Source organism: Rhopalosiphum padi, chromosome 4, assembly GCF_020882245.1.
Source record: "Rhopalosiphum padi isolate XX-2018 chromosome 4, ASM2088224v1, whole genome shotgun sequence".
NCBI lineage: Eukaryota > Metazoa > Arthropoda > Insecta > Hemiptera > Aphididae > Rhopalosiphum > Rhopalosiphum padi.
The window spans coordinates 44,115,256-44,245,917 of record NC_083600.1 but is presented as its reverse complement, the minus strand read 5'-3'; the positions used below and the strand labels follow the sequence as shown (position 1 = coordinate 44,245,917).

The 130,662-nt window shown below is 27.5% G+C and overlaps 6 protein-coding genes and 1 long non-coding RNA gene across 10 annotated transcripts; 4 read left to right on the top strand and 3 right to left on the bottom strand.

The window, feature by feature from the left end:
• The first annotated feature begins 519 nt into the window (after positions 1–519).
• LOC132929249 (thyrostimulin alpha-2 subunit) lies at positions 520–46,977 on the top strand. The gene is made up of 4 exons (XM_060994451.1): positions 520–798; positions 31,012–31,160; positions 33,449–33,624; positions 46,473–46,977. The coding sequence occupies exons 1-4, from the start codon at positions 623–625 to the stop codon at positions 46,563–46,565; spliced, it is 594 nt and encodes a 197-aa protein (XP_060850434.1). The 5' UTR covers positions 520–622; the 3' UTR covers positions 46,566–46,977.
• A 10,915-nt stretch (positions 46,978–57,892) lies between these two features.
• On the top strand, positions 57,893–66,452 carry LOC132929756 (uncharacterized). Of its 2 annotated transcripts, XR_009662151.1 has the most exons (3): positions 58,108–58,309; positions 63,350–63,585; positions 66,316–66,452. It is a non-coding gene; the product is annotated as an uncharacterized LOC132929756 (long non-coding RNA). The 2 variants fall into 2 exon arrangements; XR_009662150.1 differs by lacking the exon at positions 66,316–66,452 and having other exon boundaries at positions 57,893–58,309; positions 63,350–64,018.
• A 13,862-nt stretch (positions 66,453–80,314) lies between these two features.
• On the bottom strand, positions 80,315–107,581 carry LOC132930741 (thyrostimulin beta-5 subunit). The gene is made up of 3 exons (XM_060996773.1): positions 107,312–107,581; positions 85,219–85,414; positions 80,315–81,079 (listed from the first exon to the last, which is right to left on the bottom strand). Exons 2-3 carry the CDS (start codon positions 85,405–85,407, stop codon positions 80,876–80,878), a joined length of 393 nt encoding a protein of 130 aa, XP_060852756.1. The 5' UTR covers positions 85,408–85,414; positions 107,312–107,581; the 3' UTR covers positions 80,315–80,875.
• Positions 107,582–113,970: 6,389 nt separating this feature from the next.
• LOC132928294 (UDP-glucose 4-epimerase-like) lies at positions 113,971–117,985 on the top strand. The gene is made up of 6 exons (XM_060992861.1): positions 113,971–114,488; positions 116,437–116,727; positions 116,879–117,059; positions 117,142–117,230; positions 117,538–117,730; positions 117,808–117,985. The coding sequence occupies exons 1-6, from the start codon at positions 114,249–114,251 to the stop codon at positions 117,897–117,899; spliced, it is 1,086 nt and encodes a 361-aa protein (XP_060848844.1). The 5' UTR covers positions 113,971–114,248; the 3' UTR covers positions 117,900–117,985.
• On the bottom strand, positions 117,480–124,022 carry LOC132928291 (uncharacterized). Of its 3 annotated transcripts, XM_060992858.1 has the most exons (21): positions 123,730–124,022; positions 123,590–123,655; positions 122,893–123,233; positions 122,636–122,798; positions 122,274–122,553; positions 122,066–122,203; positions 121,917–122,007; positions 121,539–121,812; positions 120,528–120,739; positions 120,268–120,462; positions 120,061–120,186; positions 119,879–120,009; positions 119,670–119,795; positions 119,299–119,609; positions 119,090–119,231; positions 118,852–118,985; positions 118,605–118,798; positions 118,403–118,538; positions 118,132–118,278; positions 117,905–118,078; positions 117,480–117,716 (listed from the first exon to the last, which is right to left on the bottom strand). In XM_060992858.1, the coding sequence occupies exons 1-20, from the start codon at positions 123,790–123,792 to the stop codon at positions 117,926–117,928; spliced, it is 3,423 nt and encodes a 1,140-aa protein (XP_060848841.1). In that variant the 5' UTR covers positions 123,793–124,022; the 3' UTR covers positions 117,480–117,716; positions 117,905–117,925. The 3 variants fall into 3 exon arrangements, with proteins under 3 accessions (XP_060848841.1, XP_060848840.1, XP_060848842.1); XM_060992857.1 differs by having other exon boundaries at positions 117,480–118,078; XM_060992859.1 differs by lacking the exons at positions 123,590–123,655; positions 123,730–124,022 and having other exon boundaries at positions 117,480–118,078; positions 122,893–123,037; positions 123,106–123,233.
• Positions 124,023–124,157: 135 nt separating this feature from the next.
• LOC132928292 (uncharacterized) lies at positions 124,158–126,974 on the top strand. The gene is made up of 2 exons (XM_060992860.1): positions 124,158–125,322; positions 126,673–126,974. Exons 1-2 carry the CDS (start codon positions 124,404–124,406, stop codon positions 126,843–126,845), a joined length of 1,092 nt encoding a protein of 363 aa, XP_060848843.1. The 5' UTR covers positions 124,158–124,403; the 3' UTR covers positions 126,846–126,974.
• LOC132928295 (pleckstrin homology domain-containing family F member 2) lies at positions 126,484–129,117 on the bottom strand. The gene is made up of 8 exons (XM_060992862.1): positions 128,865–129,117; positions 128,719–128,783; positions 128,480–128,617; positions 128,358–128,421; positions 128,033–128,265; positions 127,789–127,957; positions 127,634–127,719; positions 126,484–127,569 (listed from the first exon to the last, which is right to left on the bottom strand). The coding sequence occupies exons 1-8, from the start codon at positions 128,878–128,880 to the stop codon at positions 127,555–127,557; spliced, it is 786 nt and encodes a 261-aa protein (XP_060848845.1). The 5' UTR covers positions 128,881–129,117; the 3' UTR covers positions 126,484–127,554.
• Between the last annotated feature and the right edge of the window lie 1,545 nt (positions 129,118–130,662).

The window sequence follows — 130,662 nt, the reverse complement described above, 5'->3', positions numbered from 1 at the left end:
GTTACGTGTTACGTGCCATTGAATGCAATTATAGTTATTTTTCAATTTCTCCAGCAGTTTTGGAAAGCTGTGTTCATTACCCCGGAGTAGCGTGTCTAATAACCCAACATCAGTGCCTACAGGGTTTCAGTTGTTTTTATGGGAAACTAGCACAGATGGTAGATCACAATATTTGCGTAACCCCTGCAGCACGTAACCATTGGGCGGTATAAACAGGTAGTTTCATTGATACTACTAATAATAATAAAATTCAATCGATTCCATTTTTTCCCTCTTGGAGTAAGTATACTCCAGTGGCGTATTATTGATAATAAAATTATTTTTGTATTTTTACCACTTATGTTTTTATTCTTAAACATGCGTCCAGAGAAATCGCCACATGGTATATACCTGGATCCAACGCCGATTTATTACGGGCGCAGTATTACAGCAATATATGGTAATCTATTATGTACAAATAAAAGTAAAGAATAAATAAATATATAGGTAATATGATTGCAGGCGACGGATTAACTGTTATCTACAGCATCGCGTCAATGGGTGCAGTGTGATCGTCTCGCCAGGCGGCGCGGAGAAAAAACCACCGACCGATGACCGTAGGGGCGGCGCGGGTGGCGCGAGGATGGTCCGCACGCCGCGTTCGCCACGGGGCTGTTCAGTGCCGTGTTCAGCGCGGGGGGAACGAACGCTAGTCAGTGTGTCGCTGGTACAGTCTTCGTCGTCGTCGTCTACAAGCACGTGCCACTCGTTCATTAATCGAAATTGTCGGTCGGCAAGTGGTCGCAGGACACGCGAAAGGTGAGTGACGATGTGTAACATCGCCCACAACATGATGTAATATTATAATGATAATGTTATAATATAACGTCGGGTAATAAATTATGCGCGTATTATTATTATATTATTTTAATTAATATGGTATATTATATTGTAATAATTATGCGCAAAGGGATCGGCTTGAAAGTCCGCATCGAAAATACACGATTCCTCGCCACCTGTTGCCATCGTATTTCGTTACGATAACATTTCGACACAAAAGTGTGGTTTTCATACATATTATATAACTACGTATAGCTTGTAATATATTATATTTGTCATAGGGACAGTATTTTTCATTGCTTTTGTCTTTGTCGTTGTTGTTCTCGTTATTATGATAATATATACAGTTGTACCGTCTTATGTATTTTGTATATTAACTATATATAATATATATATATATATATATTGTATACATTTCGTCTATACATATCGTTCTAATAATGACATGCTGATATCGAGTATGGTGTTGGTCGTTGACTGCGTTCCATAGAATATTAAGTTTTAATATCACCGGACAACGTCGTTTTTCATTTTTAGACATTAATTGTTACAATATTATTTAAATATAATATAAAATAAATTTAACGACCGGTCGATTCGTACACGACGCCAATGATATTACTAAACGATCATAATAATATTATTATAATATATATATATATATATATATATATATAATTTTGTACGACCGTATTTTCAGTGTGCTTATACTACCTACGCGTCACTCCGTAAGTTTTAGTCCATTGGTTGGTGGGCGGAGCGGAGCGTTGTGGGAGACCTATACCGGAGCGGGGCCGCCGCCACCCCGTGCTTATGCGCTCTGATATATATCACATGAGATCTCGAACATTATAATAATTAGGTTTACGAGTTCCGCCTCGATTATAGTTAACCGTGCGTTGGTTGTCTGACGCGTTGAACAACTATATACTGTGTTTCTATTTATAATACCATCGGACTAGCAAGGAATCTTGTATAGACGCTATGTTATATAATATAGGGTAGGTCCCTTTATTTTGACTGATTGAAAAAACTACGATCGATTAGAATCAATTTTGGAGGTTCATATTATACCATATATCATATCCATATATAAATATATAATTCATATTGTGTATCATGAATCATGACTCACCGTGATAGGAGTTTTCCTAAACCTGACTTTTTATATTGTCCATGGGGACTAAGATGCTTTTGTTGCTCAGATACAGAAGAACGGAAATGTGCATTGCAGAACTAGAAAAGCGACCGGGAAAATTAACGGAGTATAGAGGCTAATATTCATATAAAGTATTTTTGGTTGATTTTCAACACAAGAATCACATATTCAAAACAGGATGTTTTTTTACTTTTTAGTAAAATCAATTGAGATGTGTGCATATTGACCTAAATAATTTAAACGATTCAAAATATAATTTTATATAAACAAAAATAATTTTCAAATTACTATATAATTATATTGATTGATACATTTCCTAAATAATTGGTTTAGGCAGGTTTAAATTTTGAAATAATATGATTTTTTTCCGACCGGTCAAAACCATTTTTCTTATACAGTGGTGTCCTCCTAAAAGAGATTCTAAATTCTAGTTATTCATAGAAAATAGGCTCATTTATGAATTTAAAACGACGATGTGATGAATATTATAAGTGCTAGAGACTTATCATATTTGACCTTTAAAAACAATAATCTAATAAAATAAAACGGTATGAAGTGCACGCTAGGTTAGTAAATATAAGAACTAACTATATAAATATTAAATATAATAAAATGTGTATAATGAAAATGTATATGTTATAGTTATTTAATTCAACTGACATTTTTAAACTCAATTGAAAATGTTCTTATTACAATTTTTTTTTTTTATTATTGATATTTATATACTGTTAAAAGTATCTTTAATAAATTATTGCAATTATATATTTTCCAATGAAAAAAGACGAAATTGAAGCTTGTATAGACTTAAGATTTAAGTATTTAGTATTTACTATTCGGTATAGACAATAGCATGGCTTTATAATAACAATAATTTTGTACCAGTAACTATAAAATGAATAATATAAATTTAACATACAATTGAGTTGTATCAAGGACTGATTATACAGTATAATAACGTTTTGTGAGTTATGAGTCTCGTAACGCGCAGTGGTGTAGCTTGAGGGGGGGGGTTATGGGTTTTAATACTAAGAATTATTATCATGTAAATTAATGGCTTTTTGGCGAGCAAGTGGCTTTATATCGTGTAGTACTATTGTCTCGTAGTTATCGATATCAGTTTTTGACTGTAGAATGCAGCGATAACACATTAATACACATTACGCACTACGAAAATGAAGGCGATGAGCAAAAACAAAAAGGTTACTCCTTCGGGTAAGTTTTGGCTACAGCACTGTTAACGTGCATAGCAAATCCTTATTTATATGCCACCATTAACGTAACGTATCAAATACCTACTGTTCGTGTAACAATTGAAAGTAATGATAGGCATCTAACATTATTGAGAGAGGATTATGATATGTGTAAGAACGTACTTCCAATATTATCTAATCATAATACTAAGATAAATAATTTATTATAAAACGAATAGTAGTTGTTCGTCTTATGGTTAGGTCTGATTGTCATTTCTGCTATTTCGTTACTAGTAAAATTGAATTTTCATCAAGATTTAAGATCTATATCGATTGGATTGAATTAATTTCTTTAGTGTTAACGTTATAGTTTGATTTTGGTGTTGATGTTTTTACTACGATATTATATTTTTATTTACCATCTTTGGTAATTATTATGTCATTGTCGTTTGCGTTAATTTTAAATTAACGTTGCTGTCGGAATTAAATGAATCAATTTTTTTATGCTAAGTTTCGATGTAAGACATTTTGTAGAATTAATTTCCATTTTCAATTTTTTATTTAAATATAAATTGTATTATGATGTTTTGCGGTTTTGTCTCTACACCATCAACTATGGTGTATTGACAGTACGTATTAGTATTTTTATTGTATACTGCGGTCTTAAAATGTATGACGGCGCATTGGTTATGCGATATTATTACACGAGTGTCTAGCGTTGGCAGTTGTAGCGGTCCATACAAATATTATCGATATCTTTGTTTAATTATATTTTAACATGACAATTTGTTAAATCAACATTTAATTTAATACAGTAATCGATATTCAATTATTATTTATTTATTATTAATAAAATCGTTAGTTTTTAGGATTTTTAAGTCTATAGTGTGATTAAATTTAAAATCACATAATCTAACATAATAATAGGTATATGTAATAAAATATGTATCTATATTTTTATTTTTATTAATTTATCATAGGTATTTTTAACAAATATAATCAATCTAGAAATTTCGTGTAAATTATGAAAAATATTTAAGATTTCTATTACAAAAAAGATTTAGCCATAGAGGAGGTACATAAATTTAAATGATTTTTAATCATAAGTTAGTAGAATAGTAGATGGGTTTTTATTTTTTGTATTAAATATCTGTATTTTATTATTATTCTATAATTAATAACTATATAGGAAATAGGAATAGTTTAATCTTTTAAATTTGAAACTTTTATTGTGAGTGCCTTAAACCAATAGTGAACGGTGAGGGGGAAATTGGGGGAAACTCATTTTCTATATAGTATATATTAAGAATTAAACAATTGCTTAACAGTTTACACAGTATAAATACAATTTTATAGTATTAAATATAATTTATATTATTTTGTTTTTAATATTATATTATTTTATATCATTATCTTGTACAGGAAATTTTTTTTTTTAAAAGAAAATAACATTTATAAATTATTATCATTCCGAAAATCGTATTTGGTAATATGTATAAAAAAATAGATTCAAACGGTATAACAATCATACAAACAACATATTTTTATTACTATTGTTCGAGTGTATTTTTACATATTATATATGTCAGGTTCATAACGTCTTGCCGTGCTCAAATCTGATGATCAAGCAGGTTAACCCTGTTTATGTGTAATTACTTCAGTCAATGACCAACGGAAAATGTATCGGTTGTCTTCTAATTTTCACTTTTAATAATTCATCCGTGTTCGTCTATCGTCTTTAATTTAAATTTTCTCTTGTCGTTTTATACCTGAAATGGCGGATGGTGCCTAAATAATCTGTATTTCTCACTTGCAATGGTTGTGCCACCCAACGGACACATCCAAAAATCGTGGCTTTGTGTCGTGACCGACATGTGATTTGCAGCAGAAGTGGCACTACACGATACTTTATACATTCTCAATAGCTGTGCCATCTCGGTTCTAGCTCTACGTGATTCGTATCAATTTATTTACTTAAAGATCTATGATCCTGAAATATTGCAGTTTACTAAGCGTATTTTATTTATCACTAATATAATATTCTATCAATATTTAATTATTATAACGTATAACTACTATGAACTAATAGGTCCATTTATAGTTTAAAAAATAAAAATCAATCATTTTTATCTATAATAATAATAATATTAATTATCCATTTTATTTAATTGTTATTTTTTTTTAAAAATCATTAAATATTAAAAAATGTTTTTAGGTACATACTAAACATACTTATTTATTTTAATAATACAGAGATCCATGATAGTTAGAGTTACATATTTTCCAGCTGTCCGACAGGTGTATATTGTACTTATTGCGGTTTTGCACTTAATTTAACTGTGACATTTTTGGTAATCTATTGCGTGCCCATTAGACTGTAACAGTCTTATAATTATTCTTTTGGCTGGTGCAAGTACGTTTTGCACATTAACCAAATTTTCTTTACATAGCATAAGTTAAGACCTAATGTATATTTATTTCTAAGAAAAACATTTTTCGTACCTAAAAAAAATATATAATCCAGAAATTTAGAATGTTATATTAATACAATATTTAAAATAAATTGTACTGTTACGTCATAATTCATAAAAGTCATTATTGATATTAGTGATAACCACCAGTAAATTTTATGGTAATCCATTGGCTAGTTCAATATCGGATATGGAAACGAAACATACAGATACAGTTGTACATTGACTTCGAACTGTTGAGATTTTTTGTTGGACAGTCATCATGTAGCTATGGGGTTCATAAAGAAAAACATGACATTACATTTGTTTGAGTTTTTATTTTTAAAATGTACAATGTACACAGTTAACATGGTTCATTGAAACAGATATATAAGATTGTAAGCCTTAGGGTTGTAAAATTATTTTGTATACCACCATTCTTCAATATGTATAGAAACAGTAATAATGATTTTTCGTAAATTATAAATGAATAACCAACAAGAATAATAGTATTTATTATAGTTTAAATAAGTATCTTTATTAATTTTAGGATATAAAAATATTTTTAATGACGTTTTAAATAAGTATAATTTAAAAAATTAAGATATTAAAGAAAAATAAATTTAGAATAAAAAATAATAACAGAAAATTGTAGAATTTTCAAAAAATTTATAATTTTTTTTAAATTCGAGTGAAAATTGATTTTAAGCTAGTTGTTGACCTAATAATAAATATTTATTAATCATAATATATAAGTTTGGATTTTTACAAGGTTAAGTTGTAAAATTTAGTTATTGAATTGTTTTATAAATAATATACTTAGTTTTTAAACTTTATTCAATGTTGTAGGAGTTAAGACACTTTTAAGTTTTTAACTTCATTAATCAATATTAACAGTATCATAATATGAATAGAGGTATTTATACGTCATGTCGGTTTCAGGTAATATTAATTCATAATTTTATATGATCTAATTTGTTAAAGATTTTTTTAAATAAAATGTATACTTTTTGAATAAGCTGATATTTTATATCATTTGCCATAAATACCCAGTGGTAGTATAAATCTACAATAAATTGTATATGAATACATATTACAGGATCGTATTATTATTATTATACTTAATATTTATACAATATGTTAATCTAATGTAAGCTAATAATTCTAGTTCTTAAAAAAAAGAATATATTATATTTAATGAAATTATCTAAAAACAACAAATATGTAGTAAACTACTGCGTCGTGTATAATGGATTATTGAATCCGTAACTTTTATACTCTCAAATAACTTCTTAGTAATATACTTTATCAATTCGAATTTTATTGCTTTATCTATGAATAACCATATAAAATTATTTTATTTTACTGCTGCTTGGATTAAAGCCAATTTAAAGTATAGGAATATCTTTTGGATTTATTTTTTTGTGTATAATGTATTTATCGTTTACAATATGAGATAAATTTTATTCAGAGAAACATTAGAAAATTTATAATTTATTGTCACCATTATACGAATGGCATAACACAAATCAAGTTACATGCATATTGCAATTCGTTTGAAAAACGTATGAAGTCATAGTTTATTTGTGGTATGTTTCCGGGTTAAATCCTTCTTAATTTTCGGAGTACTATCGCGTTCGTAACTATTCGTCGAATAGTATTCTATGACCACGTCAATTCTTATTGGTTTTTCAACGATGTCAGTACTATGATGATTTTTTTCGAAAAACTCCAGATAAAGTACGAGTGAAAATAGTGTTTTAAAAGTTTTGCAAAGGACATTGAATTTACTATGATAATTGAACATACGTCGTTCTTTAAGCACAGCATTTATTTATCACTTATTTATTATTTATCATATACGAAATACGATAATATATCACTGAATTAAAATTTAACATATCAATCCAGTGACCCACTTGACACCTACTGTATAGCCGAGTGGGTACTCACTTGTCCAATTGTATTTTTCATATTAAATATCCTATTTGTTTACGCAATAAATACAATAAATACATTTAAATTAATCATTTTTTATTATATATATTATATTAAATAATTTTCATAATTTAATGGCACGTTGAAAAAAAATTATCAGACAATTTTTAACACGTGGAGTAAAAAAAAAAAATTACCGTCCTTGATCAAGGGCTTAAGGTTAATAAATTAAATATTTATTAACAATTGTTATTGAATTTTTCTACAGCAATAACTGTCTATATTCTTATTATTACTTATAGTTGTAGATGTCGGGGTTTGAATAATTACACATCGCGTATTTGATGACAGAATTTTATTATAAAAACGTTATATTATATGTAAAATGTATATATTACAGTACTAAAAGACGCACGTCTGTCGACCGTTGTTAAGCTTTGACTGGTTTCAACGGCAGTTGGCCGATCGCGAGCCGTGCTCTCGCGGGTGTGGATAAGCAGCATAGTTAGACCTAATAGATAGTATTAGGAGTCGGTAAGACACTTATACTCGTAAAGGACATGTTTTGAGAAGTCGAATATGTAGTTTTAACGTTAATTTATTACCTACCCTGCATACGATTCAGTACTTATTAATATTGATACTCATACGCAACTAAACGTGATGAGCACCAGAGCGTCAATGTTAATGGTTTAAATTAATAATTGTCACTAAGAAATTACAATTCCAGTTTCAAATTTCGAAATAATTTTGTTCACAGCGAATATATTTCACCGAGCAATACATTTTTTAGTTATAACTAAGATTTATTTCCGCCCGACCGTTAGAAATACGACCTGTTTGTAATAAGAAACCAGTAATTAGACTCAGTCGTCATTAGTGTAATGAAATTTAACTTTTATATCTAATTAAAGAATAAAATATGTTTCTTTATGTTTTAATTTTTCAAGCTAAATAATAATTGCGAAGACCATGTAAATTATCCACAATTGGCAAATAGTTATGTTTTTTTTTTAGATTAAAATAATTATTTGTAGAAATATTTAAAAAGAAAAACTAGGTAAATACCCGTTAATTAAAACTACATAGTATTTTATTGTTGAAGAAAACCTTTAACTTAACAAGATAAATTTTTTATAGCTGTGTATTTTGTTATAATAACAGGAAAACCAATTTAAAAATAATATTAAAAAGTAGGACAGGTTAAAAAGATGAGAGGTTTGGGTACTTCACTTGTCTCGCTTACTTAGATGCAGAATAATGATTTATTATTTATATAAATAATAAATGATTATATTAGAAAGACAATAGATTCGTTAAAATGTTTTATAGTTTTCGTTTTTTGATAGTTTTTTTTACGTTTAAGTAACTACTCAACAAATTCATATAAGTATATTATCAACTAAAAGTACCAACTAGACTGGATTTCCATTTGAATATCTGATTACTAGAAGCTTTAAATTATTTTCTTAGTTCATCACAATCAAATTCCAAAATTAAATTTGTGGATTACATGTTTCCGTCGTTGTGAGTAGTGTTTAAAAAATATTACTGGAAATATAAATAAAAAAAAAAATAAAAATAAAATGCTTAAAAGTATCATTTGTGTTTAATGTGTCTGTATTAAGTACTAACGTTTTAATGTAATAATAATATTTAAACTGAACAATTAATTAAAATTTAAAATAGATGCTATTAAAACTAAAAACCCAGTAATTATAGTATTATTTGGTCCAGAAATTCGAACCTGCATCAGATCTAAGAAGGTTTATCATTTGTTAATTTGCGTATGTATTATGAATATATAATTATAAAAATCGTCAACAAATTAGATTTTTAAGAAATTGAGTACAATATTTTTTTTAATTTCAATATATATATATTATATACAGTCACCTCTTATACTTAAAAATATGCAAAACCTTTAATATTAATAGGATTATATTATTACGCCCAACCACTCATATCACTTCCAGAAAACAGAAGAAAGAATATTTTTAACTCAGTTAAAAATTAAAAAATTTGATCAAAAACAAGGAACGCCTCTGCTAATTATTTATGATGGCACAATATTTACTATAAACTGGAAAATATATTTAAGGTAGGTAGTTTAGGACTAAGTAAAACGCATTTGTATATTTTACTTTTTAATATTTAACAATATTGGCAATATTGTAATAATTTACAAGAATTTTCAAAAACCAATCAACGCATAATTCTTGTTGTTTGCATAACATGAATATTAATAGCGAAGAAAGAAAAAATATATTGAAGTGGATGAAATTAAAAAGTGAAAAATCGAATTCACCGATGAATTTTCTCAGTAATTATTGTAACGACGTGATTAAAAGAAAAACATCAAGTATATGACGAGAAAAGTTTATTGTTTAAAAACAAACATGAATGACGTTATTAATTTTTTAGAATTTAATCTCGAAGGAAAATATTGTGGTATATTATTTTGTTGATTAGTTATTATCGCAATAAGTGTGGTAGTATTATATAATGTGGAATAAAAAAAAAGAAAAAGAAAGATAGATGGCTTTCAATCGTATAATATAGATACATTGTTATTTGAAATATTAAATTGTATCGTGACACGCAGGTGGTTTAACGTTTTATAACTTAGTTGTGTATAAACAATAAAACGGGATAGAACAAAATCAAAAAGTGGGGGTGAACCTTAGACAGAACGGCACTCTATAGCTATGACGCATCTAACATCATTGGCCATTCATTCGGTCGTGTGCGTGCTCAGGTACTCTAGAATCTCTCTTCACGCAGAAGTTATCAACAATTTAATAATAATCGGGCTTACGAAAAATGTACTCACAGTCTTTCACACACCGGTGTACCGTAGGTTATTATATTATGCTTTTGAGTTTTTGACACAATATTCTAATTTTTTTCACACTGGTAATTGTGATTCTCGAAAAAAAAAATACTCTCATAACACGAATGGTTTATAATGCTAGTCGAAATTACTAACACTAAATCCGCTGAGTACAAAATTTATTATTGTGTGTAGTTAATATGAACTACGTATGTATTGGTCTCGACGTAACTTATATATCTGTCATGTTCTACGTGTATCTACGCCTAACTCTGACGAATTTATGTTAAATAATTTGATTGTAATTAAAAATTGGAAATTAAGAACTATATTAATTTAAGTTCATAGACATTTTGTTGTGTATTTATATTCAGACGCATTGGTATGGATAATATTTTGGTGTTTTGATCAAGATGAAAACCCGAAGTTGTTAATTAAATTGTATGTAAAAATAAGTATAAATTATAGAAATAAATAATGATTCATATAACTATAAACAAATGCATATTTCAACATTATGATGACTGATGAGTGATGAGTAATACCTTGGGTTTGGGTACCTATATGTTATTTTTAAAATGTAATTATTTTACGTTAAATACTCGTTATTTAGAGATAAAAGTAATAAAGTTACGTTAATCGTTAATAAAATAAAATTGTAATTAAGTTTCATTACTCGTTACTAAAATTAAGATGTAAAAAAGAGAAAAATGCATGTTTAAATGAGTTAATTAAATAAAGTACAGTGAAATTAATTATTTTATTCAAAAGTTTAATGACTTAATTGCGATAAGTTAAAATTTAAAATTATATTTAACTATTATAGATTTTTTTAATATTATTATTTTTTTCTGATTAATTGAATTGCTTTTTTTTAAACTTCTGATAGATGATACTCGAAACTAAATTATTATGCTTTTTACTTGAAATATAAAATAGTAATTAGTATATGTGAATATTTGATTTCGTTGTAAAAAGAAATATTATACACTATTTATTATAAATTTAAATAAAATTTTAAAATATGGATTAGAAAATTATGATTAAAATCAGTTTGTACTTATTGAAATTTCACTATAACCTATGTCTACTGTATTTTGACTTGTATTATGTATTATTTTTCGTCTTAATGTACCTTTATTTTTAGGTATTTTCTTTTTTTAATTTTTCCTGATTATATTGACTTATATAAAATCGAATAATGAATATTGATTTTTCGAATTAAGACTATATAGTTTAAAAAATATACGAATTGTAGTAGTGGATCAACAGTACTATGCTCATATGATATTAGATTAAGTTAATTAAGTCAAAGGTTAGGTTCCTATAAATGCATATTTAATTTACAGTTAATGTACTTACATTGATTATTTAATACGATTGATGAAAATATTGAAATAAAATTAACTCTAATACCCGTCAATTAATTTAAATAAATATAACTAGTAGATGTAATAAATATTTACTTTTTCAGAACTAAAAAATATCGGGTAGCCATTTGGGTTTTGCATGATTTAATAATCATAGTGTTAAAGTAAATTGTACTTAACTAAAGTATTATGTAACACGTAAGTAACTGATTAGTTAAGGAATGTATTGTTAACCTTTTGATGCTGTTTTTATTTTTCGTATATTGGTGTCGTCTGCAGCCAAAAATTAATGAATACACGTTTTATCAATTAAAATGTTATTATACCTACAAAAATAGTGAAGAATATATTATGTATAGGTAGGTATGACGTGTTTATTTTAAATTTAAAGGTTTCTTGTGTTTCATTGTACTTTGCGTTGCATTTTTTTCCTGACCAGTGGTAATTTTATCATTACCACGGTAATAAAATATTATACATTTTTAAATTCTCCGATCTCTTTTAATAATTTAAAGTCTGGGTGTAGTAAAGTTGTTAAATTATTTTGATGGAAAAAAAACATTCGATGTAATGCTGAATGAGTTTTAAAGACAAACACATAACTAAATAAATAAAATTGACACTATACGCATCCATTGTATATTGGTAAATAATATAAAATGTGATAAAAGGTATTATACACGTTACGAGTCGCCTATGCACAAAACTCTCATATAATGTTATAATAGAAGCGATCAACTTGCAAAAATAAGTCAAATTTTACAATTTGACAGGTTAAAAAAAGTTTGCAAAGAAGCGCAAAGTGGTATTATGTGAAATGAAACAAATTGAAACAACTGAAGACAAAATATGTCACGTTAATATTGGAAATAGACGAATGCCAAAATATTGAAAATATCAATATTAATACTTAATGCCAAGGTGCGTGCAAACGAGAGAATAGTGGGAGTAAGTAATATATACAAATATATTTTAATATGTTTTATAAGTATGAAAATATAATTTATATTATATTATTAATGAGGTCATAACGGAACTAATAATTTTTAGGCGGTTATTCAATTGCTGAAATACATTTTATTAAACATCAACCTGTGTTGTATATCAAGCTTATGTGTGAATGAATCGTAAGGTATATGATTATAAGCTTTAGGTTTAAAATATAAGTACCTACATACCTAATTAATTATAATTTATGGCTAATTTTTATAATTTTAAAATTATGATATAATAATATTATGTTACAACTTTACAAGCCAATATCAAAACAATTTCATTAGTTGTGTACTTTTTTATTTATCTAGTAAAATCGTTTAATCATATTAATAACAATAATAATGTGTTATTAGTTTAATACCTATAAATATATTTTAATTATAAGAAAACAATTGTTTACTCAACCTACAATTTAATGTACATAATATGTGGTCATACCACTTATTACAATTTATTATGATATTTAAATGATTTTTGATATTTTAACTAATGTCTTTGATGTAAAATTCAAACTTTAATTTACTAAGATTCTCATTACAGGTTTATTTATTGTGTAGTAAAATAAAATCATTGGAAGTATTTTCTACCAGTTACCTTATTTAAAGTCAGTTTCCAATATTTGAAATCTATATCTCGAATACAATTTGGTTAAAGAATTTATGTTGTCGATTATACCGAGTGCTGGGAAGTGAGTGAAGCGAGATGTAACTTCAAACTCGGCAGTATCAGCTTTCCGTGACTATTTAATATTTATGCGTTTCTGTATTCAGTTAATCCGCAAAATGTAGATATAATGTAATTTAAGTACGACAATTGTATAAAAACATTTCTATTACCTTTCTTATTCTTTGCACTCGTGTTACATCAAATTATTTTATTTTGAATTTGTTTTATGTAACAAAACTAATTTAACGTACAGAGAATTCGGGATGTGTTAGGTCTTCATTTTTGTTTCGCAATTTACTCGTTGGGTAAGGCTTTCGTTTTATAAAATATTCAATATGCCAACTCATTATTTTTGTACTTCCATTGAGTTTACAGTAAGTGTTAACATAAACATTTTTGAATTCTTCTCTTTAAACTCTCTGAATTTAATTGGATATTTTAATGTATCTAAATATGTTATAGTATTATTTAGTTGAGAATATTTTAGTTATAAACTTTAATTAACAATGCAATAAATCGTCAGACCGTTTATAATCATATTGCAACAAATGGAAGAAAATTCAAACATGAATAATATACAATAGAAAGTTGGTGTGTAAAATGAAAATATGACGAGACTTGCAGCAATGGTAGGACGCACGCCTTAAAAATGTTTTTGAATAAATGTAAAATAAGTATAGTTAGCTGTTACAAAAAAGATTTTTCATAATTTTAAAAATTCCATAACATTGTAATAAAATAAAATTATCACAAAAACAGATAAATATTTATTTTCAGTTAAAATCATTTCGGCCATTCTGAATTTTTGAATTTTCTGTACGTCATAAATCACAATGTAAATAGTTATACGGTATATTTGTTATAACGTCGAACGAGCGGGCCACGCCTTTCTTCAAAAGTCATCATCTTTATTTATAGTCGTTATGTATACATAATACATATTGTATGCGTATGCATTGAATGTAAAGTAAATAAAACTATCCCAACGGCTCAAGTGTGTACACCAACTTTTCGTAGGTGACCCTTTAATTGCAACCCATTTGAAATTTGTCGGAGAGAAAATTAATGAATTATTATTTTCATAATAGAATTTCGTCAAATATCACAGGATAGGCTTAGATGAAGACGAAATAGAAACGATCGTTCAAACACAGTGTTTAGGATTGAAGTCATGAGGTATTTATATAATTATATTATACATTTTTACACGAAAATTCACCAAGTATAATAACTTGTACTTTTCAATAATGTAGTTATTCAAAATTTGATTTTAAGAATTTTTAAAATATTTGCTTGATGATCTTATATTTTAATCTTAAAATTCTTCAGATTTTTTGCATTACTTAAAAAGTGTTCTATGAAGATACAAATTTCTATTTTTTATCGAAGATCCCACTTTTCTAATGTAAATTATTTTGTGGATAATTTTGACGTATCAAAATCTAAATTCAGTCAAGTATTTCTTAAGTTAATTAATAATTTAATTTTGTTTACTAAGGATGATAATAGGTCTGTGGAAATGAGTTTAGAATATACGGGGGCTTTGGCGATTTGAAAATTTAGTAATTGATATGAATCAGTTAACATTTATAATTTTTAATAATGATCCGAGTATAATAAATACTAGATTCAATATTAAATAAATTTTATATTCTTGTAAAACCATTTTTAAGAACTATTATCCTTAGTATAAACATTATGATATCTGAAATACTGCTAGTAAGAATTTTGAATTGAATATCTACATAAAAATTTTCAGAAAAATTATCCATTAAATAGTTTACGGAGGGAGGAAAAGATTTTCATTTGAAAATCATAAGTGTATATTGCCACAGGACCTTTTTATATAAGTAATGAAACAAATCTCAAAAATTTAAAAATGTGGTATTTAAGTATATTTAAAAATGTCAAAAGTTGTGATTTGAATAAATAAATTTAATTATAATTGATAATAAGTCATTAACCCTGTATATTATAATACTTGCACATGTGGCATGTTTGGGAAAACGATGTCCCAAGTCCTTGCTTTTTGTTAAGCAGTTCGTACTATATTTTAATAGCGACATTTAATTTCGTTCCCGTTTTACGCAATGTCCTGTATTACAATATTATAATATAAATCCAATTCGAATAATCGTCCAGCGCATATTTTACTGGTGTCGATGAACTCGAATGTCGATCGACCAACTCGTGGATTGCCAACCTTCTAATATAATAGAACTATGTTCGTATGCAATTACAGAAAACGATTGCAGTCGCTACCGCGTCGCTTCCGTTATCAGATAAAAACATACTCTACGGATGTGTTTGCATTTTATTATTTTTGCTCTGTAAAAACGCCGAAATATGTCAATACAACAGAGAGCATTAGAATCATTTGTTTTACATCGTATAACCAGTAAACGGTAATCATTCCATGACCACTGAATCTTGGTTATCTCATCGGGGAAAATAAAATTTCACGACGAAAATCCTAAAATCGATCCACGTAGTCATCGGGATAATATTACGATTAACGTTTGCTGTCGCCCGTATTATGTTAAAACCGCTGTGGGTGTAAGACTTTCAGGGACTCTAAACGTAGCGAACATCGAGTTACACCCATAACCTCTGTAAACAAAATAAAATAATTTTAACGCTGACTTTGATTGCATTGCATACGAAGTGTTATTGTTGTTATAATGATCGCAACGACATTATAATGTCGTTGAAAAATTAAATTCGCTTGTGCACAATAGCAACTTACGACCTACGATTATTTGCTACGACTGACCAATTATAAATGAAAACGATACGACGACTAAAATACATTTTAACTGATTAAATAAAAGTATAGTTAGTCTTCGATAACAAACCATATAGCATGATTTATTATACTTTGATAGTTTGATGTCTCTATACATTTTATAAAGAATTTAAAATTGTTTTATTTATGCTTCCTAGTAACATTGTGAAAAAAGTCACTTAGTAACTTTTGATAGAACACCCACGATATTTATACAACTGTACCTATGTATATAAATAATAAAATATAATATGTAAATATATAAAAATTCAGTAAATAACAAATAAATACTTAAGATAACATTAATAATGAAATTATTAATGGACTACAATCATTAATTTTAACTTTGTTTGTATTTTGGATTACTTTCTATTTTGTTACATTACATTTTTGTTTATTAATAATACGAGAGTTTAAAATAATAAAAGGTCTTAAACTTTTGTTTTCATTTCTTTTGAAAATAATGATTGAAAATATTCGATACAAATGAAGTATTTAGACAAAATAATAATGACTATGTCATTTTGCATCAAAGCATTTGTAAAATATTAAAACATAATATAAATTCTACCTGTTATTGTGTTTTAATAATTTAGTTAATTAAATTGTAAGACAACCTAACCACAGTCGTAACCACTGAATGGATCTGTGTCATGGCTGCATCCGAATGGTTCCTTACTTAAAAATGAACAACCGAATTGGTTTCCGATATTTTCAAACAGTTGTGAATTACAAAATGTGACGTTATAATGGAAAATTTAAAATTTGAAAACAATTTTTCACTTTTGTTGATATTTTAAAAGTGGTACATTTAATACATTCAAGTATTAAATTCACAAAAAATTAAAATTAAAATATTTACATTAACAATGAATGGATACACTTTAACAAAATAAAATTTTAAAATTAGTATTCATAAAAAATATTTGTTTTAAATTTTTACATTGTTGGATTTTTTTTAAAACATATATATAATATATATAAATAAATTAAATTATTTATTGTACTATGATTATTAATTAACAAATGATTTATAATGACGTTATTTACTATAGTATTATTTATAATATATTATATCTTGTATTTCAAATAGTTAAAGACTTATTTCGATATTTTTTCTTTAAATTTTGTTGTTGTTGTGACTAACAACCATTTACCACGATTTAATAACGATCGAGCTATCGATCAGTTAAATACTTTCGACTACTTTATTCTGAGATAAAAAATGGAACATATTTTTTAACCGAAAAAATATGTTTGATTATTATATGAATACTGTTAAAACGACAAATAAAATAAGTAACGGTATTATATATATATATATTTATATACTATTTATGTTTGCACATAGTACAATCATCATCAAGCATAAAATGGGAAAAATTGCTTTATTTCCCGGTATACTCAGAAACCAGACTGCTAAGAAAAAAAGCCCGTGTCAAGCACATTATTAATATTATAAATTAATAAATTGATGTGCACTTCAAAATTATTAAGCATTACAGATGATAATAAAGTATTATGAACTTATCAGTTAGGGTACTAAGTTATATTGTGTTATTTCGCGCTGTCAACACAATATTAAAACAATAATGTCAAAACGAACGCCTTTGACATTTTCGTATTGTAAAATCTTCGTACTTAAATAGTAGAGTTAATTGAATTCGAAAGTTAGGTAATTTCATTTAAAAACTCGGTATCGGTAACTGCTTCCAATGTAATGTTTTTGTCGACACTTTTTTTTTCAGTCACGAAAGGAAAATAAAAAAATCATGTCCGGAATTTTTGAACATAATTTTATCATCTCGCAAAATGGCTTTAAACGAGTTTATAACGCAATGGAAATTATACAGACGTGATTACGTGAAAGTAGTCTAGACATGATTATTGATAAATATTTCTTTACGTTACACCGAACACGAAAGTAATTTGGATTTCATTCTACTCGAAATATTCATTAAACTTGTAACTACTATTCGTCTAAATTGAATAGTTTTAACAATGCATTTTATTCGTATCATTCCGTTTATTAAGAAAAGTTTTGAAACAATATGTTTAAAAATAACATGTGTAGTATAATGAATACAAATTCATAGTTTTTTCATTCGGTAATCGTATCAAATGATTTGTCAGTAGAACGTTTTGGAAAAAGTCTTGTATTGAATTACACGTTAATATTAGTTATGTATACATTTTTCTGTTTCGTCCGAATCCCCGTGCTCATGGTTTTTCCTGTAAATTCGTATACAATCACAATTTATTATATCTCAACTTTCCAAAACTTAAATGCCATGAAATATTAATTTCTTTTAACCAGAACAATTTATTTTTGGTTCAGTATTATTAACTTGCAATGTTTTAGTATGTTCAAAAGTAAAATTTATCTGGATTTTAATTATTTTTTGTTAATCCAAACATTTTTTTCTTTCAGTTTTATAACCTTGAAAATTCTGAAAAGGTAAAAGTTTTAATTATCTTGGACGTACAATATTTTACTAACATACAAGCATACTTTTGTTTTGTTAATATTTGTATTAAAGAAATATTTTTCATTGCATTACTTTAGACGAATATTTTTTTGAAATGGGCGTGTAGACAAACGTAATATTATTAAGTTAAAACAATATACATTTTGTTTTATTATAATATATTATAAATTGTTTTACTTTAATTAGTGTTATTATGACTCATTTACAATTGTATTTTATTATTCTTGGATGACTAGAATTCCTTTATACTAAATAAGATATTTTATAGGAAAATTAAATTCTAAGTTTGTGTATAATTTGGATAACGAACTGAATAAACTTAATAAAAACATTTCTTTGCTGAAAAATTTGTTAAATTAGCTTTTAATGGTTAAAATGTATTCGGCATACAACACATACAACAAACGATATAATATAATATATTACATTATCTAACTTCTATAGGAATTAAGAATATATTTATTATTTACTGTAATTTGAAAATGTATGCAGGTCATGTTTGACGAATAATATTACAAGATAAAATACATTTTCTTGGACTGTTGAGTTTGAAAATACTTAAATCTAATTTAGTAACCCGAGATTTGTATTTAAATGTAATATTCGTGTAACTTCCAGAGAACTGTGAACTGTGTGAACTGTTTTTTATTATTAAAATTGTACATTAATTAAACATTCGTTTATATATTAATATTATTAGAAATCTGCACGACTGTATAGTTACGCCATCACGTTTCGGGGAAAAAATTGTCATGGCTTATATTTTCACAACTAATTCATTATGTAATAATTAAAATAACGTCTTCATTAACCTGTTGCGTGTCTATTTGGATAATCGCACGTTTTGCAGATCTTTGTGACTGTATAATTTTCAGAAACATATTTTTATATAGTTTTCAAGGCCATAACTGGGCATGGAATTATGAAGGTAAGGGAGGGGTAAGAGTAAAACAACTATCGCATTTTTCAAATTTTGCACATCCTTTTGTATATCGTTTATATTATACATCGTTAGAGGATTGTTGACGATCGGTTATTTTAGCAAAAACATATCAGTCTTTTGTCTATCATACTGATCGATCTAGTAATGCGCTAATACTTTTGAAAACTGACTTGACTTTGTGATTATGTAGTCTGCTGGAGATCCGTCTGTCCATTTTTCCTAATTTTAGCCCCCCAATTCATATGGATTTTGTTTGAATATATTAAATTTTAGTAATTTCCAAACGTTAATTATTCAAAATTAAAATCAAAAATCTTAAAATGTGGACTACTAACTGATCTCAAGTAGACATTATAACGAATTCAGATTAGTTTTCTGAAATATTATTGCATTATTAGATCAATTTGAAGGATTGACGGAAGGTACATAATTTAAATCAAATAAACCACGAGTCCAGGATCGTTAACGCGCGCTACGCCGGTGCTGGTGACTTGTGCGGGTGCATAGACGTTTCATTTTTTCTGTGAACACGTACATATACTGATAATAATTTACTACACACACACACACACACACACACACACACAGCCACAAATCAAGCACGCACGAACTTTAAACATTGCCTATGCTAAGCTCTTTAAATATACACCATCACTGATCCCCTTAATGTTACATTTTTTTTACCATTACATCGGCTCTACAAGGCAGTAGCGAATCCAGTAGGCTGTCGAGATTAATTTTTCAAAAACATGTGTATATGATATACCGCAGTAATATATTATTATATGATATTTGTGAAGGATTAATTGTATTATGTAAAATTATATTGCTAGCAAGTAGGTATATGTCTATATTTATGATAAATATTGCAATCGTATAAACAATAAATTATTATAGAATATTAGAATTACATAAAAAAAAACACAGCCCACGGGAGAGATGTCCCTATGGCCCCACTCGTATCAGCCACTTGCTGTAAGACCAACAATAACTATTTTATAATTAATTTTGTAGCGAACGCTTTTCATCATATGTTGTAGTAATCAATAACGTATCACTTTGTACGAGAATCAAATTTGTATTGGGTTGATCCAAGATGACACAAAAATAAAATTTAAATTGAACAAGTACTGTGTTATGGATTTTTCGTATTATACCTAAAAAATAGTTGTATTTTATTCGTTCAGAACGAAGTTTTTGCTTTATGGTTATGTACATGTATAAATTTAAATTTATCTGTTATTGTTCTTATATTTTTTCTGCATCTATGGTAGTTAAATATGAATATAATGGCCGTCCGCCTCCACAATTTGTAGCCGTTTATGGGACTTTTGTTATTGGAATAATAACATCAGGAATTAAGAATGAAAAATACAGTTTCCCAACAAAATCCTCGGATCCTATCCATTCCATAGAATGTAGAGTCCAGTAGCTATAAATAGTAGAGATAATAATATAATGTCATATTGAAAGAAAATATTTATCTTCAATGCTAAAATTATTTTGTTATGAATGTATTTGTAAATAATTGGTAATCGTTTAAGTAGATATCTACTTATATATATTTAAATAGCATATCGACTGGTAAATTTTTGGACAAATATTCAATGTTATACCAGATCAATAATAGGGATTTAAATAAATCTTTTCTGACAAAAGTAAAACTGTATTTCACGTTTTTAAATTTTTTTAAATATTATTATTAAATATTATTTTTTTTAAATTCCGGTTTCAGACATAACAAGTCACGTAATAATAATAATATTCAAATATTAATGCTTATCTTAGTAAAACAATTATAATAAAAATAGTGTATTGTGTTTTACTATACTCATCGCCGTTGTTTCTATTGTGAATCTTTAATTAATAACAATTATGAAACTATTTGAATATTATATATTATTAACGAACTGTTATGAAGTCAATGTCTATGATGGTGACACCGGGACGATTTTAGGGTATAAAGGATCTGCAGGTAAAACGGTTTCAAATGCCGGTAACCGTCCATGGGTTTCTAATAATTTCAAAATTCACGGATGGCTGCGCATTAATAATAAGTGACGTCCCGAGCTCACTTGAAGATTCTTCAGCGGCAGTTAATTATTGCCCAGCCAATAGAGAGAAAACTCAACGACGCTTTCGTTCCGTTTTGTTTTGTCATTTTTACTTTTAATCCCAAACTCTTCTGCGACGGTATGAAACGAACGGCATGAGAACTTCCCGACGCGATCTAACGTTTGAGTGTATTTGTGTATGCTGGCCCACTACTCACTCCGCTCCGACGTTGTTAACATCAACTTCTGTCGTCTACAAATCGCCACGCATTAGTCACGTCTTTGTTTATTACCACCGTACGAGTTCAAATGTTTTCATTTCGACGACCGTTTTTAGTAAACGGAGTAGTTGTGTGATATAATAATAATAATAATAATAATAATAATAATAATAATAATAATAATTTGCTACACATTTAAATATCATGTATCACACGCACTCGTGTTCCGCTGGCATCTAATTTTGAAAATCACAAACAACATACGGTGGTAGGTAGGTAATAATAATAATAATAATAATAATAATAATAATACAATAATTTTAATACGACAGTCGCGAGTCGTAGATAATTCGTACAGCGTTGACACAACGTAGCTCTTTAGTCCCCTTATACTGCGGGGAAAACGTCATTTTAAATATGTTTTCAAATAGCAGAAATTTAGCAGTGGAAATAAATGGAATAATTTTATTCTTCGTGGAAACTATATATTATAATTATTTTTGAAACGTTTAAGTAAACTCTGTAAAAAGAGGTTATTTAAATAAAATATGAAATTTGAATAGATTTTATTTAAATTAGGTAATTATTGTCTATATTCAAATAGTCAGGCAGAATTACTTATATTATTTTTTAACACTGTTTAAAAGTAAAAAATTGCTTTAATGTGTATTTTAGTTGCTGATACAACGGCAAAACTATTAGACTAGTAATTTTGTTTTTTTCTTTTTAAATTTATAACATTATAATATACATATTTGAGTCTTACTAATAACTCCGACCTATTTACATCTTAAAGTATATTAGGAGGCTATACGCTCGAAAGCCCTCTAGATTAAATCAACCAACTAGAATGTTTCATGTAAAAGGCTTTTTATATTTTTGTAGTAGTTATAAGTCATGTCAGAGATTTTTAATTTATTATTATTATTATTTATTTGTTTTGCTGGTTTCCATATGTACTATTAAAACTCAATAATATTTAAATTGTTTTGTATGTTTATAATAGATAGATTAATTGCATTTAACGTTTACTTTTTCTTAAACTTTTTAAAAATAATTCGTCAGTGCATAAAATATTATGAAAATGTTGAATTACATTTTTTACAACTAGATCATTAAAATATTGATCTTTAAATCCAAAACAAATTTTTGTTTCGAAAAGTACCAAGCTTAACATATTAAACATATAGAGTAATATTACTCTATGATTAAACATTAAACAGTATTTAAAATTAAAGTCAATGATATTAAATTCATGTTTGCAGGTACAATGAGCTTCAGATTTTAGAAAAATATTACCATATTTACATTTATGATGTATCCGATTAAAATAAATGCAATTAATCTCTGAAAATATTATTATCTATTCAAATTATTTTTAAACTTCAATCATAATAAACGATGGCTAAAATATTTGTAATGAATAACTAATAGATATTCAGCTGTAATAAAAAATTGTCTTCATCTTTCGAAGAACTAGATTAATTAATTACAATTCAAAATTCTTTGGTGTCGTTATAGGTTTTTGGAAATTATAACTGTTAATTTAATTAAAGTCAAAATACTACCCAAAACGACTTAATATCTTATCTTAATTATTTAATTTTAAACAATACTTAATTCATATATCATCTATAAAAAAAAAATTAATTTTGTGGTATTTTTATTTTTATTTTTTTTCTTATTGGTACTTTAATAATATTTTTACTATGAGGTTTTAGGAATAAAAGGAATATTTAGTTTTTTTTTATGTAGAGTAACATTTTTAATGTATATTTATGGGGGTTTTTTTTTTTATTAATAATAATTCTTATTAGATGTTCTTATCGCATTTATAACATAACAATAAAACTTATCCATTTCACAATAACATTTTTTATATTAAAATATTAAGGTTGCTATTTTAATTTTATATACAAAATAATTTCATTAAGACTAAGACTATATGATATCCACATTGTTTTGTTTGTCTTATAATAGTTTTAAAAAGCAGAACTAATTTTATATAGCATATTAAATATGAGTAAATTGATTTATTATTGAACCTAAAAAACATTATATGTGTTTTCGTACGCTAATTTTTTTTTAATAATATTTCAATTTTAAACAAGTGCGAGATCAGTGTATGCAAAAAATTTAAATTTAAAAGTGCTCATAGTTGCTTAAAAATTAATATATTGTAAAAACCAACTTGCAAACAAAGATAATATTTTTAGATGTAAGTTTATTAGTATGCTCTCTATCTAATAATGTTTTCTATATAAAGTGGTTTAAAATCGATCTATGCTGTACTCTGTATTCTGTAAGATGGAAACTACACATCATTCGGATATTGCATTCTCTTAATGTAATTAGAAAATATGTAAATTTAAAATTTAAATTTTAGATTTTTGGTTTCAATATCAAAATCTTCAAGCATAGACTAAATATTTTTGCTGTTTGATGTATGTTTTAATTATAGTTATGTTTTTCTTAATTTATTATATTTTTAATGGATGTATTTATACATAATATGCTTATTACATGAATATTTCATTTTTATTTACTAAATTAGAAAGTCTAATAAACACCATTATATTTTTAAAGTCTTTCACATTTTGTGAACATAACAAAGTTTTAAAATGAAAATGGATACATTTTGCAACTTTAAAATGTGGTTTGTTTATTTGGAACGTTTTAAACAATATTTTACACTTAAATATTTCCTGTATGATGTAAAATATAATAATAATATTAATTTATTAACTGCCTGGATAATATGTTATGTCTGTTAAACGAATATACTTAATTAATCCTGAAGACAATAATTTTTAGTTAAGATTATTACGTAATATCTAGGTTAAGAATAATAATATTCAGTTTGTTCTGGAACAATATGAATAATAATTAATCATCGTTGTTATATAGTTTTCAGCTAACATTTAATGGGTAGTTTCATTCTAAAGACATGTTATATCATTTTCTATTGTTTATGACGTTTTCAAAATCTTTTTTGAGGCCAAAACGAACGGAACTAATTTATAAGAATTCGAATTATAAGTGTTTCACGTTATTCAGAAATACATAGTACTCACGTGGTCATTAATCATCGTGTTGTGAATTGTGGATTTCGCCTACTATAAAATGTTTGTTCCGTATGATTTTTAATACAGCTCTTTGGTGGATAAATGAACTCAAATAAAGAGAATAAAGAGACATAATATTTTTCTTCATCATAAAGTTTTTTCATGATACTGTAGCAGCTAGCTTAACACGTTGAAACGTAATAAATTAATTTCGCAAAGTATATATTTTTCGTTTTAAAATAATATAGAAAAACCGATTGTTGAAATACTCTCCCGGCACATTACTAACGTATAATAAGTGATATTTAAATGTGACGAAAAGACTTAAAACACGGTAGAATTTCTAGACAACTTTTGTTCTCTTCCTCTGTCAAACGTAGAAACGGACGTGCATTATTTAATAAAATCGTCACAGTAATAATTATTGTTGATAAGTTTTCAAAAAAAAAAAAATGGAGCAAGAATACTATTGAAATACTATGATATCATAGATACTTACAGGAAGGAAATATTATTATATTTTTATATTTTGCTTTTGTTTTTATCACAGACAAAGCTCTACACCGGTCATATTTATAATAATATTTGAAAAAGCTCATTTTCCCTTTTCGTCGCCGTTAAAAAATACGTTTCGTCCACGAAGGAGATGGGGGGAGGTGCATTTATGTATGGATATTCGATCACCCATTAATATGTTTATACCATATTTTCAGGAAAGTATTGCTAAAAATGTTTCGGGTATAATAAGTTACATTTATAAGCAAATAATTAAAGAATATACCTACTATATTATTATCACAAAATATGTGCTACAGTAAGACTTCAAATTCCTTCCATTTTCTTTTATTTGTATGCAACATACTTATTAACTTTTTATTTTTTAATGTATGAGATTTTAGGAAGTGTGTAGTGTTAGTATTAACTTTATTGAGTATTTTTAATTCTAAGCGTGCAAAAAAATCATATTTAATTTGAATACAACTGTCAAACTTAAAATAAATTAACTTAAGTCTAAAAACTCTTTAAATTAATTAATACTATTTTATGTATAAATAATGATTTACAATGTCTGCATTTATTTACATTTTTTTTTAACATTAAATCATAGGGGGCGGGGAAATGGAGGGGCAAAAATCAAATTTCGGGGGATGTGGCACTTTCCCACCCTTGACCCCGTATAGCGCTGCCTCTGTACTGCAGTATTATGTAGAGTACCACAAGTGTAATAGTCAAACCGTGCGTGCATTGCACCGCATTGCAGTTTCGTTCTGTGAGTTAACTGCACCGTCAAAGTCATCGGCATCAACGGCGGCTATATATTGTTCTTTGCCCGTACAACAATATTTATATAATATAATATCCAAACCTACGTGTGCGGCGGCGTACACGGCATCTGCTACCGATGCCGATTCGTATTACAAGTAGATACACCGTCTCACGTTTTCTACGGGAATTAAATACGCGGAAATATGATCGCACGACTGTGGCATCGATTTTTCTTTTTCGCGATGAAATGCCCGCGGATGTCTCGCCACCCCCCCCCCCCCATGTCCCCCGACACCGGTTCGCGCTCGGGGTCCTGTCGATCGTCGTCATTAAACGACCGCAATACAATATCGAACTGTTTTCACTATACCACTCGCCCCACGGCGTATTAGATGTCGGTTTGATTTTTGAATAAAACTGCGGTACGAAAACGCAAGAGTCGTTCCGTTAAAGCGCGTCTGGTGTCGATACAGTGCGCGATTGGATTATGCGTTATTGTTAGCGGCAAAGCAAAAAAATAAACGCAACTGTTTTCGAGCGCTCATCATATACGCCTACACTTGATTTTCATATACCCAAAGCAGTGAAAAGCCGTGACCGTTTTAAAGGACAATACTATTTTTTCGACGTCATCGCGGCGGACAGATGATGAAAAATACCGTTTAAAGATTAATCTCGTAAGTCGATGTCTTTGATCGATCGTTCACGATAATCAGATAGCGATTCCGTTCGGTACCTAATCGTTTGTTGTTGTCGAGGCATGCAAATACAATAATATATCATATTAATATATTATTTATGTACACGCAGATATATGCGATAGGTCGGAAGATGAACGCGATTTATAAACACTTTTTACAAAAGTATTTCCAATACGCCGATAATAATATCATATAATTTATTGGGATAAAGACCTACGCACGAGAAAAAGACTGATCACATTACTACATTATCATATATTTTAAAACATATTATTCATATGAATGGCATATATTCGATATATTTTGGAAAATCTAGAGGTCTATATGAACTTTTATTTTGATTGCTTTACTTAAATGCAATTATATGAGAATGCGTTTCAGAGATCATCAATAAAGTTCTGATTGATTTTGAATCCAATTTTTTAATTCGTTTTATTTGCACCATAATTTCATAGTTTTCATACAACTGCTTAAGGTACTAGGTTATTAAGTGAAGAAAGCAGAGGGTATTCCTAAAGATATATTATAACTTTTAAATTATTAACTCCCGATAGTATTATTATTCCAATAATGAAAGTGCATTAACCGACTACAAACTGCAGAGGAAAACGACCATTATTTTCATATTTTAGTATTTTACTACTACATGGACGTAAAAAAACAAAACATAAATAATGAGAAATAAATTCAAATTTAGATATGTAAATAAGAAATAACCGTAAAGAAAAAAATTTCATTATAAATGATAAAATACGTCTATAAATTATATTGAAAATCACATATTATATTTACACGTCTATATAGATAATATGATATCATAATTCCATGATTCAGGATTTTTTAAACTTGCATTTTTATGTTGGGTTTTATTTTATCGTAATTTTAATTATTTTAAACAGTTTTGATTACTTAAAACTATAAAAGACGTCCAAATTATTAAATTATTTTGTCTATAGTGATTTTAATATGCATAAGGTCGTTTAAAAATTATAAAAATATTCGCTTGGTTTATTAGTTAATAGTTAATTTGTGATTTCAATGATAGATATATTCTGTGTTGTTAGTCAGTGATCATAATATTAATCGGAACATACTCTAGTAAATAGATAATAATTTTATGACTTACATAGTTATTCGTATTATTATTTTACTAATGATCAGTGTATTAGTCATTTCTTTAACAAAACTAGTTATCGTACGTCGGCAAACTATATTGAATATAATATTATTTATATAATAATACTGTTGTGGCATGTATTTTATACGCGTGTGTTTAGTATATTTATACAATAGTATCGGGTGTTGTGGAATTCGAAAATCATTGAACCTTTTTTTAACCTTTTCGTGGGTTGAATATTTTTATTAGTGGTAAATTTTGTGTAGTAAAAAAAATCTTTGGTCGATCTTAAATTATCTCATTAACGTCAGGAACAGGAAAAGTGGTAAATATCCCCGGAGTATAATATACATATTTTGGGTATATAAATTGCCCGTTACGCATTTTTATTTTTTTATATTAAAAATAATTTTTTGACGATATATTTTTTCATCTTTAATATTTTTTGTGATAGTGTTGTGTTCCTTTATTGCAGTGGTTACCAACTCAATTGAAAACATGGAACACTTTTGAAGTACTTCTTTTACAGCAGACCACTAATTATTTTAACCCGTTGCCTCCTATAATATATTGAACAATAACTGTAGGTAATAAAAATAACCAATAATATATTAAATATTGAGTACAAATATTAAAAACGAACTTAATGATACCAGCCTGACTAATTATGTAAAAGAATATTATAATTAATGTGATTTATTACTACTCTTTTTTTCTTTTACCAGTTGTGGAATCTTTGGAATGATATTACTTAAAGTAATTTGGTGTGTGTCACGGACAAATCACCTATACCGAAGTATATAATTGGTTCCTTGCAAATAACATACTAACACAGATCGTAGTTGAATATTACATTATATATATATATATATATTTATACTACAAAATGTATACGTGAAAATTTAGAATATAAATTAATTTTATGGTTTACTATTAATGGACATATTTTTAAAAAGGTTTATATTATTTGATACCGCTTAAAATTTAATTTAATTATGATATATTAATATGAATGTTGCCGATCACGAGAAACGATAAAATGGATAAAGTGATAGTATTCCGTCGAACGCGCTTTGCACAGAGTTTGATTTTATAATATAAATATTAAATAGTATACATAAGGCGTTCCCAACCCCGCAGAAATATTCCAACCGGCCATTTTATAAAAATTGGAAATTTTTAAAGGGGTAAAAAAAATAACAATTATGATTTATGAAAATGTTATTTTATTAGGCTTTTAAAAATTACAAAATATCTTACATTTTTAATTTAATATAAAAAAAAAAATATATTGGATTTCAGAATATTAATAGAAGTAAATTAGTGTGGAATTTGGGCTTGTTTTTTTTTAACCAATCTTTCAATATTCGGAGTGAAATGTGTAAATAAGAAGTGTAAGTGTTCATCAGTCAAACGAGATATTTCTGAACATTTTGCGTAATTCACGCGTGAACACGCTTGTTTGCAAATATAAGTAGAACCAAATAATGTAAATATACGCATTGATAATTCTTTTATTTTTGGAAAATCATCAGGAAGGGTCTTATAAAAATGCATAAAATTTGTGTTTTTATTTGTGATTTTTTTGTACAAATCTCTCAAATTATTATTTGTTCTTAAATCGGTAAGTTCAAGTTGAATAGTTTCTTGAACATAATTTTCATCAGACAGAAATGGATTTTCAAGCATCTGAAATAAAATCATATTACGAGTATGTGATTTGAAATCTTGAAAACGGTTTTCAAATTTTATTGATAATTGTTCCAACATATTTACAAAATACTATATAATATTATAGAACGGTGCACTTATATTACTGCATGTGTCACATATTATATGAAATGTTGTTACAAAAAATTATTTAATTTTTTCTCCTCGTAGTGACTGCGACAAATTATATTTGGATTCGATAGTAAAATATGAATATTATAAATATTCGTAAAATGAATTGTGGAGTAGTTAAAATTTTTACGAAATTCATCAAAATCTCGAAAATAACTTAATTACTTTGAGTTTAAAAGTAATAATTTTATTTTAATTTTTATATAATATCAGGTTAATCATTAGTTGTCTATTAGCTATTGTAAATTCTAAAAAAAGAAAATTAAATTTAAGTTTTTTGACCATATACATACACACATACACATGTACGTGCACGCGTGGTTCCTTTTAACAGTTTATATATAAGTAGTTTACTGGTTTAGTATTTTGTGGTGTATTATCGTTTATATTAGTTTTCATAGGATCCATTAAGAGAATTGGAGTTTGAGTACACAATTAAAACTTTTAACGGTAAAAGTATTAAAGTGCGATTTTATCGTAAAAAGAAATGTAATTTTGAGAACTAACATTTTAATTTTCACCACGCAATTAATTTTTTATTTTTGAATAATTTATTGCCCATGTACGGTACGTCGAAATAAAATTGAAATTTCGAGTATAGAAGGCAATTAATAATTATTAATGAGTGCGCAGAATAATGATTATACGTATTATGTTCGTATTATTGCCGTCGACGTGCGGTCTGAGATGAATGAATATAAATTTATCTGTTTTCCGATGGCCCAAACGCCGAGCGTTCTACACATATTTTCAGTGAAATAATAAAAAAGTCACGTTTTAATTTGGAGAGATTTTATTTAATAATGAATGATCAAAAAATTAAAAAAAATAATAACGCAAAATATTTTCTGCGCGTTTTGTCGAGCCACTTCTTACGAGAAGAGAGATCTTACGGTTACCATCATGTTCGCAGAAAATATAGTATATATAGTATTAAATTAGTGATACAATTTGGTTAGATAATTTATCTACAATCGTTTTATCGTGGTTTTTGTCATTATTATTTACAGTTTACACTAATTTTATTTCTGATAAAAAAAACTGATTTCAATATAATATATTATAATAACAATTATAATAATATATAAAACAAATATTGGTTTTCAGATCGAGTCTGAAGGCTAACTTTAGTGATATGGACAAGTTTCGGTGGTGGAAAAACGCTGCGATGATCTTTATATTCTTCTTGGCGATCCTGCCGTCTCCGTTGGCGACTGGTTCAAATACTTGGCAGAAACCAGGTTGCCACAAAGTAGGTGAGTACACGGCACAATGATAAAAAAATTAATAATAATAATATTATACTGTATAGTATAAAGACCACTGATATCATGAATACAAATTTTCGAAAAATATTTGGGAACTTTACCAATTTAGGATACAGGTTGACCACCATCTTAGCTTTAAATAGTAAAAGTAATTAAAGATTCGATTTTCGATATATTTTTTTTTGTAATAATATTTTTAGAACAATGTCATGCTTCGTGGAAACTAATAAATTAAAAATATAGGTCATTGCAGTTTAATAATCGAGAGAGTTGATAGTTGTTTTTTTTATTGACTGAAAATAGATATCTAAAGGAATAATAAATAAAACTTCAATTACTTACATGAATAACATACGCTTGATGTACTTAAATGTCCTGATTTATGCTCTTTAAGCGTGGGATTGAACGAATGCGGTGAAACTGTGAACATTTTTCTCTCAGTCCTTAACGGTCCTTCTCCTTCCGTTCATTTTGTTTATTCTAATTGTAACAATTAATCCTGTGACCCACTTGCCGATTGACGCCATAAATACTAGTCGTTTGTATAACATTGGTTCTTATTTCTTTTTCCTCTTTTGTATCTATAAATTATATTTATATTTTTATAAAGCTATGTACAGAGTTATACCATTATATTTATTTTTTTCTTTATTATAACAATATTAGTTTTCGAATTTGTCATTTCCATTTATTTTATCAATTCCATCAGAATGAGATAGCTCACCACATGGAGTATAAGTGAATCAGGGTAACACGTTTTTCTTCTTAAAATCATCGCCCAGCATCTGGGACAAGTATAATTCGCAAGCCATCCACGTAACTACGGCGAGTGTCGATGACACTCCACGCTGTGTTTCTCTAGTGATGTAAATTTACTTGACAATTTATGACGTCAATGATACATGTGCCTTTTTCTATTAAATTAATTTATTAATATAATAAATAATATAGAATTGTTCGAGTATACTCGTATATTATAAAAACTGTGAATATATTGTGTTACGATTACATCATATAAAACAATTTATTATAATTTATATTAAAATTTAACGGATGGATAAAATCATATTAATAATCATATTTTTCATAATGTATTATCAATGTATAGACACACCGAGAATTATTAGAACGTGTGTGTCAAATTTCGTTTCATCTGTCAAATGGTAGCTATAAATTATGATGGTTTTTTTTTAAAATTTTTTTTTTTCGTAACCGCATTCGTTTAGATCATATAAAGATAATAGTATGTAATACTATCAAATATCATGTAAATAGTATACGGACCATAAATGTAATATGATAATATTACTATCGCCGTGTCGTTTGATAAATGACGACGTCTATCACGTACAATAACATTACCATATTTATACAAATATAAACATATATAATATATACACACGTAATATGTGCGCTTTTGAAATACATCGTAAGTCTATATGGACGCGCCACTAGTCACTATATACCACCGCCGCTACCACAGCCATCACAACCATATCGTCCGAAGTGTCGTGTAGTGGGTTTAATACGTAATAATATAGTCAGAAAATCGGGTAGACTCTGCTGGTGGTGTCTGATTAATCAACGCCCTAACATTATACACTTCATTAAAATTCACCAGTATTAAATTGTTGTTAGGTGGCCAGAACAACCTTTAATCGGGGTTCCCCGCTGGCGTATATACACCGGCCAAACCGTTGTTAAATTAAATCCTTCATTGATAACTTACAGTTAACCGTTCGAATTTTTACAACCCCCCACATTGAGATAAGCACGGAAAATCAAGTTTCGATTTTATGTATCTATTATACGTAGACACAACGTAAGGGATAATTTTATCGCACGTGCGCATTGTTTGGTTAAAAAGTTAATAGGTACACAGTATAACTATACAGAGGTCAGAGGTAAACGATTAAACACCTTATTTTATTATATTGCACCGTTCGTTGTTTAAAAAATACACATTTTAAGGAAATAAACCCGTCTGTGGTGATAAGGTGACACCGTTACGGTGTCTAGTCGGACGACAGATAGAACGGTTTCATTAATATTAAATGAAAATAGATAGGTAATATATTCTATTACAGAAACACAAAATTCTATTTTTTTTTCAATACTTAGTTCTGGACAGTCGATGTTATGCCGAAGTTATCATAACAATATCCTCGTATCACGTTGCACGATCTCGACCAACGGTCGTCGTCATTTATATTAGTATATTACAAATATATTAGTAATACGTCTTTGCGTCGCTTCATTATTGCCATTGTTGATAGGTCACACGAGGAAGATCAGCATACCCAATTGCGTGGAATTTCCTATCACGACCAACGCGTGTAGAGGCTATTGCGAATCATGGGCGGTGCCGTCGCCGGCTGACACCGTGATGATCAACCCGCACCAGCGTATCACGTCCGTAGGCCAGTGCTGCAACATAATGGATACTGAGAATGTAAGTATTTGACATTTTTAAATCAAAAGAGTAATGATTTGTGGGCTGTGTACACATTTTGTAAATTACGCGTGTAACGTTAGAGGTTCTGATCGTGGACATAATATGTATATTTATATTATGTCTATGGTTCTGACACACTCGACTTTGTTGTGTACAGGATGATTCACCAAATACGCTTATACTAATTTTTTTTTTTTTGTATTTAGTAATTAATTAAATTTATATTCTGATTTTTGGAAGTTTTGAACATTTTCATATACCTTATTTATATGATAATAATCATTAAAACTGGTTTAAAAAAATGTGAAACGATTGTATTATCGGATCTAGTATTTATTATACTTGGCTTATTTTTATAAATTATAACATCGATTAGTATTAATTAATTATATACTTATATATATATATCTTATATATCTATTATCATAGTCCTATAATTCTTAGTACACAAAGTTATACAATTCAAAAACCAATCGTTTTCATTTTAATTTAGATATTATATTAAAAATTCACGATTAAACGAAAATCGAAGGCAAGATATATGATCTAAAAAATTGTATACGTTGTTAACGATCAGTTCAACGAACAATATTAACTTAAAAAAAATAAAAAATAATAATAAATCGTTCGGGTTGTTTTATGTCGCTAAAAATTATTTATTTAAAAGCGAATATAATACGAACGTTTCTAAATCTTTTACTTATTCTGTGTCGTCAGGAGTTCATAATGTGAGCCTAGCGGTTACACTTATATAAATCTATTACATATTTAAAGCAAAGAAAAGAAAATAAGTATTCAGAAAGTATGCATACATAATACAAAACTATGACTGGTTAGTAGCTAGTATGGCATAATGCTGATTCATTTTAAATAAAAGCTCTAAGGTTAAGTAACTGAAATAGATCAAGTGAACATAATATAATATTTATTTGATCTTATTAATTTATTTGTATACCATATAGTTAAAAATGACACACTACAGAAAAAAACACGGTTATATGAAATATTATATTATATTTAAAAAAAATATATCTTATAATAATATAATGTACGATACTTGTATATCGGTTCTCAAAAATTAAATATTCTATACATTTTGTTTAGTTTCAACAAATAACTCATTTCTATTAATAATCTAAACAAAAAAATATGTTATATACTTTTGCATACGAATAAGACGTTAGTTTGTGTACTTGTATTTTATTTTAAATTATATTTATATTTAATACTATTTATATACGTATTATGTAATACATGTTTTTTTCTGTTTTTTTTTTTGCATATTGAATAATTTACAAGTAAATTTATTACAAAGTTTTTTGTTTTTCTTAAAAATCGACTCACTCACATAATAACAGACAGAATGTACAATTACCATGAAATTTAATGTTCACGTTGAAGTACCCAAACAAAAAATACAAACATTTTATAATATTTCTGAAATGCAAACGTAGTATGTCATCTTGATGGAAATCGAGTTAAATGATGTTTGATGTTTCATGAATATAAATTGGAGAAATATCTTTCATTGCTGGTATTATTGGCTTAAACGCACATCTATATATAAACATGAACTTCAGTCGAAGTATTATTTAAAAAACTATTGTTAGTATATGAAGACATGTAAATAGCTTAATCGTATTGAATTGGAAACATTTTTTTGTGTACTTACACAAGAAATCATAGCCGTTAAGTATTTTAAGCTAATTTGCATTGGAACTTGGTAAATGGTAAAAATGGTAATATACATAAAATATTATTTCTGTTTAACAAATACCTTTTTTATCTTAAATTCTGAAAATTTATGTTACCTATTTTGTATTATTTATACTGTATAGCATATGCATATGAAATAATCATAGATACGTAATATTTTAGATAATATGTGTTATTTTGTTACAAATTATTATAGTCAATACAATTTTTTTTAGTTTTTATACAAAAATATCATTTTATGCAGTTTAATTGTAATCTATCTAATATTTAAAATGTAAACTATTATAAAAGACCAGTCTATATAATATTATACTAATTACATTTTAATTCAAAAAGTATCGTATAAATACATATGATTATTTTTTTTTATACTCAACTTGGGAGTAAAAATATATTACTGAATATTTAATAGAATACGTGTGCCAAAAGACATTAAAAATGTTGATAAGAGATTTAGTCATTTCCTCAAAACCAGTGATAAAATATTATCCGTATACATAATATTATACCAAATGATTTCCATTACATTATGAATGAAGCGAATAAATTAATTTAAATCAAATGAAAAACTTCTATTCGTTCACTTTGGATGAGCCATAAAAATATGTTCATTTCTACTTTTTATGTACGAGGAAATACATCTTTTCCAAAATAAAAGTTATTATTTAAAAACTTTCTCTTTGTAGTTAGTGTTTAATATTCTTTCAACGAATGGGCATTTTCACCACACTATTTTACTATTTGGTTGTTTTAAAATATTTATAACCCAATACATTTGAAATTTCACCATTTATATATTTTGATTAGTTATTATGATAAAGAAGATTGGAAATATGGTGATTTTTTTCTTAATTATTATGATTAATTGCAAATATTAATGAATAATATTGTTTTATAAAATGTTGGGTATAGAAACACTATTATAATAATATTATAGTAAACATACGTTTACTGGGTTCGTTCAGGAACATTCGAGTACGAGTTGTCTTTTTGATGATTTTAAATTGGCATAATGCTTAAACACGGTACAATGTATAGCCAATATAGACACGTGCCGTTTGACTATACATTATTATATTGTTTCAATGTATTTATAGTCCACCTTGGTTTCTAGTCTTATATTATAAACATACCACGATTAATACTCATAATATACCTAGTCATAATATAAATTACTCACGCGTAACATGACAATATTTTTGTCGTCACTTCGATCGAAGCTAATATTTGCATACGAAAACTTCTGCACCACAACCAGAGTATTGGTATTTTCGGTATGCCGTATGTAGCGAGAGAAAAATGTACGTTCGTTCAAAGAATAACTTAAAGAAGTTTTTTTGTTTTTTATATAAAACAAAAAAAGACGGAGAAGACGAGCGAGCGGAAACAATCGCCGCGAAAAGAGAACGCCGACGGCAAAAAATACGAGGGTTGTGCGTCGCGACTTAAGAGTGTTATTGTTCGCCGGCGGACCTAACTCGTTTACACCGTTGACGCCCGAAAGACTTCGAACTCGCGCGTAGATAACAATATACCTACCTTTCATTACATTCAATACGCCTATCGACCTTTCATATTTTTTATGTATACAGAGCGATCGAAAATTCGCTATAATTTTTACGACGTACTATAAACGTATCGGTAACGCGAATTTTCCAATCGCTCTGTACTATATGTGTGCCGCGACGGTATACAGTCTATCGGCGGCGTGTCTGTAGTCCGTTGTTTCAGGTCCAGTCGCAAGCGCGGATGTCAAATAATACATAATAACAGGCCCTTCCGCGGTCACCGAAGCGTCGTCGTCTAGGGTACGCCGGGGGTGTATGCGAATAGAATAGAGTGAGAGTGAGAGAATAAGCCCGAAATGACTCGCGTGGGTGATTTCCCGAGAGCTGATTATTCAAACAATATTTTTACCAGCCGATATACGCACACCTATACGTATATATTACTATAATACTCTTTGACTACTACACGACCGCCGTTAGCTGGTAGCAATAACAATCGTTTATGAATTCAGTTTGGAGTTTTTTTTTTTTTAGAAATCCCAAAACACTGTCGTGTATATACGTTATTTTGTTGGTATAATTTTTTTTACGCTCATCACCGTATAGCCGTACTGCAGGTAGACTGTAGCGATTTAATATTTACGATGGTTGCGCGATTCAGTTACAACGTGCTGGCGATGAACACCTCACCATGAGATTAATAATGATCGGTCGCTTAAAAAACGTGATTCATAAAAAAAAATAATAATAAAAAAACCATTGAGAAGCCGAGAAGAGTGGATAAAAAAAAACAATAGCAAACGACGTTGGAGTCATCTTACGTAATAAATTAAAAACCTGCACATTGGCTGCGGGTGTGCGTAACACAATAATACTATGCCAGTCCTACGACCGTTTTCCGATTCGTTACCCCACCGCCGAATAATCAATAACTTAATATACCATATGAATGTTGAGATTGAATATGAGATTAGTGTACTTCCGATTAGGGTTTTCGTGTGTATGTTTTTGATTACATTGGATATAACCATACGATTGTAATAAGACTTGCAGAACTGTTACAATATTTTGATCCGATTTAAATATCCTGAACACGGGTGAAAATATAAGACAGAACATTCAAGTGTTTTTTTAAATTATCACAAACACATTAATAAAAAATTGATATAATTATAATAGTTTAAATTTCTCAGTAAAAAAAAATGAATTTCAATAAAATAAATCATTCAATCATGTCGCTATCAAGTCTAAAGACATAATGCGAAATATACTATAGTGTTTCTGATAAAATTCTGAATTATAAAAACAAAATGATCAAAGATTAGTGTTTGAAGTATTTTTAATTTATGTTTAGATTTGATTTTAACATAGATATATTTCATACTATCAAAATGCGAAAAATGCATTTAATTTTAACAATCGGACAATCGTTCAAGTTTTTTTAAAATACGATTTTCATTCATGTTTTCAATACTTTATTGGAAAAACTATAGTGACGTTTCTTAAAATAATATTTGAACAGGAAAGAAATGAAGGCGCTTTATTTACATTATTACTAAGTGAATTAAAATAAATAATATAGTACCTAGTTGATTTATTTTATTGAGCTAGGAAAGTAATATGAATTTGTGAGTATATATACAATATACATGATATTTCAAATATCCTAATTATTTATCTACGTCGTTATAAATGTAAAGTTTCATGTAAGATCGCGTCGTCGCATAAATCGATTAATTGTAAATATTATATTAAATAATATTTACATGTTGTGCATGCACTTAATAATACGTCAAGATCATAAAAATAATATTAAATACATAAATCAAACTTTTAATTTATTTTTTTTTGTAATATAATAATAATATGTACTATAAAAGCGGTTCTTATCGGTTATCCTACCGTCACTCACCGCCTCGCCGGTATTAGATTTCGATATAGGGCTGAACGCATAAACTTATATATATATATAACTCAAATCATTGAAATTAATTTTATATTAATATTAAAAAATATTGAAAATGCAACATTTAAATAATTTAAAATATTAGGTTTTTATTATAATATATATATATATATATTATACATATTACATATATACATTTAGAATTAAAATATATTTGCAGTGTTTGTCTTTATTTTTGCGTTTAAAACCATAAAATAAGTAAGTGGTTAAATTAATGTTTTTTTTTTTAAACGTTATTCAAATACAAAAACATTATTTACAAACATATAACAAATGTGACGTCTGTTATAACGATGTCGTGACTGCGCACAGCATGCATGTGAGATGTCAAACGTTTATTGAGTTATATCTCACGTGAAAATACTTTGACACGAAACGTAATATGCACATATATATACGTATATATGTTTACTGCATAGTTCACATTAATCATATAAAACGTTTTCGATCGACGTGATGGTATATAAATATTAATATTATATATGGTACATCAGTGTTATATTATTATTTTTATTATCATAATAATTTATAATGTATACATTTTTTCTTCTCGACGTAGATATTATTTCTATATCTTCGCCGCACGCGTCAAACGCACTTTTAACTCCGAGTAAATCAAGACACGTGCGCTGGCTATACATCGTTAACGACCGACTCCATCCCTCACCACCCCGCGATAACGGTACCCACCCGGTTGTCGTGGGAAGGACGACTTCCCGGTACCGTCCGTTCGTTACGAATACGTACAATACTATTATGATACCGTACAAACTACACTAAATATAACGCATTGAAATGCCGTATAATAGAATATTATAATAATTAACAATCATTTTGAATGCACATTATATCCTATACCGCCGCAGTCTGTAGCGCTTGTTTACTATGATTACCCATTATTATCCCGGTGAATCGGTTTATAATACCTATATGAAATAGTTCATAGCATGATACTAGAGGATAGAGCCGAGTTTGTGGTCACATTTGTTTTCGCTAAAACATGATTTCGTTTCGTTTATTATAGTGAGTAGACATATTTTACCCCATCACAATCGTTTTATTCGATTTTGTATTATCGGGTATGTACTCGGCTATTCATCGTATATAGCGACAAAGAAATAGATCCAGCCGATTTGAACTGATTCAACTACTAGAATAATATTATATTTGTATATTTTATGTTCATTTGCATTCTGTTATTGGCCTTTTGTAATTCACATAAAAAAAATATATGTTTTTTTTTACAATTGATTAGGATTCTTTAATAACCCGAATACGTAAACTATATACGATGTCAAAATAAATCATTTAAAATGATTATGACATTAATTTCCTTTAGTTTAACCTTTTTTCACTATAAACGCACAACAACAACCTTATGACGTAAATAGATAATATGTATATATATATATATATATATCGAATAAAATGAACATCTAACTTTGTATGTGACTATAATAATTCTTCGGTATTTGATATATATTTTTCTAAGCCTAATATTGTTCCTCTGAATTGCCTCTTTTGGACTTTTAGGTTAGTAAAACATATCAATGGGCATTGTGCGTATCGATTTCGTATTTTGTTCGAAAAGCAACGTCACGCGTTACTTGTTGGAGCGAAAAATTTTAGTGCAAAATAATATATAGTGGGAAGGTAGCGCCCATTCACAAATTATTTTCGAATATGACCCTATATATAGTATATTATACTATAACCGCGGCACGTGTTGATATAATATACACGTGTATCAATCATATAATTATTATGCCTTTTGTTATTCTCATATATTATCGTCTTATAACAAATAATGAAATCATTCTATGGATAAATATGTATTAATATTATATAGGTACATAATGAGTATATGACTTTACCTTTAAATATATTATGAAAACTGAATATATTGTTTTACTCGAAATTATTAGTTAGACGGATTTTTTGAAAACTATAAGATAAAATATCTACATTTAAACTCAAATGAGGAGTTTTGGAGTTGTTAATCTTGATGAACAAAACATATTCCATGATAATAAGTTTACAATACATATTACAAAAGATATACGGTTAATCATTAAATAAAAAAATAATCGTACGATTTAGTCTAATCCTTATTATAATTCAACAATTTTCACAATCATAAAACGATGGTAAATTAATATTACATTGTTTACTATGATTTTTAAAATAATCATTTGCTTCGTAATAACCGTACAAAAGAAAATACTTTTGGAAATAAAAGAAAGGTTTTTATCGTCAGGATAAAATAATATATACAGACATAAGCAATTTAAATATTTTAAAATATATTGTTATGTTATAATATATTTTTAAAGTATATTTAAAAAGTCTATACATCATAATTAAATTTCTTAAATTTCGAAATATAATTTTAGTTATGTTAAAATTGAAATTTCGACGGCTAATGCTTGTAATTACTAAAACTTACTTGTGACCGTTTATTATTGATATATTTATATGAATACTTATATTGAAAATTTGGTGTATAATAATGTATAAATAGACTGCAAATCGTTGAAAATTCAATATCTCCATCCAAAGAGATGTCGCGAAAAGAGGAATAAAATATCAATATTTTTTATATGAGTTTAATTTTTATTATACAATACAAAATAATAAAAATGTATTATAAATTATAATATAGTACAAGTTCTGATTGAAAACAAAATGATCGATAATGTCACAGAGGAGCTTATAAAAAATAAAGGCATAATATTATATTCGTGGTATAAGCACACTGTTCAGATATGTAAATTATAGTGATGTTAAATTTCATATATTGTTATATTAAGTATTTATGAGAAAATTTTAAGAGAATATTTGTAGAAATTTAATAGGTAATTTAAAATAAAACCTAATAATAAACAATTTATTTTTTTAAATATGAAACATAAAAAATTTCCTGATTTTAAAATATTATGCTTACCTTTTATGATGGCATACGCGTTGATACATATTTTATGTACATACAGTTTAAATATTAAGAAAAATTGTAATTTTTAGTGATAAGTGTCAAACTAATATTACAATATCAAACAATATTAGGTGGTGATTTTACAACATTTTGAGTCATCTAGATAAGTATAAGTATTTGAAATATTGTTTCAATAAAAAAAATAAAATATTATAACTATTGTACTGAGACATGTACCATTATAAGTACGACTAATGAAATACTATGTGACGTATGCACAAACTACATCGCTACCTACATTATTTGACTCGAGTGGGAAAACAGCTAAGATATGACTTGGCGGTAAGGTTGAAAGAAGATACATTCATCCCAAGCGAATGCCTTCCAAAACATTTAATACGAATTTTGCGTGCAGCCTTTTATTACATCTTAGCCCGTAATTGATACTTTAAGTGCCACTAACTCCTAATGTATGTTTAAAGTGCGTTTAAAATACTCGCATAGCACAACCGACAAATATTTGTTTGCGTTATTGTTTTCTATACGATTAAACGACATTTGTATACGCGTCGAACATTGTATGGATTAAAATATTAATTTTTATGGTTTTCACAAGACACGATTATAATTATTGCTTTCGACGGATTGACTACGAAAAATATTTAAAAAAAAATAATTCTGTCGAATCAATCTCCACAATGTCGTTGCACCGGTGGTAGAGAACGTCTTGCAGATATTATATCACGATTATCGATTGTTATTTCTCATTTCATAAAATCTGAGTGACTACAGAGTGAATCGCCAAGCATCATGCTAAACCCCATTTCTATGAACACGCGCGATTAAATAACTCAAAATCTATTCGTTTGAATTTCGATTTTGTTACGTAATAATTTTCAAAAAAAGAAAAAACAGCAGAAAAAGCTAAGGATTTTCATTTAAAAACAAAAGTTTGTATTTCTAGCGGACACTCCTTAAGTAGTAGAAAAATCGAAGAATTTGACAATGCGATCTTAAAATATCAATTGCAATATTGAAGAAATAAAGAGGCGAGTATACATGGTGAATCATTCTGTATGTATAATATTATATATTATATACTATTATAATAGTATTGAATAAAAATTGAACTATAATATGGAAACGGACATGCGTTTCGTCAAAATCATTGATAGCATTTGACGAGGATCAAAACGACCACCCATTGCGCCTTTAACTTATCTAATTATTAGTACTTGAATGTTGATTGTTATTATTATGTATCTACATTCTATGTACTACAGACAGATTTGGTTCTATAAAATTCAATTTTTTCTTATAAACAAATGTAAGTACATAAAAAAGTTTGTAATTTTCACTTTAAGTACTATATTTTCTCGTAAGATGTTTATCCTGCATATTGGGTATACTACACTATTGTTGTATCGTTGTAAATTTAAATCGATATATTTTTTTGATTTTAATTGGTTGATATTTGCCTTTAAAGTTATATACATGTTACAATAAACATTCGCAAAATCGCCATCGTCGAATTTACATTTTAAAGGAGTGCAGAATATTGCTATTTTTCTGTATACTCGTATAGAGCTTTTAGTGTGTATCACAATAAAACCTCTATTATTATCATCATTACAATACTGTTAATTACTTCCGTGATATCAGTTGTATTTTCTTATACAATGATAATTATACTTTCACATTTTTCGTGGCCGTCAAGTTTATGTTAAGAGATGGGTGACTTAAGAGTTATACAAACGATTGTTCACTTTATTTATGTTGAGACATAGAATATTTTAGTTGATAATGCATTCATTTTAATCGAGATGGGTGCTATAGGAGAATCATCGAAGTGAAAATCCATGGATAACTACGTCTACTATAGAGAGGCGAAACCTACTTCTGTAGGTCTATAAAAACTATCGTTAGTTTTTCTTATCATATTTAAATGTATTCAAAGATCCTATGAAAACGATAGGTATATTCAAATCATTAGATGCTATAGTGTAAAACTATAAAATTATTCTTAAAGATCAATACAAGACTAATCAATTATAATAAGAAATAGATTGTTTTTATGGTACTTATTATGACTATACACAAATCCCGCCTCGTTCAAGCTTCAGGGAAACAATACGAAATGCTATTTGTTTTACTATTTGGAAACGTCCGTTAGTGAAGGTTTCACTATATATCACGAAATATATTGTTTTAAAAATATAATAGTATCTGAAATCATAAAAGAGAATTGCAGTATCGTGGGAAAAGTTTTAAATTCGGCAACTATCTCGTGATAAATACATGCCGTATACGTCATTTATTTATTTGTGCGTTGGACGTACACTACATCATATCATTACTACACATACTAAGTCGGCACTATTAAAGTAGTCGGGTGGGGGGAGGGTTTATAATAATATTATATTTTAAGTAGCAGTATATATTATATCAATCGCGTTTAGAATGAACGTTCGAGGTGTTAAATTACCGTTTATACAGTGTGTCTGGTTAATATTCAATTAGGGCTTTGTCGCGCATGTACGATACAATAATAACATATTATCACACGTGCCTATAATACAACATAATAATATTATATTGTCGATCAGTGGTGGAATTAACACCTTTTGTGTACACACAAATTATGCGCTTAACAACATACGGTCTCAAACCATTTTAGCTCGTTAATTAATCATATAAATTGATTTTTGTTGTTTGATCGTCGTGTTTATAATATTAGGCGCATTGTATCATAAATTATAATATTAGGTATGTTGGAGTTTGGCCAAATCTATTAGTCGCGAATTATAATAATTCTGTATCATGGACTAAGTTATGTTACGGATACATGTGCGAGAATAAATAAATAAATTCATTTTTCGAGTATTAAATAATAAAACATTTATTGTACTTGTTGCATCATTTAAAGCGGTACAAGATAAATATATTTCTACTTTTTATCACACCGATTAAAAGTTTTTTTTTGTTAAATTATTACATTAAATTTCCCATATTTTGAATTTTGTTTTCTCAACTAGAATATTGATTATGTTTAATCAGATTGTAATAATACATTGTACTTTATAGGCATTTATGGTTTGGACGAGTTTAGTGTATTGAAAATTAAATTCACAAGGTGTCCATTGATAAATGGCTCTTTTTAAATATAATTTGAATACTGATTCATGCACCGGCACAGTCGGCACGTTTTGTTTTGCGGATATTATTTTAATATTATTAAAAATATTGAATATTTTTCATTAGTTATCACAAAATAAAATAATGAAATAAAAGAAAGTACGTAATTACTTTATAGACAATATAATAAGTCAAAAAACATATTTGCCGTCTACGATATACACATAATTAAAAATATATACTAAGCCAATAACTGTTAAACTGAAATAGTGTGAACTAGTTGCACGTTCCACAACATCATAATACAATACATAAACGTCATGAACAAACCAAATAGGGCGATTCGGCAATTATTTCTACCGGATTTATTTTTAAAGTGTTTTCTCAATTTCTAGCCTACGTGACTTTTTGGACATCGTTATCGTAATTTCGTCAATAATAATACTATACTATAATTTATTATTACTGTAAAATTATTTTATTTCATAAATGTTTTCTTGATAAGTTTAAAAAAAATACCTAATTTTCGAATAAAAAAAAGATCAGTATACCCATAATAATATAAATTGTTGGAAACGATGCCATGACTATGACTTTGCTGCAACAGTCAACATCTTTGATGTCGATAAAACATAGTACCTAATATTATGTACACGTTCTTCATATTGTGTTGAAAATATGCACTTAGGCGTGTTGCGTAGACTTTGAGCAAACACGTAAACATTCGGCGAATGAGAATACTTCAATATTGTAATAACCACTAAAAATCGTTATTAATTGATATGACTTTCCGTCTTAGTTGTTCTGTATTTAACTGGGATTCATGATAACAGCCGATATTATTCGACGGGGAGAATTAAGAGTTGTACTAAAGCATTTAAATCGTGCTCCCTGTGGGTACTCGGCATATCTTCAGCTGCGCCACTGCCCTACACGAAAGCATCAAAAGTTATAATTGTCTGTATACAAATCTATAGGGCCTATACACAACACAAATTAAATTATTTGTTTTGAACACAAAAAATACTAATGGAAATTTAGGTATCGTGGTTACCTGAGTGGTGTCTTCTACGTAATTAATCGACATAATATTGCATTAAAGGGGATTATAGAACGTTTTTAGCAAAGTTTACAGAGCTAAGTGGAGCAAATTGAATTTCAATCACTAAAGTTTGTCTTTGGGTTAATTCCGTCGGAAGCGTTGACATAATAGTTTGCCAAGCATTAATATTATACACGTATAATCTAGTTTAGTGAATTCATATTCATATAAGAGTTCAATATTGCGATATTATTAATAATAATATCTTATCGAAAACATAACAAATTTAATAATAACTGTTGCTAACGAGTAACGTAAACTATGTTTGGAAACATTTATAAAATTTAAACTTCTTGTAAGAAACTATTAAATATTGAATAGTTTTAGTCATACTAAATACCAATTACGATATTGTATTATACATCATAATATTTATTAATATCGTGTAATTGTAGAATTATTATTCCGTCAAAAAAAAAAAAACCTTGTTATTTTATAGCTGTTAATCAATGATGTATTAATCACAACCAATTATTTTGATTACAGGTCGAAGTCAATGTCCGTTGTCTGGAGGGCGTGAGAAAGCTGGTGTTCAAATCAGCGTTGAGCTGTTCGTGTTACCACTGCAAGAAGGAGTGATTTTTATTTTCTTGATGGACATTTCACCACACCACGGAGACAAAATATTTTTGATTAGAATTTTTAAACATCAGCAAACGCTATTATTACTATTACACGAGTAAACTATAGTCTATACTATAACTTTATTACTCTATAGTTACCTCAATCGTAATTTATAACTCATTAATCATTAATACCATTATAATACTGTACTTAAAAACATAATGATAATATTATACTTCGTTTGTACAGTTCGGCACTCGATGACTAATCTGAATATTATATAATAGCATTTTAGTTACATGCACATTATAGATCTGGATAATTAGTTTTACTACCTATTATTACGATTCATGATATTACTATAATTAGACGATCGAATGATAATGATTTTTGTTTGTTTAATAAAATTTAAAAAATTAAACCACAGCATTGTGTGAATAATTATTGTTTCCACACACGTTTTTCCCGTTCCGTTCAAGCAGGCTGCTGAGACTGTAATATTATTAAAGTGTACGTCAACGTTACGCAGTAACTCATCGACTACGTAAAAAAAAGTAAAAAAAACCTGGTGAGTATATTCTTGTTTAAGCGCAGTGGTTTTACGACTGTAGAGATCGAATAGAATTGGGAATTCGACGTCGGTGATGGATTCGTAATATACACGACCGATAACACTGCTACTCGTACTAGTGGTGTGTGTTTCGGCTACGAATCATTTTTAATGACGTTTTTCATAGCACTCGCACCGGCTGATGCAATCCGCAAAAAAACTTACGAATTAGCTCAAACGTTGCAGTTGAATCGTTTAAATAGGAATTTGCGTTTCCTAAAAACGAAACGTTCGACGATTCTTGACAATTATGCTCGAGGTTGCCCGCGATTGCACGTCAGTAGTTCTTTGGTATAATACGTATTTCAGATTTCGATTACTAAGACAAACGATCAGAGTGGTAACGGGTAAAAACATATATTATTGATTGTCTCAATGTGTGAATTTGTGATAAATCAAATAAACGAACAACCGATAAAGAGCTTACATATTTTTTTTTAATTTACTAACTTTATTGCAACTGCCGGTAGTAATTACTGGTTTAAACGATTTTGAATAAAATGAACCAAAATTTGTATTGCATATTATGTTATTATAGTTATCTGAATTCATATACAGTTATACAAATATATTATATTGAAAAATCTCTAATTTATATATAAATATATATTATATATATCAATTAATTATTGAATTTTATGCGAATACAACGACATCGATGTGCGCAGCAGCTTAAATTTGAGCGATTATTTGTGGAAATTTAAATTCATGTCCGCGTGGCAAACAATTTTAAAACTCATATCTTACAATTGTATTGGTTTTATATTTTTATACGTGGATAACAAATTGTTTATTTGTTATGAAAACTTTTATTGACCGGTTGATAGATTGTCCTTATATTTTTAAATGAATACGTTTAAAAATGTTGGGTTTTTAAGTACATATAAATTCAAGCTCTGGTTACAAAAATCTATTTGAAGTAATAAATATATATATCGTATGACGGGGTGTATGTCACGTATGTTTCTGATTTCGAACCAGTGTTTTGAATTATTATTGTGATGAATAGAACGGCGTCGGGGTCAATAGAGGTCTTGACGATTTCGAGATAAAAAAAAAAGCTCTACTCGGACGCGGTTCGAGAGAAAAATTCATAAATACCAATAGTAGGGTTATTATTTTCTTATTCGTCCGTTTCATCTTTGTTCGAATTCATAATATTGCAACAACAACAAACGAAAACATCACGTCGAGTAAATGCGAAACAGTGAAGGGTTTTCAAATCGGATTTCGAAATCAAGGTCTATTATGTATGTTCAAATGCGGTGGCGAATGTATTCCTCGGGATCGATATTATAGCCGTCGGGTAGACAATTTGCGGAAAAATATGTTTTTCACCGCTGAATGCGGTGTACTTACATGTGCGGTGTATTGACGAATAATACGGTGTAACGTACCTACGTAGAAAGATACATTTTTATATAATACACTGATTCCGAATCCTTTACAAATCGAGTTTTAGAAATTGAGTTTTTTATAATGTAGCGTATTCCCCCGCAATGCGCGTTAAATAACTGACCACACAGTAAGGTTGTAGTCATTTTCAATAATATACACTGTGTACCGAGAAAAATAATCACTTACAAGCAGATCGATTTCGACTGAATAAAAATGATTTACTTCCTTATAGTAGTGTTTGAAAATATTCCACATAATACATAATATTGTATGATATAATATATAGCTGTATCCATACAGATGATGAGATTATGCGAGGCCGGGTAAGTTAATGATATATTGAAACTCGGTGGAATTAAGTTAGCCATATTTTTGAATTGATTAAAAACAGTTTAAGTAGGTAACTGGCGTTTTGAATTCACCGATTAATCGTACAAATAAATAACAATTTAACTTTAATTAATTTTATTTTTAATTACCCTTACCGAGATAGTTTTTTTCCATATAAAATAACGAATATTCGACTATAATACACCTTTAAATTATAAAGCGTATTATGTTTTATTTATTTGTTAAAAAAGAAAAACTTTAACAAATTATTTATGTTTAGGAAATTAATTAAAAGAAAACTTTTAAATTTGAATAAAAATATAGTTTCTGTATTAGCTGTCCGCGTCAGTTTGAAATTTACAAAAGAAGTAACTCACTTCAATGCTTGAAAGCTTAGAAAATGTATAATTATTGCCTGTACATGACACGTACAAAAAATACAACAAAGTCAAAAATAATAGTTACAGCGTCGATAATATTGTGCTTCCGGTCGTAGTGAATTCAGCGGATTAGACAAATGCACTATGAGTGTAAGTATATTGATTAATAATTAATATGTATTATAATATTTTCAAACAATAGGTCATACCGGGGTACCGATTATCATATAATGACTATTATATTTGTATGGAAATAATATGTCAAAATAATATGACTTACCATGAAATTAATTTTTAAACCACAATATTAATTGTTCGAAATGAATATGATATTATTACGTTATTTTGAAAGGTGCCACGTCATTAAATTGTAAATAATTTATCACAAGACAAATTTTCGTATAAAAAAAAAAAAATGGAATAATAAGGAGATATCCACCATTTATTTATTATAAATTATACATTATATAAGTACATTCATTTGTAAAATACTATACACATCAATTATTACATCAATATTTGTAAATCCATTTTTAAGCACCATTATTGTTAGTATAAATATTTCAGTATTTAAGAAACTATTCATACGAACTTTAATATTGACTAACAATTTAACAATTTCAAAACAATTATCAACTGAATAATTTACAATAAAATAGAAAGAGTAGCTCTCATTTGTAAAACAGTAGTTTGTTTTGTCACACGATACTACTCAATTAGTATGAAAAATCTCAAAAATTTGGAAGTATAGTATTAAGATATATACATATTATATTTATGTAATAAACTCATAATATTAAAAATTTTAATTTTAATTTTTAAATTTAAAATTTTTTATATTTTAGAATCGTATTTAATATTGGGTGAACATTATCCTGTATATTGTAACTATGAAAATGTGATTAGTGGTTAAAGGATACCAAAAGGATAACTTGTTTAGCACTCTACTCATTAGAAAAAATTTCTGTAATCCCTCGAAACCTTGAGTTTCAATTTAACACTACAGCCCACAGCTGGTCGGCTTTATTCGTATTTTTAGTTTCAGTCACTCCCACGTATAGGCTAATAGACTACTTATCTGTTTAATAACTAAACTTTAGTCAAAGGAGAAACTGACTTTTTGGCGGATTTAATATATTATATTTATTCGAACATGCAGTAGTTACATTTTAGATACTGTATATTATTTATAATGTTTTTAAGTAGTAAAACGTGGAGATACATATTCGGGTTTTCTTACCATTTAAGAATTAATTATTAACCATAATCCGTGAGGATTCAAAATGATGTATAATATATAATATATTATATCCTATTCTATGTATCACTATATTATATATCTATGTAAATTTTTGTAAATGATTTATATTATCAATAATTGTTAATTGTTAAATTGCCCAAAAAAACTGTTATAAATAAGTCAAATGACTGGAAAAGTATAATAAATAAAATAATTTTTTTTTTTAATTTGGTTACACGTTACAACTCTGAATTGATAACATCAGTGGAATACTTTTGAAACCAACACCAAGTTTTTTAACATTATTGCACATGATAGTAAAGTTTGGTGAGTAGTTTGTACATTATTTGAGCAAAAATATTTTTATCTAAAACATAATATTTTATAGAATTTTCGTGTAGAATTTTTATTTTGAACATTCAGATTATAAAGAAATTAAAATGTATTGCATTAATGGAAGTAGTGAATCAAGCATTAAATCGATTATTGTAGTTACATGCTTTTGTTACTTTAATACAAATCAAATTACGTATTATGATATGTTTACCCGTTTAAAAATAATGAATAATATTATTATAGCATGATAGATTATAAATAATTAAAATATATTGGTCTGATTTATGCGTTTACGAATAAAAGTACCTACTTATCAAAAATATATTTGTTTATTGTTATGTATATGTGTATGTTTATACTATAATAACGAATGTTTGTAATAAAAATATCAAAATAAATAACAATAAACAAAATATTTAGGCGAAAAGAAGTATAAATATAAATAAAATAAGTCAAACAGAGATCAGTTCGGCCGCAACGTTTAGCATGAGAACACACACGTAGTACGTCGTTTTATTTTCGCTCCGTTATCATTGCAGTGCGCTCGTCAATTTATCACCGTCAATATTATCGGCAGTCTTTTAATTAATTAAGTCTTCGAACAACAAATGCCGAATAAAAGGCCGTGTTTTACCAAGTACACCTAATTGCACAAAACGTAATTTGTCATGTTCGACTATGTGGCCTCGTTATGACAATAAAAATCAAAAAACATTCGTTTTACCAAACAAGTACGCTTTACTCACTAAAAACGATATTGATATATTTACCACACGTAAAATCAACTCTTCTGATGATATCGTAAACCCGAATCTTCCCGTTTAGGATGTGAATTTTCTCACCGTTGGACGTCAAATATTACTCTGATTTCAATACCGTTCTTACAGAGCTCACTGGCTCAAAGGTTATACTTGCTTATACAGATTATATTGCTTTTGATTTTGTAGTTATTATTATTCTACGTATACGTATCTAAATATAAGTAGCTCTTTGCTGATGTATTTTGTGCGTTTATTATCTGATTGCTCATAATTATTAAATTGCATTTTGATGTTTACATTTTTGTCACGAAATAATCAAGTAATTTCAAAAAAGACGAATTCATCGATCAGTTTTTTTTTCTATCTCATCACAACTTTTGTCATCATTGGATTTGGATCAGGTACGCGTCAGGCGAAAATAAATCCTACAAGTATGGTAATATAAAGCGTAGGTATGTGATTAAAATAAAGTAAATTAAAAAAACCAATTATTCAATTTCCAACAGGTGGGTCTAAAAAAAATTAATAATTATAATAATACTTTAAATAACACGATTTTTAAACTTGATTACTGATTTTTAATTATAATAATAAAAAAATACAAGGTATTTTTAATTAAACCCATTAAATTCAGACAGTCTGCATTCTAAAATTAGCGTGAAAATGCATTGATAAAATATTGCTGTTACACATTACAGAATATTAAAAAAAATATATCTCTCAAGCACATGAAAATATTTTATAATAATTCGCTTAAATACATTAGCTTAATAGCATATACCCATTGCAATTTGTATAAACTCGCCCAAATGTAAAATACCCAATTTTTAGTAAGTACCTATTTCTCGTCTATGTCTGTGTTATACGCAGTACAAGGGCAATACGAGTTGTTTTTTTACGTTGTCCGCCGAAGAAACACATATTTTGGATTTTATAAGTTACTATACTGTCATTGGCAAATAATTTTTCAACGTTTTTAAATTTTAATACATTTTTCAGTATAATTTTTGCTGTGGTGGACTATGTCGGTGGAATGTCGTGGCTTTTCCTAGTGGGCCATGCGGCTAATAGACAGAGTAAAATACATTGAAATTATATTGATGTTATTGATATAATGAACAGTTAAAATTATTTATTAAACAAAAAAACTACGTACAATTTTTTTTAATTCAATATTTTATTCTATTTTTAATAGGTGTAAAATATGAGTGATTTTGTTTAGTAATTATTAATTTAGGCGCACCGGGTTCCATACAACTTCAAAATAAACATTAATTTGTACCTACCCTAAAGATCACGATGAAACAAATATGAGGACTGGACTGATAATTATTCCGGGTCAAATTTTTTTCATAGTCCGTCACTGAATATAAACGAAGTATCGAAAAATGAAAGGTTATCAACATATATGCCGGTACGTGTAAATTATGAAAATGGGGATACACATATAAATATTTCTTCAATATTTTACACCATCGAGGCACTTAAACATTAAAGGTTATACAAACGATTAACGAAAAAAAAAATGAAATAAACTAATAGATATATGTATAGAAAGTCACGGTATTACAATTTTTGTGTATAGTGTTAGATAAAAACAATTTTCAGAAAACCAAAGAAATTTGTATTTTTGTAATATTTAAAATGTAATAATTATTTTTTTAGGCTTTTTCGTCAACTCATTTATCACATATTCTTCTGTGTTTATTTAAATTTTTTTATAGATGACTAATACATTTTCAAATCATTTAGACGTTCATATAGACGAATAAATACAATTCTGTATTCCAAAATATAATATTTACATAAAATTATTGTCTACTTCATGCAATAATAAAAAATTTACGTTTTATTCTATGAATATATTGTCATGCATATACATAAATGGATATTGTAGGAAACTTGTCTATGTTAGTGCTGATGAGAAAAATACAACATTGTTATTATTTACACCACATTATAATGCATTACATTTTTTTTTGTTATCATTGTAAAAATATTTTTTTTTTTTTGAGTAATGACTTACTATTTACTACATGTGTCTTTTAAAGAACTATGCTATATAACAGAGGAACAAATTAGTCTGGTAAAAATGTTGAATAGTAAAAAATGGGTATGATCAAATATAATCTACATATATTAGCCATGTCCCCGTCAAGCATGACATTTATACAAAATATCGACATTTCAATTTGCTCCACATTAAAAAGTCCAATTCTTCGTCAAAATATATAGTTTTAATTCCATATAAATGGATTAACATAATATTTAGATATCTATCGATTTAAAACTACCTATTTGACCAGTGACAAGTGTTGTGTGGATCGTGTACGATATAGCTTGGGATGTATATAATTTAAATGTTGACTATAAACCTATTACGAGTAGTACATCACAATGCCGTTCGACACAAGAAAATATGTCAAGCATTTCAATTCGCATAAATTACAACAATGATAATATATGTACTCTTGTTATGCCACAATAATTTTTTTTTTATATCAAATAATTACTTTTGCTTAAACGAAAATATTTTCTTTTTCTTTCTGTAGAAACGAACGGGACCTTCGCGTATAATTAAATGCCACCTACAATATATCTAGACTATATATATACCACGTGTAGTTATAATAGTTATTACACCGTGCTCGTTATTACACCACGTGTGTTCAGGATAAAGGTTTTTAGACGTGTTAACGACTGAATTATTATGAAAACGAATTTATGAATGGCGTTATAGGAACTGATAATAGTGCGTATCCACAATAGATTGCCGTGGCCCGTGTGTATCAATGACGTCAACAAGTCTACACCAGCGGTAGGTATACGCCATAAAATAATATATAGCACAATGCCTTACGTCATTCATTATTTTTGCGATGCGATTTGATATCGTTTGATGACGTAAACGATAAATAGCTATACGCGGGTTGTTATTCGACGACGTTTTCCGGAAATTTGTATTCCGAACTTTTATGGTTTTGTGCCGGCGATCAGATGAAGGGATTAAACAATTTTTAATGTTATTTAACGCCGGATTATTACGTATTATTATTCCTCCGATAAAGTTTGTTTTGTCGTACATAAAAGGTTAATTAAATATGTGCTCATGTGTGCACGAGTGTAATAATAGTGTCTACGCGTTCGAAAAGATTTTTCTTTTATTATTACTAAATATTTACATTAATCCAATATCGTTAAAATGAAACTAAAATATTTACTTAGTAATGATAAAATTTTTGCTAGTCGTATAATGCCAGTGTAGATTATTATTATGTATGTGTACACTGTATGGTAAACGTTAACGGCATGTTTTAAATCATTAAAAATTTTAGGTTAGGTCTGAAGGCGACTTTATTAACCAAACCCAACTTAGGTACCTACTATTAAATTATAGTTTTCACGAACATTCGACAATGCACACCTCTCACCGTCCCATTTACGAGGCGAAGAGTGAATCACAAAATTCTATAGTTGGCACAATACAGTTTCGATGACTTGAAAATGTCGAACATTCGTTAAGATACTATTATTTAAGATTCGATAATATCAAATTGTCGTAAAATAAAAATGTATCTCAAACCTGGGAGAACAGTATACTGCAGGTGTTCTTAGATCACAAAAGCAATCTCTTTATCTACACTATTATAATATTATATTAATTTAGAAAGTCTCATCAATCTATAGTGCTACAGTTCAATGAATTATGAACACAATTCACGACGAATTAATACGAAGTATAAAAAATTTAATACATAACACTAAACACGTTTATGATATAAAAAGTCTGTGTTTTGAAAGCTGCCGAGTTCCGTCGGAAATGTTCGCATGTCAATCCGCGTTCATATTTGGTTTTCATGGTTTTAAAATGCGGTTATACGAGATCAATAAATCGTTAAGTTTTTAAAGAAAATGTTCCTACGTCGAATATTTATTCATTGTTTTAATTTTATTTATAATAAAATTATTTTAACCCGAAAATTAACGGTGCTCCGTTATTATTTAAATTTCAATTATAGTTAAACGAATGTCAAAGAACAATATTGAATGGTTGAATCAATTTTTACTGAAGGATAGTCGCCCATGAAAAATATAAGGTCAGCAACGAAGGTAAACAATTACGTAATTTGTATTTCGGTTATACAAATAAAACGTTGTTTTTTAAATATTTAATTTTATTTTGTATATTGTGACCTTTATTTGTAGTTGCATACAATTTGTTTTTTATGATCGACAAAATCTGTTGTGTCTCTCGAACATACAAGTGGTTTTTTTTTTTTTTTTTTTGATGATTTTTAAGCGTTTGCAAAAGGGATACGACACGTGTGTTCGTTTCAATCGGACATGTTTATTTAAAGAATTGATTGCGCAGGTGAAGAATAAATGCATGACTAATATTTTTCATTTATCATCCGACAATAAATTAAGAGATTAATTAGTCAACATAAAATACCAAAATCTGATCAAGTGCGTGTATTTATTTAGCTAGTCGAAAATGTGATGTTTGGCATGAAATTTTGTGTCGAGTAATGGAAAAAAAATATCTCGGTATGCTTAATGTTTATATTATGTTGTAATATGTACGTTTGAAGTGTAACGATGAGAACAAATAGTTTTATTAATTTTATTATTTCGTACAAAACGAACACTTATATAACGTTATTATAATTATGATATAACTTATATCAAAACATAATGATAGTACTAACAAAAATGTTATTGTAAATTTTCCCCGAAAAAGTTTGCCGACTTCAATACATGAATTATTTTTATACTTTATCATAATAAAATAAATCTGTTGATGATAATAAATTTAAAATTATACTCAGTCATATTCTTAGCACTCAAGTAGTCATGTCAATATTGATCCGTGGCATACAATCTATTTAAAATTGATACATATCATTACCCAACATGTTATATAAAAATACCTAATATTTATAACGATTCGTTACTATTTATAAGTTTTAAAGTTTAGCATATTTTTATTTCATTGTGTATTTTATTGCTACGATAATTGTTATTATGTCACATTTCAATTTATAACAAAAAAAAAGAAAAAAGGAAATAGAAATATTGTTTATATTAATGCATTTTACACATTTATTTTGTTATTTATTATAGAGCATATTATATTTAACTACTAATTATTATACTAATTACGTAGAATACGCATGCTTCTTACATACAATGTTTCAACATTTCGTAGAGTACGAACGGTCTTGTAGCTTTTTATGACCGTTTCGTCTTTAGGATTTAAAAAAAAATTAATCATATTTATTTACTAATGTAAATGTTTCATTAGTCTCATATTTTAAAACGTATACACGAATACACGATTACTACGTAATGTCAACCAATTACATTTATTGTATTTATAAATTATTAAAACAAAACTAGAATTAAATTAAAAACATTTTTGTTGACGTTTGTAGATTATATTGGAATTGTTTTGCCTTGGAAACTGTCAGTAAAGCGTATAACAAATAAATTAACAAAATGATTCACACAAATTTAATATTTTCCAAAAATGTATGAAAATAACTGAATATATGAATTTTCTGTTTTCTTTTAACAATATTATATTGCAATATTATTGTACAATAATGTTTTTATTTTCAATAAAAATACTTAGATAAATAATAATAATAATAAAAATAAAAAAAAGCGTAACGGAGAAAATAAATAGATTATAAATTATAATAGGCAGTCGGGTTCTACAGATATTAACCTATAATCTATCTAAATTATTGCATAATGTCGCATACATTATGTCAATCGTCTGTTTTTGACTATTTGGTACTAAATTTTGCACTCATATTATTTGGAATCCTGGGACGGTCATGAGAGTATTAGAACAGAAGTCATGAGTAACAGCCATTATATATATTATAAAAGACAAAGTATGTGGCCGAGAATGCTTTTAAAATCAAAACATATTCGACCGATTTTTATGAATCGAAGAAGATTCAGATAATTTGATCAAATTTTGATAATTGATCGGACAAGTCGTTTGGGGATAGCTTATTTGCTATAAATAAAATTTAAACCATAACCGCATACTTGTCGTTTGTTTCCACTCGAAATTTATTGTTACTGGCAAAAAAATTACTTATTAGTTACTACTATCTGCCGCAGGCCGATCGTCCATCTCGGTTTTATTTAGCTCCGGGCAACGCAAGGTAATATAACCAGCTAGTATATAATATATAATATTATAATTGTGCGAGACTGCTGTTGCGGATTTACCGATGTAGTCGGACGGACGTTCCGATACAAAGTGTTAAGTCCGGGATTTGAACACTGCTCGAACCTACCTACACAAAGTCTCGATCCCCGAACCGATAATGACGTGACACTTGCGACCCGAATCTACAACGATTTCGACAGCCCGCAGTGATTGTCAATATTGGCATTGGTATTATTGACGTGACAATATTGTTGATACACTCACAGGCAACACGTGCATAAGCCCATATCTCGCGGGTATAAAATGCGCACGTAAATACGCTCAGGGACATTATACACGTCGTCGGCGTATCACCTGAATTTTGTTTGAGAACATATTATATCAAATTATGTGCACGTAAGTAGGCGGTGTATACACGAAGCCGTACATCGACCGTGGTGGAAACGGTAGTGAAATGGACCGGCACTTTAGCGTTACCAAGATTCGGAAGTGGTCACTGGTCATCGTGACCCTGGTAATATTTTTGCATTAACTATAACGAGTGTTTGTGTTTGGGCGAGCAGTTACCGTATTGCTTTAGCTAGAATTATTATTTTTATTTTATTGTTATTTTTTTTTATGGCAAGTGAGGCACAACGTTTTTTTTTTTTTTGTGGAATTAAAGCTTTATATTGTTGGGTGTCTTACAGAGGAAAAAAATACGAATATGTATATGAATTACAATATTATAATTTATAACAAAATTAAAATTATGAACAATGTATTGCCTAATAAACTATAATATTTATTAATCAAATCAAAATTAAATATACCTCTACTTAGTGGACATTTAAGATTATTCGAAAAACAATTTAAAATGTTACTAATCTTTCAAATAAACATGAACCAAAAAAATCAATACCACATGTTGAGAGTTATAATGTTCCCGGAATATTTTGGAAAACATTCCGAAAATACTAAGTCAATGATAACTGTGCACGATTGTACATATTATAATATTGCAGATATCAATCATAAAATGAATGTACAACTGGACATAGTTATTAATCCATGGATCAAAATGTAGATGATTTAGTAAATTGAGTCTAGTCATTTTACATTTTTAGATATACTGAGTCTCTTTCCGAGACGATAACGATAATATTCGAATCTCAGATAAATAAATATTAAATATTATTGTTTTTATTCGAGATTAAATTTACCTTAACAGAAAAACAATTTAGGTTAGTAACACAAAAAAAAAAAAAAGATTTCTATAATGAAACCGAAAAAAAAATATTTCATAAGTGAGTCACTTGTCTCCAGCAGGTGTCACATCGTTTCAACACCTGGCGTAATTGATAGCGGGGCAAAGGTGTTATTTTGCTACTCCCCCCGAATCAGATATGTCAACAGTACAAATCTTTTTAAATCTTTTAAAATAAAGAAAAAATTAAATTAACATACGTTCTATAATAAAAAATTGTTTTCCTCAAATGATTGCATAAAGTATCTATATTTATTATACGTTTCTTTTTGTACAATGTGTTAACGTACTTTTTATTTAATGAGTTTTTACGTATTAAACACTATTTAATAATATGGATAGTACCTACGACTTTTTTCTAACTATAAAACAAACAATTAGGTTATGGTTTCGATTTTGACAAGTGCATTATTTTTTACTCCCAGTTTTTATCTAGTGACGGCGTTGCAGGCTTCAAATTGTACGTTTCGTTGAATAGTATACATTCTAGTGGGTAAGTACGTATTAATAAATCCGCCGACGACTATCGGTCATTGCGGTGTACGCGTCTCGTCTACGAATTATATTATTATAAAAATAACACTACGTGCGTGGCGTGTGAAAAAAATTAAATAATAATAAAATGGCTTGTTTAATGGAAAAAAATAATTAAAGGCTCATGAATTATTCCCATACGTCACGCATATTATGGTGTATGCACGCGCGGAGGCTTGTCGGTGACCGACCGCCGGCAGTCGACGCGGTCCCAGAGGAATCGAAAATGTTAATGTGCGACGCCGCCGGTCATGTTCTACGTTTTACGCGGTAAAACATAATATTATATATTGATAATCGCGTTGTTAGCAATAAAACGCTGTAGAGTGATGGCGATATCGAGTCTCGGTGCGGATCAGGTCAAATAGCGTATTCAGATCTGTCCGTCGTATATCGAATGATAATATTAATGTTTTGAATAATTAATATTTTATAACCGAGCAATGTTTCAAAAACTGGAACAAATTTCCAAGAAGAGACAACACCCTCACGTGTCGTATCCGTCTTACAGACGAACAACCCATCAAATTTTCATTCAGTAGAGCCGATTTTGTGTCATTAGCTTTAATATTAATAACAATTGATCTATGATTAATATTTAAAAGGCGAGAACATTAGATCTACTCGAAATGGTTGTTTACAATATTTAAATTTTTAAGCGAGTTACGAGCGTTTGTGTAATTCAATATTTTACATACTCATATCTTTTAACTATTTTAAAAATGTATGAATCGTAAATAACCAAATATAGATCACGCCGATCACGGGCAATGCCCTTATTTTTAAGTTGATCATAAGGTCAATATTCGTTAAAAATATTAAATTTAACAACACAAAATGGGTTCTGATAAACGCAAATTGGCCGTGTGTACGTTTATAGACTATTGAGACAATCACAGTGAGATATCGTTCATTTCACCTTAAAAAAAATATCATAATATCTTTACAATAGTTACACACAACTTCTCAAGTACACAGCTGTAATCCAACTGTATCACAGTTGTCACTTGTACTATTACAATCGTTTACGAATATTATTTGAGAATAATGTGTAAGTATACTTACTAAAAATTATCTTTAATGTTTTATATTTTCTAAAATAATATAATATAGCATTGTTTTGCAGGTAGATTTTTTGATCTAAAAAAGATTTTAAATCCAAGACAATAATATCAATAAAAACTATATTTTGTTTTGAAAAATTTCTTTGAGATTTGGGCTATCTCAAGTCTAAAACGACCTATACGGTTATAGTTTATATAATTAATAATAGCCATCCATTAGTAAATTTGTATACAATAGTTTCTGGTTTTGTATTATTTTTTTTTTAAATTATAAGCAGAACGATATATGTGTATGGGTTTTAGAATTCTGCGTGTGTGTTTAAAAGTCATCACGCGATTGTTGTTTGTGTTTTGTTGTTATTGGAAAAATTTTAACCGTGCAGACTTGAAACATTCTACTGTGGCTTAGTTTATTCATTTTCTATATGTACGGCGTACGCAATGATGTTTTCAAAATAATTAAGCTAACTTAAAGCTATTATAGATATTTGAATTTGTTATTGAATTATTTTAATCTTGTACAAGTGTTGATATGATTTGATTACTCAAAATATTTGAAAATTTTATACAATATTCAATATTATATAATATACAATATTGCAGATAAATTTATTTTTTAGCTATTAAAAAACACCAAAAATTCATAAGCACAATATTTTTATATTCGTTTAAAGTTCAAATGTTGTAAAAATAATCGTGAAATTTTAAATTTTTTTGTAGTTATAATTAATTCATATTATTTTCATCAAAATTCTACATTTAAACCAAAAATAACGATTTGAATTCAACATTTTTTATATAATATGTATAGTGTCGATATTTTTCACGATAACATTCATTATTATAGTTATCGTACTCAATGTAATTTTCAAAGTATTTGGATTAATATTTTTAATCAATTTATATAATATATTATATAATTATAATACGAACTTATTCGCACTCTTATACAGTCCGCCAGTATGAATTCTAAGTGAAAACAACTTGTTATAATATTATGTGTGACATAATATTAAAATAATTACTATCAATTATATTGTTTTATTATTATCTGTTTAGGCTTCAACGACGGTTGTTGTTAGCTTACTTTTAAATTTATTAAATACAGGTTATAAAAAAATTAAATTAAAAAAAAAATTACTTAACTTGCAATATTTTCGCTTACGCTTTTATTATACATGGAAAAATAAATATAATGATTTGTGTGTTTTAGTCGTTAAGTGCGTATTGGAGTGATGCCGGGTTAATAATGTTTTTTCGTACTACGGTATCTATTCAGCATTTGGTAACAACGTGATTGATCGTAAGATTTTTTTCACATATTATCTCGCATGTCAGGCCAAGTTCTTTGATGATGAGGAGTAAGTGAAATAAATGCACTTAAATGCGTGTGTTCTATTTTGACTGTGATGACTATTACATCATATTTTCTATTTAAAATAAGGTGCCATTTTTTTTTTTTTAATAAAAGGTTTTATATTTCTTTATTTGTTTGAAAGTAGTACTTTATTAAAATTGTTCTATCACATTCCTTTTGTTTTGTTGTTGCTAGTTGTTAGTGTCTCAGAGGGTGTGGTTAGGTTTATTTTTATGGGATGTTGAGATGAAGTGACTTCGTTTGCAACTAAGTCTACTTTTTTGTTTTAGGTATCTCATGTTGTTGGGAGTGTTTCAACATTTAGTAGTTGATATCAGTTTTTAAAAGTGCATTACTTGTTCGTTATTTGAATGGTGATTTTTAATCGCTCAAGGAGTCGAAAAAGTTAGAAAAAAGTTTGAATCTAAAAACGGGCAAAGTAGGTAACTACTCTCTGCTGTATATTAGGTATTCAGTGAACCTCGTTGTTGATGAATAAGTCACTATAATGTATGTGTTTCTTTGACTTCAATGATAATTCATTTCATATGAAAAACGATTCAGTCGTCTGTCAGTCTTTATACTAAGTATATTTTATGATGTATTTAAAATATTGCTATTACAATTATAATTAATTTTACTTTGAGTAATGCGATAGGTAGGTTGAATTATTTTTTGCCGAAAACATTGCATTTGAAAATGTCATTATGGGTATAAAATACAACAATATACATTAAAAGTACCTTTGAATAATATTCAAAATAAATATTTTTTTAAATTTAATTTTCACTATTGACCATTCCATGTACTTATTGAATGATCTAATTTTTTACCAGAAACCACGCTTGAAGTTTAAAATCGAAACCCCAAAATGTGATAATAAACACAAAAATAAAATAAATAAATAAATACCCATCACTGTAAATTCAATTCATTCAGAGTTTAAAATTAAACGATTTTTAAGTTTTATAATCACAAACGGTGGAAATTTCAGCTGTATAAATACTAGTTCTATTGGAGGTGACTAATTATCATTTTCCCAGCATATTATTACCACATAACCAACTTCATCGTAATTTTTAGACGCATAAGTGTATATTTGTATACTAATACGGTACTAATGGGACAATTTTTCAAGAACGGGTCTCAAATTAACTAAAATAACATATGTTATATTATGATATTTGTTTTTGCTAAAAACTAATTTTACTTATCCTATTGGTTATTACTAACAGAAAAATTAATACAAATTATAAGCAATTTAAATATATAATAAAATAACACTTACAGTATAGGCTAACATAAAGTCTTCGCTAAGAATAGTTACTCGTTTATAATCATTTAAAATTTTAGATATTACTGATGTACGTCCAAACATATATGTCAGCTCCGTGCGGTTGTGGCTGTTGTGGCTGTGGCTGTGACTGTGGCTGTGGCTGTGGCTGTAAAGAATGTGGCTGCGGCGGCTGTGGTTGTAGCGAATGTGGCTGTGGCTGTGGTGGCTGTTGCTAAAAAAATGTACTTTGATCAAGAGATTGGTTGAAATCGATACAACGAAACCGAATTATGATAATGGATTTGATAAAATTGTACATGGTCAATTATTTTTATTTTTAATCACAATTCCGATAATCATTAATGATCAACATTTTTTTATTTTTATCTTTTGATGATATTTTTGTTGATTTGAATAATTTTATCGTTTGGTTTAATTATCATATTATGTTATATGTTTATGATCACTCATATATGAATTTTTCGGTGTTAAACCAGATCAATTTTTTATAGTCTTATAAATATAAATTTCCAATCCTTTCCCACGTAGATAAAATAATAATTTAAACAAATCAAAAATATCAAAAATTCTAAAGACTACGTGACGATTGGAATAAATTTCACAAAAAACATTTATTTTTGCACATTTTTTCATGACTTGAATATTAATTAGCTGTTTATAATAATTAATTTAATAACTTGTGTATCTATCAAATAAAACAAATTAAAAAAATGTTTACAACAAAATCTCTTTTCACACAACAGTACCTACATAATTTCCTGCTTGTATGGTTACCACTTACCTATTATACTTACTACTGGTCCAACCAGGTTTTTGGTCTGATGATCGGAATTAGTATTCAACGAATCGCGCCTCATACTCGATGGTTACCTATATAATATTCAATTATATACAATGACCCTTTGAGGACTGAAATTTTATTCACTATATAAATCGTAAATATTATATGGTAGTGTTGTAGAATGCGATCGTATCGTCTTATTTGTTGTCGTATAGCCTTGATGGCATCTTATTGTCTTAACGGATTAGTATAGTAATCGTTACCGAATAGCTCCGATCACGCGATGTTATGTTTTATTGGAATAGATTGTTGAATACTTCCACCGCGGTTTTTTTTGTTGTTGTTGGCGATACTACCTGTACATAATACTTTATTGTAGTAGTAGTCAAGTGCATAAATTAGCAGTTGAATAGGATAAAAATATTTTTTTGATTTAGTTTTAAACTGAGCTTATATATTTTTAAATTCTGAGTGGAGCGATTATTGTATTGTTTTAACAATGATATTATGTAATAATAAAAAAAAAAATTAAAAAAACGTGTAACTGAAAATTTTATCATATTATGCAAAATGATTCGATTTTTAATTTTGATGATTCTCATATCAAAACAGATCTCGTTGGTATATTATGAAGGCAAAAAGGAAATAAATCCTTTGAGTATTTGAAATAACGGAGAAAAATAAAAAATTAATAATCGGAGAACTCGCTCTGCTATATAGTAGGTGTCGCTTGTACCTTGTCACTGACTAATGGATATAATGTATGTAATGGACTGTAATGGATGTGTTATATTATTTAAATTCAATGATAAACCACTGTATATAGAAAAGGATTCTAAATGGAGACAGTCCGTCAGCTTTTATTACTTAGTAGGGATAATGTATATGTATTATAAATATTTATGATATAATATAATGAGTTTATAGTTACTAATAGTATTGCTATTACAGCCGAAATAGTTTTTGCCAAAAAGTTATTTATTATATAATTAATTATTATAATGAAATTAATTTAAATTATGTATTATTGTAATTTACATTAGTTGAATTAAATAGGTGTACCGACTTATACTAAAATGTTGTGAATAGACTCATGGTATAATTAGTCAATTTCTTACATTATTATACTTAAATATTCGTAAGAAAAAACACATTATTATGAGTTAATATTGAGTACTAATATATGACCTACATATTTTGTTATCATCTTATTTGTTAAATTTGCTAATTTGAGTTTCAATAAATCGAATTTAATTTTATTAATCATATGAATACATTTTTTTAAATCAAACTGTTTATAATAACATAACAATAACACAAACACGTGTACTAATTTAAAATTATTTTAATACTACTATGGATATAAAAAATATTTGAGCGTAAATGATAAAAAACAAAAACAAATTATTAAATTATGAAATTTTTATTTCATTTTGAACACATTTCAATAATCTTTTTAATTTAGTACATACGTACGTACTTAGTATAGAACATGTATCGTGCTGATTGATTGTAGAACTAAAAATTGTTTTTTGATAAATTCTAAAATATTGCCTCCGTTATGTCTTAACGAGATATTTATCTTAATTTATAATATTCTAGATTATATCAAATTATCTTAACACGGCAATTTCGAGACGTAATATTTGTTGGGACGTAAATAACACGTCAATAAATACTATAAGTGAATTGCGTCCGAACATGTGAGACGCAACTCACTTGCCATAATATAAGAAATTCTTATTGAAAATCTTACGGGACGAAGTAATATACTGCCAAACGTATAAAATACATTTAATCTTTGATTTTTTTTTTTTTATCGATTTTGTTGTGACGATTATTATAAAATATATATTTTAGTAGGCATTTAAAACATTTCTTTATATCATAAATTATAATTAATAATAATAATATTTAAATAATAATAATTATATGACGAATCCTATTATATTCGTCGATAGAAAAATAAAATACTTAATGCAATATAAATATATTTTTTAAATATTCTTAGAAATAAAGGTTGACAGATGGCTTTTGCTTAGAATAATTTTTGTATGCAATGTTTTAACAATTAGTTTAATTGAATCGAATTTTAATCCATAGCAGTGATCTGCTTGATGACGAGGTACAATTTATACCTACTGCCTATATAGCAGGGTGTGTTTTGCGAATAAGAAAACTTTATAAAAATTGTGCTATTAATGATCTTATAATGTTTTTAATTTGTTATTGCTATTTTAGATATTATGCATGTATGTCCAAATGGCTTCATTAGCACCATGCTGTGGTGGCTGTGGAAGCTGTGGAAGCTGTGGCTGTGGTAGTAGTTATAGTTTCTCCAGTATTCTTCCAAAAATTAAAATAAAACTTAAATTTAAGATTTAGATATTTTTAAAAAATATTTAAAATGTTTAATGATTTATCATTTTATAATATAATATGGTTATATAATTAATTTTTTAAGATGTTTCAAGTAACATCATCATAAATAAAATAAATTTTATGGTAAATCATGTTTTATTTTTCTGAAATTGTCATGTAATAAATATTTATAATACACCATATCATTTATTACCTACAACTTATATATTTAATCCAATTATTTTTTATAACCATAAACATACTTCCCTTGATAGGTATTATATTGCTTTCCTGTTAATGTTTATTCTCTAAAATAGTATGTAAGTAAACTTTCGTTTTTATTTAAGTCCAAATCGTCGTGTGTTATATCTTTTATAAATTATTGATTATTCATAATATATCAATTTAAATTCTTTATTTTTTTTTTACATTAATACTTATTATTAAAGTAAATTCGTAAACTTGTTTTCATTATTGAGATTTTAAATGTTGACTTTGTAATTACATTTTTTTTTTTTTAATATTTTTATTTAATATATTAGCTGTACTATATTTATTTTAAATCAATATTAGTTGTCTGATTTCTCAATGACGTTTTTACACGTGTTAAATCATTATTAAAAATTAATGAGAAATTAAAGAATAACTATCTAACTTAAAAAATTTCATTTTAATCAAATTTCAAACTTCTTGACATACCTGAAGCTCATTAATGAAATAAAAATATACAGTTAATTAATTCATTATAAACTTATAAATTATAGATTTTATACATAAAGTGTTTAACTATTTTTAACATATTTAGTTTTAAATAAATCGATTTAATGCGTTTTTATTAAAATTAAATGGAGACAGCTATATCTAAGAATATGCCAAAATACAGTATTTGTGTAGTAGTTTCCTGTTTCCTATAGAAATTTTCAACAGTTGTTTTTATCCATGATATTATGCACGATTCACTTAGTTATGATATATCACCTTAGTTAAAATATCGATATAATTCACACATATTATGTTTTAATGATTTTAAAACATTTATTATTATTATTATTATTATTATTTTATTTATTTATATATTATAATATTTTTATACTTAAAGCCTAAAAGTGCCTAAATCTAAATAGTAAATGTATTATACAAGCTTTAAAAGTGTATTCATTTATTAAATTTCTATTTTTATTTACTAATATAATTTTATTTTTCAATAAATTCTAGAACATAGTGATCATGGAATATGAATTTAAATAAATATGATTTCTTCATGTTTATAAGTGAAATAGTTTTAAATTTGTTTAAGATATTTCAAATAGAATAAACTAAAATCATATTTATCGTAGGGATAAGGTGTAGTATATACACGATCTGACACCAGTCACGAATAAAGAACAAGTAATACTCGACACTAGTATTTAGCTTGTAATAGTAATATTGAGATAAAATACTTTGTAATATTTTACATATTACATGTTATGTCACGTTGTGTGTGATAATGTATAATAGTGTTGACTTAAATAATACAATAAGTATTGAAAAAAACAATTTTGTAATTTTTCTCGATAAGTATAATATTGAAAATCGATAAATTATACTATCAAATAAATATGAATGTACTGGCCAACACTGAACGCTCAACACAAGGATTTCAAGCAGTCTCACTGTGGTTACATCGTATTTCCTTTCCTAATTATTTGTATTTTATTATTATTATTATTGTAAATGAATTTCAGTTTAAATTGTTTTTTTTTTTAATAGCCATATAAATTATAAATAGGGTACTGTAATTATTATAATAAGCTGTACCATATAGACGACTCTACTAAACTTTAACGTTTAGAGACTAACTCATAATCGCAGTAAACCCAAACGTGAAAAAACAAGAGAAAATTTCTTTTGTTTAACCGACGACAAAACAGAAACATAATACATTATAATGTATATTATTTTTGACACATGATATATTAGTATAATCAAAACAATGACACGTGTTACATATTATAGGTACGTAGGAGCAGACGTGTCCAAAATGGTACTGTTCGAAACAATATCCATCGTCCGCGAGTTGCAATTTCGAATTTTTCAATTTGCTAAAATCCCGCCTCCTTGTACGTAAACGTTCCAATATTTACTTATTTTTTTTCCGCGGCCTAAAACTACATATTCAATTTACCCACGATTTGGCGAGAGTAAATTACCACCGAAACGAATTTCATAACGTAACGCTATAATAGTATACTTACTATTATTTAGTTGCAGGTTTCTGACAATGACATACTCAACATTCATCCGTAGCATAACCACTTTACTATTTTGTATATTGTAAGTTGTCAACTAGATTTGCATTGGTTCGTTGTAAATACAACACTGTAAGTAAAAATGAAAAATTTCTTTTGTAAAAAAAAAAGCCTTTGTGTATTGCTATGCATCACTCATCATACTTTTGTATTTATTTATTTAATTGTACAATGCATTTAAATTAATTAATTAATTAATTTACTGTAGCTACAACCGGATGATATCTCGAAAGAGTCGGGATTTCAATCGTCTGTCTTACGTTTTTTATCCAATTTTATTTTAGATAGTTTTTTCAGTTAAATTGAATATAGAGCGAATTTTTCGGATTAGTCTTTGATCAAATTATTTAAGACTGGTATTATAGTGGGCCTACCATAGTTATCCACGAACCAGAAGGCTTTTAGAGCTAATTCAAGCAATTTATTTTGTATTGCTTATAGGTTTTTAATTATTGCCTGAAACGTGGTGGACCACACTGGACATGCTTATATTAAGAGCAAGGCCTACTTCTAAGCACTATAAAAATACAACAAGGAAAAGTTTTTAAAGGACCATAATAATAATAATAATATAGTATAATGCTGTTTTTATTTTTTTGTATGCGTATATATCATTAAGTTAAATTTCACCACAAAAGAAATTTAATAATTGTAACTGCCATAACTTCTACCGCTGGCACTCTCAAAAACATAAGACCTTCAAACAAGATATGAATACGAGTAATGAGAGTTGTTAATCGCACGAAAACTATAAAATCGAATACAATAAAGTTGTTGTACACTTGTACTACACCACGTGACAATTATTTATCTCTCTGAACTTTGCCGAGCACTCAAGTTTATGCGTATATTCCTAACATGTAATAAATAAAATATGTCTACCGACAGCTAGTTTAAGTATATTGCACCTGGTAAAGTCTGCTAGTTTTTAGTTGTATCATTTATTTTTACATTGAACGTAAATAGGGTCGAGTGTAACACGCCTCGATTCAACGAGTAATTGTCGAAAATGAGACAAATTATCGAAACGTCAATAGAAATTATAGGTAAATAATAATAATTAATATCACTATTGATGTTATAGAGAAATTTACTATTTTTTATTACATGTGAATAATATATCTACGTCATTCGCTCTTAATATTAATATCGTTTTAATTGTATTTAATTTTTTCCATTTCATGATATGTTTACAAATACTTAATGGATAATATCAGCACCAAATCAATATATTTCAAACACAACGCTAATAATATATTGTTTGTAATCAAAAAATAATTCGTCAGAACGTCAACAAAAGAATTTACAACAATGGCGTTTATTATTTGACCAAATACAGAGTTAGTACTTTTGTTTTTATAACGCCTAAGAATTCACATAGGCAGACATTTGTTATGTCGAACGATGAGTTTTCGAATCCATTTTTATTTCGATCTTTGACGGATCCTTAAAAAGTTCAATGTATTGAGTGACGAGAATTACTTTTATATTGTATATTATGTTGAAATAACTACTATGCTGTTTGAAATACAATGACGAAATTTAGATATCTGCTGCTGGCTGATTGGCTGTTGAAGTACAATATCTGAAAAATATACTTCTAAAAAAATTAACCACATATACTTTGAAATATTCAAAATACCCATTACGTAGAATGCCCAAAAATAGATAAAGTTTCAAATTTCTTACATATTATATTAATGTGCGTAATTAATTGATACTTTTTAAATTATTTAAAAAAAAAAAAAAAAACTCGTTGATTTCACAATTAATTATTGTATGTCGTACTGTTGCAGTTAAATATAATTTAAACTTATTATGTAGCTCTTATCCTAAATGTTAGGTATACGGAGACCCAAAATCTAGCCTTTTCAAATTTAATTTACATTACATCCAATTCGTTACTAGAAATAAAGTATATCTGCAGTAATTGTATCGTTCTTCTTCTTTTCGAAAAAATTGTCGTTAATAATAAAAAGATAACAGTTTTGTGTAAGAATAATACGTTCTTCGTTTCGGTCTGTATTAAAAAAAAAAGTATTGTCCAATCGACAATAACTGTACAGTGTACAACGTATAATAATGTCAATCGAAAAGGAAATTTTACGGTGGCTCATCGATTTTTGAGAGGTTTTTCTTTGACCGCAACGAGATATAAATATTAAATACATAATATACACACAACCACAAACGTACTTGCGGTGTGTTTGTATCACTCGGTTGGGTTTTCTTTGTTTCCGTTTTAAATATTTCTACGCGTGTGACGTGTTCCGACTGGATAAACGGCCGCTGTAAGAATATTTTGTTATAATCATTTAATCCGCCATTTGTCCGGCATGTACCTAACGCTTTTGTAATTTATTACTCAAACGTATAATGTCCGTCCACGTGAGAGACGCGTTGTTGTATTTCGTCCATCTTGTACACTCGACGAACACCCCTCAAGCAGATTAAATAATATGGCACGCCGAGCTTAAAAATAAAAATTTCCGTACGACTCGTCCTGAATAATTTTCAAGTGCAAATGTTTCGTGTACTGTGATTTAAAGTGTTTAAATGTATTACGTTGACGATTTATAGAAATCTCCAGTTGTTAGGGTAGTACACGGTGTCCTGTCATCGTTTTTTTTTTTACACACTATACAAATGAAAAATTTGAAATATATTTTAACATAATCGCAATGGAAAAGTTGTTCAAACCTCGTTAGAAAATTCAATTTTTTTTTTTTTTTTAATAGTGTCTACTTGTGAAAATTATTAATTTTTTCATTCTTAAGAATTTAAATAAAATTGAAGTTATAAATAATTATAGGTTTTAGAAAAATAAATCATTATTATTTATGTGTTAAATTAGCATTCACTAATTTCTCAAACTTTTTAAAGCGTTCTAAAGCCTAACGTTCTATATTTATTATCAATTATTATTTATTACATATATTTAATCATTGAGTATAGTAGATAAATGTATCTCACTGATTCTATGATTATTAAGCAATACTATAATTGCTTATTATGCTAGTGGCTACTGGCTAATCTTATACTTGATTATAAATTTAAATTTAATATTAAATATTTTTTTTTTTAGTATTTCCTTTTTAGTTACTTTTTATTTATAAAAAAAACAATTTATTAGGATATTCAACAATTTGTACATAGTTAGTACAATGTGCCGAAGAGATATAAATAATTGTTTGTTTGATGGAAGGTGGTCTCTCCCAGCGACGACACTTTAGAAATTAAAATATATTTCTAAAATATGTCGTTGTGTATAAAAATGAAACGTCGAGAAACCTTATTCAAATTATATTGCATAGCCTTAGTAAAAATACATAAACACGCAAAAATCTAGTCTCTATAATACTTATTATAATATACGCGTTACAATGGTACGTTTATTGCGAGTATTTACAAAGGTTCTAAATTACGTACCGTTTTCAAGTATCCACGTACAACTGTGTTTTTACCTAATCACGTGTTTGATGAACAAAAAACAACTTTTTAATGAAATATCCGCGCAGAGCCTTTGACGAGGTATAATGTCATTCGAGTTACGACGCCTACGAAGTTCCATCCGTATCACAATATATTATTATATTTTAGCGTTGTAACGAACATAATAATAATTGCAATAATTACTTACAAATACCATATAGACACAAAGCGGTAGTAAATCGTCGCCTTTTTAATGATATTTAGATAATATGTGAATACACGTGCAAACAATATTATGCAAAATATGCTATTGAAAAAAATCGTTTGTCAACATCGGCGGAAGAAAAATGTTACGTCTTCTAATCCGTTATTGTAATTTTGTTTTTCTTTTTCGGCGGTGTTTATCGAACATTTAATTAAGGATATTTTCGGTTAAATTTCAACGGGTTTGATGACACGGGCCGTGTAATATTTTAAGTGCATAATCAACACTGATATTAAACTTTTTATGTGGGTATTATTTTATACCATCTCCGTCGATTTATAGTCGCAAAATTGTTATCTTTTTTTTTCATTTTATAAACGACAGCGAGTATCTCCCTTCCCCCCCCTTTATTGCTATTAATACCAATAGTAGTGAGTACTTTGACGTGTGTACTTCGAATGGAATCGCATACATTACATTTTTGCCGTCATTATTTAAACAATTATAGTGATTCATGATCGAATATTCACAAAGGAATGCTTTTTAAAATCAAAATACATCTCTATGTATCATGTTTTGTGGGAAAAATTTACCAATAAACAAATCATGTTAAAACGTTTTAATATAATAATGTATTTACAAAACCCAAGTATTCCATACGAATGTTCAACGAACCCGAAAAAAAAGTAGATTATGTTAATGTATTTACTTAGTCTCATTGTCAATATACATACCTCAATATCCGTGTTCCTGAAAACTGTGCACATAGAATATTTTCTGATTTTCCAGCGAAAATAGTTAATATTATTTATTATACCATGTCCGTGTATTAAATTGTATGCGCCGATTCGGTTGGATCACTTAAAATTCGTTTTCCGAGGCACAAATGCCGTTCTCACCAATGCCGTATAATGTAAACAATTTAAACTATTGTGTTGGTAAAATATTTATGAAGTATGATATTATTATGTTTTGATAAAATAATCTTGGCAGGTGTTCTGTGAACTGTGTAGTAGATATTAAATATTTGTATTATAGTATCGATATTTTAGATTTTGTTAATGGACATTGCAGTTCTTAATGGAGCAGCAAGTTTTATCAGTTTTATCTTATTTTATACATATTATTATATAAATTGTTTTTTCTTTTCTCTACAAAACATTCGTCGGAGTAGTGATAGTGTTTCAATAACTTTATCATCCTAGAATTGCAAGGTGTCTCATTCTGCATATAGAACGGATATTCAACACAAGTGGTCAGAGAAAAGAGAGTGAAGTACCATCTAAATTCGACAATAGAACCGTTAACATTTAAGAATATTACTATTTACTGAAGAGTAAAAGTACTAACTTCCAACTTATAAAATTCAAATATTTGTATTTATTGTGTAAAATACTTGTACAGTTTAATTTTTAGTTATCATAAACCATTATACAATATTTATTGTATGGTACAATATTAGAACATTTTCATCTAAACAAAAGTTTTTAAATTTGAATTGTTGTAAGTTGTAATGCAAATTTAATGAAAAATATAATAAAAATAAAATACATTCTAGCAAATTACTTTTTTTTTTTTTAAATATATTGAAATTAAAAATATTTTTATTTTTGTATAATATTAGATTATAATATAATTCTATATATATATATATATAGTTTTCAATTATAGTCTTGATTAAATAGGTAGTTGATTATAAATATTATAACACACTACTTTTTAACTGAGTTGAGAAATCTCAAAATGTTCTTTATTATTTAATGTGTATTTACAGTAAGTAAAACTAAAACAGCCCTTGTTTCCAAACCGTTTTTTTTAATGATGATTTATTTTCCATTAAATATAGTGATGAATAGTCGCGTAAAAATATTGTTTCTACTTTGTAGATTATAATATCTATATCTCATCTCAACCTAAAAAACATTTATTTTATTTTATCATCGTTTGAAAGTACCGTTAATATAAGTGGCAATATAATAAGTATGTCATTGTCATAATAATATGTCGTCACGGTTATAGTGTTATAAAATACGTGTTAGGTGTGTGGAGTTTTTGTGGTTTTATGATTATATATATATATATAAATAAAAATAAAAATGCTTTAACAATGCAGTCAACAGAGCAACTGGGTTATAATTTACGATCATCCGTGGGTGGTGGAAGACATTCTGGCAAATACAAAATATATGCACCCCGTTTACGCAAATAGGAATTTATTTTAATGTATTACATTAAGAACGATTACGTTATAAAGGTCTTCAATCACTCCTATACTCCTATTGTGAATTTTTTTATTTTATATAAATACATTAAGTGTACTTGAAAGTTTAAGCTTTACACTGTTAAATGAGTGTTTTAATATAAAATATCGAGTTAAAAAAAGTCTTGAAAAATGTTTTACACACCGAACTATGAGTTTGGCATTTTTTTTAATAGACATACGCAATATATTATAAGTATACCATATAAATAAAGGGTCATTTAAGATGTTACTAACTTCTTATATTATTTTTAAGCCAAAACAATATTGCTAAAGCGCTGTAGAAGCCGATCCCGGGTCCATATGGTTACACAAGATACTTACTACCGCATATTCCAAAACATTATTCTGGCCGTGAAGGAATTCAATGATGTTTATTATAGTTATAGTATTATTATACTGATGTAATGTATTTTAAGTTTATATTGTATTATGTCAAATTTTGTGATAACTATTTAGGGTAAGGGTTTTCCAAAAGTTTCATATAGCCTTCTCAGAATCTCAGTATGTTTGACATCAAAACAGAGATTATAATTTGGGTTGACATGTCCAATCATTTATCCGGCACTTTTGGTGTGTGTGTTTTGTATGAGTTTATTATCGGTCCACAATAAATACAACGAATGCCACCAGTAGGATAAATAAAAACAGTCAAGCAGGTACCCTAAAAAACAGAATTCTCGGAATTTTTTTCAATCATGTCTAGAATACGGACTTTTTATTATTTTTTTATCTTAAAAAGTTAGTCATTGACAAGTAACATTTAATATTGACGGGTATTAGCAGATGTTAATATTATATTACAGCAATAATAGCAATATAAACTTTGTATAGTGTACCTACTATGAAGTATTAATTTTTAATTACAATTCTTTGTTTTATAGAATTTTTTCAAAAAAACAAAATAATAAATTTCGGGATAGAAATAAAACTAAAAATGTTTTTTTCGGTGTAGTTACAATTCATTATAAACATACATATTATCATAATGACGAATTTTTTTGTGGAAACATACTCTATAATATATTATTATTATAAGATTATGAACTTTAATGTATATATTATTTTTAAATTTCGCATTAAAATAAAAATAAAACTTAAACATTTTTTATTTTTATGTAACTGATCTAACGAAGGACGTAATCAAACACTCGCTATTTATAAACGGAATTATTTCTTTGTATAACTCTGATACCAATACTATTGAAATCTGAATAGATTTTATACCTAATCGATTGACATTCAATTACATTGATGTTATTCGTTTATTAGAAATCAGTTATTCATCTTAACGACTTAAATGTTTGTCAAAACATTGCGCAGTGTGACAACGTTGCTAATACTATATTATGTTCTATCGTGTCGCCAAAAACGTATAATTAATAATTATAATATGCTCAATCGTAACTCGCCGGTACGGTCGTCCCGGCCGTTAATTCGATACAAGACGTCGGCGATTTGTCATCGTCTCGCAGGATGTTGTCCGAAAACCAGTACCCTCTGCTGAATATGATCACTTTGTCGCGTTGAGTTATACGGATAGTGCCAACTATAAAATAGTCACGACGATAAACCACTCTATAATATTATATCACGACCATTTATTATTGTATTATAGGTATTATTAGGTTTTATTATTTGTGGTTCTAGCTGTTTGTGTTCTTAATTTAAAGTATAATAATGGTATAGTGGACAGTTTAAAGCGTAAATTTGATCAAAGCATCCTCGTGGTCGTGGAACACCAAAGATCGTTAAATCGTAGAACTTTTAGCTTAGATAAGTGATCTTTGTTCTTTTTACCTAAGCTGCTTAACTTCAATCAATTTATCTCAATTGTTAATATTCCCAGTCCTTGAAGATATCATTAAGTTGTGGCACGTGACGGTTATTTTAGAAAAAAATCATTTAATTTTTTAAGAACGATGCTTGACAGGTTGACGACGCTTTTGTATTGCGTTTCTCAACTATAAGTTGTAACTAAAGCTAAACGTCAGATGTCTCGCGATGTTATAATATCGATTATATATAATTTCTTAAAATTTTCAAATGTATTGTAGAGTATTTTTTATTTTTTTGAAAACTATAAACTATATTGAAATTTAGTTAGAGCGGAAATATTATACAAGCCAGTTTTGGTTATAAATTATTTTAGCCGTTCTGATTTTGTGACTTGTGTAGGTTTATTAAAATTCAAAACGTATACTTATATTTAAATTTAATGTTCTGCTGTATGCATACCATTGTAATCATATTATCGAGATTTGTTCGTTTTTATTCATCGTATACAATCATAATTTGATAAAACTAAATAGTTAGCTGCGGTGGCTGAATTGTAATATTTAATTTCCTTATAATAATATAATATACCTTAATCGTTTTGTAGGTGTAGTTTTTTTTTTAGTTTTCGCGTTACTACATTAACACGTATTTACATATTTTGATTATCAGAAGCGTGGTGAAATTGATTTTTTTCAAAACTCGTTTTTTTTTTTCTGGAACTATTATCATAATAATAATAAGTTTAAAATAAATTATGATTTTTGATTATATTACATTAATTGATTAAAAAAAAAAAAAAAATGAGTTTGATAGTCTTTAGCCGATTAGGTCTTACCTAATCAAAACTAGATGAACCGCGGCTATTTAATTTAATTTTTATTATACATGATAATATTATTAGTTTGTTATTTTTAGGTAAAAGCTTAATTTTTTTTTTTTTTTTAATAATTATTATTGACTAATGGGCAATGGCATATAAATTTAATTATATAACTAAACTCTAGTACAATAAATACGATTTTCGGTCGTTTGTTGAAAAGAACAACATTTTAAAGCAAAATATTAATTTTACTAGTTTTATGATTTCTCTGGAAATAGTTTGTACCTACCTACTATAAAAGATTATTATACCATTATAAAGGCCGACACAAAATATTATACATTTAATATTTTAAACGGCTTTAATAGCCGCTATGAAAACCTTTACATTTATTTCTTTTTTCATTTTTCAATTAATTTTGAACTAAAAAATACATTATACAATGTTTTTAGTGGTTCTTATTTCCAAAATGAAATCTTTTATACTTGTTTTATTATTAATTTAAATAAAGTGTTGGACCAAAAAAACATTTTTTTTTTTTTTTTATCATATCCTTTTATGAAATAAATGATTGGCCACTAAGAGTAATTGTATTACACAAAGTATAATTTAGCTTTAAGTTTTACACTTAATTATTCATTATCATTAACCATTCATGACCATTTTTTTGTTATAAAATGTAAGCCTCGAACAGTATTCTTTAATATAAGTGTGGTGAATTGTATAATACATATAACTTAATTTAGGAATAATAATAAATTAAAACGTATTCAGCGAAACGAAAACCACAGCAGATCCAACTCGAAAATGTGATGAAAAACTCTTTATTCACATTGTAGACGAACAAGAATAACATACAACATGCTGTTGTGAACTTATTAACTATCACATGAAAATGATCTCCTCGATCATCCATTTTAAACCGGATTGTAATAATATGTAATAATATACACTAATATAATTTATAAAAATAATCACATAATTTCTGTTTTATAGTAGAGCCTCGTCATCGACATAGGCGGAAATCCATTGAAAAAGTAGTGGGGGGGAGGGCTACGATTTTTCTCATAAACCAAAGCTGACTCATCGAGTAGTTCGCCGTCAAATAATAGTATGCGTTAAATTTAAATTTTAAGTTAAATCATTGCATACGAAAAAACGTTCTGAGCGAGAATGGTCGGTGAGTCTATATTGTTCTTGAGAGTATTTTATTTTATATTAATTTAAAATTAAAAAATCTTATTAATACAGTAAGTTGAATTAATTTTGGTAAACAACTAATCACATATTTTATGTAGGTAACAATTATAATTAAAAATCTATTTAATATAATATAACAAGTAACAACTTGCTGGTATTAGTGTTATTACTGTTATTAACATATAAATAATATAGAACGATTAAATCCACTAATAAAGTAAATACATTTTTTCACTATTTAAGTAGTTCAAAAAGGTGAAAATGGTAATTATTTGTCTATGGTTTCTTTATAACTGTCTTGCTTTCAACATTTCCCCTCTAAATTTTTCATTTGTCATGACGTCAGTATACCGACTAAAATTAACAATGCCACTAACCTATAGTGGTAAATGATGTAATTGTTGTGTCGTCACCGTATCTATGTTGCTAATAATTATTAATTGTGTTGCGGTTAAATTAAAATGTTTATTATTATTAGCTATTCATCGCAGAGACACTGTAGTGCTGAATAGCGATTATGGTATAATGGTTGACAAGCGAGTATAGGATATAGATAAAACATATACTTACATATTAAATAGTGGCCCGGTAGATAAAAAAACGATGGTATTTTCCGTAAGCTCTAGTGAAATCATTATAAACATCATTCAGACGAATTGGCGAGGAAATTGTGTTTTCATTTTTTTGCTGTTGACTTTTTATTTTCTTACAGAAAAGTCGTAAATTGCGTAATTTTTTTTTATCGAAACAGCGCTTACGGGCTTGAAACTCTAAACCACTTCCTATTGTTTTTTTTGTTTTATAAAAGTAAAAACATTATACGTCTCCGGCCGACTAGTTAACTCATTTTATATATTTAATAAAATAAAAATAATAATTTTAAGAAAAATTATATTAACACAACATAATTAAAAATAATTTCGACATACGTTTTTTAAATTTTGCAAAGTAAAATATTATTCTGAAAATATCTATACTCTAAAATCGAATTTATTAATTTTGATTAAGCTTGGGTTTTAATGACAGTTAACATTAGTTTTGTATAATTTCCAGAATAATTGTCAATATTTCAAGTAAAAATCTGATTCTGCGCACTATGGGATTTTAAAATTGCAAATTCTGTTTTGTTTTTAATTTTATAATTATTTTAAATATATTTTTTAAATTTCCAAAGTATTTTTGCAGTTCGCTGGTAATTTTATTTTGTTTTTTTTTTATATTTACAATTAATTTACATCTTACACAATAATAATATGTTAATGTGTTTTTCAAATTTTTTTTTTTGTGATTTTGAGGCATGAAACAATTTTAAGATTCATTGCTTAATTAAATTTCTAATTATTCTTAATTCATAATACTTATTTATATTTTAAATTTCAAATTATTATTTTTGAATCACTGATTTTAGTACAATATGTAACACAAATTTAAAATCTAAAACTTCTTTTTTTTATGATAATTTTTAAAGTAAGTAATATTAAACCAATTATCCTTGATCTTGTACTCTTGTAGGCCATTATAATCCTTGCCCTGATTATATTAATTTAAAGTTATTAGTTTAGATGAGCTGAAGGGTGAAATATCTCATACCCGATATCGCACAGTATCCGACACGATTCCTCGCACTACTTTACGAATTCAAACATAAAGCACTCAACAACACATACAATATTATTACCAGGAAAGAGTCTGATTAGTGACAAAATAATCACTCCGTATCACCCGCACGGCGTAGTCAAGCCTTTGGACTGTGCTCAAACTTTGGTCCTGGTGGTTCATGTTTGAACTTCAAATTTATTGTTGTTGCGTGCACGACAACGCCTTTTCATGATCGGATAGTCATATTGTTATTTGGTAAATAGCAGAAAGGAAAAACAAACTAACAACATGTATTCGTTTAAATTAATCTGCATTTTTTTTTTATTGTTATTCGTGTAGCACACACGTATACCGAAGATATATATACATATATATATATATATATATACATTTAATTATCGTTATTATTATTTGAATACCATTATACGATACTATAAAAGCATACAATAAATATTAAAATCATATTTTATCGACAGACAAGGGCGCTCATAAATTATAATTAGTTTAGTTTTTCACGTTTCGGATTACAATGAGATACAATATATTTGACGAAAATCATAATAGCGTACAAGATAATAATATCAATGTGTTATGTCGAGTGTGTGACGATAATGACAACATTATAAAAGACGAGTAAATAATAGAAACGAAAGATATGGGAAAAAGAAAAACGGAAGCGCGTGATAATAATAATAATAATATATATATATATATATATATATATATATATATATTTATTTATATATATGTATGATGTCGTGTTCGGTTTGCTGTCATCGTAATTCCGTCGCATTTTTTCTTCTTCAAATCATACATTTCCTCAAACTTCGTCGGTGGAAATGAACTGGAAATCTCTATACCGGTACCCCCTCGCAAGACGCCTCCGATGACTTGCACGTGTGACACTTGCACGCGGTGGCTTGCGGAAAAACGTATAGTTCCGTACCTGGCTGAACGCCAACGTCGCAGTCCTTCAATACGAACTCTGTGAGTATCTGACCGGCGTGTATGCACACCGGATGGTGCGAACGTTTGTACGGGAACCGCCAGTCTGACACCTGTAGAATAAAACGGAAATCGGTCACCACAGTGTGTGGTATTACAAACAGATTAAATAAAACAGAAAATGTATATTTTATTTAAACGATCTGAAAATACTCGAACATTTATTAAATGTCCCGCCCGTATTTTATTAGCCAGTAGTAGTAGTACCACAATACACACAGGATGCGCCAGGACATATACCATGGACTTGTTATTATTCCGTTTATTTAATAATATTTTGGTATACAAAATGTATTGTGGTCACAATGCATTACACACATGAATATGAGTATAATTATATAGATTTTGATCCATAAACGATAACGCAGACGATGCAAGTTAACACAGGATAATAGTTACATTGAATTGACTTCTTTTGTTGATAATTTTTGTTTTGAACTCTCATCAAAAACGAAGAAGGTAAATCCATTTACGTAAATAGAATGCGTATCTCATTTAAGGAATCGCGTATTTTATTGGAATAAAATTGTAGAAAATTACATAATTATCTATTTTTTCCTGATTGAAAAGAATTAGTATTCATAAACTTTAAAAGCACATTACGAAAATCACAACTACTTTGTGTCTGATTTTATAAAAGTTCAGTATTATACTATTATATAATTCAAAAAAAAGTATTCGCATGTATATTATGTATACTTTTTTTTACAATGTTACGTACGTCTATATATTGAAATGATATAAAAGTCCATAGAAACTTATAAAATTGAAAAAATACTCAAACAAATATTGTGTTCGCGCCTAATGGCCATAATGCCGAGGATTATTCTTTTTGTGTAAATAAAATAACAATAATAATTATAATAATAACTAATAAGATTATATTTTGTTTTTGTATCTGAATAGAAAAAATGCGTATTTTTTTTCTTATAATTATAGTAATCACAACACATTATAACATTCGAAATAGTTTTTCCTCGGGTTTTCGGGTCTTAAAAATAACGTCGTCGGTCGTCAGTTGAGTGAAACTGCTGGCCGACCGGTTTAATCATAATGCCATATAATGCCATGACTGGTTGTTACGGAGAGGGCGGAGTTTGTATTAGCCACCGTTTATATACAGTAATGACAGTATTGAAATTGGGTTCGATTGTATGCTACCGACTGCCGCACCGGGCACATCACCCGTCATGACACTGTACACATTACGCCGAATCTTTAAGTTTTTTTTAAGTTTGGGCGATTGTCAACTCTCCCGGGTCTATAGTCTGGAGTATACTCCAGTACTACCAGACGGAAACATGTACTCTCCCGGATCTTCAGTACTACTTATTTAATTTAATAAAAATTTGAGTTTCATTTAAAAATAATCAATCGTATAATAATGATATCAATTAATGCATTTAACTGCTACTAGCTATAATTTTATAGTCAAAATACAATAAACAATAAAAATTCATAATATTATAAAATATCTAAGAAAAAAAATAAATAAAAAATATATAATAAAATACAAATGTTTAAATTTAATATTTTTTTTTTTTTTTGATAATAGAAACACACACATTTTAAAAAACTTATGGCATCTACTTCTTTGTCTTTATAATCTAATATTTTTTGAGGTATAGTTTTTTCATTATTTTTGTATTACAGTTTTTAGTTGTTTTGTTTAATTTATTGAAACTTTGAATTTTAATGTATATTTCAGTTTGAAAATATGAAAGAGCTTTCATATTTCCTACAGGTAACCACAATGTTGATCCGGGAGAGTTTACACATTTACTTCACAGGTAAACATAATATTGACCCGGGAGAGTTTACCATCGGGAGAGTTTACTATTTTTAAAAATCGGCAGAGTTTACCATAAAATCGGAAGAGTTTACCATCGGCCTTAAGTTTTACTCCACGCCCTGAATTAAGGTAAAACTTGATTAGTCGACCTACGCAGTACGCATTATTCTGTGCGTGTGATGATTGTAGCTGTAGAAAATCATGTGACTTAACTTTAAATAGGACACGAAAAAGAAAGTAAAATGTGTCTATTGAATTATTATTTTAAGAAGAACATGATGTCAATGTAATTACTACGGAAGTACAAAAACGAGATATTATTTAGATAATGGCTAGTATATAAGTAATTATGTTGAGGATATGATAATGTAAGTCTAAAAACAGTGTATGAAAAAAATGTACAATGAACACGTTCAAGACGCAATACGAGGTAAGCGTAACAAATGATAACCAACCCCGTATTTGAGAATTAATTGAACATGAGCAATGTACAAAGGTCGAAGGCGGTTACCTGAAGTGAAGAGCTTGGTATTTAATTTAATAAAACCTAAACATTTTAGAACTCTACTAGTACCTAATTATATCGGTGTAATGGCTATGGAAGATGGTGTATGAGTGGTAAATACCAAAATCTTCAATAATGGAAACCCGCGGTAAGTGCGGGTCATTAAGCGCGTATAAAGGCAGCGAACAAGAGTTCTACAGATCTGTATAAGGAGACAAGTCCGTCGGTGTACGTAATGTATCGAGTTAAAGGCAATTCATACAATGTATATTATATTAGGATGCCGGTTAACCTATTTCTTTGAAGAGCTACAAGTCCCACGACGTAACTATACTACGTAATATTATACAGTTGGTATCTAGACCGATAGCGTTCATGATATGTCTACGGCCACTGGTAAGCGTTTATAGTAGGTAGTTAATATTTTAATATGCAATGTACAACAGTCGAATTACACCTGTGGTTCCCCTGAAGGTTAGTTAATGATATAAGTATTGGTGGCAAGTGGGGTTGGTTCCGGGCGAAAGTTAATATCTCACATTATCGTTATTGGAAATTTACTAAGCACAAACACGTACGTGACCGAATCTAAGTACCAGTATAATGTATTGTATTATAATATGAACTTGAATAGATTAATAAAATAATAATAAGTGCAAATAATATATATATAGATATTGCACTGATTATTTAATGAAAACCGTATCTCTGTTCAATATATTAAACGACTTTGAGAGTGAGCAGAAAAATGAAAAGTAAATGATTTGGATAAATACTTTTGAGTTGTGTAATATATTATAATAATATATAGTGGGTGTGATTTAATTTTTTAATATATTATGCCAGATATTTACGATTATATTCAAATTAGAAGCGAAAACAACCACGTATAAGATTTAATTTAGGATAAACTGTATCAAAATTGTGTTTAAAAGGGCTGTAGCACGTTTAATAGGCAATCTTCTCTTATCCACTTGTAAAGTATTTTTCGTGCATAGTGATATCGTGCTTAAATATTTTAAATTAAAAATTACTCTGAAATATAATTTAAATCGGGCCGAAAAATAATTCTTGCTCGTAGACTAATAACTAGCAACATAGGCAGTGTAAACAGAAAATCATAAGACTGTATAATATTCACGAACTGTGAGATTTTCCGCACAAATGTGTGCCTACGGAGTAAAATCAAATGCAATTTTAAACGAAGATTAGGTTCAATCATTCATGTAATTACGTAATATTATGTCTTAAGCTCGTCCTAGTAAAAAAATAAAACCTATAAGATAGTAGTTTTTTATCGTCGTCAGCAAAAACGTTTCTTAAAAATTTGATTTTAAAAATATTTCCCACTGTTGATTGAAAACGAGAATATTGCAGACGGTTTGCAATAATAATAATTATATAGTCGTTCAATCAATCAACATTTATGTCAACGGCTATAAATTATTTATCCATGCGAGTTTCTATAACCACTTCGTGTCATCATATTTTACGTTATCGCAAATGTAAACTATTTATAAATCAATGTATTTTTTTTTTTTTTTTTTTAATTATCTTTATTATGCCAATTTGCTTACACGTGGTTGATATTATATCGATACGTTATGAAAGCGTTTTATCATTTTCGACTCGTTTAATGTGAATATACATTATATTGTATGTTAAATTTTTAAAAGTGAACATGTTTCTGCTGTCAAATTAAAAAAAAAAACCGTATAAAAGCCATTAAACATGAAATATTTTCCGAAGTATTGATAAATTATTTTCTGAATAATTACATAATCACAACATTTTAAATATTCGTATATAGAAATATCGTCATGGAGTATGAGATAATGTACACATCATATATAATATTATCATCGTCATAAAAAAAAAAAAACAGTACGGTATACCTCATTTGAGTCACATCTTCCCCAGCATGACATCACGTTGATCTCATCGGAACACGTCCTCCCGTTGTCGTCGGTATTGGACACTCGAAAAGTGGACAGTTGTCGGTTACAGTCTAACATATCGTAACCCGCAACCGAAGACCATACGATCATCGATGATACTGCACACAACACCGTTAAACAAATCATTGGTACGCTAAAAAAAAAAAAATTATTATTGTTGACTTGATTTTTGTATTTTACTTAGCTGCAGTCACAAAAACTGCAACTGCAATTGGTGATTTTGCATGGTGGACTTGTGAAAAATTCACCAAATATTATTCTGATCAGCTGCGTCAAGATTTTTTTTTAATCAAACGTTTTCCATTTTAGTATTGATTTCCGTATTATTTAATCAACATTCAATACTTATATCAAATACTTTGTTGATTTTAAGATCACAATCGTCTAATTTATCGTGTTTAATATAAATTATTAAGTTTTCATCAACCTTCCCCGATCTGACTTCTTTATTTTGCTTTACAAATCACTATCGTATTGTTCATCGCTATGTTCTTGTTCTATTCTATTTACATTATTTACATTGTACAATTTCAATACAATACAAAGAAAGTGCTTTAAAACATAATTATTAGTTATTAATATCTTTATTCTTATCGGGAAAATTGAATAAAATATGAAAATTGTTAACAATGCATACAATAATAGCATTATATTTTCAAAGGTTATAAAAGGTTTTAAAATGTATTGCGAAGATTGCATTCGGATAACTGTTAAAACATAATCGAAAACATCTTTATTTTATAACAAAGGTAATTAATCTGTGGAAATTTTATAATATTTTAATAGATTTAAATTTATATTGTATATTTTGGTTTTTAATTTTATTCGTGATAGTATTTTATACAATATGACGTAACGATCGATCAATGTAGGTAACAGTGATTTTTGGAGTAACAAGTCATAATATTGTAAAAATTATTTATTATCTTTTGAAATTTACAAAAATGTAAATAAATTGTATTTTTATCATATAATTTCTTATCGTTTAGCGTAATTTTTCGTAATTGTAAGTTCAAAGAATCTATGTATAATTTAAATTCTCTAAATTAAAAGAAAATACATTATTATAAAATTTAATAATATGAAGTTAACAACGTCTTGTTCTGAAGACCAAAACTAATTTATTTAAAATTTAAATACGTATTTCAATATAATCTTTGAAAAATCGTTTTCAATTTCCGCGAAATAAAATATCTAAAGAGAACACTATTCAATTTTTAATTAATATCATTCTTCAAACAAAATTATTGTCGTTTAGTTTTTAAATTAAGGTGCAAATCTACTGATTTAAAAATGATTTCAATACTAATTTATCGATTAAAAAAATGTATACATTTATCATATACTTTTTGATATGTTATGTGTACGATCTATTTTCTTAGTGTTGTCAACAAAAAACCCGTTTAATACTATCATTTAACATATATATTTATGTATATATACTATATAATTATTATTAACTATTTTAAAATAGATAATCGTCGATAACAAATTACTTAACTTAGTCAAAAATAAATAATACACATTTTTCATACAAATTGAGAACAACGTTATAAATATTTTTGTTTATTAATAAAATATAAAATTAATATTTTTAATAACGAAAGTTGTATTGAACAATAAACATAAATGTTTTGAAAAAATATTAAGTTGTGTCTTATTTTGACAATATTAATTTTATTTCACGTAATTAATATACAAAGAACTGTTATATAAATCGGTATTTAAGAATTTATAAATATAATTTTTATTCATCTTTTGTTTTTTATTATTGTCACGACTTCTTCATTTTTGTACTTGATAAAAAATAATTACATTGGTTGGTTTATATATGCGTTCTTATAAACATCGTTGTTTCTCTTAATTCTATTGTTCACATTTGTTCCGAGGTCATTATTAACTTTATAAAAATGTTGTTACAAACCAACTTTTAGCGTAAGTATTTGTTGTAATAACTTTTCGGTTGAAAAAATAAGCAAATGATAATTTTTATTTCGAAAAGAAGACAAGAGGTCTGTTACAAAACAACAATATCGCGAACAATGATGGTGGATGGTCAGCAAACGGTATGTTTTATAAATGATTGAACCATATCCCGTTTAAGAAGTCGGAAATCAATATTGAAAAGGAAGTTTCGAAGCGCACAACTGTCGCATATCGATGGAAATAACATGTTAATATAGAAAATTCTACTAATTGTATTGCGACGAGTGTGAGTGTAATGTGTTGCTGTGTGTTTTTCATAATATATTACTACTAAACAGTTATGCTGTGTAATAATTGGGCTTTAAAACGTGGTTATTGAGACGACTCATCGTCTCTCGCCGGATACAGAGCCGGGTAATGATTAAGGTTTTTCGGTTATCCGGTCCATCCGAATATCTAATTGTAATATTATTGTAACATAAAATAGATATGACGGCATGTATATAATGACAAACGTCCGGAAGTCTGGCAAGGGTGAACGATGACATCGGATATACAGTGGAATGTACTAAATATATTTATAACAACGTATAATTAATGAGTACGCGTAGTATTATATCGCTGGAAAACGTTATGAGAGAAATAATAAGACATTCATTGTTTCAAAAAAAAAAAAAAAACAAAACAAACGTTTTTGAAAATAGTTATTTTACATCATTTTAATTTGTTATGAAATAATATTATCGGGAAAAATTATATTTTTATACCATTTTTATTGTTATTATTTATTGAGTATTTTAATTTTTTGAATGACAACACATATATTTTAGTTTCATATTTCGATGTAGAATATTATTCGAAGTTTTGAAGTGTTTCGAACAAGTAACTAGCTTATTAGTAAAACAAAGTATCTTTGTACCACTACACTCCGCACTTTTAAACTTTAAATACCCATAACTCATTACCTAACTCTTTTAAAAACCATTATTTCTGTGTATCGAAATAATCTAAATACTCCAGTACTTTTTATTTGGAATAAGAAATTGAAAAAAGTAACGACAAAAAATAGTTATATTGTATTTTAAAGAATTGAAATTACGTAAAATAAAACAAAATTTTCTAAATCGTAAATATTTTTTAAATAGAAAATGTCTTACGTTAAAAGGAAATATGTCATTAACAGATTCAAAAATTGTCCGGTTTCTCACAAGCAGTCCATATATATATATGTGTATGTGTGTGTGTGTGTGTGTACAACGTATAATACGTCATGGACATGTGTGTACCGTAGCGCAGTGATCATAAGCCGTATTCGTGGGAAGATAGAGACAATATAAAACAATAACACTGCCAGTGCACACCCATTAAACATACATACTATACAGGGGGATTTTTTTTTTTACCAAAAAAAAATGGTCATTTTCATGGTGAGTTTATGTTTTTGAAAACAATTTATTTTTATTTTAAGCCTATTTTTTTTATCGTTATCGCTTCTTTATTTTATTTTGTAACTTCTTTAAATAACAAAATATATTTTTATTTACATATTCTAGTGCAGAATAATAAGGTATCACTTAGTATTTTCGTAGATAAAAATATCTAGCCTACAGTAGATAGTTAATTTATAATAAATATCTACTTCAGTTGAACACTTTGTTACGAGATTATTTTTTTTTATCGTCCAATTTTATGTTCGATTATTGTCAGTGCATATCTGCTGATAATTTTTTAAGATTAGGTGAAGAATTTCGGAGGAAAAAAACAAAGAAATGCCTAATATTTGGTTCATTTGAGTTAAACTGAATGTTCTCATTGATATTTTCGTCGTGCACACGTATAATACGTAACGTACAAATATATTATATTAATATATATTGTTATTTAATATTATAGAAATACGATAGTATGATTATTTATATTTTTTATTGACGGTTGTGACTGATTGTTGATTATGTTCGGTCTAGTTTTTCACGTTGTGTACTCTAAGACAATGCGATCCATTTTCATAACAATACAAATTCATACAAATATACGAGTATTTGATAATACTAATTACAATAGTTGTAAGTTATGTTTTCTGATAAATTAACCACTCTGTATGTACAGACAGTATATAATATTTTTCTAGCGTTTTGGATCCAATGTCGCTCTCTCTATTTTTGTGTGGGCGTGAATGTGCGTGTACGCATATAAGCCGTATCTCGAGACCATTTACCGTTAAAGACTAAAGTCAAATATCAACTACGAATCGTCATAAGTGGCTAAGTGGCGAGCAGAAAATGTTGTACTTCCGCGCGGATGCGCCGTGTACCAACACCTCTATTCATGTACAACTTTTACAAGCATTAGTCGTATAGATGTGTCCGACCAAAACACGGCAAAGTATTTTATGAAATAAAAGATGCCCGACTAAAGATTAATATCTTTCGGTCGAGTAAAATACATTTATTTTTGTTGAGATATTTTTCTTTTTTATTTCGCGAATCAAATTGGCGCCGAGGAAACCGCAAACGTTACGCGCGTGTAGATATTATTTATTTTCCTTGCTCGGCATTTATATATGTTTTATATTATCTAACATAACGTATATAATGACGGGAAGAAGACTCGACGACCGGAACTGCCGATCATCGGTCATGATATTTTGCTCAATTGCAGTTGGTTAGTGTGAGTACGCGTCATAAACGATAATATATTATGGCGTTTCTACATATTATATAAGGCTCTACGATATGCGCTTCCGTTCGCGAATTTTTTTGTCCGTTCGCGCGGAGTGGTTAGCAGGTGGTATGTGCCGACGGTAGATGATGACTTTCCGGCGTAATAGTGACTGTAACGAGTATGTTCAGGAAAAATATACTGGCGATCTGGAAAACAAATTACTCAAGTTCGTCAACACTCATCGAAGAGTATCGAGAAAAATAGTAGTTTGTACTCGCCAACGCAGAAAGCATATCACATGTCACCACTTTATCTATACACTGGGCATTGACGAAATCAATATTATAATACAGGGCGATCGTTTTATCGTCAAATAGAAAATATGTGAGGAAATACAACTATTGTTGTTTCATTAAGATATATTATAAAACGAACAATAACTGTGTTACATATTTTTACCATTATGTGTAGTTATCTATTTTAAATAATAAAACATTTTGATCTGTTTTAAAGATTTTTCAGTTGGTAATAAAATAATCAACATAATATTCTGCCCTCTTAGTAAAACAATAGTGGTAAGTGCCAAATTTTCAAAATTAAGGTGATATTATTATACCACATATTTTGATATAATTGCACAATTTTGCGTTTTGTTCCCAAGGAAAAACACAGTAACTTCACTAGAAATAGAAACCCTTAAAAAGCATCATAAAATGTTCTGTCAACCAAAATGTTGTCAAATACTCGAAGAAAACACTGTATATATACGAATGTAGCATGTCCTAAAGAATAAAACAGTATGTACAATGAAGCTTATTATAAAAGAATAATAAATTCTCAATGTATGTAATGCATTTTTATCTAGTAATTTTAACCAAAACGGATAACTACACTATATCTTTGAATGGTTGTCTACACATCATGTATCAAAAATGTTAATCAAAAACATTTATTTAGATTTATAAGATACCTTTGTGCTAACTATAACCATTTAGTTTTATTCATTCTACTAGTTTTTGTATTACTATCAATAAATAATACATTTCATAGCATTTTTTATAACTATTAAGTTGTTTTTATGTGATATTATAAGTCCATTTAAAAGACAGAAATAGTGATTTATTCAAAATGTTTTTTTATAATTTAGATTTTATATATTTTGTTTTTTAGTTTAAATATTAAAATTTACTAAAATAAACATACAAAAAATGCAATTTACATTAATTTATAATATTTATTAGCACGATATTGCAATACTTACATTGTCCATTAAACCAGGTAATAGGTTTAAATTTAATTGTCAATTAATACAAAATAATAGTATAACGAATACAATACTGTGCAATATAATGTATATTTAATTTAAATTCACATAAATGTGTATCATAATAAAAAATTGTTTTATGGAGATACTGTATTTTGTAAAGTTTATTTTTATTTAAATACACAATGATACTAGATAAATAGAGGTATCTCCTTAAAAATGTAAAAACAATAATGAACTAAGTACAAAAAAAAACTTTTAATAAATTGAGGATGATTATGACTTATCATAAATGAAAAAATTGGGTAAAAATAATGATTCCGTAGTGAAAAAACAACAAAGAAATCGAAAAACTCATTTTCCAACAATTCAATTATTGAAAATACTGCTTGGTTCCACTAGTAAGGTAGTAATAAATTGTAAAGAATAAAATATTTATTGAACTTGTTGTAAACAATTAAATTAATTGTATTGTGTTACGAGTATATATTATATGTAAACATTTTAAAGTAGAATTACAGTACTATAATCATATAATATATAATAATATATTACTGATTGGTTATTTTGAATTATTGATTATCTCCTTTCGAAAATCTTTGACGTTGTAAATTCTAATAACTAATATTCTCTATATTTATAGTGACTATATTATATAAATATAATGAAAACAACTAAAAATGATTACTAACAGTCGTAATGCTACTGTACCCTAGTCTTTTTTTATACTTTTATACTTCATTATATTATCCAATAGTTGACCTATAATACCTGCATAATTCCGACTAGTGATAAGTATCGATAATTATCCGTGGAATATTATAATTGTATGTCCTTAATATGTATTCCATCGCATATTCTTATTTTCCTGTCCACGCTCAAATCAGACTTACAACTAGGGTCACGTAAGTTACTTAACTATAACAACTCTTCGGAAAAAATAATTTAAAATACTGTTGATTAGCTCGATTACGCATCACTATTAAAATTAATATAACGGTAATTGTGGCGGTCGGCGAATATTAATTGCATTACCACAGTCAGCCGTGGTGAAACGTTACTTACAGAGCAGATGTACGGACCTAAAATACAATAAAAACTGAAAACGTTTTTCTCACGAATACCGCCCACAAGAAGACGTTTGCATATTTTTAAATGCATGTCAGTGTGTGTATCTGAGCAAGTGTTGCATAATATATTCATCCACGGTAATATTGTCTCCGACTAACGCGAACTATGTGTATGTTATCGTGACTGTACGTATGACATTGAAGTTTACGTTCACTGAAGTTTTTTTTTTTTTTGATTTTACAACGAAAGTACTAGATTTAATAAGTGAAATAGAAAATATGATTTTAATAAGTAATTTTTTACAGTAACACGCAGGTCCGATTCATTATAAACGACGAAGGTTTCGAAGTAATTTCTGACGAGATAATAAAATAAATTTTAGTAGTCCGACTACTTGGGAATTGGTGAATTGATAAAAAGGTACATAGTATTTGGATTTTGAATATATCAATATAATGTAACAGTAATGTATATTAAAATTATTTGTACATTTTTTGTGCTTGCTTTCGACATAAAAAAATAATGTACATTAAATAATAATATTTCATATTTCAGCCAAGAAGTTCACCTCCGTAAATCCATATCTATAGAAACCCGAGATTTAAATTAATATAATATTTGGATTAGTATGAAAACTTCGTGTTATAATATGCTAAGATAACGAGTATTTGGAAAAATAAATATATGTATCGACAATAATTAGGATAATATATGAAATCCGTTAGGTTTACACGTCGTTTAAATCATATAAAATTTCAATTTTTTATCATAATCTTATTTTACGTAGCTATATATTATGTTATGTGCGATTGGCTGAATTGGTCTTACAACCTATTTTATATACATATACACGTATAAATAATCTTGTGTCAACGTATTCAAGAAAAAATATGCTAATTTTATCGAACGGTGAAGTTTAAATCGAAAAATTATAGTACAACTGCTTTCGATAAAATTTAAAACATGTAATTACATTTTAAACGCTCCTAACTATTTCCCAATAGTTATTGGGAAGCAAACGGTTTATAAAAATAAATGTTTCAAACCGCAAAATTAGCAATGTAATAATACAGATTTCATAATCGTGAATTTCTGATTAATCATGCATTTTAATCAGTTATTAAATCGTAAAACTAGGTCGTTTATTTATAATTCATGTTCATTTTTAATAGTTATGCACATGTTTAAGATTATAGCTGTTAAATTGATGTTTTCAGTGAAACAGACAATAGTTTCTGGCGGAATTGAATGATTAAAAAAATGTATAATTATCTAGTCATTGGAGTATAATTGGATTTAATATTTGAAAACAATTTTTAAATATTTATACATTAATTTATTGCTAAAATTTATATTTGAATAGGATTGATAATATTATATAGATGTTTCGTAATTATTGACGTTATGGTTTGAATAATATATGGTAGATAAACACGTTTAATGAAATGTTAAATTTTCCACAATACTGACTTAGTAGTTTCGTGCTAAGTGTAAGTTTTAGACTTATATTTTTCACTTTTCCGGTATTTGTACAATTGTCCGGAGTATTTCATAAGACTTATGTGTTTTTATTTTATCAATTTCATCAGTTAAATTTTAGATAACACGGGGCCTCGGATAGGCTATTTAGCTACATCACTGTAGAGGTTTGGCTTTCCCGGTATCATATAAAAATTATTAATTAATATTTACGTCCCTCGAACATCTGATTCTAACACTAAACTTTAAACGCACTCAAATTGAGATGCATCAAAGTAAATATAACTTATTTTTAGATTCTGAATAAACTATATTACCTAATTAAAAAATCTACATTTATTTTACATTCATGCAATTATGTGTTTATTTTTGTCTCTGTCATCACTTTTTGGAGTACTAACCACGCTACAATTTTAAATTATGATATTTAAAATTAAAAATTATTTTCCATACATTAATTATTAAACCAGAAAACGAAAAAAAAAAATACAGTTTATATTTGAAATATTCACAAAATATTAAACTATCATTTTTAGACATTTTTTTTACTATACTTAAGCCTTACGAGTTTAATCAATAGAATAAAAAATGTATTTTGTTAAATTTATGAATTCAGGTGGAATTTGAGAACATTAAATATTATCTAAACTAAATATAGATTTTAGTTATTATGCAAAGATCTAAAAAAAAATTAATTATAGGCACTTGAAACTTTTGTCATTGTATAAAATATTATTATTTTTTTTTTTTATACACAATGAGATTTAAAAATATTTACAAAAATTTAGATATTTATTTAAAAAATCTATAACTAACACCATACATCGGTATTAACTACAAAGTTTCTAGCAGTTATTTAATATGATAAAATATTGTAATAATATTATTATGTAATATATGCGATGTTTTTAATACAACATAGTAATATAAATAAATCATAATCTTTAGAAATAAAGTTAGAAAAAACGTTGTTTATGCTCAGAATAGGTTTTTGTAGGTATATTCAATGATTTGTTATTGAATTTAATTTTAAGTTATTAACTAACAGAGATTTCCAACTCAGTGACAATAAGGTACCCTCACAATATATTCTATCTATAGCTGTATGATTTTTTTTTTTATTTGTTTCGTAAATGTTATAATATGTATATATTGCATTATAGTTTAGACATAAGATATATGTATTAGATATATTATACCTAAAGATAATATTAAACATTAGTATTTGTTAAATACTTAAATATTATTTGTCTGCGGAAAATAATCCCTTAGACAATAATCTTCTTGTTAAGAACTTATACAAATAAGAGTAAAACTGTATGTTGGTAAAAAAATTAATTTAATTTAAAAATAGACAATTAACAGTTCAGTGATATTGTTTCACGTACCTACTTAAGACCGTAATGCAATCAAACGTTTATTTCGAGTACGTTTAATTTGTACCCTTTTTAACTTACTATAATTACACCGTCGCCAGTCGGATTAAAATCGTGATAATGTAATTGTACTAACTAGAAAGATACGTATATATCGTAAATATTATTTTAACTAACAAACATCACGTTAAAACAATTTTTTAATATTTGCTGTGTTTCTAATGAAAACAAAATGATACCGATAGACTAATTGAAGAACATGTCAATTTGTTGACGAAAAACCAACAATATTATCATGTTCAGTTTTTAATAACCTCGTCCGGACGAAACTGCTACGGATACTACTTCTAATTTAGTAGTTTATTATTATTTAATCTGTAATGAGAATAAAATCTTTATTAGTGATTAAAATATACAATCATTGATCGAACAGTTATTCTAAGATATAATATGTTGATTTCAAATCTTTTATCGTCTACGGTAATTTTTTCTTTCATTTGATTTTAACTCAATTTTTAGGATTGAAAATACCAAGTTTTATTACACGTCTATAATAACGTATAGGTACACACAGTATTACGTATGTAACTTATTAAATTCCATAGCCGTTAAATGTTGCAACTTGCAAGTAATAAGTATTTTTAGTGTCCATAATTGATGTTTTTTTTTTTTGGAGTAATCTTGTATGATTATTATTATTATTATTATTATTATACTAACACCGTTAATATGCTCTAAAACTAACCAATATGGCAATATATTTAAGTATCGTTTTAGTTCATAAAATGAATATCATTTAATGTATTACAAAATAGACAACTATAAAGTAATCTAATATATTGGTTTTTGTTGTTGTTGTTTTTGTTGTTTGTGAATTAAGCACAGATATTTTTAAACCCATGCTGAACAATATAAAACCATTAACATACATAGATTTTCTTGGCGCGTAACAGTATATTATAGTAGGGATAGCCAACACGAGTCTCTAATCTTATAAAGAAAAAAACATACTGTTAACGGAAGTTATAAATTATAACCTTCAAATAGATTAACTATTAAGCTAAATATCTCAAAGAACTGGCAATTATTGCAGCCAGAATAAGAAACTATAAACAAACGTGTATATTATATTCGTTGGCATTAATAGTTTTCCATCAAACTTAAAAATAAGACTATAATATTAATTTAACAACTTTTACCCATATAATAATAATATCAAACGAAATTATTTAATAATGAAGTACTATATATACGACAGTAAAGTATTTGTAACTTAAATTAATATGATCGTTTATCATAGATAATTAATAATTATTTATTCATTTTTAATAAAAAAAAAATATACAGTTTTCAAGTTTTCATTTTAAACATAATACATACTCCTGTTTCTTTTGTGAATCAAATAACGAAATGATGTATTTTGTTCCTCGATATTAAGGCATTTAGACTATTTAGAGTGGTTATAAGTTATTATTTTTTTACTTTATACATTTTGATGGTAAATTTTTATAATGTATCATATATCTGATGAGCTGTCAAAAAAATACCACCATGGAATATAAACTTTGACTAAAGAAATCGTCGTGAAATGTATTGTTAAACGAAAAAGTCACAAGCACCTGATGTTGAACGTTTTTGATCAATTCAAACATAATACAATTGAAATATTGAAGTACTATAAGGTATACAATTGTTATATACATAATATATAATGTTTATATTGTATATTATGGTTAAATTATTTAAACACATTTAGCAGGCAATATTTTCAAGAATAAAAAATCAACTACCGCGCAAATTACGTAATATAATATTTCAATTTATACAGTTATATGGAGCAAAAAGTTTTAATATGCCTATAGTTATATCTGTTTATTTTTTTTAATACGAAAAATTCGAGTATAATGCAATAATCAATTTCACTTTGAACTGCCAACTATAGCAATTTGTATTGTCGTATTTTTTTTTATTTTTTGTTAACCGATTATCTATAATTACATTTTAAACACAGAAACTTTTATTTAACACGTAAATTATTTACCGAAAATATAATTTTATATTGGTGGGCAAATATATTAAATTTTAAGTTTAATTTTGTATAAAAAGCCTACAATTTAATGACGTAATTGCGTGTATAAAGAACAGAATTAAAACGGAATACAAATAGTAGGTATTCAAGTTTTCATTTAAAAATAAATAAACCAACACTTCTACGGATAAGTATAAAGTTACGTAAACAGTATAATATAATATGTATAAGTTTGATTTTTTTTTTATACTTTTTTTATCAGATAAATATTTTTTCTGGATTACAAAGAATCGTAATAGTTTATGATCTATTGTTCCATTTGAATAAGTTGATACTGAACGGTAGAAATTCAAGCCTATTATAAGTTAACTTTTCGTTCAAATTGGATTTAAATACAGAGAATGGCGATAGTTAATTTTCTTAACAAAATATTTTCTGTATTTGTACGAAATTGAATATTATTAAATATAACTCTTTTTACAGGTTTATTACTCTTAGCGTTACGTTCAAAAGACTGTTTCAGTTCTTGCCTTAACTGCACATTCTTTCGCTGCCACTCGTAATTAAATAATTAAAACCAACAAGCTTCCATTGTATGAACCTAGCTTCTCATCTCTACTACTTTCCCCTTTCATTCACCTAAACAACAACTATTTAAACCATACACCAGCATTCCTAAGATCTTCACGTCATCAAGTATGTCAACAACATATTTCTAGATTTTGTTCACAACTCATTCACGCTTTTCATTTAATAATACTTACCTCTATTTCTCTTTTATAAGGTGGATTATTATTTTACATTTCAGATTTTTACATTTTTTTTCTAATAATCGACCACCCATTGCATATTTATATAAGGCTGAATGCTTTGTAATAATTTAAGCACTTAAAACAATATCATCCTCATCACCAAATAATTTCATTATCTCCGACTCGCATTCCAACTTTCAAGAGCTCTCTTTTAATATACTCAAATCTAAACCTTTTCATCTTATAATCTATATCAGTTACTTTTTTTATTTTCTGATTGAGTCAAATTTGACTTCAATTTCTATGGGTACCGACCTTACTGGAATAACGAGAAACGAATTCTAAAAAGGACAATTTATTATATTATAATTATGTTGTACCATTCTCAATTTTGTATGATTTATAATTTCGTATACTTTTTAAATAAATATAAACCATGTATTATATAGGCATAATATAATTCAAAAAATAAAACACAGATAAACATCGAAGAGACAGCTTTTGAGACAAAATAATACTCTTAAATCAACTTGAATTTCAAATATACAAATGTGTGTCACGTAAATTTTGGATTTTGAATATTATCCAATATAGTTTATATAATGTGGATTACAAAATGACGGCATTCATTTAGTATATCATATGCTTTTAGCCTTATTTAATTTCAATTATTCTACATAATCGTATTATATCACCACAACACTGCTCTATACAAGAATATCCAGCTTTGCGCGAAAACAATGACATCATAAGTGAGTTTTAGTACAAAACTGCCTCATGCAAGTACCTGACACGTAATAATAGTAATAAGTGCTTGAATTCATCAATTATCAGTCAGATGAATTTAAAAACGTCAAAGTATTGCTTTATATTGTGCCATTTATAGTGTTCAGCAGAGAATATTTCTAAAACTGCACCTAACTAATTTAAAAACAACTAGGTATAGCGTATAATGTATATTTACCAAAAAAATACTTTGTTTGCTGTTTTATAGTTCATAACATAGTTATATTATGAATATTTGATTTTGATTTAGGCTTATTATTCAATATTTTAAAAATGTTTGATCATTAATAATATTATACAGAAGTACAAAATTGAAAAAATAATGTATTATTCGTAATCGTTCGGAAATTATTTAAATTTTGTTCTTTGTTGGTCAATATTCGGAGTTAATATTTTTATTATCATTACTAATTCAATAACTTCTGACTAATGTCTTATTCTAAAAATAAAATATTTTATATGGGATTAATATTAAAGGAATATTAATACACATCAAAACATTTTTTTTTTACTCGACGATGTAATACCTAGAATTATTATGGTTGATTACTATCAATGCTAACTTATTTGTTCTAATATGTTTTGTATAAAAACTTTAGTACTTATTTTATATAATATGCAAAACAAGTTCAGAAATTATTTTCGAAGCTTAATTGGCCTTTTATAATAATAAAATATATTACATTATCTGCTTTAAAAACCAAACAAATAATTGTGATAAAATGTTATTTATAAAATCTACTTGTGAAAATTTCCATCGGATGTACACCATAATTACTAATTTGAAAAGGATGTCAGATCACTTAGACTCTGCAGCATTGCCATTGCTAGAATGTGTATTTGGAAGACGTTACAAGTTAAGTTAATATTTTTCGTTTTACAAAAAGGAAATTACAATTTACAAGTACACCGTACAAAACGAATCAAACCACATCATTTTTATAAAACGATTGAGTCGAGTAGTAAATTGGATGTTTTTTCAGCATTATCATAATTTAAAAAGTTATAAAATCATAATATACACTTTATCTATAACATGTATTAATTTGTTTAACATTCAAAGAAAAATCCGGGTATTTGAGGTTTATTATATAATTATGTGATTATTATGTATTTTTTAGGAATAGCTATTTTTATAAACTCGAACAATTTCATTCGAATACCACGATAAAAATGGTGATAACCATTGTAAGCAAACCTTTTTATACACAAGTTTTATGATTTTAAATGAAGTTTTATTTTTTTTAATGCGTTGGCTGTAACCTGTTCAATTTTGAAATGTATACAATTTACCATTATAAAACTGTTGATGAAATAGAAACGAGGATTACAGTTTTAATTTTAAAATGTTTATTATTCTTTACATATACATCAATAGTACATAATATTTACTGTTTTTACATTTATTTAGACATCTGTACTGTCGCTAACGTTAGTTTCTAGTTCTAAAGTAAATAGTTCAATAATATTAAAAAACAAAAACAATAATTTTGTGCGACTTAAAGCACTTTGCGTTGTGCATGTATCTAGCTTTTTTGTATAAAGTAATATATTGTGTTATTAAAAATTACTTTAACGGATATTTATCGTTTAAAAATGTATGTTATAAATTCATAACCCACCCCCACAACTCCCTTCTCTGCAAGTATTGCAATTGTATTGAAATTTCTGTTGACCAAATGAATATTAAAATAAAAAAAGATGAATTCGCAATTATGTTGCGTTATTTACCTAAGACCTTAAGTTGAGGTAAAGTAGTAACAACTTTCAAGTATATAGTATTATAATAATATATCATGATAGTTTTTATAATATTATGCTAAGAACAAAAATATTTTTAGTATTATCGTGGCAGTATTAAAAGACAGTTGGTTATACAAAACGTTATTACAAGAAATATATACAAATTATAATAACACAGAGGTTAGTTTTTATTATTAGTCTTTAATTTGTAAGTCTACTAGTGGAAAACCAAAGAGATATAAAATTTCAGATATTTTACTAGCCTATGCATATTTTAAAAGTTGTTTTAATAATTAACTTTATCGATGAAACAATATATCTTTTTAAAGCGTATTACAACATAGTCGTAGTCTCGTAGTTTACGCATTACGATGATGATATAACTAAAAATGAATACACATCTGTTCACTATTGGACACAATACTCGATAAGTAGAAATAAATTCTACCAACAGCTTTAGAAATATTCATATTATGTTACTAATTAATTATATAAATTATTTGCATTCAATATGTACAGACTGAACGATACTATAATATCGTAGTCGCAGTGGGGTGGCAAAAGGATAATCGAGGGACAGCCAAGTATTTTTTATGAGCGGTTGGTAAGTTAGTAATGGCCAACTTATAATAATTAATCATTAACTATTGTTTCAGTATTTACTACGATAGGTAGTTAAAACTATATGATAGTAAATGTCTTTATTAGGTTCTAGGTAGGTGCGGGTAGGTAAAATATTATACTAAATCCTATAAAAAATATCAAGTTCGTTATTTTTCGTTAGCTAAAAATATATTATAACAGTTAAATTATTGAATGTGTTATTATTTTTTGAAAAATGAAAAATACACATTGATGTATGGCGTGTTATATGTCGGAATGTATCTTTAGAAGTCTATTCGTAAACAAATATTTATCAAAAGCTAGACTAAGCGTATTATACATTGCAGATTTTTCGGTGGTTGAACGGAAAAATGTTCAACCATTGTGATGATGTATTGCGTTTTGCGTTTATAAATAATAAGATTATGGTCTATATATATTAATTTCTAACTTAAGTAAAAAAATAACTATAGTTGTTATATTGCTTATGGTGCCCATTTAAGTATATTTTTTAGAAAATACTAAATTCTTTTATACACACTATTCACAAAAGTCTTAACATTTGAAATATTTATATACCTAGTTAAAATTGCAATTTACTATAACCTCTATACAGCGTAATGCCATAAAACAGAGCCATAAACATTTGAAAATATAGATAATTGAAAATTTAATACCGTTCCATTCAAATAATTGCATAACCTCGATGAAGTTTTAATGATATTTGTTAATAACTATAAAAAATAATAGGTACATAATATATTATTGCTATTATTATAAATAAATTATAAAAAAATTAGTATGATCATGTAAGGATATAAGTTATAATAATAATATATAATATCATCTATGAACAGTTTAACCTTAAAGAATTTTATAAATTGATGTATTATCAGAACTTTTTGATATTTTTCATACTTTGCTTTTTTTATTTTCTCAAAGCTCTTAAATGTAATATATCAAATAATAAACTCTTTATAGTTAAGTGTCAAAATAGAACTTGCGTTCTATTTCTTTTTTATTGTGGTCAAATTTTACATTTTGATGTTAATTTAAATACCTAGCGAGTGAAATAATCAGTGTTAAATTTGAATTTCATATCGCACACTCGTATACCTATCCTCCTAAGTCCTAATCACAGTATATTCTTTTATTAAATATTAAATTGGCATCATAATTTTGTCCAATATATTATAGTCTTTAATTTGTATAGTTAAATATATTTTATATACACAGCATAATATTTACTCGATGTTATTACACAATTAGTGTATCCGTGCATTCTTCTACTTGACAGTTCGTTTTAGTAAATTAAACTGACAGACAGCCCCAATAATAATAAACTATACTCCTACAAGATATTGAACTCGATTCTATTAAACAATTCCGATCAGGACTCAGATCATGCATTTCAGGAATGTAATGGACTAGCTATCGTCGAAATTTGATAACACTTGACTATATAATATTATGATGAATGAAAACCAATAGACCACAGAGTCCTAAACTGAATAGACAACGTGTTGAAAAAATATAACTAGGAAATTATAATGGACTGATCTCGAATATTTAAATATTACATAATACGATAATAATATTATATTATCATCTATCATTCTATAAATATTGTACACATTATTTTAGGTAATAGTTTTGCCTATATGATACGCCGTCCTATAAGATTTTACAGCTAAAGTTTGTTATTGAAATGAAAATCCGGCCACAAAATCCAATTAGTTCTAGAGAGTTGTCCAACTCCACCTATATGTGGATGGGATAAATGTCTAAGAAAAAGGTAAACCTAATATTATTATATTATTTATACTTGATGTAATAAATTTCTCATTCTGCTTAGAAAAACAATATCTGCAGTCATCAGTTAAATTAATGGAATACCTAGGTAAATGCTTATTCACAGTTTTACACAAATATAAACAATATTATAAGATGATGTTCGACTTTTTTCTAAATAAGGGTCTAAATTCACATTTATTGAAATAATAATATTGTGATACATATAGATATACATATTAGTGATTATAACAAATCACTACTACTATAATCGTTTATTATTATTTTATTTACAATCAATGCAATTATTACCAATATTTTCGAATCCCGCAATAGAGAAATGTTATATATCAATAATTTTAGTTGACTTACGGCTATTACTGATAAAAAAATAATTGTTAGTACTTATATTGTATTTGAAATTTTATTTTATTTTCAAAAATCATGAAACTAAATAAATGCTTATGAATTAAATGTAGCTCAATAAAATTACTAATTTATTTAATGAAAAATAATATGTCGTGGTTTGAGAAAAAGCTTTGAAATCTATGATGCATCATAGAAATTAATGTAACAACTATCAAAACCAACAATGTATATTTTTAAATATTCCATTCAAATGAAAAAGTTTATTTAAGCATGCATGAGCTAGAATGTCGTAAAAATAAAAATTCACATTAATTATAGGTCGTACAAATTAAATGAACCCATTTTTATTTTAATATACATTTTCTCTTCCACACTAATTAAATTGAACCATGACATAGTTGCACATATACCGTATAACATTATTGAATGTGTACATAATTATTATAGACATCATTAGTTTATTTTTAATCTGCGAGTTTATTAAACATTAAAAAAACAAGGGATAATTAAAATCAATTTCTTAACAATTCAGTACCTATTTTATCGATGACCACGATTGCGAAGTAAAGGTGAGAGGGAAAATGTTTTAGTTGAAAGTAAAAAATAATTAAATTGTTGTTAATACGTCTATTTCTGAATTTTTGTTCTCTAAATATTTCTTCTTACTCACATCTTAAGCCGTTGAATTAATGTAAGACACGAATTGAAAATGATAGTGGTTTCAGAAGAGGGGATCCAAATAACACAGAAAAATGTTTTCTTTTAATAAGACAATCGGGATAAATGTATTTCATACATGAAATATATACATTATACGCTTATAAACATAAAATAAGTATGTACCTAAAATATTAAAATTTAAATAGATTATAGTTTTGTAATTAAAAATCTTTAACATGATATACCTATTTTATCATATGCTACGTGTTCAGTTGTGCGTTAAATTCGATATTATAATCATGAATAAATCGAACATAGTAAATTAATATTGATCAATTATCTTGCAAAACGATACGGTCACGATAACGAGATATTCTGATGCTATTCCCAGGTGATTTTGTTTTGTTTATTTTTAACTTTAAACTTTCTAAACGCAAACGGTAGAATTAGACACCACAAAACGTCCGCCATTATAATAGTACTATAAACTCGGTCGTGAGTATTTTTTCGTTGCCGTAGTCACATACCGTGTATCGCAACAATAAAATATCAACACGGTCTCGTAACCGAAATGGAACTCTTATAATCCAACAGTAATTAAAAATAATACAGGTGGTAATTTATTTCAAATATTATATCGGCGTATAAGAGGGCATTACACTTTATTATGTATATATGCAACGACTCCTATATTATTAGTTATTACTTATGTTGTAAAATATGTCTATCATACTAAAATATTTGTTTTCAATATTCAGTATTATATTACAGAATATTTGAATTGATTTTGTAAATTTTTTAAGTTTATTTGTATGTTGTTATGTAAATTGAAGGTACCTTTGTTATTAAATTATAGAAATGAAAAGTTAATTAATAATAATGTATGAGCATACCCCACTACTCACAGTTACTAAGAATAATAAGAAATTATTCGTGTAAATTATTTACATGATATAAAGATGAAAGTGTATGCTAATATGAAAAATCTAACATTACATAAAACATCCTGAAAAAAATGTCTATAAAGCTCATTTCTTAAAATATCATCGGATTCATTTACATCATATCCGTTTATTATACTTTTGATCACCCGCTTAAATCGTAGTTGTTCAACAGATAAGTTTATATAATAAATGATATTACTTATAAATTGAAATTTATATTAATATTTAATTTATCAATCTTTATTTTTATTTTAATCATTAACTAATAAGTTTAATTACTCCTTATTATAGTCGATTTAAAAGATCAATGTTCATATCGATATACACTGTATTGATTTAATTAATTTTTTTTTTTTAAATATTCTTAAAACCTAGATAACTATGCCGATGGTAACTATTAGATGGTCAAGTGGATCACTTATTATATAAGCAAAGGATATGTTATATATTATGTAGGTAAGTAAACAAAATGAATGACGCATGAGTATATTATATAATAATATCGATGTTATACGCGCATATCTGTACAATATTATCAGTATATTATATTATACGGTGACTGAAATCGAATTTGAATAGCACGACCACATAGTGTTTTGTATAAGAAAATATTCGAATGAACGAAACCGGCCACTCTAGGGTCTATAATAAACGATGATGTGTTTTGTGTGATATCGTCATTTTACCCTCCACTCTGGAAAAATAGATGTCGTTAAAATTTCTACACAAAACATAATATGTAATAAAAATCAACTTATTGGTTTCATAAGGAAACGATTGTTTATTTTTAGAAGACTGTTTTTGTAACCGTTTGAAAGCATAATATTATTATCAGTATTGAATACTATACCAATTTTTTTAATGAGAACAATTGTATAGTATAATTATTATTATAATGATTGTACGTGTACGCAGTTATTTTTCGCATCATGTTTTACTAGTCTAGTCTGGTATTTTAATGATTGCGATTGTATTCAGGTTCATACATTTAGTTAAAAGAACGCCCTGTTTAAATTTGTACGTTTTAAAGCTAAAAAAACATTTTTATTGCAAGAAAATATTCGTTTAACAATAACTATATAGCTAATTATTCAAGTATATTATATTAACTTGAATCGGTTTCAAATTAATTTTTATTTTAGTTGTTATATAATAAAAATACAATATACCATTATATAAAAAAAAAAAAAAAAAATATAGGATTGAAACATAATAATATTATTATAATATATGAGTTTCATTTCCTGAATATGGTTTAGTACCTGTATTAAATAATGTATTATATCATAATAATATGGCACTTATATATTATATTATTGTATACTAAAATCGATTGTAAAAATTAAATAAATAAAAAAAAGATTCACGCAAGATGTTTTGGTTCAATTTTGAATTTTTTTCTATACGGTAATGTACGTAAATACATGTGTTACGCTATACGCTATACAAAATACAAATAGTTACGTTGATTTTTTTTCATTGGTAGAAAAACTATTTTTTTTTCAAAGCATTTCATAGAGATTTAAATCACCTTCCTATGTTTTAATTGTCAACTATTCACTTTGACAATCTGTTTTAAAAGTGAGAAATCACTTAAATATTTTTGAGTAGGTACTTATACGATATTTTATCCTTATATATTAAATATATGATCCAGATACCATTTAAAAAATAATAAACTTTTTGAAATATTTTTTAAATATTGTCATCATTAGAATGTTTTTAAAATAATTTTATAATGTTTTGCATCATAAACTCTTCTAAATCCTGTACTCAAAAACTTGGTTAACAAATTGTTTGTATCTATTAAATCAGATCGAGATCACGATGGCTGTATTTATAATAATAGAATCATGTCAATGAATAGGTACACTACGCGATATTTTAAACTTCGATATTTATAAAGTACACAAATACACAATAATATTATGCATATAATTTAAACGGAGATCGCACGGCGTGCAAATCAAAACGACTAATTATTGACATTGGCCGATAATTATTGTGGGGAGTGTTGAAGTATGCCCCCCCCCCCCGAGGGTTAGGTTAATAATTGCGTTCAAAACCAAAATTTTCACACCGATGACCATTCAAACGTACCTTTAAACGCCAACATGCAATACCTATATGTACACGTGTACGTAATATATGAACGGGTGTGCTCGTGTGCGTAAATTCTATATTATTAATTATTATCAATCCGGATTCCCACAACTCCTCGCGTATTTGACGAATATTCGCTGATACTCGACGTGTATATTATTATAGTGGGAACAGTACTCGTGAACACGGATGTTCGGCATTCGACACATTTGCGCGGGTTGCCGGTTAGCTAGTTGGTAAGTGAGACGGTTCGAAGAAATACAATATCATAATATTATTCGTGAAATACGCGATTAGTACATGTGAACGACGACGGTCTGCTGCTAGCTGTTGACTGTTCGCGGTGTGATTTTACGATAGTAATATCATAATCCGATGAGTATATTCGCCATCGGCTTATTATTCGTCAAACACGCGCCAATCGCGGGAAACCTGCATTATACGTGTATATACATTGAACATTATATACTGACCTGTGTAGTGCAACTATATATTTTAACGGTAATAATATAATATTGTTATTATTATTATTATTATATGAGACGCCGACAATAATATTTTTGCCGAAAAATCAAACTGCCATTCGACGGTGACGGCGGCGGCGGCGACGACGACGACGACGGCGAAGAAGGAATTCGCGACGGCAATCGTAAACACTGTTGACGACGACGACGACCGCGCGAGAGATGATCGGCCGCGCGCCCGTGTCCCGCCGGCCGAAGGGGTGTGCGTTCACTGTTCGTCGTGTGCGTCCGGACGGCGCGCGCGGACCGCGTTTTCGCGGCACCCCATTGGCGGCCGACCCGACTCCGCCGCCGCCGCTGCCACCGCCGCCGCCGCTGCCGCCGCCGATTCCGCCGATGGACGTAAACGCACACGTTTCGTTACGTGTGTTATGTTTATTTATTTGTTTATTTTTTTTTCTCGGTGTTCACACTCTTTCTTTCGTCCATTCTCGTCGTTCGAGGCCAACGACGATGCCGAAGACGTCGGCTACACACGATGACTGTGCGACGATAATAATATATATAACACCGATAACCGTCGTATAGCCGATCCTGCACGGCGTTGCCCGTGGCGAATTTAAAGCAAATGTCAGTGGATTTACCCCGCGTGTCCTATAATAAGCACTGTTGTAAGTAGACTATACGCGTAAAGTACGTATTCCGAATACATTCGACAGGGAGTTTTTGACAAACATACAAAATACGTTGTCGGATTCAATTATAAAAACTAGACGCTTTATTTCCCGTAGGTTCGATGAAACAACTCGTTTTTTGCCGTCTGACAAATACCCGCGATAGGCTTGCTTTTAATTTAAAAAAATTCCCTTAGACGTGCATATTATCCTCTGGTACAGGATTACCTGCAGTGTACCGAATTTCAGAGTCATGAACGCGATGGACTTGGACGTAGATCATTCGCACACAAGCCCCCTCCCCTCCCCCCGTATTGAATCGCCGTTTACTGGTGTAGGTTATGTCGTCGCGGCCGTTCACTATATCGGCGCGATTGATAATATCGTTCGCACGCGACCATAATATGCACAATCACGACAATAATACGTCAATATAATATCATTGGTATTACCCAATAACAGAGTCGACGGACGATACCGAAGATAAACAGACGTGTATCCATCAATAGATTCAGATATTACCATTCTTATCAACCAGATATACGCATCAGATACAACACATGTTTTTAATTTAAATATAATTTGAATTTTTTTCCGTGGCCCTTCAATGAAAATGTCCCAAAAATTGTTTTTTTTTATTATTTGTTTTCTGTAATGTAAAATATTGAACAACTTTAGTTTAGAGTATCTTGAATTTTTTATTAATTCTAAAAGTATCAAGTATCAAGTAAATATATTGCTATATAGATACCTACACTAAAAGGATATTGTATCATGTAGCCAGATATATACTTTTTATAGATCCTTTGCCTGAACCTGAATATGATATTTTTTAGAATTTTATTTTCATAACGGCAATGGCCGCGTGGGCCCCCGTATACTATACTCGTATATTATAATATAATGGTGTATGAATAATAAATATATTATATGCGACTCCACTGTTAAGTACCTTATAGTTTATACTAATAAGTAATAACTGATTTCAATGATTAACATAATTACATACTTTTAATATAATAACATAGAAAGCAGAATGAGAAAAATTATAGGTACTTATATTAAACAACAGGTGGAAAATATGTTTTATTTAAAGAAAATTTTGTTTTTTTTTTTTTGAGTGTGACTTCCATTTGAAAATCAAAGGTAAGCTTCAATAAGCTGTTAATCAATTAAAACGAGGCTTGTTTAAACTTTTCTAAGTACCGTCTGTAGTTTTTTAGCATGATAAAGAAAAGTTTTGAGGAAATAAGTAATTTACGTTTTAAAGTACCAATTACTAATTAAGTTGATTTCTGGAAAAATAAGCAACTTGAATTTTTTATAATATTTTCTAGTAAGCATCGACATAAAAAGTAAATAAAAATGATTATTATAACGACGGAAAATATTGAATTTTTGATAATTTTCAATAAATATACATAGTGTTGTATTATTTATACAAATACTTGGCTATAGTTATATTGCCTATACATATCACAATTAACACAATATCTTATTATATAGGTATATTGAAAAAAAGGAGCCTGACATCGGTAGTTGTCAAAATGGTTGTCAAAATATGTACTTTCTTAAAGTTATCTGACTTTTATTGGTTTTTATTTAAATCTGGGTGTACCCGTTGAATTAATTTCCACTTTTCATGGTAACACAGTCCAATAAACGCACACTTTATTTTACATTTTTAAAGACTTAGTTCTGTGTATTCGTTTATGATAATGATGTATTTATAATTTATATCATGATTTCGTAAAAAAAAAATAATACTTTCATAATAATATCCATTTTTTTATTAATAAATTATTAAAAATAATATTTTTTTAATGGTTAAATGAATATACTTGCAATCAAATTGTTTAGGTTGTAAAGAATAAATAATTAAAGATAATTAATTACAAAAAAAATCTCTTAAACTAGATATAACACTAAACACTGTCATATTATATAATTTACTTATTTGAATAAAAAAAAAAAAAAATTACTTACATGTGGTTCTTATTATGATTAGAAATATATTGAAAGTTGAAATAATATTAAAATACAATTTTAGATTTTTGTTATATAATATGAATAAATAACAATGAAATTGAAAAAAAAGCTACACATTTTTAAAAATCAAAATACCTTGTAAGATTTTTTATGTGTACCTAATAATAACATCTTAACACTAAGCATATAATAATACAATTTTCAAAAGACATTTAAATACACAAAATAAAACATATATTTAAGTAAATTTTATAACAACTATAATAAGATAGAAAATAGGAAAGTTGTTTGCTCACATATCGTGTAAAAATTTAAGACTGAAAATATTAACCTAACCTAACCTAACCTAACCTAACCTAATTGAAAATATTAAGAAATTTGTCGACTACAACAGGCGTGCCTGGAGTGTTGAGTCTTGGGACCTATGACTTACCCCAATATATTATCATATATATTATCTTTTTAAAACCACCCACATGTCATCCAATTATGGTTATTATAATTTAATGTGATGACATATATTCGTATTTTGTATGTACCTATACATTAATTTTACTATTTATACTACACAAAGACAATAATATGTAATAATAAATGGATATAGGTACTCAATCCTTTGGACAAATATGAGTAAACTAACGTGATTCTATTTAGACTCATTTATAATTAATTGATAGAATATAAATATTAAATTATAAAATATATTTATCCGTCTATATAGAATATGACGAGTAATTATAAATTGATCTAGATATAAGTTCAACACTGGTTGTACGCACGCATTTTACAGAACTACGAGTTGTATCGGACTCGATCGCAGACTTACGATCGTCGTGATTCGAACGATTAAAATATTACTAAGTAACTATAATTTTTATTTTTAATAATATTGTATCATAGACTACGCGCGTGCCGAAATATATATTAAATGGAATAAAGCCATTTGCATAATCCATGGTGCGTCTATTTTGTAAACACGGCGTGTAGCTATAGTGTTGTACACACTAGGAAAAAAAATGTTTTAGTATGCAACATAGTATTAATCGACGTGTCGACGCATTTATTAAAAATATGTGGTTTTTATTATTTAATATTTTCGATTCGCATTTGATTGTTTGTGTTATTCGTCAACAAATGGTCTCTGTGTATGTATTGGCGGGGAGGGGGATATAAATTATTGTTTATAATAATTAATAGTATGACATTCGACAATTGGATTTATACTACCTATAGTATAATAATATATAACTATGTTTAAAGTTCCAAATCCCATAAACCCCCTATATATTTATTATGCACAGCATATAATATTATCATTACATTCATTATGCGTTTTTGCTAAATAATACGCACGAAACCATAAATATTCAGTTGCTATAAAATAATATTTTACATAAATTCATTAAGGTTGGTCTATGAATTCCTGTCTTAATTCCAAAATAGTTTATGAATTCAAATTACCGAAAGTGCAGTATTCGAATATTTTAATTCATTTTAACGCTTCTTTCCTTTGTATTTTATATTATCCATTCGCTTCAAATCTACTATGAAAGCTTTTTTTTTTTTATATAGTATACTTGCATCAAATCAACTCACCTCAAATCTTTCTCAATTATATTTTCATAGTATATTATCTTTTATTTCCTCTTTAAAGAATATAAAACTTAAATCTACCTATAATCTCCTTCTAGTTAACCAATTATCGTATATTATCATGTGGCCGGATAACGTTTTGCTATCGTTTACCACTATGCTTAAACAATATTATACCTACTCAAACTTTTTTTTCAACGTTCAAATAAATATAATTATAATTTATAGGCAAAAATAGAGCTCATCTATATTATAGACACCAAAAATACTTTACTGTTGTGCGTGTATTCCTCAATAACCCCTTTTTGTCCAATTAAGTACTCAAAATTACCTACTCAACATTTCTGTTTTAAAGATACATCTAGCTAATCCTTATCGAGATTCTTAAAATTCAAAATAAATGTGCATTGAGTAGGTTTTGAAAAAATTGTGACTTGTAAAATTAACCATGAAGTCTTTTAGACATTTCTTAAGTTTATAAACATAATTAAATAGTGATTGGAGTTGGAGACGTGAATAAGTATGCTTTAATAAATTCCATCGTGCTGTGAATCATATGCATTTTTATAGTTATTCTATCTAATCCTCACGTATTTGGCATAAATATAATTGAGGTGTGACATATAATCATTAACATACACAGTTGTAAAGCAATAATCAAAACTAAATCGTCATACCTACTATAATTCTAACATGACGACATTTAAAATTTAAATTGCCGTAGGATATTATTAACTTGAGAGTACATACACTCAAAAGTTCAAACAATAGAAATGAAACTAACAATGTAGGTATATTTCTCAACGAATTGAAGATACATATACTGCTTTGTCAAACAAATACATTAAAAAAAATAGTTTTGTATGTATATACTTTAGATGCATATAGGTTTACTGCTCAATCGTGTATAATATATAATATATATATATATATAAGAACTAAGATAAGTATATCTATAATTTGAAATGATTTTTCTCAATAGTATATTATTTTATCTTGAAATTAAAAAAAAATAATTTAATAATATTTTTTTTTTATAATACAGAACCATATTATACCTATATTATATTATTATAACCATCAGATATCGACGATATCGTCATAGTTTCAATGATTTTCGATGTGAACAGTGTAATTATTATTTATTAGTTATTACTAAACTTAATTAGTAAAATACTAATATTATGTAAGTATATAGGTAGGTACTAAAAAAAATCACATAATATAATTGAACACAAGGTATAATATCTATATGAAAAAAACAATACAATTTGACGGTACCGCTTTAATAGCAAGTAAGACAAGTTGAAAGGCAACGTACTTATTACCTGAATTAATACTGCTGTTATGCGGTGTTGAAAATTTCATCAGAATTCCAATATAATTTCCTAAGAGCAAAATTGTTATTAACATAACTAGACACCTACATGTTTACATTATATTATAATAAATAATAATAAATGGCACGCAGCACATGTGTATATTATGTTATATCATTTGGCTACACACAAAATAGTAATAATGAACGATGATCGCGTGGCATAAAGTGGAAACCAGTTTCAAGATCGACATATAAATCGCCATTCGTCACTATATACATAGGTAGCTGGTAACTGTTATGTACCATTTATATTTTATAATTTATACTATAAAACAGACCTATCTACTTACTACTTCTAATAGTGTAACCTACAGGTCTTACCTACAGGTGGAGTTTCTATTAAGAATTAGACATTATTTTATCGTTATACCTTTATATATGTTTTTTGAAAATATTTTTTTGTTACATAATGTATAGGTATTAACAAAGTTATTATTACTCAAGATGTTTCTAACCCATATTTTTTTTTATTATTATTAAAATTTTTACATTTATTACTTGATAAATACCAAAGTAAAATAATATATTTTGAACATTCCAATAGAATATAAAAATTATACACTACACTAATATTATATTGTATGTAATTACTAATTATATAGTTAAAAGCATTAATATATTTTATAAGTCCCATCAATAAATGCACCACAAGTCCACAAAGCGCTGGAGCACTACTTGCTGGTAAGTGGTAATTTAAACAATGAATTACTTATATAGGCTTATAATATCTTAGGACTTACTGAACACATATATAATAAAAAATGTATGTCATTAACAAAAAAAAAAAAAATAGAAAATCTCATTTAACTAATAGAAATAAAAAAAAAAATTATTTTTATTTACGGATAGAATGGCCGACAGTTTTTTTTATAAAGGAATCACTCTGTATAATATAAATATACATATATTTTTATAAATCGTTTCCCCACTGCGGTTCGGATCTTCTTCGCCGACCGAACGAGTCCAAGGCCAAGGACGATACGATCCGGCGTTCGAATTACAAATGATACCGACGTGTGCTTGGTAAGATACGCATTCACGTCACTTTATAGTGCGGCGTGCGTGAAGCAGGTCGCTCTCTCCTCTCTCGATCGCCCGATCGAAAACGAAAATAATAATATCAAACGTGCTCCGCGCACGAGAAAGACAATAATATTATTGTAAAGAGTACGTAGTCTGTGTATAGGTACAGTATTATTCGCGTGACAACCGTTTGTGCCGTTCTCTCTACCGTGCCACGAAAATCCACGAAATTCTTCTACGGAGACGCTGCAAGCACACGATTTATAAGATAGAAATAATAGGTACCATGACGAATATCAAGACAGTTTTTGTCACGGGCGGTGCAGGATATATCGGCAGCCATTGCGTACTGTCGCTGCTGGAAGCCGGTTACGACGTGGTGGCCATCGATAACTTCGCAAACAGCGTCGGCAAGGAGCAGACCGCCGCCAGCTTGGACCGGGTTCGCCGCATCACTGGCAAGGAGATCGCTTTTTACAAGTGCGACCTGTTGGACGTCCAGCAGCTGGACAGCATTTTCGACAAAGTACCTACATTAATATTATTATATTACACATACGTTAGTGTTGTTGTTATTATTATTATTATTCTATCGAGGCGCATTTAGCACCGGAAATTTTTAACCCGCGAAAAAATTATTATTTTTGAAAAATATTTTTTGCCATTTAAATTAGTATTTGAACATCATAGTCATTAAGTCTAAAACCATCATGCGTTCGTTCTCAATTTGGTTTTAAAATATTATTGTGTTATTCTTTATGGACAACATCGTTCTTTTAAATAATATACACCAATATATATATATATATATTTATTATTTACCTATAGGCTATAATTGAATTGATCTGACATTATATGCGTTTCGTTTATAATGGTGATATTAATTAATAATTACCAATTATAATAATCGATTCATGACTGGCACGGAATTTAATGCATTCGAATTTCGTAATATTATTGCACCGTGATTTTAAGATCATTCTTACGTAAGATGTAACTTAGGTTAGGTATATAATATTATGAACATCATAGATGCGACTATATAATATAAAATCAATTATAAAATAAGTACCTACTTAAACGACGATGTACCAATAATAGGTACACTTTGGTAGAACGCGGTCCACCTTTATATTATAGTAGGTAGGTAGGCTACCAAGTAAAATACAACTGTATAAAAAAATAACATCAATGCAATAAAAATATATATTTAAACTATCAAATTTACCATTAAACGCTAAAATTGTTGGTATATATTGATTAGGTATTTTAAGTATTTTAAAAAATATGATAATTTTTAACATACAATATCCCAGTGAGAAAATCTAATTAAAAACACGATTGATATGGAACATGTGTAAATGCTGACAAACACCTCTTGCCCGCACCAATGATAAATATTCCGTATAAATAATTAACATAATATTTGATCCAACACAAATTCGTATTATTCGTTTATTATACAATGCATTAATCCAAATATTGACTTATACGAATGTTTTTTGTTTAACATCTGTAAAGGTATTGAACGATGGAGCCCGTCACCCGTTTATAATATTATAGAAGAGTACCTCTATAATAGATACCGTAAATTTAACCATAAATAGGTAGGTACCGAGTTTGTTTAAAAATCAATATAGAAATAGCAAAAATCTTATGAGGACTTAACAGGATGTCAGAATTAACAAATCGACGTGAATCAAAAATCACACAGAAACCATAATACAATAATTAGAAATGAATATTTTAAAACGTGCTTTAGGGCAGCGTATTATATTGTTGTATTTAAAACTGCGTGACATTTTTAAATGAAATACCTTTAAGGTTGAAAAGTTAGGTGATACAATGTCACTCCAAAGTTATTCTTATAAAGTAATTTAAAAATATTGAAAACACATGCGCACCGTTTAACTCGATAACCGTTAAGAGATCAAAGTTGAATTTTTGAATTCAAACCGAACATGTAGCAAAGCAAGTTGTTATAATTTATTTTCAAATTAATGACAGTAGGTTGGTAGTTTTTGTTGTATACTTACCTAAGAACTACGTGTTAAGTATAAGGCATTTTTTATTCAGTCAAAATTGTTTCCAATTTTTAGAAAATATTCTATATTCTGAATTTCAGAGTAATTTTCGATAGACATTTTCGACAAGAAGGTATTCAGAAATAAAAATATTAAAATTATTTTTGAGATTTTAGAGGGACTAGAAACACTTTTAAGCGGGTGACCCTCCAATATCAGAACACTGAGACAAATTTACTTACATAATAATATCATGTGTTGTATAGGCATATTTTATTATTTTTGAGGGCCTACCTACCCATGTAGTGTGTAATAATGTCTTATTGCGTAGAATTCCGAGCCTCTTCAGATATAATTACTTACATTAAACAAAATCAATCTATCTGTATAATATTATAATGTTACTATTACACCATCGTTTTATGTGATCGTTGTGAACCGATGTTATAGCATAAATTCGACTGTGTTATACACTTTGCTGCAGTGAAATCGGTCGGCGAATCGATGAAACAACCTCTCATGTATTACAAGAACAACATAATAGGCGCAATGAATCTTCTGGAGGTGATGGCCAATCACGGATGTTACCAGCTAGTGTTCTCCAGCTCGTGTACCGTTTATGGGAACCCGTCGTTTTTGCCCATAACTGAAAGTCACCCAATTGGCAATGTCACCAATGTGTACGGCCGTACGAAATATTTCATCGAAGAGATACTCAAAGACGTCGTTAACTCCGAGCAAGTAAATACCTACTGATCAAATAATATAAATATAATAACTCTAGTCTAAAAGCATCCACATAATATTTTATATTATACAAGTAGTTTGCGGTGTGTTGATTTGACGTCACGAATTAAACGTTTCGATTTTTTTTTCTGTTTTATATAAAAAGAAATGGAACATAGTGAGCCTGAGATACTTTAATCCGGTAGGAGCTCATTCGTCGGGATTGATCGGAGAAGACCCAACGACAAACTTTTCAAACTTAATGCCATACATAGCGCAAGTGGCGTTAGGGAAGAAACCCAGGTTGTCGATCTACGGTGGAGATTATGCAACCCCTGATGGCACCGGTACATAATATCATTTACACTTTACACGTAATACAACAACAATGTTTCGTTATTAGTTTTTCATAAATTCCATTGTTTGCAGGTATAAGAGATTATGTTCATGTCATGGACTTAGCTGAAGGGCACGTGGCAGCTTTAAAAAAATTACAATCAAAGCATGCACATTTACAGGTGACTAAAACTAAAAATATTCAGTGTTTCACACTACCTATATGATTTCATGTATGATATATACAAATTTACATTATAGGACCATAAGGAAGTGTGTTAATAAATTAAATTTTTACAAAATGTGTTATGCATTTTTAAGTGATTTTGTTATAGGCACCTAATAGAGCAATTTATGTTTTAATACAAGGAAAAAAATATATAAATTAATAATAATATCAACATAATCAAATATTATTAAAAAAACAAATGTATAATTTATTGAGATGTATTTATTATTATTATATGTTAATTATAATTATGATTACAGATTTATAACTTAGGAAGCGGGCAAGGAACTTCTGTATTGGATTTTGTAAAAACCTTTGAAAAAGTAACAGGTGTCAAAGTACCATATACAATTGAAGCACGCCGCGAAGGTGACATAGAATCAATGTATGCCAATTGTGATTTCGCAAAAGTTGATCTTGGTTGGACAGCTAGATATACCTTAGAAGATATGTGTATGTTAATATAAAACATTGATAATGTAAAATAAATATAATATAAATAACACATTATATAATATTATACATTTTAGGTAGAGACTTTTGGAAATGGCAAACCATGAATCCAAATGGTTACAAGTCAAATGATACAGCAAGTATGAATGGTAAAGCAGACAGACATTAAATTACCTTTATTGTTTAGAATGATGGTCAGTGTAATATGATCTTTTTTTTGTTTGCCCATACTAATAAACATTTGTCATTTTTAAATGCAGCTAAACAACAGTAGAACAATTTAGAATATTCTTCAGGCAAAGATGAATTGGCTATCATAGTTTTAAGCCATTCAATAACCCTAGAAGACTATAAAAAAAATATTTTAACAAAGAAAAACAAATTGAATGAATTATTCTTACCTGCGATGTATTTTTAGAATAAGTTGCTAAAGCAACAGGAAAAACTGAACTGTTAAGTTTTCTGTTATCAATGAAACTCATAGTATTATATCCTGATAATGTGACTATGAGATTAATGAAAATTGAGCATAATATATCAAATAAATCCTGAAATAAACATTTAAAAACTTCATAAGTAGGATATTTTGTTAAAATAAATATGCACAAAATATAAAAATGCTACAAAAATAAAAAACAAATAAAACATTTTTTATAATTTAACAATACTAACATTTGTAAAGGAATTTGTTTTCTTTATAAAACTGGTTAAATAAATCATGAAATTAGCTATTAACTCATTGTGATATGGAACGAACATTTTGAGTTTAAAGACTTCAATAACTGTATCATATAAAAATTGGTGATTTCTAAAAAAAAAAAAAATATATGACTTAAAATAAATCTTTAGTGGTTGTAATGAAAAACAACTGTACTTGAAAAACTGATTGCATGCTTGGACACATTCATTCAGTGAATCGAAGGATGTGTTACTAGAAATAAAATTCTGTGCACTGCAAAGAATTATAAACTTTAGTAGCATTGATTCTTGAACTGGATACGGTCTTAAATTTTTCAGCATTTCAGTTGGCATGGTTAAGCAGCAATCAAGGAATGCATAAAGTATTTCCTATAATTAATCAAAATAAATATTTTTGTCTTATTTTTTGAATAAACAGAAACCTTATTTTCCAAATTTATTGTACACCAGATATTTTGTAAAATATCACAAATAAAGTGTACATTTTCCATATTTGTTTGGGGACTTTGTAATATTTGTTTAAATTCTGATAAAATATGACATAACATGTCAACATCTACAACATTGAAAATATTTAAAATTAAAATACAATATATTATATGCATACAAATAAATAAAAATTGCTTATTTATTTAAAATAATAGTAACTAAGAACTATACCTAAATTGCTGTTAGAATGTGTTTTATGTATGTTATTTAAAATTTCATTGACTACGTCTGTCACAAACTGCTTTTGTAAATCATGAAAAATAATATTGGAAACTTTATATAATACTGTAACCAGTAATTTAATTTGATTTGTCTGAAAAAATATTCAATATGATTTATAAACAAAAAACTAAACAAATATTTGAGAATATGAATTTTACATCAAAATTTGAGCGATGATCATAGCATTTATGGAGAAGTCTAAATGCTGAAGTAGATTTTATTGATTGTTTTGCAATTAACATAACTGATTCTTTCCAAAGTTTATTGCTGGGCCCTTCAATCACATATTTTTCTAAAAAACCCCAATCAAATGGATACATTGGTTTATCAGCACCATTAATTACAGCTAAACAAGCCACTTTAGTATCTTCATCAGCATCCAACATTTGTTTTCGTTTAGGAACAATAAATGACATTAACCCTCGGGCAATGCTATGATCAGAAAGATGTTTTAAATTTTTTGGTTCATCTGTAAATAAAAATTAAATTAACTGCATACCAAAAAACGATATTTTATTATAACACTAACTGTCTGATTGGACTCTTATTATGACATTTTTTTCCAACTCTCGCCTAAGCCAAGCTGATAACATCATTTGAGCTTCATTGATAAATTTTTTGTTAATACTTTGTAGAAATTTTACCCAACATTCGCCTATATTAACAATACATATTTTATTATTAAAATAGAAAGAACAATTGATTGAATGACTAATAAAAAAATAACAACAATGTTACCAGGTATAGGTCCATTAAATAAATCCAATTTTTCTGAATCCTCCAACTGTGTTACAACTTTTGGATAACTTTGAAATATTTTTGGTAAAACATTGAAAGGCATTGTTTCTAAATCTGTGCCAGACAAAGCCCTAAAACATTAAAATTAAAATTGTATAAAGGTTTGGGGAATTTAAACTTACTTAAGAGCACATTTAACGGTATTATCATTGGAGTGTAATACCATAGACCATAACTTTTGGAAAAAACCATTGCGTTTGTCATGTTCTGTTATTTGATTTGATGAAATCATCAATAAATTACAATAACTATACAAATACAAAATAAACATTAAACATCATTAGTTTTTTTTTCATCATAATTTTAATTCAATTTTACTCATACCATACCTAGATATAACAGAAGGATGGTGAATGTCTAAATTGCTCTTATCAATCATATTTTTAAGAGATTCTGGATTCATGTACTCAGCTTGACACAAATCTACTAAAGATTCAAATGTCAATTTCATTGGTAAGTGCATAGAGTGTTTTATGTAAAATCCAAGCATTTGTTTCAAAACAGATACTAAGTCTGAATTAGGACTAAAAATAAAATGTAATTTTACAATCAATATTTGTTCTATACTTATTTTTAGTGTTATTATTACTTTGATTTGACCATTTTTCTAATAGTATATGACTTAACAACATTCCACTGCCATCCTGGTTTATCTTTTGATAAACAATACAATAAAAATCTGTAACACCTAACTTCTGTTATCCATAGGTCATAATACATATCAATACTTAATTTATTCAGTGTTTCATCGTTGCTATTTTCAAAACGTTTTATCAAACTTATTATTAATGAAATGTTTTCCTATAAAAGATAAATAAAATTAATATATAAGTGTAAGGTTTAGTAGACACTTCACAATGTCTTAGAAAAATATATTAGTAAGAAAATGTCTACAACTTAGAATTATTTTATATAGCGCATTGTAATTGTGTACACTGCTAAAAATTAATACAATTAAATAGTAGATATTTTAGACTAAGAAAAACATAATATAAAAATTAATCAGTGATTTTAAATTAGCCATTTATTAATTAAGAATCTTTTACTAAAAGTTTTCTGAAGCAAATGTAATAGATTTTTCCTCAGCCTACAACACTTATATAAAGAAAATGTTTACATTTATTTTAAAATATTTTTATTATTATTTAAAGTATTTATTACAATAAAATAATTAGGTAGTAATTTAATAAAATTTGAAATTAACTGTAATCTTTCATTGTGATTGGTATTTTAACTAAATTATAATGAAACAAAAAAGTATAAAAAAAAAAAATCATCAAACTGTACAACTAATCAACGTTTTTTACCTTATACTTGTTTTAATCAACAACTTTTTTTAAACTACTGGTAAAATTACGAACAATTTTTAAATGTTTAAAGGTAATTATAATTAAGTTTTTGATCAATGGTAAGTGCTTTGAAATTGGAAAACTTAATTGAAAATTAATTATGATAATGATTTTTTTTTCTATTTAAAAAATAATGATTATTATTATTTATTAGTAAAATCATTAGTTATTTGTGGTACATTTATTTCAGTGTAGACATATAACTAAATATAAATATATTTATTATTCAAATATAAAAATAATAAACTAACCGGTACACAAGCTGCTGTAGGTATGACTTTCATTAAATCAAATCTACCATAATGATTTATTTCTCGATCCATAGAATATGAAATTAATGACAACAAAAACTGTTTATTTAATAATTTTAATATAGTCTTTTGTTGAGAGCGATCACAGATCTTACTTAAATAAAGACCTGCCAAATAAAAATTAAATTGAGTATCATTTAATAAATCGCCAGTATGATTAATCTCAGACAACCATTTTGAGGTAAACTGCTTGTCACTAAACTCTGGACATAATCTAAAAAATCAAAATAATTAATAGTTAAGTTAGTTTATAGGTTTATACAATATATTATAATGTACATTCAGCACAGTTACACAAATATGCTAATAAAGTCTTACATTATCAATGAGTATGATGTCATTAAAAATGAATCACTTGATAAAAATGGATGTAACTTATGATTATTAGCACATGACTTGGATACAGCAACTAAAAATATAAAATAAAAGATACAAATATATTCATTAAATCTAAGCTAAAATCTTACTATCAGAGTTAAAAATTGACAAAATCATAGTCATTTTTTCATTATCAATTAATTTTGTATTACTCCATTGCAAAATGCTTGCCACGACAGTCTGTGCAATTATTTTATGGCACCCATACTTTTGAATAATATTCAAGCCTAAAAAAAAATTGCCAAAATGTTGTAAGTAAAATAAAAATTATTGATGAAAAAAAACAATGTTTATTACAAAAGTCGATAGTTTTGTGTACAAATTTTGAAGAGCATAAACTTAGAGTTCTTGAACAACATAGCAATAAAATATCAGACGCGCATGGGCATAATATCAAAAGACTATTCAAACGTTGGAACATGGAAGTTGGATCAAAACCATGTGAAATAAGTTGGATTGTTGTTTGAATTACACACAAACATAAATTATATTTGGTTGTATGTAGTGTATCTGGAATTGTGATACAAAATTCTTCTAAAATATTGTTTAGAAATAGAATGTCATCCAGATTATCTATCTGTAATAAATAATAACCACAAACTGTAATAAAAATATGACAATATTTAAAATAATAAATTCAGTATTCATATATATTTCACCTGTAGCCAAGAATAAATTTCAAATAATAAATCATAATCAGATGCAGAGTTGAGTATTTCAACAAATAGTCTGACAAACATAGAACGATGATTTGATGATGTTTGAGACAAAAAAATGAATTTGAATAATCGTTTTGTGACATTTAACCAGCCTTTTATAAACCTAAAATATTAATTTTAATTCATAGTAAGATTTACTCTTTAAAATGTATACATATAAGTATGAATAATCCCAATTAGTTAAAATAACTTATTACTCATAATCATCAAAATGTGTACTGATTTTCATGTGAAACAAAATTACATGCCATTCTTCAATACTTTCATCCATTATTTTTATTAAAATGTCAACCAGATCATTGATGTTATTGTTGCTAATGTCTTTGTTTTTCAATCCAAAAACTATTAATTCAAATATTTCTTGTATAAATCCAGTTCTACATTTAATTTGAGGATTTAGGACAACTAACCAGTCAATTAACAATTGGTTTTGATAGTTATTAGACATCATGAATGTACACAAAGCTCGTAATGTTGTAGTACTGATGATTGGATTTGGGTTACAACAATATTCTTGAAGGAGTAACATTTCAGGAATCTATAATCAAATGAATTACATGAAATCGTTATTGAGTCTTAATTAGTTAAATTTATATAATACAATCAACTTTTGGTAACTCAAACCTAAATATAACTTCAATATAATTAATAATTTTATTCAAATGCCATATTGTTAATAGGTTTTTGATATCTCAACATTTTTAATATTTCAATTTTTTAAATCTTCTAACATTTTTAAATTACCAAGAGTCAACTGTATATGTGGGTATCAATCTCAAGTAGTACCTAGTCATGTATGGTTTAGCCTGTAACCTCAGTATTTTTGTATATAATGAAACACAGGTATATATTATTGAAAATATAAGAAGAAATAAAATAAAAATGAATAATTACATTTGTCATGTCTGAACGGTTTCCTTTGATTTTAGACTTAATCATATTAACTAGATTGTCCGTTGCCTAAAAACGAATAACATTTGAATTAGGTAAGTATTTATAAGTCTAATAAACAATGATCATTGAGCTATATTTACAGCAGTTACTGAAATTGTATTTCCAGAGTCTATTTTTCGTTTGATCTCAGCCAAAGTGTCCATCGTAAGATATTTTGTATATTATCACAAAACAATCTTTTATACACACAGTACTACTTGAGTGTAAATGCGGTAAAATATCAACAACTATTCAGAGCTTAAAAGTGGTAAAAGAATAACAATTCAAGTAAAATCGCAAGTACAATAAAAATACCTAAATATTCTAAGTATAAAGTAGCTATGCTAAAGCTAAAAAATAATCAAGTAATAACAAACTTGAAACTATCAACATTTAACAACGGTATCACAACCATAATCTCAACTGTCATAACCCAGATACCGCGTGTGTTTGATAACAATCACATCTGATACTTTGAAAATAAAATAGTAATTTCCCAATATGAGTACATACTATATAGAGTAATTACTATTTTACTAATTTTTTATGTTTGTTAATAATAATTAGCTTAGAAAATAATTTTTAGAATTATGGTTAATGTTTTTACTTGTTTGATTTAATTCATTTTTGTTAATTTGTTATAAGGTTTTTTTTTTTTTTAAAAACTGAACATACCTAGGTAATTAAATAATATGTTTTAACTGTTTTAAGAACTTTTGAAGTACTTAAGTACAATAATTTTATTAAATCTTTTATTAAACGGTTAGAAGGTTAGATGTTTAGATTGCGTAATACGTTACTTTTTAATATTTGTTCAAAATGTGAAACATCAAAAAGCTTTGTATGTTTAAATATGATCTCAAATAAAAACACATTTACTGTAGACGACAAAGTACATAAATTGGAAAATTCAATTTGCAACTACCACCATGATGCATTAGATGTATTTACAAACAGTCTCGTTCTAGAAAATATGATGAAATGGAAATCAGACAATTTTGTCTCTAAAAACAATAAATTATTAAGAGTCAAATCAAATTCTATTTTTGAACTTTGCGATGATCCAGACCATTTAACCACATATCTACAGCAATGCTTGGATGGCTATTCCCAAGTCAGCGAAAGTGCATTAAATCAATTCAGGTTAACAATGGCAAGACATGGCAAAATTAATGGTTTAGTATTAATCGAGAGACTCAACAAAAAGTATGGAAATTGCATTAAGGAATCTGAATTACAAATGAATTTTGCAGAAGCATATTGGACAAATGGTAATTTGCATAGCATGTTTAAAATTTTTGAATCGTCCTACTCTATAGAGTCTACAAAAGTCAATCACGTATTAGAACCTATTATTCATACTATAGTCAAATCGCACGGTGCTGCATCAGTAGTTATGGTTTCAACATTTGTCAACTCGATAGTTATCAAATATGGAGATTATCATCCAATGTGCATCCTGTGGAAGTATTTATTTTTAAGTGAATTATATAATGACAACCTAGAAGCAGAAAAGTTAATACAAAAAAATACTAATTTAATAGAAAATGTACAGTACCTTATACCAGCCCTTACAAGAAAATTATTAAAAACTCATAAAATTGATTATGTTCAAAAAATATTAATAATTTTATTAAAGCATAAACAAATGGAACCTTATCAATGGATTTTAAGTTCTCTGTTTGAGTATTATTGTGAGTATATTATATTTATAGTTTTTACATATTTTTTATTGAAATTTTATTTATCAAATATGTATTATTGAATAAATAATTTTTGCTAACAATATAAATATTAGGTTACTTATTATAACAGGTTAACTGCTATGTAAGTATTTTATCTGGGGTCCTGGGGAGGTACATATACACTTGTTTTGTCAATAAGTTTTTGTGCCCTATAATTGGTACACTGGTATTGGCCAAAAAGTGACTTGTTTATCCAATACATAGAGTAAGAATATCCAAATTGGGTAAAATAAGGTAAATGTAAATATTATTTAAACATAGGGAAATATTTGTAGCCCACTAGTCAAACAAATTAATTAATTTCATTACAAAATTATCTTATAATTACATATTAAACTAAAATAATAGATTTTTTTTATTAAGTTTTAGATTTACAGTGAGAAAGGCATAATCACTTTTTTATGTTAGCTTGAATGCAAATGATTGATGTACCATAAATGGTACACATAACAGTTAACCTGATAATATATTCATACTATTTAAAATCAATAGCAAATGATTTTTCTATTTAATAAAAAAAATATACTAATTTATAATTATGAAATATGCTTCTTCTAAAAGCTAGGTTAGGCTCATAAGTGAAATATATACTTTTCACTGCTTGCCCACCCCTTCCAAAAAAAATTAATATTAAGGTGTAATATACCAATATAAAAACATATTTAGTCATTTAACATTTTACATGTTAATTTCATAAAATTAATTTAATTAAGTTAACTATGATGAGGTTGTTATGAATGATAACGGTGAAATTGCCAATTAGTCACTAGTTATTACTGATAATAATTATGTTATGACAAGTATGAATAGTACAATACCTATACTAGTGAACATCAATGATAGATGTTAGAAATACAAATTTACTATAAAAAGCATGAATTAATTGAACTTAGTAGAATTTCTATTCATGATTTAATATTTTATTTGCATAATCAAATGTTTATTTTGAGATTGAAATAAATAAGAGGCTATGTGCTAATTAATTTATATTATTATTATAGTAGTGGTTTTGTGCTGTACTGCTGTGGTATTAAATTTGAACACCACCATACTTATAAATTTACTTAAAGATTAGATTAGTAGTTTTTGTTATGTAAAAAATAACAACAATTTAATTCAAAAATATTTTATTGTTAAATAAATGTTCATAAAAAAAAAAAAAACATTAATAATAATTATACATATTTGTACAAGTATATTATTTTAATAATATTAAAATAGTTTTTATAATTGACAATTTAAATATTATTATTCAGTCGGTATTGATTTAAAAAAATATATTTTTTATTTATATTTTAGACACATTAGGAAATGTTCGCCAATGTAAAGAAATTATGAAACACTCCATTGAACTCAATGTACCACTAACGGAAGCACAGCAATCACGTTTAATTAATAAGGTGTTCAACAACAAACATCAACAAAAAATCAACAAGGAAGTGACTGCGACTATATTTAAACTTATGTTTTAAATTAGTATGATGTTTGTCAATACAATTTTTTTTTCTGAAACCAAATAGTTATATATTGCTTTATATTTTATATTATACTAGTTACATTAAATAATAATATAATAATAAAAACAATATTTAAAATGGTAACACTAACTGTAATACTGTGATTATTGAATTCTTCGGGTTTTTTTTTAATAACAGCTAGTAGTTTAATTACAGAAAAAAATACATAAAAAAACAAGTTAGAAAAAGTGATAATAATTAATAGTTATAATTATAATGTAATAAAAATAAATCCATCCCATTCAAACATTAAAAATTGACTTATGTATAAATTCTTAAACATTAACGACCCAAATGAATAATATTATTTGGTCTTTTTCATTGTAAAAATAAATTATTATCAAATAAGAATACTTTGAAAAATAAATATAATAGACTAATATTTAATATTAACTAGACATTGAATAAATTAATATTGATAAGAACAACTTAACAATACTATTAACAAGGTATCACAAATATATAATTCGGATTTTACACATTATATAAAATAATAGATCTATGGTTTTAGTTTGAATTATTTGATAAGGTTAAATAGTATATGTTTTTACTAGAATATAAACAATTATGATGTAAACTCTTGTCAAATTAGATGATTCCATGAACAACAAACATCATAGAAAATGTTAGTAAAACAAAGAAATTACTCATTTACATGGTAAAATCAGTAGAATTTCGGCTGTAAATTAAACAAAAATGTATTGTAAGTAAGTAGAAAAAGACTAATTTTATCAAGTACATACTTGCTCTGGTGTTGTAGTTGACGGGACAAAATTATCATCATCATCAGAATCATCGTCACCAGAAGATTCACTACGATCTTTTAAGGCTATAAATTAGAATTCATTATTGAAGAGACAAAAAGATTTTCAATAGGTAATTAATAATGTATACATACAGTTTCTGAGATAGTTGAGGTTAGTACTGTTTTGTTGTGCTTTATCTCTAGATAGTTTATCAAAACAATTTAGGCAGACACGTAATTGTTTAGTTGATTGATTTGGTAATAAAAATCGTTTACTAGAACATGGACCACACACTACAGTACCACAGCTACGACAATGATGCTGAAACCCAATGAAAAAATTACAATTTTAAAAAGTATAATAGAATATTTATAATTTTTTTTATAATGCAGTTACTCTTCGATTGAGGACTGTGAATTGAGTCTTTTTACAGTGCATGCAAACATTGGCTTCAGAATCTGGAACCCATACCGCAGCATGGACTTCTACTGCTTTTTTACCACTCTTTCTTAACAGATCTTCAATACATTTATTAATGTGTGCCATCCATTCTTGTTTTTCAGTGGAAGTGGCCGCATAGACAGCAAATGACTTAGACGCCGTCCGAATTAACCAACCGTTTCTTAACTCTTAACATTAGGATACATAATGATACATTTTTATTAAAATATGTTAATAGCAATCAGTTGAGTAACACTTAGTAATAGATTTCGTAACTTACGCCCTTCATCTTGTAAAGATTCCAATTTTACTTCTTCTAATGGTATAACATGCTGTTTGTTATACTAGAACAAATTGATGAACATTAGTAAATGGTTATATACTGTTTACAATTATATTTACTTTTTTTTTATTTATAAGTATATTTCCATAAACTAAAATATCGTTGAATAAAAAAAACTGTCTAGGTTTTGGTTTTTTTCGACAAATTTTTGTCAATACACCTTCACCAACTAATACACGTCCAGGAACGGCTAACGGCTGTAATGTTAAGTACAGAAATGTATCAAGTAATAGTATATAATAACAAAACTAAGTATGTGTAATTTTTTCAAACACTCAGTAGTTGGGATTTCACTTACTTGTCCTGAGCTACCGAAACAACTCTCGACCATAGTAATGCGACGGGCATTTGCCTCGCTATTTACTGAAAATTCAAATAATTATTTACATACGGATAAAAGTTAAGTTTCAATTAAAAAAATGAAATAAAATAGGTATTGCTCACCTAATCGGTCCACCATTGTTTGAGCACTATTGCAATCCTCTGTACGGTCCAAAATAGCCAATAATAATATGATAACAGATAATTAGTAATATATAACAAATAAATACTATTCAAGGTCTACAACGATTACTATAAAAGGAAGTAAATTCAAAAAAAAAATTTAATACTTCCCAACAGTCCTAACCAGTTAACGATTTTGAAAACAATAAGGTCCGTGTCATAACTCACAATCAACATCACAATATTTATCAAATTCTTATCATTTTGACGTCATTGTGGTTTCATTATTTCGTATTCCACACATATACCTACTACACATAATACACGAACATTATTATCGTACCTACTATGCTTTTGCTGTTTACACAATCGCCGCGTTACAACTTTCGAGTTACAATCACTGTTGAATGTTGACACTATTTAACGTCGAAATGTACCAATTTTTTGTTGACGATAAATTATAATAAATAATGATTTTTACATTTAGCTAGTTAGATTTATTGTTGGTATTATGTACCTATTACACTATTTGTGTGCTATTATTGTTATAGCTTATAAGTTCAAAGTAAATATTGACAACTGACAAGTTGTGTAGAGAATACGTTTTAATTGTTTACCTACCCACTTATAATGTTATAGGTACCTTATAACGACTATGATTTATGTAAACCATTTAACTATCGACATTCGACGTAACGTCACGACTGCAGCACGGGTGACAAGTCGTATTGTCGGACAAAATTAATAAAATGTTAACGATAAATTACCGTACATTTTACAAATTTTTTAATCATACGAAGTACATACATTATAATAATATATTGTCTTTAATATATTAATATACTTGTTTGGGGGTTGACCGTTTTTCGTGAAATTTTTTAACGAGTCCACGTGTGTACGACATATTATGCAATTGTTTTACTATTGTCCTAGGCAATCGTCGTGTACTCGTGTTGCACTGTTGTACGCAGTATGCATTATGCAGTTTACACCATAGTATAGTGCGTTTTCACTTTTCAGCGCGCTGTGCATGCTGTGTGTCTGCGTATCGCGTTCGAAGATAATATGTTAATGAGTTATTATCGTCTATCGGCCAAGAGTCCGGGACGGGTGGGACGTAATAATTAGTGCCATTATTTAACCTCAAGGCACGATTAATTATTATAAAGTACTATTAGTACATTCATAATAGTCTTATTCCTTATAATAATAGTTTATAAAATGTCCAATTGAAATAGCCAAGACTTGTACATTTAATATACGACGAGGCTCCTCGTAATAGTTGTTGTTCTTACAGCAACTCGAAATCTTAAAATTTCACCTGCATATTAAGCATTATGCACGATTATTATTTTTTTTTTCATCGACATTTCGAGTTAAAATTTCGACGATAACTTACTATTTTAGTTATTTTGTTGTAATTATTATTGTAATTAAAAAAATATTATTCGTGAGGACTTAAAACATTTACTATATATAGGTAATATATATTATTATTATTTACTATAAATAGGTACTTACATAATGCCATAATGGATATGTTCAAAATATTTAGATTAATTTTAAGCTATTTTCACAACAGAATAATTTAAATATTTAAATCTAACCTGTTTAGTGTTTTTTATACCACGAGCATATTTACATTGTTTTATTTTTGTTTTATTTCCTTAGTATGAGCTAATCAATGACGAGGTTCAATCAACACCAGCGTTAACCGATTTTTTTTTTTATATATCGCATCGAGTGTGATACATGGGAAATATGATTAGGTATACGTATACCAGTTTAACGGAAATTC

Coding starts and splice junctions, on each gene's coding strand:
- LOC132929249 (XM_060994451.1), top strand. CDS start 623: ATGGTCCGCACGCCGCGTTCGCCACGGGGCTGTTCAGTGCCGTGTTCA. Junction 799..31,011: donor GGTCGCAGGACACGCGAAAG/GTGAGTGACGAT, acceptor ATTGGTTTTCAG/ATCGAGTCTGAAGGCTAACT. Junction 31,161..33,448: donor ACCAGGTTGCCACAAAGTAG/GTGAGTACACGG, acceptor CATTGTTGATAG/GTCACACGAGGAAGATCAGC.
- LOC132930741 (XM_060996773.1), bottom strand. CDS start 85,407: ATGATTTGTTTAACGGTGTTGTGTGCAGTATCATCGATGATCGTATGG. Junction 81,080..85,218: donor GAAGATGTGACTCAAATGAG/GTATACCGTACT, acceptor TTTATTCTACAG/GTGTCAGACTGGCGGTTCCC.
- LOC132928294 (XM_060992861.1), top strand. CDS start 114,249: ATGACGAATATCAAGACAGTTTTTGTCACGGGCGGTGCAGGATATATC. Junction 114,489..116,436: donor TGGACAGCATTTTCGACAAA/GTACCTACATTA, acceptor CCGATGTTATAG/CATAAATTCGACTGTGTTAT. Junction 117,231..117,537: donor CAAAGCATGCACATTTACAG/GTGACTAAAACT, acceptor TTATGATTACAG/ATTTATAACTTAGGAAGCGG.
- LOC132928291 (XM_060992857.1), bottom strand. CDS start 123,792: ATGGACACTTTGGCTGAGATCAAACGAAAAATAGACTCTGGAAATACA. Junction 123,234..123,589: donor ACCGTTCAGACATGACAAAT/GTAATTATTCAT, acceptor ATTTGATTATAG/ATTCCTGAAATGTTACTCCT. Junction 122,204..122,273: donor ACACAAAACTATCGACTTTT/GTAATAAACATT, acceptor ATTTTTTTTTAG/GCTTGAATATTATTCAAAAG.
- LOC132928292 (XM_060992860.1), top strand. CDS start 124,404: ATGTTTAGATTGCGTAATACGTTACTTTTTAATATTTGTTCAAAATGT. Junction 125,323..126,672: donor TTCTCTGTTTGAGTATTATT/GTGAGTATATTA, acceptor TTTATATTTTAG/ACACATTAGGAAATGTTCGC.
- LOC132928295 (XM_060992862.1), bottom strand. Junction 128,422..128,479: donor TACTTATAAATAAAAAAAAA/GTAAATATAATT, acceptor AATTTGTTCTAG/TATAACAAACAGCATGTTAT. Junction 128,266..128,357: donor ATCTTTACAAGATGAAGGGC/GTAAGTTACGAA, acceptor CCTAATGTTAAG/AGTTAAGAAACGGTTGGTTA.